Genomic DNA, 137,027 nt, shown 5'->3' on the forward strand with positions numbered 1-137,027 from the left:
ACTTCTTTGATTGCTAAGAATTTTCAAGATTAGTAAAAAAAAATTAAGAAATGAATTTCAAGTTGTTATAATTATTTCTTTGATCACTAATAGTTATCATTTTTATGATATTTTAACTAAGTATTGGTTCCCAAATTTTTTCTATTATAGTTATGATTTAATTTATTTAAAACTATTATGATTTTTGAATTCATAGTTTCTTTTGCTAATTTTATTTTAATTTTTCTTCTGACATATCTATTTATAAACTAAGTACTTATTCTTTTAAGATTTTTAAATCTAAAAATTAAAAATATAATTTTTTTGGTTCTTCTAAAGTTAATATTTTAAATTATTAATCTTACTTATTTTAATCTTTTTAAAATTTTTTCAATCTTCAAATTCAAGTTTTTTAATGTTTTAATTTATTTTTTATTATTTTTATGTTTTACAAAAATTAGTTATCAACAATTAAGTCCTTTCTATGAAAAAAGTTTTAAAGAAATCTTAAAGGTGGATCCCTTATAAAAACCCTATAGGTGAGAAATTTTAAAAATCTTTATTTTATTTTTTTATTTTTTTATAAAATTAATGTTTTAATTTTTTTTAAAGTGATTTTAAGGTATTACCTTTCTATGGATGAAAAGGTGACAAAACTAAGTATTTTAATTTTTTTTGGTTCCTTATAAGATTCATGTTTTATTATTTTTGTTTTGATTTTAAAGATTTTTAAAGTAATTTTTTGGGGTTTTATGTAAATAATTATGTTTATAAGTTTTGTTTGAAGATATCTTTCTAATGAGACTGATAACAGCCTGTTCATTTTAATGGATAAAAAAATGAAAAAATGAAAAATTTTATTTTTTTCCTTCGTATAAAGTTTATTTTTAATCTTTTAAACTTTTACTCTTATTTACTTTTATCTTTTAATCATTTTTAATCTTAAAGTTAACAGTGTAATTTTCATGTAATCTCTTATTTATTATTTGTTTTCTTCTTAAAAAACTATTAATTTACATGTTCTTTTATAGGGATAAATTGGTGAAAACAATTAAAGATTTTATATTATTTATTCGTTTCTTATAAAATCCATGTGGTATTATTTTGTATTAGTTTTTAAATTTTTGTATTCAATAAATTTTTGTATGAATTACATTAAGTAAGTAAATTTATATATTAATTTATTAGAAAGAGAAAAGTACACTTTGACTCATATTTTACAAATTTCATGTTGAAGCTATTGTTTGATTTTATGTTATTCATATCTTATTTTTTATAATATAGTTGTGAATTTATTTTTGATTACTTTTTTAATGTTTTTTGTTAATTGGTAGATTTTTAGTAGTTTTAACCAATTCGTGAAAAGAAAACAAAATCTATCAAAATTAAAATTTTTAGTTTTCACACTTTTTGATAATAAATTTTATTTATTTGTAGTAATAATGAAATATAAAATTCATTTTTATTTTGGTGATTGTATCATTATTATTATCAATTTAATAAATTGTAATGATTGTTTTTTACATTCTTGAACTTATTTGTTTGTTGGATATATTAATTTGTTATTGATGGTTTGAGTAATGTTATATGTCAAAGGTGCATATAATTTGGTTTCCAACCACTTTATTTATAAGTCAATTTAATTTTATATCGAAATTAAATATTAGTTTAATATATTTTCTTACTTATTATTTAATAATTTTCATTAAAAAAACCATAACGTATACCTTACCAAGCCATTTCTAAAATAAATATAAAGGTATGTTTTAAGTAACATTATATTAGATAATGGTTTTTTAATTGCATATCGTATTAGATAAAAGGGTATATCATATAAGATAATAGTTTTTTAATTGTATTTTGCCAAATTCATGTAGATATGAAAATGAAAAAAATGATCCACTTATTATCATTTTTAGTAAAGTTTTTAATTTAATCATTCATTTGACATAAAAAAGATTTAATTTTAAGAAGATGCAATGATCTTTCAATTTAATTCTGCAAACTTTTATAATGCCAAAAGAAAAAGTTTCATTATCATAATAATTTATGATTAATACTATTTATATTTAAAAAATTAAAGTAAATACTATTTGTATTTTAAAAAATTAAAGTAAATAATTTATGATTAATACTATTTATATTGTATGAATATTCAAATAAAGATATTAAAAAATGAAAGCTTGAATAATGGGTGTTACTCATGTAAATAACTCATAGTTTTTATAGTTGACTTTTGTCTATTTTAATTACAAAAAAAAAAGTTGAGCACAAATAATTTTGAATTAGTAGTAAATAATATAACACTAAAAAAATATCATTTTTTTAATTTTCTTTAAAGACTATAAAATATATAGATTACATTTAAATAACGAATTATAATTGAAATATATTTTGTTTTTATATGTTTATATAGCCTATTATTACAAAATAAATATTTTATGAAATTGAAGAAATAATAATATTTTATGATCCTTTAATATTTGCTTATCATTTTTATTGAGTTTCACTAAACTTTTAATTTTTATCATATAATAATATTAAAATATTAATGGAATAAATAAATATTATAATTGAAAAGTCATTTTAATAAATATTTCTAGAAGTTTTCATTTGGAACTCTTTCATTTCACATTTATACATATCTATATGATTGTTTAGTGATAATTAAGTGATTTCAAATAATTAATTTTTTTATTTACCATTTTTAATTCAAATATGATTAATTTTCTAAAATATTTTTTCTTTAATTTTTATTTTATCAAAAAAATAATAAATATATTTTGATTTTTATGTATTAATAACCATACAAAATTTTCCATTGTTAATTGTAACTAAAATTAGTTTATTAAATTTTGGGAAAGAATAAGACTGAGTTGAAACCCTCATCAAAATTTTCAAGTTTTTGTTTATCAAATGGAAAGAAAATATAACAAACTTCATACATAATAAATCTTATCCCAATGGGTTTCTTCAGGTATCATATTAGATTTTAACAAAATTATATAGCATTCAATAATATTATTTATACAACTTTAAAGAGTTTTAGCTCTTCTATATTGATAAAACTTGATAATTCTTTATCATCATTTGTAATAACAAAAGATGACATATTTAATTAAGGCCTCATAAAATTTTATTCTTTCTCTAAGCTCAATATAGTAAAATTAACATTCATTTTATTAATTTTAAAATTTATGATTTTTGTAATAATAATTTTTTTCATTATATTAATTAGTAAAAATTTTTAATAAAATCCATTTTTTGTAATTTTTCTTAAAATTTAATTCTCTCCCTTTATGGAAATCTATTTTCGAAAAGTTTTATAATTTTTTGAAAATCCATTTTCGATAATTCCAATAAGTTATATAACTTTCCGAAAATCCATTTCTAAATAGATGATTTAAAAATGAAATAGATTTTACTAATATTTCACTTTTGTTTCTTTCTTAGGTTTCATGATTTCTTTTATCTTTCATAATAAATATTTCTTCAATATGATTATTATTTTAATTTTTTTGAATTATTTCTTTTTTAAATTTAGTTAATTTGTTTCTATTTTTAATTTTAATTTTAATAAAATAATATGAATATATATATTTTTAAAGAGAAACATTTAGAATTTAAAAAACTTATGTGTATACATATATATATATATATATGTCCATATATAATATTTTAGTATTTTAAAAATAGAAGACTAATCGTGTGAGGCATGGGCCAAAAAACCTAGTTATACATATAAATATATAGTATTTATATTTCAATCCCGTTTAAAATTAATTACTAATCCATATTTAATTTAAATATAAAAAAATAAATATTTTTAATTTGATAAAGAGTTTATTAATAACTCCATTATTAATATTTCAATCTCAACCAAAAAAATTAAAATAAATCTTTTCTTAATTTTACAAATTAAATCAATCAATATATAAGTATCATAGATAAATTAGATTTTTATTTAAATTTATAAATGATTCAAAAAATTAATAAATACTATAATTATGGTCATAAAAGATTTTATTTAATGATTTAATAATTTCTAAAGAACTATAATTAATAAATTATAAAGTACAACTTACAATTATAAAAGAGTTGATTCTCTAATCAATTAGTTGATACATTTATATTTGATTAAAGTATCCATTTGAGTAATTGATGTATTTCATGTGTAAATATAGAAAGTAAATATATCAAATTAATTCTCCATAATTAAATTAATGGAATAAAATATTTAATTGAGAGATCAACGGCCATTATTTATGTTTTGTAGATTCTTTTTATATTTTGTAGAATAATTATGGTAATAAAATATTATTATGGTCATAAAATATGGTATTCATTTCTTTATGTTTTGTAGGTTCTTCGTATTAACATCTAAAAGATTTGTCTATTTCGTAAAAGTTTTATAATTTTTTATACTTAATAAATCGTATTTATTGTTTAACATTCTAATTTCATTTATTTTCATTTGTAGTAATTAAAATTTAATTTGTTTTATTATTTGTTACTATTCAATTAATACTTATGTATTTTTTTCTTTTTCTTTTTTAATTTTTTTAAAGACAATAAAATTTAAAATTTTCTCCTTCAAAAAATTAAAATCTTCAATATAATATTTTTTAAGATTAATATAAATATAACATGTCAAACCACATGTGACACATGTGATACAAAGTCTAATACATGTAAATATGTAAAGTAGGGTTGGAGAAAATTTGTGATTAGGAAATAAAGATATAATCGTGTTTCAAATTAAGGGATCTCTAAATATTAAATCAATAAATTTGTCATTGTTAGATCATTATTCATTCATAATTTTTATTATTTCAATATTAATTTTCATAATTTAAATTATCTTATTAATTAACCTACAACACATTTTTTGTGTAAGTAGCTCTAGGTTTTTAATTTTGACAAGCAATACATCTCTAATTACCTTTTACTAATTTTATATCTTTTTATTACCACTCAACTCCATTTCAATTTTCTCTCTAATTTTTATTTTGCATTATTTCTTGGCTTCTGTTGCTCAAAGGCTATTATCTCCTTATACTTATATTTTATATTTCTTTAACTATAATATTAGCATTTTTTTATTTTTTTGTTGTTTCTTAAGTATCATTTTGCCTTTATTGCAAAATTATAATTGGTTTTATTTGATCTATTTCATATATATATATACATATATAAATATTGTTATTTTTTTATTTATATGGTTTATTTAATAAATTATTTGTAGTTTACTAGTACTAAATAAGGTTTATATATGTGGCATGGACACAAGATTAAATAAACAAAGGAGAAAGGCAATTTTAACACAAAAGCAACATTCACAACATATTACACCATGTAAACCAATTGAAAATAGATTTTCAAGGTCACATTCTACTATGGATGTTGAAAGTTACTCTAAATATCAATAAGGAAATACTTAAACAACACAAAACACCAGAAACATTTTAGGCAACAATTATACCCTTTTGATATAGAATATTCACCCAAATTATAATCCTTACCTATAAAGTAATGTAATCAATACAAGCGGCCATTCTCAAGATCGAACCCAACTTAGTAGATCTCTATTTACTCCTATTATTCATGCTGCAATGACAAATGTTTTTTCTTGGACAAGTGTAAATAAAAATGGTTCTATTAGCACAAGGATAAATTCTGATAGGGTTCTTTCACAACATGCATCTAACCTTGCAAATAATATGATTCTACGTTCATTGTTGTCACCTTAAGAGATGAGAAGTTAAACAATTGACAACAATTTTATGATTAGGCATTTATTTGATGATCATACTTTTTAAGGTTCATTTTATATTATTAGTGTATTATTATTCTTTTATTACATATATATTAACATTCAAAATTTTGATTCAATGGATAGAAGATACAAAAAAATCATATGGGACAGAAATCATTGAATAAATTGTTAGAGAAAATGCCTACAAAAGTATGTGATATTTTTTGAATTACTATTTAATTAAAAGATATATTAATACATTAATTTTAATGCTAATTTTATTTTATTTTGTAGGAAATATTTTTGAAATATGGGATTTTAGAAATCCAATTGAAGTATGCACTTACTATGATGCAATAGTTTGGTATGAAAAACGTAAAGTAAAATAAAAAAAAGTCATGACAACCTAAATTCTCACTATATTGTTCTCGAGGAAAGGTTAAATTGTCTCTTTTAAAAGAGACTCTTCCCTTTTTAAATGAATTATTGGACTACAATGGAGGTCGATGTTTAAAGTACTTTAGAAAGAATATTTAGGCAGATAACTCTGTAATTACTTTCATTTCAACTGGAGGCATTGTAGACAATGAAGTTAATGATGGAAATAGACCTTATGTCTATCGCATCAATGGCCAAAACCACCACAAAATTGGATCTTTGTTGACTACAAAAGACCAGGTACCTAAATTTGGGCAACTTTACATATATGACACAAAAAATGAGATCTCTTGCAAATTACATGTCATGTCTTCTAGCAATTTTCAAGTGACCTTGATACTGAGACAATAAATAGACTTTTGAAGATGTTGGATGAACACAACCCTTTGGTGAAAGTTTTTTGAATGGCTAAAGATAGATTTAAGAAAACTGATTTTCACCTAGTAAAAATAAAGTTGCTTTGAAAGTGTAAAAAAGATGGTACACAATATAATCTTCCATTTGCTTCTAAAGTTGTAGCACTTATTATTGGTGATGGAAGCCAATCATCTGGAGATAGAACTATTGTTATTAAAGAATATGAAATTGGTTTAAAAAGGATAAAAGAAATACATATGAGTTTTATAGTAATGCAATATCAAATATTGTTTCCCTATGGAGAGGATTTTTATTAAACAGATATTGAGTACAGTGATGCAAATGAAGTAATTTCCATAAAGCGAAAGTTTGTTACTTTTTGAGATACTCTTGCTTTTAAATTACAACAAAGACATGAAGAAGATAAAACTTTGATTCGTGGGGGACGTCTATTTCAACAATTCTCTACTTATGGATTCACATCCATGAAAGACGGTAGGATAAGATGGATAATGGAAAATTAGCCACAACTTTGAGCGAAATTGGGACTGAGTCAAATGAAAATTAGTTTGCAAACTAGAAGAAAAAATTAGCATGCACAGCGAGAGTATTATTTCCCTAGAAATAAGGGTGTTGCTAGAATGAGTGTGGGGAAGAAAGTCATGATCTGTAAATTGGTCCATGCCTAGGGGTTCTTTTTGAATCGAATTCTAGCAGGATAAAGTCTAATAGTTAGAAGGACTAGGCATACTAAAGGTCTATGACGTAAGACAGAAGCCCAGAATAGTGGTGGAGGTAGCAATAAGGACTTCAGTGGCTTAGTCAATAAGGTTATGTTTAGCAGAATTAAGTCAGGCCTAGGTGTGGGCACATGGTTAGACCCAGGTGCGGACATTGTTGAACACAAACTTGGGATAATTAGATTAGACAACATTCAGTCGAGCTTAGGTACAGGTACAGGTACGAGCCCTAGCACGAACACTATTAAAGACGAGTTTGGAACCGACCATGATAGATTCCCACTCAGATTTAATCAGAGATATTGGGAATATGCTGCAGTATCATATCCCCTAGAATAAGAGATTATATCATATCTTTTAAAATCAAGGGATTCATGATGATTTGAAAATTAATTTAATTCATAGTCTTTAGGAAGATAATCTCAGCATTAATCATAAAGGGAGACTTAACTATAAATAGGGGTTTCCCACCCTTATTGTACACATAGCTACTATTGAGTAATACATAACCTCGCTCTTGCCCTATTTTCTGCAATATTTACTCCTTCATCAAGCATCTCTTTAATGATAGCAAAATGAATCATGCCATCATTCATAACAATTATCCAATAATCATCTCTATTTGCAGCAACACCATTCATGAATCTAATTCTTCAATCGATATGCTTTATAATTTCAAAGAACAATATGAATATAAAATCTTTACAAAAGTACAAAAAATGATAAAAAAATTAAAAATAAAAATAAAAACAAAAAATATAACAAAAATAAATTTATATACATACTTTTCATCAATTGACGTAATTTTGTGCTAACGTGCTATTTAATTTTATAATTATAAATATCTTGCAGTTAACAAACACAAATTTATTTATTTCAAAAGTTAATCTATCAATTATAATATACTTCAATTGACTAAAAGTCAAATTTGAAGTGAAAAAAAAATTAAGATCGTGACAAAAAATAAACAATAATAAAAATACAAACACTAAAAAATACACTAATTGACTAAAAAACAAACTTGAATTACCAAATAAAAAATCATAAATTATGATTATAAAATTAAAAAAAATTATGAAAATACAAACATAATAAAAATAAATAAAATCTCATGATTGAAATATATATATATATATATATAATAACAACATGAAATACACTTATATAACGCTTTTATAAGAAATAAAAAATCATAAGTTATATGAAAATCAAAAGTTAAAACATAAATGTTAAAAATCAAGGGTTTTAATAAATTTTAATAAATAATGATTTTAAAAAATATGAATAGGAGAAAATCGAAAGTCATAAATCCATGTAAATGTTAGGCAATCAAAAGTTATTGAATTTTATGTAATAAAATTAAAAACATATATGCTTAAAATTTATGTAAAAAAGACTTGACATTTATTATAAAATATTTGAAAAATGATAATTAAAATGTAAACCATAAAAAAAATACACCAATTGACTAAAAACCAAACTTGAAATACCAAAAAAAAAATCAGAGATTATGATTATAAAATTAAAAAATTATGAAAATAAAAATACAACAAAAAAAATCTCATGATTAGAAAAATATAATAGAGGCATAAAATATACTTATATAACCCTCCATCCAAAAAAAAAAGGAAATTTCATAACATAAATGTTTAAAAATCAAAAGTTTCAATAAATTTTAACAAATATCGGTTTTAAAGAATATGAATAATAGAAAATAAAAAAACATGAATCCATATAAATGTTAAGGAACGAAAAGTCTATTAGATTTTTTGTAATAAAATTAAGAGATAGTTTAGAATTTATGTAAAAAAAATTTGACATTTTATTGTAAAATATTTGAAATAAATAATAAAAATGCGAACACTAAAAAAATACATTAATTGACTAAAAGACAAATTTGAAATATTGAATAAAAAATCATAAATTATGATTATAAAATTAAAAAAATAAAAATGCAAACACAACAAAAAAAAATTCAAGATTGAAAAAAAATTAATAGAGACATGAAATACACTTATAGAACCCTCTCATAAAAAAAATGAAAAACCATAAGTTAGAAGAAAATCAAAACTCAAAACATAAATGTTAGAAAATAAAAAATTTCAATAAATCTTAGCAAATAATGGTTCTAAGGGACATTAATAAGAGAAAACCAAAAGTCATAAATCCATATAAATATTAGGCAACTAAAAATCTATTGGATTTATGAAATAAAATTAAAAGATATATGTTTAGAATTTTTGTGAAAAAGACTTGATATTTATTATAAAATATTTGAGTTTTATATTATATATGATTTAATATAATTAAAACATGCCATGAATACACGTGGTAGTACAAAAAATATATATATAAAAAAAAATGTTCGGTTCTATACGATCCAAATCACAATTTCCGGTCAACAAGGATGGCACGAGTGGCAAGGGGTGAGGCCCTAGTGCATAGGCTCCCGGATTTAAGCTCATTGTAAATTTTAATTGAATTGATGATTTACTCTGAAGAGATGCCTAAACTTTTTGTCAATTTTCAATGGTATTTGGATTGCTTATGCAGTGATCATAACATCTAAACAAACCTCCCTTAGATACTACCAAAAGTGAAAAGACAAAGTCACGTTGCACTTTCCAAATGTGCAAATCCTTAGTGATGAAGATCCCGGTCGTTGCTGGGGCCCAAGCAGTTGAACAGACTCGTAAACAAGTCCAACGTCCCATGCACGTGTTATTCACTTCAGCTGGAAAGGTTTCAATTTTATGGCACAACCAAAACCTACCTTCAAATCTCTGCAATTTATTGAAAAGGCGATTCAGAGTCTTTGTTTTCCATGTCTATTCAGGTCTGTATGTCCATATAGTCAATGCCCTGAAAGCAGAATTGCCCACTAGTCTTTAGTGTTTACCATTTTGAGGGTAGAAATGGAGAAAGGAGAGCTTAAAGCAGGGAAATCGTTGGAAGAAACCCCAACTTGGGCTGTTGCTGCTGTGGTCACTGTTATGGTTTCTTTTGGTTTCCTCTGTCATCATTCTTTGAAAAGATTTGCGGAGGTAATAAAACAATGTCACCTGTTTTTTATTCTCTGATCTCTCATGAATCTGGAACGGTGGAACCCTCCAGCCTCTAAGTTTGATTGTTAATTTATTTGCATCTCCATCACTTTTTTCAATTTATAGTGGCTGGACAAGACTAAGAGGAAATCTTTGCTAGCAGTCTTGGAGAAGATTAGAGATGGTAAAATTGGTTTGAGATTGATTTTGTTTAATGTCTTTGTGATTCTGTTTAATGTCCGTGTTGTGACAAACAGGACTTTTTTTTTGGTCTTATTATGTCAATGTTATCTGTGAGCAGAATTGATGCTTTTTGGGGTTCTCTCGTTGTTGATGGGTCATTGGATTGCATTTTTTGCTAAAATTTGTGTCAAATCAACGGTCTTGAATAGCCGATTCTATCTTTGCGCAAAGGTTGGTGATCGATTAATGTTAGAACAAATGCTTGTTTCAAGTTCAAAGTACTTGAACAACACGGTTTCCAGAGAGCAGGAGACTGCCTGGCGGCATGACTATTGTCCTGAGGTAGCCTCACTTCCGGTCATTGCTTTTTAATTTTGAGATGCTTGGACACTTTGATGCTGTCTCTTTTAAGTAATTAAGTGTTATTATTCTGTTTCCATACCCTGTGAAACCTTTTTAGTCCATTGAATTTCACTTTACAGTTGCAATTGCCTGGAATTCTTCACAATTTGTAATTTTCTTTCCAGGGTCAGGATTCTTTTGCTTCATATGAAAGCCTTGAGCAGCTTCACCGTTTCGTATTTGTTCTTGGTGTCACCCATGTTTCTTACAGCTTTATTGCCATCGCGTTTGCTATGATTAAGGTCGATGCATCTCCTTAATGATACAACTCCCAATATGCACCCTAATTTTGCTCTTAATATTTGCCATTAAAGCGCTAAGTTTATAGTCTAGTTTTTGCAGATTTATAGCTGGAGAACATGGGAGAATCATGCCAAGACTATGGCTATTCAACATTTACAAGGTGCAAATGTTTGTAGTTGATGTTAGACTTTAATTCTATTCATTATTCGCTATGTGTTCATTCTTATCAATCTCATCCCTATTACATTAACATTTAAATCTAGATTCCTCACAAGATGAAGCAGTTGGTTTGAAAATGAGGCGACTGAATACTTTCATTTTTCACCGTGTCTCCCATCCATGGAGCCAACACAGAGTTCTTGTTTGGCTGGTATCCCTTCTTGAGATCTTGCTTCTTTTGCCTGGAACATTTGCTGTAGATTTTCATTATCATATACAAAAGGCACCTTTTTTTCCTTCCATTTTATGAGATATAATAGAGGTTTCCAGATAGAGAAATATCAGATTTGCCTAGCCTTTGTCCGATATTTCTTTGTAAGATGAATAAAGCAATTGAAAATTTGCACTTCATGTTATCACTATGATGAACTCTTTTGATACTTCTTGACATTGTTGGCTGTATGCGACATCTCATCAGTTTTGTTTCTATTTTCATGATTTTGCTGAGAGTTCTGTCCTTGTAGATGATCTCTTCAGGTTATCTCTAACTAAATGTAGCTTCAAAGAATGCTCTTTTCCTCTGTATTATTTATTGTAATTCCTGCACTCCTTCGTACCATTTACTTTGAAGTGATTTTGAACTGAAAATATATAATATTATCGTGCAGCTTTGCTTCAGCCGCCAGTTCTGGAGTTCTATAAACCAAACTGACTATAGGGCCTTGCGCTTGGGCTTCATTACAGTATGTCCATTAGGTTCAACTGGAGGTTTCGTTCCTTTGACATATAACATGTGATTAGGTTTGGATAGTTAAATACTAATTTCCTTTTTATTTTTATTCTTCCTAGACTCATCAACTTCCTTTGACATATGATTTCCATAATTATATGGTTCGAAGCATGGAAGAAGAATTCTGCAATATTGTTGGCATTAGGTAATGTATCTACCCTGATATGCCCATTGATAACCACTTTGAAATTATGGAATCAATCTTAGGTCAAGAAAGTAAAACAGGGCCTTTATGGCTGCAATGGTAAAAGTTCTAAATAAAATAGAAGCATGATTTATATTTGTTTTTCTCCTTCTATAGCGGCAGACTGATTTGGTTGTATTGGATTTCTTTTGCAGCGTGCCCTTCTGGATTTATTGCATACTATGCTTCTTTCTTGATTTCCATGGTAATTTTCCTTGTGTTCTGAGAAACTAATACATACACAGGTTAGATATACTTTTGAAGCTTCCACATCAAATAGCCCCCCAATACATTAGCTTAGCCTAAGCTATTGTGGTGTTTGCACTCTGCTGATACATGTAGGCTAAGACACCATTTTAGCTGCATGTTGTTGTGTTTTTAAGATTATCAGATTTTTTGAAGCTAAAACCAGTTAAATGAAATTGTCATGAGGATAATTTTCCTGTCCATTGAGGTTTGGTTGACATTCATGGAAATCAAATGGCTCTTTGAGGCCTCAACTGAATTGCAGTTCTCTAATTTCCACCTTTTTTCTCTGTTAACAACTACCTGCTCCTGTAATTGCCCAATTGTTGTAATGGCTTCAGAATCATATGCAATTCTATGTTCATGCATCAATGATGTCCTTTCGCATTAATCATTTATAATATTTCTTGCTTGATGTTGTCCTGAAGTCAACTTCTGAAGGATTAATATTCTTTTGTCAGGAACCCATATTTACTTTTGGCTTTCGTTCCTTCCGGCCATTGTACGTCTTCATCATTGCATTTGGCTTCTAAATGTTATATCAACTAACAAGTCACAACTTACACTTTCCTGATTTTTTTTCATCTTTTCTTTTTCTTCCATTGTTGATGTATATAAAAGTTGATACTGCTTATTGGTACAAAACTGCACCGTGTGGTTGTAAAATTGGCTGTTGAAATCATGGAGCACAATCCATTGGAGGGTTTTCATCAATTTAACCTGAGGGATGAACTCTTTTGGTTTGGAAGGCCCAGGTTACTTTTATGGTTGATACAACTTATTTCATTTCAAGTAAGTGAAGCGATAACATTATATGTGGCTTTAAATTGTACTACAAAATTGAATGTTTGTCCGTTAACATGCATTTTGCTTGCAGAATGCATTTGAGATGGCTTCATTCATTTGGTCACTGGTAAGATTTTTGTAATGACGCTCATTTGGACATATAGAGCATATCTTTAGATGTAATTTAGAAATATACTAGGGAAGTGAATCTGTAATCATACTGCTGCAAGATTTTTCAACCCATTTCATAGAGTAAAATTTGAATAACAGGCTGCTGAATAGCTTTTCGAATATTCTTGTTTTCTGTACTGGACTTTATCCAGTACAGATATATAGAAAATTCATGAATGAATTATTTCTAATATTATCAATCACAAAAAACGCACTTTCTTAATGTAAAATTCTGGGAAATTCTGATGAATCACTTATTATCTTCTGCCTTATTTGGTTCAGTTACAGAGAAATATAGGTAGAACAAGACAGGTTTTCTAATTTTATGACTTATGATACTAGTTATTTCTACTAGCCATTTATGGTGCTGATTCTGAGCTCTGCTTTTAGTGGGAAATCAAGGATCCTTCTTGCTTCATGGAGAATCATGCCTTCCTTGCAAGTCGTTTGGCATTTGGGTATTATATAAATATCATTATGATATTATGCTACTTTAATCCAAAAATATTTAAGTTCTGATTCCCAGCATTTTCATCAACAATTTGTTTGATTTCGACTACTAGAATTTCATGTTGTATTTGCTGGCTGGTTTATGCAGTATTATCTCCCAGTGCTGGTGCAGCTTTATTACATTCCCCCTCTATGTTATAGTAACACAGGTTTGACCGTTGACGTTTCTAGCTACTACTTGATCCCTCTGCCTCTCCCCTCTCTCTCTCGAACATTTGTTCTTATGGTTGTAGATGGGTTCAAGGTTCAAAAAAGCTGTAGTTTCTGAAAGTGTGAGGCAATCACTGTCCAAATGGAAAAGAAGAGTGAAGGAAAAGCAAGGTTCCTCGGTTACACTACTCAGGAAATCAAACTCAACCTCATCCTTGGATTCAACGGAAGCTGATCACATAAATAAAGGCTGCAGCTTTGCCTCAAGCAGCACATGCCAAAGAACCCCATCAGAGAAAAATGCATCCGTCCAGCATCAAGAGGCCTCTGCAAGTGCATCAGAGAGTTCAATACACGAATCATCACCTAAAAGGAAGAAGTCGAAGCCTCAACTTAGCTCTTACCTTGAGGATTCCAACTCCAATTCTGATATGAATGCCCATAACAATGATGACAAATTTAATCTCGAAGATGAAATATATCACATTGAACCTTGACCTTGTTTTTATTTTCTTCTGGTTGAAGAGAAATTAAGAACAAAATAAATAACAAGATTTTTCTTTCCTTTTTTTTTGGGGGGGGGGATTTGGTAAAAGAGAGTTTCAATAATCAAATGCTTGGTTGCAAAAATACAACTATTTTCCCATTGCGGTTTCCTGTCACCTTTTTTCCCTCTCAAACAAAATTAAAGACCTATGCTTTACTGTGAATTAGTTATCAGCGGAGGAGAAAAAAAAATTGGTTATCGTCCTACTTGTAAAAGGGTGAAACTAACACACCTATGCTTTGCTGCTGACATTGTGGTCTTTACAAATGGAGTCTGTCTTTAGATTGTCTGTGTCTTGCAACACTTTTATCCTATGTCTGGTTTGCAATTGAATATCGCAAAGTCTGAAATATTTTCTGCAAAGAGGATTCAGATACGAACATCGCAGGAGAACAGGTTTTACAATGGGAAGTCTGCCTTTTAGGTACTTGGGAGTACCATTAATTTCTGGAAGCTCAAAGAGCCATTGTGAATCATTGATCAAGAAAATCTCTAGAAGGATCAATAGTTGAAAAGCAATAAAAATTATTTTCAAATGACTTTACCTCTTGCAGTATTCATGTAGCATACTAATATATACTGGAACTTTTTAAGTTTAAAATTTTTGATCTTATTATAACGTTATTGAATAATAATTATTAGATATACAAAAATTAATATAAACCATTAATTATTTTTTAATTATAAAAATAATTAATTACCTGTTAACTTGTTAACTTAATTTTAATTAACATTATTATGACTTTTTTTTTCTCTCTAGCTTTTTCTTTCTTTTATATTTTGTTTCTTCACCAATTTCTAGTTTTTTTATCAGCTTTTTCTTTCTTTTTTTTTTAGATTTTTTGGAATTCTATTTATTATCCTAAGCCCAAAAAATAATTTTAAATCGATAAATACATGTTAACATAAAAAAATAAGAATAATTATAAAATTAGTATTATTTGATATAAAATATGTTAGAAATATTGTAACATAAAAAAATAAGAATAATCATAAAATTAATATCATTTGACGTAAAATGTGTTAGAAATGTCGTAACACTTAAATAAAAAAGTTTTAATATTTCTAAACGTAAAAAAAGTTAACAATAAGTGTAAATAAATATTATTATAACATAAATAATTTAGTTGACAATATAAAAAAATTATTATTACAAATAAAAAATAATTTTAAATAAAAAATAAAGGTTAATGTCAAAATAGTCGTAAAATTAATATTTTCTTACATAAATGATTAGAAATATCATTACACTTTAGCAAAAAATTGTAATAATCTTAAATGTAATAAAAAGTAATAGCAAACATAAAAAGATATTATTGAAATGTAATAAATTTGTAACATAAAAAATTAATATTATAAATAAAATATAATTCTAAATCAAAAAATAAATTTTAAAGTAAAAATGTTAAAATAATAGCAAAATCGGTATAATTTTATGTAAAATATATTTGAAGTGTTGTAATATTTAAGAAAAAATTATGATTTTGAATATAATAAAAGGTAAGAACGAACGTAAAAATTTTTATTGTAATGTAAATAATTAATTGATAATATAAAAAATTATTATTATAGATAAAAAAATTTTAAACTAAAAAATAAGTGTTAATGTAAAAAAGTGAAAATAATCGTAAAATTGATATAATTTAATATAAAATGTGTTAAAAATTTCGTAAGATAAAAAGATAAAAATAACCGTAAAATTGGTATAATTTAATATAAAATGAGTTAAAAATGTTGTAATATCTTAAAAAAAGAATTGTGATAATTCTAAACGTAATAAAATATAACAATAATAGTAAAAAATATTATTATAACGTAAATAAATAACTTAACAACGTAAAAGAATTATTATTATAAATATAAAATATTTTTAAACTAAAAAATAAATGTTCATGTAAAAGATGAGAATAATCGTAAAATTGATATCATTTCGCTTAAAATGAATTAGAAGTGTTGTAACATCTTAAAAAAATATTAAGATAATTTTAAACATAATAAAAAGTAAGAACAACAAAAAGTATTATTGTAATATCAATAATTAAGTTGACAACGTAAACAAATTATTATTATAAATAAAAATAATTTTGAACAAAAAAAAAAACAATGTTAACATTAAAAAGTAAGAATAATTGTAAAATTAGTATCATTTGACGGTAAATAAGTTAGAACTATCATAATACTTTAAAAAAGAATTGTGATAATTCTAGACGTATGAAATGTAAGAACAAACGTAAAAAAATTTATTCTAACGTAAATAATTAAATTGACAACATAAAAAAAATTATGATTATAAATAAAAAAATTCAATAAAAAATAAGTGTTTATGTAAAAAAGTAAAAATAATCATAAAATTTGTATCGTTTGACATAAAAATGTATTAGAAGTGTTATTACACCTTAAAAAAATATTGTAATAATTCTAAATGTAACAAAAGATAAAAACATGTTAGTATAACGTAAATAATTAAATTGATGATATAAAAACTATTATTATAAATAAAAAATAATTCCAAAAAAAAATAAGTATTAACGTAAAAAGTGAGAATAATATTAAAATTAATATATTTGATGTAAAATATGTTAAAGCCATCGTAATGCTTTAAAAAAAATTATGATAATTTTAAACAAAACAAAAAGTAAGAACAAACGTAATAAAAAATTAAAGTAAAGCAAATAATTAATTTAGCAATTCAAAAAAATTGATATTTTTAAATTAAAAGATTTTAAATAAAAAATTATTAATTTAAAAAAGATGAGAATAATTGTAAGATTCACATCATTAGATGTAAAATGTATTTGAAATGTCTTTATCTTCGAAAAAAATTTTAATAATTGTAAATGTAATGATAAGGAAAGCATAAAAATATATTATTAAACATAATTAATTAATTTAATTTCATAAAATAAATTGATATTCTATAATTAAAAAATATATCATTTTATTTATTAAATTAATAAATTAAAAAAATTATATATACTTTTTTTAATGTTTACCTATTAATCTATTCTTTCTTTCTTTTTTATTTTTTTAAAAAAATTATATTATTTTTATAATTTATCATGATATATAATAAAATATCATGATATCTCATAATCTGATTTTAAGGTCAATATATATTACCATCTTACGCTAGACAAACCCTAATATCTAAACTTCTTTTTGGATTTAGAATGAAATTTGAATTATTAAAAAAAAGCAATGAAAATTATTTTTAAAACATTTAAAAACATGGTTTTTCTAGTTTTAAACTTCCTTCCAGTTACATATAAATAAACGACGTCGTTGTTGTCGATAGCACCTGCAATTAGAACTCGTGGCACTGTTTCATTGGCTTAAAAGCTCTTTTTGGTTCGCTTGTCGTAGCGCATATTGCAAGAGCATCAAAATTTCGTCGTTTCGAAACCAATCCGTCCCCTTCAAGTTAAAGCCCAAAATTCTTCTAATTCTCTCGATCCTTCCTTCGTTTCTCTTCGCCATCATTTAATCATGGTGCTCGAGGTAAAGCAAAAACTCAATTCTCTTTTCTCCCACAAATTCTAGGGTTTTTAGTTTCCTCCAATTCAATTCTTTTGATCCTAATTTTTGTACACTCAACAGGCAACAATGATCTGTATTGATAATTCGGAGTGGATGCGAAACGGTGATTACTCTCCCTCTCGATTTCAAGCACAAGCCGATGCTGTTAATCTTATTTGCGGAGCTAAAACTCAGGTAAAAAAAAAAATAAAAAAAAGAAAAAGAAAGAAAGCTTTTACTTCCTCTAGTTGAAACCGAAAGAAGTTTTTGAATTTATTAAAATGTGAGGTGTTTTTTCATTACACGTGCAATTTAGGGTTTAGTTGATTACAGGAAAAAGTTAGAGCCTTTATTGACCTGGGGAGGTTTTCATTTTACAGTCTAATCCAGAGAATACAGTGGGAGTTCTAACAATGGCAGGAAAAGGAGTTCGTGTGTTGGTCACACCTACCAGTGATCTTGGCAAAATCTTAGCTTGCATGCACGGTTCGTTTTTTAACTTGCTTTAGGCTTATATTTTAATTTCTTAACATTGTATCATCCTAGAAGATGCTAAATTGGAACTTTTGCTTATCCTGATTTAGGCTTAGAAATAGGTGGTGAAATGAACTTGGCAGCTGGAATTCAAGTGGCTCAGTTAGCGCTTAAGCATCGCCAAAATAAAAAGCAGCAGCAAAGGATTATTGTCTTTGCTGGAAGGTGTGTTTTTGTTATTGCTTTTATCTGTTAATTGAGAAATGTTCTCTTTCTATGTTTTTGGTTGTAAAAATGTGTTATGATTGCTTGCAGTCCTATCAAACATGACAAGAAATCATTGGAGATGATTGGAAGGAAGTTGAAAAAGAATAGTGTTGCTCTTGATATTGTAAATTTTGGCGAAGATGATGAAGGGAAGATGGAAAAGCTGGAGGCACTTCTTGCTGCTGTTAACAATAATGATACCAGTCACATTGTTCATGTTTCTGCTGGTCCTAACGCTCTCTCTGATGTACTTATGAGGTTAGTGGCTCAGGTTGTTTTCTCATTTCTGCATCTTAATGTCTTGATAAATTGTGATTTTATTCCTGAAGCTGCATTTTTTTTGTCCATGGCAGTACCCCCATCTTCACAGGGGATGGGGAAGGTGGAAGTGGTTTTGCAGCTGCGGCAGCAGCAGCAGCTGCAGCTGGTGGCGTCTCTGGTTTTGAGTTTGGTGTGGATCCCAACCTTGATCCTGAATTGGCCCTTGCACTTAGAGTTTCAATGGAAGAGGAGAGGGCCAGGCAAGAAGCAGCTGCTAAAAAGGCTGCAGAGGAGGCATCTAAACAAGAAAAGGGTGGGGAAGAACAATCTAGCTCACAGGAAGCAACAATGACTGAACATGCAAGTGGGGGAACTTCAGAAGCTGATAATAAGAAAAATGATTTATCAGTAAGTATAATTAGCTTCCCCTTTAATTTTTCTTTTCTTTTTGTGATGTTTATGGTCTAAGTTAGATAGTTGGTGACCCCTTGTCAGATGTTTGTAAAAGGCTAGTATCATTTTTGTGTCTCATTGTTGCTTGGTTTGATAGGATAGCTGTGTCAAGCAGGATAATTGTTTCATAAAAAGATATGATTGGCCCTTACATATTCTTTCACGTTGAGACACAACTGACCTTGAGTTCGTTACAGGATGATGACAATGCTTTACTACAGCAGGCTCTTGCAATGTCTATGGATGAGCCTGCCTCTAGCCATGATTTACAGGATATGGAGATGCCAGATGCAGCTGCTGATGATCCAGAGCTGGCATTAGGTAAGTATGGCTGAGTCAATTTTATTGCTGCCAGCTAGAGAAGTAGCATCTGTAACAACTATTTCCTTTCTTTGTGAAGAAAAAGAAAACCAGTTATATAGGTGTTAGGAAATTTTCAATTTTTGTCATTTAACTGGTTGCAGTTGATGGTAAATGATGACCAAAGAGTTTCCTTGGGTCACTTAAGTTTTTGAACGATCCCTACAAGTAAAAAGTTCATAATATTTGTAGCATGCTATTCAAGATAAATCATCCTTAAAAATTAGTTTTCTTTTGTCTCTGATGTAAGCATAGACCCTGGATATATCCAGATTATTTTTCTTCACGTATGCTGATGTAATTTCCTATATTTGCAATTCTCACAGCTCTTCAATTATCTGTGCAAGACAGTACAAAAGATTCATCTAGTCAGACAGACATGAGTAAGTTGTTGGCAGACCAGTCCTTTGTTTCTTCCATCCTTGCATCGGTATGTCTGCTGCAGTTTAAGTTTATCTTTTTCCTCCTTACACGAGTTTTGTGTTAAGAAAATAAAGATCATTTAATGGTAAATAATTGCTTCTGCAGCTTCCTGGGGTAGATCCAAATGATCCTTCAGTTAAGGAGGTACTTGCTTCCATGCAAAGCCAGTCTGAGGTGAGCTCATCAAACTTAGAAAAATGATAAAATGATTTAGAAGGATTGCAATAGGTTTATAGTTTTTGGTGGTTCATGGTTGTTCTGAAGACTTGGAATTAAATCCTGTTTGAACTGGGATTGGAGTTTTAGGTGATAGGGTTTCCTGAATTGTGTAGGCTTACCACTGGATCCAAAAATAAGGTTTCAATATAATTTTCCGATCAAATGAGTTTTGTGACATAAACTTTTAGGTCTGAGATTTCTAATTTTTATTTACAATATGTGCTTTCTATAACCATATTTGTTTTCAATGATATGTGATTATATTATGCTCATTTTTTAGTCCCGGCAGAAGCAGGATGAGGACAAGGCAACAGAGGAGGAGGAGAAGTGATGTTTCTTTGGATTTCTTTTTCTTTCAGGTTGTACCATCTGATTTTGTGTAGCTCATGATACACTGACTGCCAATATATGCTAGAGTCGTCTAATTTACCAATCATCTTACTAACCTCTTGGGCAGTTCTAATGTTTAGTATGACTGATTCTTTTTTTTATTTTTTGGTTTCTTTAATTTGATCCATTGTGCAGATTTGGAAGCTCTTCATTGTGGCCACAAGATGGTTATTGATGGTTATTATTTGTTCCAAGGGCTTTGGGAGAGCTTCTTCTATTTTCATGTCAAAAATCGTAAACACTGAAATACATCTCCTTGATGTTTCGACTAGTTATACGTTATATATATATTGTTCAAGAACAGATGAAGTATATTTTCATATATGGAAACCTATTTGCAATGAGATCCATCTTCTAATTTGACACGTTGCAAAGGAAATGACAATTTAAGTTAGTAATTCTTTTAGCTTGGAAGATTATTATGTTCATTTCTTTTAAGCTCCAACTGTCAAAATTTAGACACTGAACTTCACATCCTATTACCATTTTTTGCCAAGAAAAATTGAGATTTATGATTCAAATACAAAATTGACCGAAGTTGTCTCCAAATTGAGAAAGTGACGTCGCTCTAGGTGCCAAACTAAAAGCAGTAGCAGAGGATGTTTTCCTTCCATTTCTTGTGAGTGATTCACCTTTGAAGATGATCTTCTGTCTCCTATTCAAGCGGCAAACAAATGTATCTGTTTAGGGATGTTAATAGATTGGATATAAGGTGAGTTGAATAGTTTTTATTCTTATATTATATTTATTTTTGTATCCATCTCTAACAGATATTTTAAATTCATCTTTAATTCACTCTTACGAGTGTTTAATGGATATGAATAATACTCGTATTCATGATTTTTTAAAAAAATTAAAAAAAAATTTTACCATTCATATTTTTATTTTGCACATTTAAAAAAACTTGTTATAAATATTTTTTTAAAAACAAATATATTAATTTTAATAAATCTAAAATAAAATTTATATTACTAAATAAAAGTTAATTTATCAAAGATACATAAATATATATATATATATAGAGTACTGATATTTAAGGAGTGTTATATTAATTATTTTTGTGCATGAACCTGAAATAAAATTTAAAATCATATGTATTTTTATCTTCATCATAAAATTTAATATATACCCATTTTATTAAGGTAAAATATCAAAATTTTCATCAGATTAAATAAGTTTGACATTCCTATATGTATTTTATTCTAAAAATGCTGTAAAATGTTAGGAGAATGTGAAAAAAATTTGCCATGATCATGTTAAGTTTGAGTTCTACAGTAGGAATAAGATAAAGTTGAAGCCATCTAGGCATTCTACGATTCAACTCTAACTGCTTACCATCTTAGCCACTTCAGACTTCCAAGTTGGGACATGGAGTCTAGAATCCTATAGTCGGGATCAGTTATTCTAACTCCATAGTCATACACAAATCACGTTGGCCAGTCAACAAATTCCCCAGCAAAAACTGAGACCTTTTGTCGTTTTGTTTTTGTTTAACCTTAATCTTATCCTTGGTTTTGACTTTGGTGACTTCCATAAATTGAAAAAAACATAGCAATGTAATAATACTAGAGATAAAAGAGTAGAGACTTGGTCCATTGTATTGCTGTTCAAAGCTTTATAGTTGATGGCGGCTACGTGAAATTGTAGAGAGGCAGACATTTTGAAAGCAAATTGAATATTCCTTTTTTTCCACATTCACGTGATGATGATCATTGACTCCTTTCAGCTAAAACCTTATTTTCAACATTTTACTACACTCCGAATCTAGTTGAAAAATCCTTGCCAGATGCCAATCCGCAATTATTGTTTGAAAATTGTCCTAATTAAATTTAATATTATTATTATAATAATTAATTTCATTTTCACAATTATTTTTAATTTTACTAAAACTAATTCCATGATTCATATAAATGAATCTTAGTTCAATTAGCAAAGATATTTGAGATTACTTTTATACATTTTTTTTTATGAACATAAATAAAATCAAAGTCCTTTTCCTTCTGTTGAATTAGAAATCTGCAAAAGAGCCTGACTAATGTAACCAAAAAAAAAAAAAAGCCTGACAAAAATCCTTTTCTTCCTTAAATTCCATGATAGGCGTACCATGCCAAAATGCTGATGTAGGAGGACTCATAAAATTTAAGAGACTCCGATTTAAATTTAGCATAGGTGAGGAAAAAAATTAAAAAAATAAAAAATTAATTCAAAATTATAATTTTCAGTTTAATTTAAATTAATTTTTTTATTTGATTCAAATTAAATTCAAAATTTAAATATATATTAATTTTAAATCGATTTTAAATAAAATATAAAAAATATAAAAAAATCATATAGAATTGTATAATTTTATTAATTTATATATTTTTTAAATTTTTATAAAATAAAAAATAATTATTTTATATTAAATATATTTACATATATTAAAATTTTATTAAAATAATATATAAAAAACAAAAAAATTAAATTTTAAATTCGATAAATCTCCCAATTTCTGCCTGCCAGATCTGACTGTCCCATCCTTATTGTCTGGTAAACGTTTTCCACTACGATCAGTTTCGATAAGAAAAACAAATACTTACTTCTCAGTATTTACTATAAAAAATGATCAGAAGTAATTTTAATTACAGTAAAATATTTGATTTGATATTTTAATTTAAAAATTTTTTTAATGTGATATTTAAATTATAAATTTATTTATTGTATAATATTTTAAAAAATTATTTGTTTTATACAAATTATTACTTAAAAATAATCACATTAAAAATAAAATATTATATTAATTAATAAATTCATAATTTAAATATCATAATAAAAATTTTTTAAGTTGTTTCATGGACATTATTATAATTTAAGAATCCTCCTCAACATTAACCATAATTACTAGTATTTATGCTTCCACTCCACATTAATGCCTATTTCCTACCCTTGGATTCATATACCCAACAATCACACAGATATCCAACGGCCAGCACCTCACTGAATCATTTGCTTACTCTTCTGAGTTCTGAGTTCTGACCCACACCGACAGGGGCGTTAACCTCAGAATCCTTCATTCAAGATTTGCATATTTGAAACTTATCATTCAATGGAATAGTGAATTCTTTTTAGAAAAATCTATTCAATCCCTTTAAAAACTCTGCTAAAACCTGTGTTTTGGTGGACCCGCCAACCAATCAACGCCAGAAAGAGTCATTTGTCCTTTTTTTTTTATAGCCATAAATGATTCTTGGTATTGACTGTTGGGGGTCTATGAATTGAACAATGACAGCAGTGCAAAAACTGAATAATTGCTAGGTGAAAAGAAAATGAAAATGAGAAAACGTGAGAGTTGTTTAGCTTCAACTTTCGTTGTTCTTGTTGTTGTTTGCAGTTTGTATGTGAAAACAATCAAAGGAGCGTACGTGAAGTACAATACCGGAGCTGGGATTGCTCCTGGGAAACTGAACGTTCATTTGGTCCCACATTCGCATGATGATGTTGGCTGGTTGAAGACTATTGATCAGTACTATGTTGGATCAAACAACAGCATTCAGGTTGATTCATATTTTGGCTTTGACCATGTTAATTTTACAATTTTACTTATTATTATCAGTGATGGATCTACAGGGGGTTGCCGTCCTTAGTTATGATTTTTGGTGATGTTTGATGTTTTTAAGTGGATTTTTTTTATCTGCAGGGTGCTTGTGTTCAGAATGTGCTGGATTCAGTTATTGAAGCATTGCTTCGTAACTCAAATAGGAAGTTTGTGTTTGCTGAGATGGTAAATAAATACAATTGATTACTATTGGATTTCCTTTTGCAGTAACTCTGATTATGTTTGTAAAGAAAAAAAAAAAGCTCTTATTTTAATTTTGATCTTTGAAATTTTAATAATTTATGTATTTGTTCTTTAAGAACTTCCTGTTGGGTTCTTTGAATACATGAAATAAGCTTAATTAGAAGTTTGACAGGTTTTGTTTCCTGTTAGAAGAACAATTTTATGATAGTAATCTCAAACTATTCATCTAATTCTAACTTGCCAGTCTAATTATAAAGTTTGATATGAATTGTAGGCCTTTTTCCAAAGATGGTGGACAGAACAAAGTCTGGAAATACAAGAACAAGTCAAAAAACTTGTAGATGCTGGCCGATTGGAATTCATGTATGTTGACTACCAAGCAACTTGAAAATTGGAATTTCGATTATTGCATATGTATGTAACCTGCCTTTTGAGATTTATCTGCAGTAATGGTGGTTGGTGTATGCATGATGAAGCCACAGCCCATTATATAGACATGATTGATCAAACAACTTTAGGTCATCGTGTAATAAAGGAGCAATTCAACAAGGTTCCTCGTGTTGGATGGCAAATTGATCCTTTTGGTCATTCTGCTGTGCAAGGTTACCTATTTGGTGCTGAGGTGCATAATTCAATCAATTTGTTGATCAATTCATTCCTTTTTCAGGATAATTACTATATTCATGAACAAAGCTTAACCAACTTCTTGTTTCCACTTATTTAATATGAAGAAATGACACATTTTGGTTGATTACATTGTTCCTGCAGCTAGGTTTTGATTCAATGCACTTTGCAAGAATAGATTATCAGGATAGAGCACAAAGGAAGAATGACAAAACTCTGGAGGTTATATGGCGTGGGTCCAAAACTTTTGGTTCTTCAGCTCAGGTTTGAAATTGAAAATCCAGCAATTTTAACCTTTTCTTGCTGTTAGGAGTTTGTTTGTATTAACCTTTTACTTGTTGGGCTCTCTGCAGATTTTTGCCAATGCTTTTCCTGTTCATTATAGTCCTCCTAATGGTTTTGAATTCGAAGTGGATGATGACGGTGTGCCTGTCCAGGTTCTAATTTTTAACAAGAGTCAAGTTATCTATATATTGGCTGTTGTTGACAATAAGTGTTCATCATGTATTACTTTCTATGACTGCAGGATAATCCTCTTCTATTTGATTACAATGTTGAACAGCGGGTTAATGATTTTATTAATGCTGCGATGACCCAAGTAAACTGTTTTATCTTTTTTCCATTTGTTGCTTCTGGAGTTGGGGGCTTAACTATTAGAATCATGTTGCCTTATGGCTTCTAAATGGTGTACTTTTTTAGCATTTTCTGCAGTGTGAGGTGAACCATGCATAAGCATGCATGTGTATGACAGTTAATTTTCCCTCCAATCTGTCCAGGCAAATGTGACTAGGACAAACCATATCATGTGGACAATGGGAGATGATTTCCAGTACCAATTTGCTGAGTCCTGGTTCAGGCAGATGGACAAATTAATTCACTATGTTAACAAGGTAGTTCAAATGACAAAATCAATTTAAACACTGGATTTTCTGAGCTTGAACTTACCCTTGATGCACAATAGGTTGGTGATGTGTTCAGGGAAAATCCATTAATATTGTATCAAACTGTATATACTTGTTCATGTTATGATGCACTACTCCTTGATTTTTATGGTCATGTAATTAAGTTTAAATAGCTAAAGAAACCTGTGACTGCAGACACAAAATTTGGTTTGATTTTCCACTTTGTCTGCCTCTTTGTATCTCATTATTATTTGTGCTTAATTTTCCCAGGATGGCCGAGTGAATGCCTTGTATTCTACACCATCCATCTATACTGATGCAAAAAATGCTGCAAATGAATCATGGCCACGTAAAACTGATGACTATTTTCCGTAAGCAATACATGTTCTTGTCCTTGTCATTATTCTCATCCTCCTTTGGTTTAACCCTTTTTCTTTTCCGGTTCACTAACTTAGACTAATGTGCACATATGCTTGTCTGATGATTCTTGACAGTTATGCAGACAGCCAAAATGCTTATTGGACTGGATATTTCACAAGTCGGCCAGCCTTGAAAAGATTTGTTCGGATGCTTAGTGGATATTATTTGGTATGACATCAAAATCACTCCTATTTCTTGGGCAGATGTTGAACTAGAACGAGATAACAAGGAACTTTTTTGCTAAATAGACTGCATTTGCTTGATGAAGGTTTTGTCTCTACCCAGAACCTTCCTTGAGACTCAACTATTCTGTTTGCTTTTTATTCAAAACTTCCCTTCCGGTTTTTGTTGCCACAAATTTGCTGGATCAAGACCTTTGTATATGAGTTGTCATAAGCTTTGCCATATGGATACAAAGCAGTCGACTCTGGGATGGAGCCTCGTGCATGTTGATAATGGTAAATTTGAACTGATTTTTCCTATATTTTAAATAGGCAGCAAGACAACTTGAATTCTTGGTGGGAAAGAGATCAAATGGTCCCAATACTTTCGGTTTGGGAGATGCTCTAGGTATTGTACAGCACCATGATGCCATCACTGGTACTGCCAAACAGCATACAACAAATGACTACTCAAAACGCCTTTCGATAGGAGTCACTGAGGTTGGCAGATAACTTCCCCCTTAGTTTGAACCTCTTGGTTTGTTTTCATAGCTTGCAATATGATTTTTCATGTATCTCGGATTTCTATTTTTGGCCTTTAAAACTGAACAACTTACATCACAGGCTGAAGCTGTTGTATCTACTGCTCTCTCATGCCTAACTAAGAAAAATTCTGGACCTAAATGCGAAGAATCTGCATTGACATTTAGCCAGGTAAGGCATTAAGACGTGTTAATGTCTCCTTATCTGGATTGATGAGACGGTTCCCTGTATTTCACATATTCAAGGTTTTTATTTTTTCCAAAGTTCATTATCTTTTTTCATCATGATTCATGGATTTCATCCGGTAAAAGAGCCTATACATTTGCTGCAATTTTACTTTAAAAATTAGTTTCCTTTCTTGGCCTAACACTGCTACTTTCCACCATTTCTAACAGTGCCAATTAGTCAACATCAGTTACTGTCCACCAACAGAGAAGGATACTCCCGAAGGGAAGAGCTTGGTAATTTTTGTGCATTTTTCTAGTTTTGTTTTCAATAATGCATTGTTGAGATTTGATTCACTTTTGATCCAAACAAATGTTAAAGGAAATGTCATTCACCTTTTGTAAATGGTCACCTTCAGGTGGTGGTGGCATATAATCCTCTTGCATGGAATCGTACTGAAACTATTAGAATACCAGTAAGTAAATTTTGATGTTCTCTTCATGGAATTTTAGTTCAAATAATGTCTCTATAAGACAAAGTTTGTGCAATGATCATGAGCTCAGTACATAAGAAAGATTTAATGAGCTTTTCCAGGAAAGGAAGTTACCTGATTTCAGAAAATAGGATGGATAATTGATTGAAAGCATTAAGTTGGATTTATAAACAGTTGGTGAAGTCCAACTAGTTCTCTGCACTTTAGTAAGACTACAGCTATGTTCTGGTTTCTGTTAATTTAGTATAGTGGTGTAACTTTTGTGTCCTGTCTAGAACCCCAGGGGTAACATTAATAAGAATTATTACCTCCACCCCCCCGAAATCTGATATGGCAGTGATACCATTTACAGGTTAATCATGCCGATCGTGTTGTCCAAGATTCCTCTGGAAATAACATCGACACACAATATTTAGATTTGGATAATGTTACAAGAAATGTAAGGGACTTTTATACAAAGGCTTACTTGGGACTGTCATCGGATATGGTTCCTAAGTACTGGCTACTTTTTCAAGCATCTGTACCACCACTTGGTTGGAATACTTACTTCATTTCTAAGGGAGCTATGGGTAGGTGTTTCATTTCTTTTACATCCAGCACTTGACTGTTGTTGAAGTTTATTTAAGTTAAAACCAATTCTAAACTCTTGAGGCCAATATGCAAATAGGAAAATCCAGTTATGGGAAGTTTATTATCTTACTTGATCTGATCTAGCTTTTTATTACAATGGTGTAGGACAAGGCAGAGTCGGAATTATCTCAGCAACAACCACTCCAGAAAATGAGAAATTTGAAATCGGAAATGGAAATCTAAAGATGTCTTTTTCTACAAGTTCTGGACAACTCCAACGAATGTATAATTCTAGAACAGGAGTAAGTTGTTACCAATTTCCAGACATTCATCATGAGATTTAAATCTCTTGTTCTGTTGCCAGTTGGTTATACATGATCTGCAGTGGAGTAAGTTACAACTACACAACTTTTCTTATTGATCAAAGCCATCAGTTGAAAGTGCAGTCTACATTTGTCCTTTTTTTTTTTTTCTTCCCTCTTTGTTCTTCTCTGCTCTTATTTTTATTTAATAGCAGGCCTACCATTAAATATTGGCATAGATGTTAAAGAAGTTAAATACCTCTTCAGCCATAGGTTTCCATTTGGTTATATTTTAATTGTCTGAATGCCTGTTCAATTACTTACTGGTAAACACTTTCAATTTCCCATTTTACCAGGTTGATGTACCAGTGCAGCAAAGCTACCTCTGGTATGGTTCAAGCACTGGTGATGCTGATCCCCAGGTAAGCAATCAATGCGCTTGGATTTCAAACATAAGAGTTCAAGCTGAGGTGGTGAGAGCCTGCTGAAAGCCAGTTTTACAATGATGATGATTCTTACAGGCATCTGGTGCATATATATTCCGGCCTAATGGGGCACCTCCAACTGTTGTTTCAAGATCAGTAAGCCTCTTATTGAACATTGTCAAAACAGCATTGTGATAAGTTTATTCCATTGTGCACTATCCCTTACATGCTATTAATGGAGTGGCGTAGAATTTTGGAACTTAAATTTATTTTCTTAAAAATATTATGTTTGATCTTCAGGTGCCCTTAAAGGTCATTCGTGGACCCCTAGTTGATGAGGTACACCAACAGTTTAATGAATGGATCTACCAGGTGATCATTTTTCTGAGTTCACTGCAGAGATTCAGGACACATTTTTAAACTGCAGAAACTTATTAAAGAGATTCTTAGTATTTTTTAAAGTAATTTCTCTGCCAAATAGTTGTTTATGACACGTTATTAGCCCTTAACTATATATTCTTTTAAAGTTCATGCTTCCCTCTTCCCACAAAATTCTTAATTGCTAATTTTTCTACTTATGTTCATTCATTAGGTCACCAGACTTTACAAAGACAAAGAGCACGCTGAAATCGAGTTCACTGTGAGGCACATCACTCTGGTTTAAACCTTATTTATCTGTTCTTTTTGAGATAATATCCTCTATGACCCCCGAACTATTGGAAAATATTTACTGTAGTACTTGAATTAAAAAAATATATAATCAGGTACCTCAACTTCCAATCTGTGTATTTTCTAAAGTACAATAGTGTCATTTCTCATGATTCTTGCCGAGTGTTTCTGACAATTTTGTATTTTGAAGATTGGTCCAATTCCCTTGGATGATGGTGTTGGAAAAGAGGTTATTACTCGGATGACAGCAAATATGGTTACAGACAAGGTGTTTTATACTGATTCTAATGGGAGAGACTTTCTAAAGCGGGTAACTTCTGAAACATTCCTTCTCTCCGAGTATCTGATATTAGTCTTTACTGACAGAACATGAAGTTGTATTAGTTTCAACGACATGCTAGCTAGCTTAGCACAGGCGACATATATCATCTATCATCTATATATGAATGTATGAACTTTAAAAGTGTTAACAGTGATTAATTTAAATATCTTTCTAAATTTTTAAATTAATAAATTTATCCTTAAATATATAACTTTTATTAATTTATTTAAGTTTAATTTAAATCAATTAAAATTAAAATTAGTATTTATTTGAAATTAAAACTATTTAAAATTTTGAAAATTTAATTCTAAAAGTGTTAAAAGTGATTGATTAAAATATTTTTAATAAATCTTTTTATAAATTTTAATTTAAATGAAATTTTTTTATTGTCAGTTTTTTTTTTTTATAATTAGACAAAAAATATTAAAAGTAATTGATTCAAATATCTTTAATAAAATTTTAATTCCAAAAATGTTAAAAATAATTGGTTAAAATACCATTAGTAATTTTTTTTTTATAAATTTTAATTTAAATGACTTTTTTTATTATTGGACTTTTTTTAATTAAAATGATTTTTTGCATCAAATGAAAATACAAATAGAACAGGATAAAAGTTGAATATGCATAAGAATAAAAAAATTATATGAAATTTATTTCTTTAATTATTATAAAGACAATTGTATATGTAGTTTATGTTGATAAATAAATCTATTGAAGATAATCATAATTAAGTCATTTAAGCATATTTTTTTTCTTTTTTTTAACATTCAATTTTTTTGTTTTAATATATTAACTAAATATGTATGTTAATAATTTTATTATTTATATGTTTCATGAGTTGATCATTTGATAATTGATAACTTAATAAAATTTTTTGCCCCTTGAAATATTTTTTAATATATCATTTTTATAGTTTAATCTAACATTTATAATTAATTTCTCTATTGTATTTTTTTCTCTAAAATTTTATAGTTGTTTATGAACAAAAATCACTAATCAAATGCAAATTAATTGTGCCCCTCTACCAATAATTAGCACACCTTCTACCAATAATTAGCACAATATGATTTATTGAATATTTTAATTGAATTTTTCACTTGTAAAATTAGATGATTTATAAGGTGATGGAACTACCAGTAATTTAGGATTGGGTTTTATCAAATTGCCATATGAATTGTTTACGTTGATTGAAATAATAATTAATTTAATTTTCTCTCAATTTTTATTTTAATATACATGAAAATTTATATTGTTAATGCTAAAAAATGAAATCATTATAAATTATATAGGTATTACATAATAAGTTTGTTATTCTTAGAATTAAAATTATTTTAAGAAAATATGACAAATACCAAGATTAGGAATTTATTTCACTTTATTTTATTATTCAAAATTATATATTTTAATATTTTATATAATAAAACTTTATGTATAATAAAATTTTGTAAATAAAAGAAAATTTAAACTTTCGATTGATAGAACGTACAATTATATTTAATTTATAGAAGCACCAATGGAAGATTATCTTAAACAAAAAAAAAAAATGAGACGAAAGATTGATTGGTTATATATAACTCTAGTTTTTTCATATGACAAAGAAGGTTAGTATTATATGATGTTTCCATGAAAAATATACAATTTCAATTTTTTTTAAGATTAACATGAAACTTTTTTATTCAAGAGAATATTGTATACTCCTTTATTTTTTCTTTTATGTTAGTTGAAGAATTTCACCGTTTTATCAAAAATTTTAATATTGCTATATAAATAATATTTGCTTAAAAGAATTGAAGTTCATCAAATTAATTATCACTGTCACATTTAATATAAAAATATTATTATCAGTTATAATTTAACTAAATTTAAAATTGAATTAAGAACATTCATTAGCAAAATTCATTTGATAATTTTTTATTTAATTATATATTTAATATTTTAATCATTTTAAAATTTGACTTTTCATAATTTTGAATTGGATTTTAAACATAAGATCAACGATCAATTAACTTAAGTTTTATTATGTACTACTATTCATGGAGTACTCAATTATTCACTTATGCAATTAAGAAAATTTAACTCAATAATTGGTGCATGCTTTTTTTTTTTTTGTGTTTAAAAAGCTAGATTTAAATTGTCCTAAACTCAAATTTTAAAAAAGAAGTACAATCAATTACTTATAATTATAATTTCACTTTAAAAATGCTCTTCAAATTTATTAATTAATTCAACCCCAAAAACAATAAGAATATGACATTAAAGATGAAAGGAAAAAACTTAAATAAAGAACTTTTAAATTGTTACGAATATAAATAAAAAATATTAGATTTTGATTAGATTACTGTTTTAATTTGGATTTTGGTTATGTTTAATTATTTCAAGCTTTAAATAACTACAAAGGATCCATTTTGATGGATGATGAAATTAGCTTCAATGAGATTGAAACAATAGTGGAAATGAAATTAGTTATTGTAGTGGTGAGATTAAAATTAGTGTTGGGATATGTATTTGAATGCAAAAACAGGGGTGACGATGAGATAAATTTTAATGAGAAAAGAAAATGACTAGTATAGATATTAGATTAATTTTATATTAAATAAAAAATTTAAATTATTTAACATTTATAAAACTATTAAATAATTAAAATTTTATTAAACTCTCTCTGTACTCCGTAAGAACTATAAGATCACTCTAGAGAGCCTTCGATATCCAAAGGTTGCGAACTAATTGTGAAACCCTATTCAATAAGTGAAATACATTAGTTATATGCTCTTAGGTTACGCAATAAGGGTCAAAGAAGGGCAATAACTAATTCTTAAAACCAACATTCTTAAGACCAAAAAGTCAGAGAGGGGAAAGTTTTTCGTTCCTGGTTCTCATGTAATTGGATCCTCCGAAACCTTTAAGAATCCATAGTTAGAATAGGATTCAACTTAGCACTTTTTGAGATTTTGAAAAGAGTTGTTCTTTGGAGAGCACAATATGATGAAAATTATTACTCATTCTAAGAGATATGTCATGTTAGATCTAGGGCATCCCAATTCAATTGAATGGGATGATAGTTTTTCATTCCTTATCTATAAAATCATAATTTTGATCAAATCACATATCGTAATATACTAGACCATCTAATTCTTTAAAAGGTTTATCTAAAAGATTGGCGATATAACTATAATGATGTTTCAAATAATATCTATGAGTTATTGGACATGTTAGTTTTATGTGTCCTATTTGATATCTTCATATCCAAGAATCAATAAATTTAACTCTGCATTGTTCATAAAATTTAAGGTCCTACTTTTTATTTTTATGTCAAATAATAATTTTATTAATAAATAATTAAAAATTAATAAAAATAATAGTAATATATCGAATAATATTTTTATTTTTATTATTTATGGAGTTACCTATTTTTTAGTAAAAATAATAATAAAATTTATTTATTTATTTATTTATTATATTATATCAAATATAAATAAAATTACTTCACAATTTTTAAATAAAAAATCTTAATAGAAAAAAATACAAATGTTAAGTTTTTTAGTGAATAGAAACACATTTAAGGCAATAAAAAGAATGAACAAAATTTTTTTGGAGTAAAAGGTTCAGATTGGACATAGGTGGTCCACTTGACCCTAATAGGTGGTCTATATTAATTTAATTGTACTTTTATGATTCTATAATAAATTGCAAAAAGAATAAGGACACATATAATGAAAATTCAAATGCAAAAGTAATTATTAGTAATAATTTTAGAAAAAAATCCTTATGTCTACGTCTTGTAAAGATTAAAAGATAAATTTTGAAATTTGTATTGCAAAAATATTAATATAAATCAATGAGTTTATAATTATTTATTTGTTGATTAAGTTGCTACTATATGGGTTGAGGGAAACAATTCAAACGTTTTATTTGAAAGAGGTATTATAATTCATACTCATACAGGAAAACAATATAAAGTTAAATATTATTTAATTGTTATGACCTTTTACAATATTTTTTACTATTTCCAAATGAAGAATTTGATTGATATTAAAATACAAAAAAAAAAAAATTGAATGATAGTAATAAGAATAAAATAATAATTAAAAATATACTATTTTTTTTATTTAGTAGAAGAATTTTTTTAGGGAGAATGCGAATGTAATTATTGTAAATTTAATATTTTTAAAATTATTGTTTGTTTAATTTTTATAAATTTTATTTAGTAAATTTGTTCTCATTACTTTTATCATATATATATAATATAATTTTTAATCGAAATTATATACTAAAAGATGAAAATATTAGGTAAAATTTATTATTTTCATGGATTGTCAAAATATTTCAAAATTTTCAATCTTTTTATATGCAATTATCTTGCACTACTAGGTATGAAAACACATACGCTAATAATTTAATCAAATCATCAATAAAACTTATCTTAATACGTGTTATTTTTTTATGAACTTAAAATTATAAAGAATATTTTTAAAATGTTGACTTAATAAATATTGTATATATTTAATTTAGTTTTAATACTTGCATTAGTATAAAAAGTTATAATTTTAATTTATTTTTACATGTTAAACTATTGATAGTAAAAAAAGTATTTACTCATACTTTTCAAGTAATTTACACTTGAACCTTTTTTTTTTTTCTTTCTTTCTTTACATCATTTAATAGACATTGTAATTGTTTTCTTTTTTGGTTATATACAAATTAATGAAAACATAATAGTAGATAATTAATAACTTAGTAATTAATTATTGAAAACTTAAATGTAATTAGTATAACTTAGTAGTCATAATCAATAATTTAGTAAAAAATTAGTAATAACTTAATATTAAATGAATGATAATTTAGTAATTAATAATTGATAACTTTTTAGTAAATCAGTAATAATATAATAATAAATATATAATACGTAAATAAATTATAATATAATTGTAAATGCATAACAATATAGAACTAAATCAAGGATAACTTAACAAAAAATAAATTATAATTTGGTAGTTCATTATTGATAACTTAGTATTAAATCAATGATAACTTAATAGTAAATTAATGATAATTTAATAGTAAATCAATTTTAGTTTAATAGTAATTAATTGATAGTAGTAAATCATAAATAACTTAGTAGCAAGTCAATTATAAATTAATAGTAAATAATTAAAATTTTAATAATTAATCATTAAAAACTTAAAAATAAATCAGTATAATTTAATAGTAACTCATTAATAACATAATAATTAACCAATGATAACTTAATAGTAAATCATGCATAATTTAATATAAATCAGTAATAATTTGGTAGTGACTTATAGATAATTTAATAGTAAATCAGTGATAATTTTATAATAAGTAATTGAAAATTAAGTACTAAATCAAGGATTAAATAATAGTAAATACATAACAATATAATAGTAGATCATTTATAATTTAGTAGTAAATTGATAACTTAATAGTAAATTACTAATAACATAATGATAAATTAATAATAATTTAGTTGTAGATTAGTGATAATTTAGTAGTAAATTAGTTGATTATTGATAACTTTTTAGTAATATCAGTAAATTAATAGTAAATCAGTTATAATTTTATAATAAATTATTATTAACTTAGTGATAAATTACCAATAATTTAATGGTAAATCATTTATAATTTAATGATAAATTATGCATAAATTAGTAGTAAATAATTGATAATTTTATTGTAAATAATTTATATCTTAATAGTAAATAATTAATAACTTAATTGTCAATCATCAATAACTTTTCTTATACTTGAAATTGCTAGGATTGAACCTTAATTATTAGCAAAAACGAAGTCAAAACTTTTACTTTAAGAGTTAGGATAAACCTAGCATGAATTTATTTAATAAAAAATTAATGAAAAAAAATCTAAAATTGAATAAAATAATGATGTTATTATATAAAAAGAAAATTACTTAATATATTATTAGTGGATTTTTAATAATTGTAAATACATAACAACATATTAGTGATCAATGATATGATAGTAGAAAGTAAGTGATAACTTAATAGTTAATAATTGATAATTTAATAATAAAACCAATGATAACTTAATAATAGTAATAATTTAATAGTAAGTTAATTTCAATTTAATAGTAATGAAATTGATAAACATTATAGTAAATGATACTCCCTCTGTCTCATTTTTTTGTCCATATTTTCTTTTTGGAATGTCCCAAAATTAGATCCTATTTCCTTTTTGAACATTTAAAACACTTACTTTTTTATATTTTAAAATTATTTTTTATGATTTTTTTAGTTTATATTTATGATACACTGTCAGTATATAGATTCTATATAATGTTAGTGAATTAAATAATGCCAACTCATTAATGAGCAAATATTAATCCTTAAAATAAATGTATACAAATTCAAATAATTTACTTATTAATGAGGTATTATTATCTGATTTACCTTATTAATGAGTTATCATTATCTGATTCACCGATAATGTATAAAATTTATACACTGACAATGTATCAAATATAAACTCTCTCTTTTTTTTTTCTTTTTTTTAAAATTTTTTGACATTAAAAATAATGAAATTTTAATTTTATAAAAAAAATTTTAATTTTAATATTAAATGCATTAAAGTCAAAGATTTTTTCTTAAATTTCATGAAAGTCAATATAAGACAAACAAATAAGTACGGAGGGAGTAAATAAATTTAATAGTAAATCAATGATAATTTAATAGTTAATAATTCGAAGCTTAAAAATAAATCAATATAACTTAGTAGTAGTTAATCAATGATAACTTAATGGTAAATTATGAATAAATAAGTGATAAATTAATAATGAATTGTGGTTAATTTAATAATAAATCTATGATAATTTTGTAGTAAATAATCAAAAATTAAATAATAAATCAATAGTAACATAATAATAAATGCATTGTAAATACATAATAACATAATAGTAAATTATTGATAATTTAGATGTAAATTATTAATAACTTAGTAATAAATCACTAATAACTTAGTTGTAAATCAATAATAATTTAGTAGTAAATTGATTGATCATTGATAATTTTGTAATAAATCATTAATAAATTAATAAAAAAATTCAATTATAACGTTATAACAAATCGCCGGTAACTTAGTAGTAAATTATTAATAATCTAGTAGTAAATTAATCATGACTTGTAGTAAATTATTCAAAAATTAGTAGTAAATCAATACTAATTAAATAATAAATCATTGATCATTTAGAAGTATATCATTATTAGTTTAGTAACAAATCATTGATAACATAACAATAAATCAGTAATAATTTAATAGTTAATTATTGATAAAAAATTTTTATACTTGAAATTATCATAATTGAACCTTGGTTATTGATAGAAAATGAGTTAGAAATTACATCTTGGGAGGTTAGGAGAAATTTACTATAAATCTATTCAATAAAGAAAATTTAGTGAAAAAATTTTTAATTTGAATAAAATAATAATATTATTGTATAAAAAGAAAATTATTTTATATTAAAGCTGAATTCGCACTTTCTTACAAATATCCATAATTAAATATATGATGATATAAATTTTATCAATAATTACTATAAATATATCATAAATTATCAAAAAATTACTAAAATTACATCAAGATATTACTAAAATTTTATCAAAATTTATCAAAATTATATCAATGGTTACGAAAATTATATCGTAAGTTATTAAAAATATATCAAAAATTACCAAACTTTTATTAAAGATTTTCAAATTTAAAATTAAATAAAAAGTTATCAAATTTTACTTATATTATATCAAAATCAAAACTAAATTATTAGTATTTATCATTATTATCATAATATAAAAATTTATTTATTAAAATGAATTTTTAAATAAAAATTTCATGTGCACGCACGTGCCAAATACTAATATATATATATATATATATATATATATATTTATATATATCTATCTCAACTCATCATAATGATCTCGCATAACTTGTGCTTTTCCATGAGATTTTATCCAACAAAAAATGTACAACAGACTACCTAATAGTGGGTTGTTATCATATTTTCTTATTTTAAAAGTCTAAATACAAAAAATTCTCTTCTTAAATATTGCTGCAAATTCCTTTTCTTACATTTTTAGGTTTCTAACTGCATTATGGCTATAAATTTGAACTGATTCACATGCATTGAATGGCAGATTTTGATATTTGATTTTGAGGAAGCCATTTAATATTATATTTTATGTTATTCTTTCATAAGATTTATCATATATATATATATATATAAATAGAAGCAAAATACATGAAATTAATATATATTTATATATATTTTACACTTCCCTTGTTGCTTAATAAAAAATGCATAAAACGAAACTATGAACAAATAAATAGATAAAACTAATAATTTTAATTTAGAAGAGATCACTTTAAATTTATTTAATATATATTTATATATATTAAGAATTGTCAAAACTTGAAGGGCCAAAGCCTCCTTATGCTTCTACAACAGTCCACCACTGTATATGCATACTAAGAGTTGTCAAAGCTTGTGGGGGCGAAGGCCCCCTCATGCAACAACGACGGTCCGCCTCTGCATTCACTGCATATGGCTATTATAGTGCCAACCTGAAACGTATGATCATGGTTTTTTTTTTTTTCAGGTTCGAGACTTCAGAGAAGATTGGAACCTTACAGTTACTCAACCTGTAGCGGGAAATTATTATCCAGTAATTTTCTGAATCCTAGTTTATCTGACAGTACTGAAATAGATATAAGTCAAAACTCACGTTGATTACTTAGCTTGAGGCTTCGCCATCTGGCCAACATCTATGCAAAATATTCATTGCTATCAGCTATGAGTGTCAGTTAAATGTAAGGCAGCTTGAGCTTAGTTTAGATCTTCACTTTTTACTTTTCAGTACTTCATAGAGAAGTTCAAGAACACCTTGTGCTAAGAGTCAATAGCATTTTACAGCATCATTTAACTGCAATTATTTACCATCTCTGGTTATCTTTATAGGTTTTCATGGTATGGACTGAGATGGTTCAGGCATTTCTTTTCGTTGTAAAATATTGATGCCTTGAAATAATACTCCTATACTGATTGTGTAAAATCAATATTTGTCTAACTTTTCCAGATTAACCTTGGAATTTATACTATGGATAAGAAATCTGAATTCTCTGTATTGGTTGATCGCGCCACTGGAGGATCAAGCATTAAAGATGGAGAAGTAGAATTAATGCTTCACAGGTTTCCTTCACTTTCTGCTTTTAAACATTCACACAGGGCTAATATATGCCTTATAATGTAGACTAATGTATTGATATTGACCTGATAAACTCTCTTTTCTAATGCACTAGACGGATGCTCAAGGATGATTCCAGAGGAGTGGGTGAAGCCCTTGATGAAAGCATGTGTGTAGGAAGCAAATGCGAGGGACTGACGGTACATTCTGTCATTACAACAGTATTTTATTCCATATTCGTTCAAATAATCTACTGGAATTGTGCCATGTTTTCCATCTTGATCAATAGTGGATAAAATTTCGAAATGTTGCATTATTATCATATAGAACTTCTGAAACTCAAAATGTTTCACATGTACCTTCTATATTGTTCATTCATCTACTCAAGCCCTATGCTGCAAACCTGAAATAATTTATTTGGATGATTTTGGCTCAGATTCGAGGGAATTACTATGTTAGCATCAACCAGATAGGGGAAGGTGCCCGTTGGCGTCGAACAACTGGTCAACAAGTTTACTCACGTCTTCTTTTAGCTTTCACACATGAGGTACATATCCACTTGATTGACTGTGCCATAAAAATTTGTTCATCATAACTGTATGAAATGATCGATCATTCAGAAAATAGAGACCTGGACGGCATCTCATTTGACAAAAGCAACTGCCATGGATCCAGGGTACAGCTTGCCGCTCAATATCGCTTTAATTACTCTTCAGGTGATAGTTTTAACTTTAACCCATTTTTTAACATTTAATTTTTCTACTTAAAATATCCTCTAAAATAGTAGTTTTGCAGGAAATGGATGATGGAAGTGTTCTTCTCCGTTTGGCACATCTGTATGAAGTAAGTGACTCCACATCCTAAGCTGCACCTGAAATTTCCATTAAACCACATCTTCTGCTCAATGGGGTTTAATCACAGCCTAGTCATTTGGAAAACTACTAAAAATACACCAACATGGTTGTTTCTTGGATTATAAAAATTTTGACTTGTGATTCTTGTGAATGTTTTTCTCAGGTGGGTGAAGATGCTACCTATTCAACTCTAGCTAAAGTTGAACTAAAGAAGATGTTCAATGGAAGAATGGTACGTATAGCTTTTAATTTATTTGTTTCAAAGAAAGGCTAGCCATTTGCAACTAGCATTAAGCCGCCTTTTGGTGTTGATTGGTGTTACTTTTTTCAGATAAAGGAAGTGAAAGAAACGAGCTTGACAACAAACCAAGTGAAGTCAGAGATGAGGAAATTGTCATGGAAAGTAGAAGGCGACAATGGAAATGAACCCTCCCCTGTTAGAGGAGGCCCTATTAGTACTTCAACTCTTGTCGTCGAGCTTGGTCCCATGGAGATCCGCACTTTCCTGTTGATCTTTTAATCAATTTTTTACTAAACTAAGAAATAAACGTAATATTATCCCTTTCTTTATCAATTTGAGTTTGATTTTTATGAGAAATATTTTCAATGTAAAATCCAGAATATATAAATTGAAGTAAGAGAATAGATACTTTGATCATTCATCCTAAAAGAAATTATATCAAACAAAATCTGGAAATACCGACTGTCTTATAAAAAAAGAATGTAATATATTTTCTCTATATTTGGTAATTGGGTTAGTTCGGCCCATCAATCTTTTAATTTTAAAACGGTGCTGATAATGTCATTCGGCCCAGCTTAAATCTAGCTCGGTAAATAAAAATACAAATAGAAAGATAAAATAATAAATCTTGCACGGTTGCATGCTAACGCGGGAATATCCCTGACAGCTTAACTGTTAAAACAACCAATCCGCGACTGCCACGCATCTTATGTCCTCTCACCCTCTCCGTCTTCCATAATTCTCGCTCCCCAAAGGAAGGACCGCTTCTTTTTTTCTATTCTTGTTAAAAAAAAAACACCCTCTCACCCTCTCATTTTCCCATTTCCCAGACAGAAGAAAATGGCTTCTCAGAACCCTAATCAGACTAGCTCTCTTTACCCGGAGGTGAAATCAAACCCCGATATCCGGCAACACTCGTCTTGTTCCAATAAACTTTACCCTTCCATCGACATGCGCGATCTCGTCGAGAATCATTTTCCGGACTTTCCCCTATATCCGTAAACGGCCATAGCGACCACTCAGATTCTCCTCATGCGCCAATGGCACCACCGGAAGCTGTCGAGGAAGTTTTAATCAGGATCCCTGGCGCCATCCTCAACTTGATCCATAAATCTTATAGCGTCGAGCTCGCTTGCGGCGATTTCACCGTGATTCGTCTCTGGCGGGTGAAAACATCGTCGCTGTACTCGTGCGCGTCGCTGACGAAATCCAGTGGCCGTTAATGAAAGACGGAACCGCCGTTAAACTTGACGATTCTCATTATTTCTTCTCTCTTCAGTTACCTAAGGAAGCCGAAAACGATTCGAGTGACAGCGATGACGATGATAAAAAGAGAAAGACTAAGTCCTCCGGCGACGGATCTGATTTCCTTATTTACGGTGCTGAGAGTGGCGGAGAAAGGGGAGGAGGTGTTGGATGGGGCGGTGTTTGCGGCGAAGGAAATGTCGCCGGCGGATTTGAAGTCAGAGACCAAGAAAGAGGTGATGGAGGGGAAATGTGCGGCATATTGGACCACGCTGGCGCCTAATGTGGAGGATTATAGTAGGAGAGCGGCTAAGACGGTTGCGCAGGCTCAGGGCATTTGATCAAGGGGATATTGTGGTGTGGAGATGTGACAGTGGATAGATTGAAGAGAGGGAATGAGGTATTGAAGAAGAGAATGAGTCTGGCTGAAAAGAATGCGGAGGTTAGTCCGGAGACATTGAAGAGCATTAAGAGGTTAGGAAATGAATAGTTTTGATTTATGAATTTTCTTTGGTTTATTTCCATTTCCATTTGCCTTTTCTTTTTCTTGCTTAAATATATAGTTCATAGTTAATGAGGTCATAAGGTTAATGGTAATGCTTGGATTTGGAAACAAGTAGCTTATTTGCATGGTGGGATAACCACAAGCTCTGTCATTGTGTTTTAGATAGCATAAAGAGTAAATATATTCCCCCAATATAGAAACAAGATAAAGGCTATTGAACAATTTCGTATAGAATTAGGTTTGCAGTGTGTTTAAGGAAGCGGAGCACAACAATAACATCGGTATTGACAGAATACTGAAGCACCTTTGTTCTGTAAGATAGGGAGAGAAGTGGAAATTCTTTTCATTTCATTTGTATAAATTTATGTGATAACGCTTAGCGCATTTTCTCCTTCAAGTACCATGCCTGAAAGCAATGAAATTTCAAAGGGAACTGGAACTGAAATACAACTTTGTTAAGAAGAATTCTACTCCATATGTTTTTTTTTCTTTTTTGATTTTGATTTTTATTTTGCACATTTAAAAAAAATTTTATAAATATTTTTTAAATACAAATATATTAATTTTAATAAATCTAAAATAAAATTAATTTAGTAAATATATATAAGGTACCGATATTGGAGGAGTGTTATATTAACCATTTTTATGGGCGAACTTGATATAAAATTTAAAATCATATGTATTTTTGTTTTCATCTTAAAATTTAATATATATCCTATTTTATTAAGGTAAGATATCAAAATTTTCATAAGGTTAAATAAGTTCGACATTCCTATATGTATTTTATTCTAAAAATGCTGTAAAATGTTAGGAGAACGTGATAAAAAATTTGACGCGATCATGTTGAGTTTGAGTTCTACAGCAGGAACAAGATAAAGTTGAAGCCATCTAGGCATTCTACGATTCAACTCATACTGCTTACCATATTTAGCCACTCGAAACTCTCAAACTTCCAAGTTGGGACTTGGAATCTACAATCCTATATTCGGGATCAGTTATTCTAACTCCATAGTCTGACCCAAATCACGTTGGTCAGTCAACAAATTCCCCAGCAAAAACTGAGACCTATTGTCGTTTTGTTTTTGTTTAACCTTAATCTTATCCTTGGTTTTGACTTTGGTGACTTCCATAAATTGAAAAAAACATAGCAATGTAATAATACTAGAGATAAAAGAGTAGAGACTTGGTCCATTGTGTTGCTATTCAAAGCTTTATAGTTGATGGCGGCTGCGTGAAATTGTAGAGAAGAATACATTTTGAAAGCAAATTCAATGTTCATTTTTTTCCGCATTCACGTGATGATCATTGGTTGCTTTCAGCTAAAATGCCGCTACACCTTATTTTCAACATTTTACTACACTCCGAATCTAGTTGAAAAATCCTTGCCAGATGCCAATCCGCAATTATTGTTTGAAAATTGTCCTAATTAAATTTAGTCTTATCATTATAATAATAATTTTCTTTTCACAATTATTGTCATTTTTATTGAAATCAATGCCGTGATTCATATAAATGAATCTTAGTTCAATTAGCAAAGCTATTTGAGGTTACTTTCATACTTTTTTTTTTTTTTTTATGAACATAAATCAAATCAAAGTTCTTTTCCTTCTGCTGAAAAGAAATTTACAAAAAAGCCTGACTAATGTAACCAAAAAAAATTCTGACAAAAAATCCTTTTCTTCCTTAAATTCTATGATGGGCTTATCATGCCAAAATGATGTGTAGGAGGACTCATAAAATTTAAGAGACTCCAATTTAAATTTAGCATAGGTGAGGAAAAAAATTAAAAACATAAAAAAATTCGAAATTATAATTTTCAGTTTAATTTAAATTAATTTTTTATTTGATTCATGTTAAATTCGAATATTAAATATATATTAGTTTTAAATCAAATTTTAAATTAAAAAATAAAAATATAAAAAAATAAAATAGAATTATATAATTTTATTAACTTTTTTATATATTTTAAATTTTTATAAAATAAACAATAATTATTTATATTAAAATTCATTTACATATATTAAAATTTTATTAAAATAATATATAAAAAACAAAAAAAAATTAATTTAAAATCGATAAATCTCTCAACTTGTGGCTGCCAGATCTGACTGCCCCATCCTTATCGTCTGATAAACCTTTTCCACGACAGTCAACTTCAATAAGAAAGACAAATACTTCTTACTATTTACTATAAAAAATGATCACAAGTAATTTTAATTACAGTAAAATATATGATATTTTAGTTTTAAAAATTTTTAATGTAATATTTAAATTATAAATTTATTAATAATATAATATTTAAAAATTATTTATTTTACATAAATTATTATTTAAAAATAATCATATCAAAAATAAATATTATATTAATTAATAAATTCATAATTTAAATATCATATTAAAAAATTTTTAAATTGTTTCATAGACATTATTATAATTTAAGAATCATCCTCTACATTAACCATAATTACTAGTACTAATACTTCCAATCCACATTAATACCTATTTCCTACCCTTGGATTCATATATACCCAACAATGAGACAGATATCCAACGGCCAACACCTCACTGAATCATTTGCTTACTCTTCTGAGTTCTGAGTTCTGACCCACACAGACAGGGCCGTTAACCTCAGAATCCTTCAGTCAAAATTTTGCATCTTTGAAACTTAACATTCTATGGAATAGTGAATTCTTTATAGAAAAATCTATTCAATCCCTTTAAAAACTCCGCTAAAAACTGAGTGGCGGACCCTCCAACCAACAAATGCCAGAAAGAGTCATTTGTCCTTTTTTTATTGCCATAAATGATTCTTGGTATTAACTTTTGGGGGTCTATGAATTGAACAATGACAGCAGTGCAAAAACTGAATAATTGCTAGGTGAAAAGATACTGAAAATGAGAAAACGTGAGGGTTGTTTAGCTTCAACTTTTGTTGTTCTTGTTGTTGTTTGCAGTTTGTATGTGAAAACAGTCAAAGGAGTGTACATCAAGTACAATACCGGAGCTGGGATTGTTCCTGGCAAACTGAACATTCATTTGGTCCCACATTCGCATGATGATGTTGGCTGGTTGAAGACTATTGATCAGTACTATGTTGGATCAAACAACAGCATTCAGGTTGATTCATATTTTGGCTTTGACCTTGTTAATATTACGATTTTACTTATTATTATCAGTTATGGATCTACAGGAGGTTGCTGTCTTTAGTTTTGATTTTTGGTGATTTTTTATGTTTTTAAGTGGATTTTTTTTTATCTGCAGGGTGCTTGTGTTCAGAATGTGCTGGATTCAGTTATTGAAGCATTGCTTCGTAACTCAAATAGGAAGTTTGTGTTTGCTGAGATGGTAAATAAATACAATTGATTACTATTGGATTTCCTTTTGCAGTAACTCTGATTATGTTTGTAATGAAAAAGAAAAGCTCTTATTTTAATTTTGATCTTTGAAATTATAATAATTTGTGCATTCATTCTTTAAGAACTTCCTGTTGGGGTTCTTTGAATACCTGAAATAAGCCTAGTTAGAAGTTTGACAGGTTTGGTTTCCTGTTAGAAGAATAATTTTGTGATAGTAATCTCAAACTATTCATCTAATTCTAACTTGCTAGTCTAATTATAAAGTTTGATATGAATTGTAGGCCTTTTTCCAAAGATGGTGGACAGAACAAAGTCTGGAAATACAAGAACAAGTCAAAAAACTTGTAGATGCTGGCCGATTGGAATTCGTGTATGTTGATTACCAAGCAACTTGAAATTTCGAATTTTGATTATTGCATATCTATGTAACCTGCCTTTCGAGATTTATCTGCAGTAATGGTGGTTGGTGTATGCATGATGAAGCCACAGCCCATTATATAGACATGATTGATCAAACAACTTTAGGTCATCGTGTGATAAAGGAGCAATTCAACAAGGTTCCTCGTGTTGGATGGCAAATTGATCCTTTTGGTCATTCTACTGTGCAAGGTTACCTATTTGGTGCTGAGGTGCATAATTCAATCAGTTTGTTGATCAATTCATTCCTTTTTCAGGATAATTACTATATTCATGAACAAAGCTTAACCAACTTCTTGTTTCCACTTATTTAATATGAAGAAATGACACATTTTGGTTGATTACATTGTTCCTGCAGCTAGGTTTTGATTCAATGCACTTTGCAAGAATAGATTATCAGGATAGAGCACAAAGGAAGAATGACAAAACTCTGGAGGTTATATGGCGTGGGTCTAAAACTTTTGGTTCTTCAGCTCAGGTTTGAAATTGAAAATCCTGCAATTTTAACCTTTTCTTGCTGTTAGGAGTTTGTTTGTATTAACCTTTTACTTGTTGGGCTCCCTGCAGGTTTTGCCAACGCTTTTCCTGTTCATTATAGTCCTCCTAATGGTTTTGATTTCGAAGTGGATGATGACGGTGTGCCTGTCCAGGTTCTAATGTTTAACAGGAGTCATGTTATCTATATATTGGCTGTTGTTGACAATAAGTGTTCATCATGTATTACTTTCTATGACTGCAGGATAATCCTCTTCTATTTGATTACAATGTTGAACAGCGGGTTAATGATTTTATTAATGCTGCGATGACCCAAGTAAACTGTTTTATCTTTTTTCCATTTGTTGCTTCTGGAGTTGGGGGCTTAACTATTAGAATCATGTTGTCTTATGGCTTCTAAATGTTGTACTTTTTTAGCATTTTCTGCAGTGTGAGGTGAACCATGCATAAGCATGCATATTTATGACAGTTAATTTTCCCTCCAATCTGTCCAGGCAAATGTGACAAGGACAAACCATATCATGTGGACAATGGGAGATGATTTCCAGTACCAATTTGCTGAGTCCTGGTTCAGGCAGATGGACAAATTAATTCACTATGTTAACAAGGTAGTTCAAATGACAAAATCAATTTAAACACTGGATTTTCTGAGCTTGAACTTACCCTTGATGCACAATAGGTTGGTGATGTGTTCAGGGCAAATCCATTAATATTGTATCAAACTGTATATACTTGTTCATGTTATGATGCACTACTCCTTGATTTTTATGGTCATGTAATTAAGTTTAAATAGCTAAAGAAATCTGTGACTGCGGACACAAAATTTGGTTTGATTTTCCACTTTGTCTGCCTCTTGGTATCTCATTATTATTTGTGCTTAATTTTCCCAGGATGGCCGAGTGAATGCCTTGTATTCTACACCATCCATCTATACTGATGCAAAAAATGCTGCAAATGAATCATGGCCACGTAAAACTGATGACTATTTTCCGTAAGCAATACATGTTCTTGTCCTTGTCATTATTCTCATCCTCCTTTGGTTTAACCCTTTTTCTTTTCCGGTTCACTAACTTAGACTAATGTGCACATATGCTTGTCTGATGATTCTTGACAGTTATGCAGACAGCCAAAATGCTTATTGGACTGGATATTTCACAAGTCGGCCAGCCTTGAAAAGATTTGTTCGGATGCTTAGTGGATATTATTTGGTATGACATCAAAATCACTCCTATTTCTTGGGCAGAAATGTTGAACTAGAACGAGATAACAAGGAACTTTTTTGCTAAATAAACTGCATTTGCTTGATGAAGGTTTTGTGTCTACCCAAAACCTTCCCTGAGACTCAACTATTCTGTTTGCTTTTTATTCAAAACTTCCCTTCCAGTTTTTGTTGCCACAAATTTGCTGGATCAAGACCTTTGTATATGAGTTGTCATAAGATTTGCCATATGGATGCAAAGCAGTCTGACTGTGGGATGGAGCCTCTTTGTGTATGTTGATAATGGTAAATTTGAACTGATTTTTCCTATATTTTAAATAGGCAGCAAGACAACTTGAATTCTTGGTGGGAAAGAGATTAAATGGTCCCAATACTTTTGCTTTGGGAGATGCTCTAGGTATTGTACAGCACCATGATGCCATCACTGGTACTGCCAGACAGCATACAACAAATGACTACTCAAAACGCCTTTCCATAGGAGTCACTGAGGTTGGCAGATAACTTCCCCCTTAGTTTGAACCTCTTGGTTTGTTTTCATAGCTTGCAATATTATTTTTCATGTATTTCGGATTTCTATTTTTGGCCTTTAAAACTGAACAACTTACATCACAGGCTGAAGCTGTTGTATCTACTGCTCTGTCATGCCTAACTAAGAAAAATTCCAGACATAAATGCAAAGAAGCTGCATTGACATTTAGCCAGGTAAGGCATTAAGACGTGTTAATGTCTCCTTATCTGGAATGATGAGACGGTTCCTTGTGTTTCACATATTCAAGTTTTTTATTTTTTCCAAAGTTCATTATCTTTTTTCATCATGATTCACGGATTTCATCTGGCAAAAGAACCTATACATTTGCTGCAATTTTACTTTTAAATTAGTTTCCTTTCTTGGCCTAACACTGCTACTTTCCACCATTTCTAACAGTGCCAATTAGTCAACATCAGTTACTGTCCACCAACAGAGAAGGATATTCCAGAAGGGAAGAGCTTGGTAACTTTTGTGCATTTTTCTAGTTTTGTTTTCAATGATGCATTGTTGAAATTTGATTCACTTTTTGATCCAAAATAATGTTAGAGGACATGTCATTCACCTTTTGTAAATGGTCACTTTCAGGTGGTGGTGGCATATAATCCTCTTGCATGGGATCGTACTGAAATTGTTAGAATACCAGTGAGTAAATTTTGATGTTCTCTTCATGGAATTTTAGATCAAATAATGTCTCTATAAGACAAAGTTTGTGCAATGATCATATGCTCAGTACATAGGAAAGATTCAATGAGCTTTTCCAGGAAAGGAATTTACCTGATTTCAGAAAATAGAATGGATAATTGATTGAAAGCATTAAGTAGGATTTATAAACAGTTGGTGAAGTCCAACTAGTTCTCTGCACTTTAGTAAGGCTACAGCTATGTTCTGGTTTCTGTTAATTTAGTATAGTGGTGCAACTTTTGTGTCCTGTCTAGAACCGCAAGGGTAACATAAATAAGAATTATTGCCTCTTTAATCTGATATGGCAGTGATACCATTTACAGGTTAATCATGCCGATCTTGTTGTCCTAGATTCCACTGGAAATAACATCGACACACAATATTTAGATATGGATAATGTTACAAGAAATGTAAGGGACTTTTATACAAAGGCTTACTTGGGACTGTCATCGGATATGGTTCCTAAGTACTGGCTACTTTTTCAAGCATCTGTACCACCACTTGGTTGGAATACTTACTTCATTTCTAAGGGAGCTATAGGTAGGTGTTTCATTTCTTTTACATCCAGCACTTGACTGTTGTTGAAGTTTATTTAAGTTAAAACCAATTCTAAACTCTTGAAGCCAATATGCAAATAGGAAAATCCTGTTATGGGAAGTTTATTTTCTTACTTGATCTAATCTATCTTTTTATTACAATGGTGTAGGACAAGGCAGAGTCGGAATTATCTCAGCAACAACCACTCCAGAAAATGGGAAATTTGAAATCGGAAATGGAAATCTAAAGATGTCTTTTTCTACAAGTTCTGGACAACTCCAACGAATGTATAATTCTAGAACACGAGTAAGTTGTTACCAATTTCCAGACATTGAGCATGAGATTTAAGTCTCTTGATCTGTTGCCTGTTGGTTATACATGATCTGCAGTGGACTAAGTTACAACTACACAACTTTTCTTATTTATCAAAGCCATCAGTTGAAAGTGCAGTCTACATTTGTCTTTTTTTTTCTTCTTCCCTCTTTGTTGTTCTCTGCTCTTATTTTTATTTAATAGCAGGCCTGTCATTAAATATTGGCATAGATGTTAAAGAAGTTAAATACCTCTTCAGCCATAGGTTTCCATTTGGTTATCTTTTAATTGTCTGAATGCGTGTTCAGTTACTTACTGGTAAACATTTTCAATTTCCCATTTTACCAGGTTGATGTACCAGTGCAGCAAAGCTACCTCTGGTATGGTTCAAGCCCCGGTGATGCTGATTCCCAGGTAAGCAATCACTGCACTTGGATTTCAAACATAAGAGTTCAAGCTGAGGTGGTGAGAGCCTGCTGAATGCCAGTTTTACAATGATGATGATTCTTACAGGCTTCTGGTGCATATTTATTCCGGCCTAATGGGGCACCTCCAACTGTTGTTTCAAGATCAGTAAGCCTCTTATTGAACATTGTCAAAACAGCATTGTGATAAGTTTATTCCATTGTGCACTATCCCTTAGATGCTATTAATGGAGTGGAGTCGAAGTTTCGAACTTAAATTTATTTTCTTAAAAATATTATTTTTGATCTTCAGGTGCCCTTAAAGGTCATTCATGGACCCCTAGTTGACGAGGTACACCAACAGTTTAATGAATGGATCTACCAGGTGATCATTTTTCTGAGTTCACTGCAGAGATTCAGGACACATTTTTAAACTGCAGAAACTTATTAAAGAGATTCTTAGTATTTTTTAAACTAATTTCTCTACCAAATAGTTGTTTATGACACGTTATTAGCCCTTACATAAATATATATATTCTTTTAAAGTTCACGCCTCCCTCTTCCCACAAAATTCTTAATTTGCTAATTTTTCTATTTATGTTCATTCATTAGGTCACCAGACTTTACAAAGACAAAGAGCATGCTGAAATCGAGTTCACTGTAAGGCACATCACTCTGGCTTAAACCTTATTTATCTGTTTTTTTTTTGGATGATATCCTCTAGGACCCTCGAACTATTGGAAAATATTTAATATGGTACTTGAATTAAAAAAATATATAATCAGGTACCTCAACTTCCAATCTGTGTATTATCTAAAGTACAAGTGTCATCTCTCATGATTCTTGCCGAGTGTTTCTGACAATTTTGTATTTTGAAGATCGGTCCAATTCCATTGGATGATGGTGTTGGAAAAGAGGTTATTACTCGGATGACAGCAAATATGGTCACAGACAAGGTGTTTTATACTGATTCTAATGGGAGAGACTTTATAAAGCGGGTAACTTCTGAAACATTCCTGTCTTTGAGTATCTGATATTAGTCTTTACTGACAGAACGTGAAGTTGTATTAGTTTCAACGACATGCTAGTTTAGCACGGGGGACATATATCATCTATCATCTATTTATCTATTTATATATAAAAGTACGAACTCCAAAAATATTAATAATGATCGATTTAAATATTTTTATAAATTTTTAAATTAACAAATTTATCTTTAAATATATAATTTTTAATAATTTATTTAAGTTTAATTTAAATCAATTAGAATTAAAAATAGTATTTATTTGAAATTAAACTATTTAAAATTTTGAAAATTTAATAATAAAAGTGTTAAAAGTGATTGAATAAAATGTCTTTAATAAATATTTTTATAAATTTTAATTTAAATGAATTTTTTTATTGTTAGACTTTTTTTTATAATTTGACTAAAAAAATATTAACAGTGATTTATTAAAATAGCATTAGTAATTTTTTAAATAAATTTTAATTTAAATGACTTTTTTTTATTATTGGACTTTCTTATAAGTAAAATGATTTTTTTTACATAAAATGAAAATAAAAATAAAACGTGATAAAAGTTGAATATGTGTAGGAATAAATAAATTATATGAAATTTGTTTCTTTAATTGTTGTAAAGAAAATTGTATATGTAGTTTATGTTGATAAATAAATTTATTAAAGATAATCATAATTAAATCATTTAGGCATATTTATTTTTTTCTATTTTTTCCTTTCAATTTTTTTGTTTTAATATGTTAACTAAATATATATGTTAATGATTTTATTATTTATATATTTCATGAGTTGATCATTTGATCATTCATAATATAATAAAATTTTTTTGTCCCTTAAAATATTCTTTAATATATCATTTTGTATAGTTTAGTTTGCCCTATATAATAATTATCTCTTTTGTATTTTTTCTCAAAAATTTTATAATTGTTATCCCATGAACAAAAATTACTATCAAGCCAAATGCAAATTAATTATATTCCCTCCACCAGTAATTAATATTATGTGATTCATTAAACACTTTAATTAAAATTTTCACCTATAGAATTAGATGATTTATAAGGTGATGGAGCTACCAGTTGCTCATGATTTAGTCTCATGAAATTGTCATATGAATTGTTCACATTGATTGAAATAATAATTGATTTAATTTTCTTTCAACTTTTACTTTAATATGCATGAAAATTTATGTTGTTAATGCTAAAAATGAAATCATTATAAATTATATAGGTATTACATAATAAGTTTGTCATTCATAGAATTAATTTTTTTTTTAAGAAAAAAATGGCAAATACCAAGATCAGGAATTTATTTCATTTTATTTTATTATTAAAACTTATATATTTTAATATTTTATATAATAAAAATTTATGTATAATAAAAATTTTTAAATAAAAAAAAATTTAAGCTTTTGGTTGATAGAACGTATAATTACCTTCAATTGATAGAAGTACTAATGGAAGATTATCCTAAGTAAAAAAAAAATGAGATGAAAGATTGATTGGTTATGCATAACTCCATTTTTTTCATATAACAAAGAAGGTTAGGGCTATATGATATTTCAATGAAAAATATACAAATGTATTGATTTCAAATTTTTTTTAAGATTAACATGGAACTCTTTTATTTGGGAAAACATTGTATACTCCTTCATTTTCTCTTTTAGGTTAATTGAAGAATATTTATTGTTTTATCAAAATTTTTAAAGTTACCATATTAGGTAATATTTGTTCAAAAGAATTAAAGTTTATCAAATTAATTATCATTATCACATTTAATATAAAAATATTATTATAAATTATAATTTAACTAAACTTAAAAATGATTTAAGAGCATTTATTAACAAAATTCATTTAGTAAATTTTTATTTAATTGTGTATTTAATATTTCAATCATTTTGAATTTTGATATTTCGTAATTTCGAGTTGGATTTTAGACTTAAGATTAGCATCCAATTAGCTTGAATTAAGTTTTATCATCTATTATTATTCATAGAATACCCAATTATTTACTTATCCAATTGAAAAATTTTGATTCAATAATTGGTGTATGCTCCTCTTTATTTAAAAACTTAGATTTAAATCATCCTAATTCGAAATTAAAAAAAATACATTTAATTATTTATAATTACATTTCACTTTAGAAATACTTTTAAAATTAATTAACTAATTCAACTACAAATGTAATAAAAATAAGACATTAACTATGAAAGGAAAAAACTTAAGTAAAAAACTTTTAAATTATTACAAAATATGAATAAAAAATATTGGATTTTGATTAAATTATTATTTTAATTTAGATTTTGGTTATATTCAATTATTTCAAGTTTTAAATAACTACCAAAAGTCTATTTGGATGGATGATGAAATTAGTTCCATGATATTGAAACAATGGTGGAGGTGAGATTAGTTACTATAGCAGTAAGATTACTTATTGTAGTAATAAGATTAAAATCAATGGTGAGATATGTATTTGAATGCAAAAGCACAATGACTATGAGGTGAATTATAATGAGAAGAGAAAATGACTAATATAGATACTAGATTAAATTTTAAATTATTTAACATTTATAAAATTATTAAATAATTAAAAACTTATTAAATTACCTTTTTAACCCTTAAGAACTACAAGATCACCCAAAGATGTCTTCGATATCCAAAGGTTGCGAACCAGCCATGAAACCATGTTCAATAAGTGGAATGCATTCGCTGTCCGTTTCTCACATTAAGTGGTAAGGGTCAGAAAAGGGCAATTAGTCATTCTTAAAACTAGCATTCTTAATAGGGATGGCAACGGTTATGTCAAGGTAGGTTTTTATTCGCTTCAAACCTAATCCGATTTTATATTTATAATATTCGAACTCGACTTGACCTAACGATTTTTTTATTTTTTTACTTAAACCTGACTTGATTTGAAATTCATAAAATATTATTTTTTAAATATAAAATATTATTTTTAATGTAAATATAAAATTAAATATATATAAATATAAAATTAAAAAATAATTTTTTATATATATACCAGGTTGGGTTAAGGCAAATTTGCTTAAAACCCGACCCCGACTTTATTCTACAATTACCCAGCTCAACCCGATTCAAAACTCGATTTAAAAAAAAATCGACCTTAAGAGGTCGGGCCAGGTCGAACCCATGAGGCACAAGTTGGGCTGCCATTCTTAGTTCTTAAGACCAAAGAGTTAGAAAAGGGAAATCTTTCAGTTCCTGGTTCTCTTATAGTTAGATTTTTTAAAACCACAATAATCCTTAGTTAGAATCGGATTCAACTCAGCACCTTTTGGGATTTTTAGGAGAGTTACTTTTTGGAAAGCACAATATGATAAAAATTGTTATTCCTTCTAAGAGACATGTTATGTCAGATCTAAGGCATCCTAATTCTATTGAGTAGGATGATAGTTTCTCATTTCTAATTTGTAAAATTATAATTTTGATCAAATCACACTTTGCAGTATACTAAAATCTGCAATTCTTTAAGAGATTTATCTAAAAGAATGGCAATATAACTAAGAAAACGTTACAAATACCATACATGAGTTATTAGACATGCTAGTTTTATATATCCCATTTGATATCTTCATATCCAAGAATAAATAAATTTAACTTCGCATTATTCATAAAATTTAATGTCCTATTTTTTATTTTTATGTTAAATAATAAATTTATTAATAAATAATTAAAAATTAATAAAAATAATAGTAATATATCAAATAATATTTTTTATTTTTATTATTTATGTAGTTATTTATTTTAAGTAAAAATAATAATAAACTATGCTTATATAATAATAAAATTTATTTGTTTATTAATTTATCATATTCAATTAAATATTAATAAAATTACTTCATAGTTTTTAAATAAAAAATCATAATAGAAAAAAAAATATTAAAATTTTTAGTGAATAGAAATACATTTAAGGGCAATATAAGAATGAATAAATTTTTTGAAGTAAAAAGGTCCACTTGGGACATTGGTAGTCCGCTTGACCCTTAACCCCCAATTTAAAATGACTTTTCAATACGATCAAAAAATTTAAATGCAATATATGTGATATTATCCAAACAATATCTATAGGGCGATTGTACTAAAAAGTTAAGCTATTCACACCTCATTAGAGGGAGCTAGCACCCTAACTAGCAATAAGTTATTGACTTTTTTAAATTAATTAAAATTAAGTCAAGTTGATTCATTTGTATAATTATGTATATTGTATAATTTTTAATTAAATTAAAAATTAAAATAAGTAAAAAAATTATTTATACTCAATTTGAGTTTTGAATGATTTCAAGTTTGAGTTTATTAATTTATATTATTTTAGCTATATTTTTATGATATTGGTAATAAATTTCAAAATAAAATAAAGGTAAAATATAATGAAAATTTAAGTGCAAAAGTAATTACTAATAATAATTATAAAAAAATAATTCTTATGTCCAAGTCTTGCAGAGATTAAAAAATATGTCTTATTTTAATAATTTTAACATTCGTATTACAGAAATATTAATTGAGATCAACGAGTTTATGGTCGTTCATTTATTAATTAAGTTGCTACTATATAGGTTGAAAGAAATAATTCAAACATTTATTTGAAGAGATATCATAGTGCATACTCATTCAAAAAGACAACATAGAGTTAAATATTATTTAAGTTATTATGATCCCTTACAATATTTTTTATAATTTTCAAATTGAGAAATTGATTGACATCAAAATACTAAAAAAAGGGTCATTTTGAATGATAGTAAAAGAATGAATAACAACTAAAGATATATAATCTTTTTGTTTAGTAAAAGAGATTTTTCATAGAGAATGCAAAAGTAATTATTGTGAATTTAATATTTTTAAATTTGTTGTCTGTTTAATTTTTATAAATTTTATTTAGTAAATTTGTTCTCATTACTTTTATAATAATATAACATAATTTTACTCAAAATTATATACTTAAAGATGGAAATGTAAGGCAAAGTTTATTACTTTCATTGGTGATAGAACACTTCAAAATTTTTAATTTTTTTATATGCAATTGTACTTCACTACTAGGTATGAAAACACATACACTAATAATTCAATCAAATTATCAATAAAACATGTCTTAATATGTGCTGTTTTACCATGAACTAAAAATTTTGATGAATATTTTAAAAATGTTGACTTAATATAAATTGTATATATTTAATTTAGTTTTAATACTTATATTGATGTAAAAAGTTATGATTTTAACTTATTATTACGTGTTAAATTATTAATAGTAAAAAGAGCATTTACTCGTACTTTTCAAGTAATTTACACTTGATTTTTTTCTTTCTTTACATCATCTAGCATACATTCTAGTTATTTTTTTTTTTGATATATACGTATTAATTATAACATATTAGTAGATAATTAATAATTAAAAACTTGAATATAATTAGTATAACTTAGTAGTAATCATCAATAAATTAATAAAAAATTAGTAATAATTTAATAGTAAATAAATGATAATTTAGTAGTCAATAATTAATAACATTTTAGTAAATCAGTAATAATATAATAATAAATGTATAATATCTTAATAGTAAATCAATTATAATATAATAATAAATACGTAACAATATCGTACTAAATCAAGGATAATTTAATAAAAAATAAGTAATAATTCAGTAGTTAATTATTAATAACTTAGTATTAAATCAATGATAATTTAATAGTAAATTAATTTCAGTTTAATAGTAATTAATTAATAGTAGTAAATCATAAATAACTTAGTAGTAAGTCAATTATAAATTAATAGTAAATAATTGAAAACTTAGTAATTAATAATTGAAAATTTAAAAGTAAATCAGTAACTAAGTAGTAAATTATCGATAACATAATAATTAATCATTGATAACTTAATAGTAAATCATGCAAATTTAATATAAATTAGTAATAATTGGTAGTAACTTATAGATAATTTAGTGATAAATTGGTGATAATTTTGTAATAAGTAATTGAAAATTAAGTACTAAATCAATGGTTAAATAATAGTAAATACAAGAAAATATAATAGTAAATCATTAATAATTTAGTACTAAATTGATAACTTAATAGTAAATCGCAAATAACATTATAGTAAATTATTAATAACTTAGTTTTAAATTAGTGATAATGTAGTAGTAAATTAATTGATCGTTGATAACTTTTTAGTAATCAACGATAAATTAATAATAAATTAGTTATAATTTTATAATAAATTATTAATAAATTAATGGTAAATCATCAATAATTTAATGATAAATCATTCATAATTTAATAGTAAATTATTCATAAATTAGTAGTAAATCATTGATAATTTGATAATAAATAATTTATATCTTAGTAGTAAATAATTGATAACTTAATTATCAATCATTAATAATTTTTTTTTGTACCAAAAGTTGTCAAGAATTGAACCCTAATTATTAGCATAAATTAAGATAAAACTTTCAATTTGGGATTAGGATAAACCTAGTATGAACTTATTCAATAAAAATTTAATGAAAAAAAATCTAAACTTGAATAAATTAATAATGTTATTATATAAAAAAATTATCTCATATATTATTAGTGGATTTTTATATTTCATGTTTTGTAATTGTAAATACATAACAACATATTAATAATTAATGATACGTTAATAGAAAATAATTGATAATTTAATAATAAATCAATAATAACTTAGTAGCAATGATAACTTAATAGTAAATTAATTTCAATTTAATAGTAATGAAATTGATAAACTTAGTAGTAAATGATAAATAAATTAGTAGTACTTAATCAATGATTATTTAATAGTAAATCATGGATAATATAATATAAATTAGTAATAAATTGATAATGAATCATGATTAATTTAATAATAAATTTGTGATAATTTTGTAATAAATAATTGAAAATTAAGTAGTAAATCAATGATAATATAGTTGTAAATGTATAATAACATAATAGTAAATTGTTAATAATTTAGATGTAAATTATTAATAACTTAATAGTAAATCACTAATAACTTAATTGTGAATCAATAATAATTTAGTAGTAAATTGATTAATCATTTATAACTTTGTAATAAATCATTAATAAATTAATAGTAAATTCAATTATAATTTTATAACAAATCATCAGTAACTTAGTAATAATTATCAATGATTTAATAATAAATCAGTCATAATTTAGTAGTAAATTATTCATAAATCAGTGCTAATTTAGTAGTAAATCATTGATAATTTAGTAGTATATCATTGTTAACTTAGTAGGAAATCTCTGATAATATAATAGTTAATTTAACAATTTTAAGTATAAAATATTTTTTTAATAATTGACAATTAAGTTATAATTGAGTGTATCTTAAAAAAAACTCAATAATAACTTAATTGTTAATTAGTAATAAAACTTTTTATACTTGACATTGTTAGAATTGAATCTTGATTACCAACAGAAAATGAGTTAGAAATTTTATTTTGGGAGGCTAAGAAAAACCTCCTATAAATCTATTCAATAAAGAAAATTTAGTGAAAAAATTTTAAATTTGAATAAAACAATAATATCATTAAATATATGATGAAACAAATTTTATCAATAATTACTACAAGTATATCATAAATTATCAAAAATTTATTAAAATTATATTAAGAGGTTACTAAAATTTTATAAAAAATTATCCAAATTTTATCAATGATTATCAAAATTATATCATAAGTTACCAAAATTGTATAAAAAATTACTAAAATTTTATCAAAGGTTTTCAAAATTAAAATTATATTAAAAGTTATAAAAATTTACTTATATTATACCAAAATTAAAATTAAATTATTAGTATTTATCATTATTATTATTATATAAAAATTTTTTATTAAAATAAATTTTTATAAATAAAAATTACACGTGCACATGTGTCAAAAACTAATATATATATATATATATCTTCTCATCATAATGATCTCGCATGCCTTGTGCTTTTCCATGAGATTTTATCCAACAAAATGTACAACAGACTACCTAATAATGGGTTGTTGTCATATTTTCTTATTTTAAAAGTCTAAATACAAAAAATTATCTTCTTAAATATTGCAGCAAATTCCTTTTCTTACATTTTTAGGTTTCTAACAGCATTATGGCTATAAATCCATTCTGATTCACATGATGGCTATTATACTGCCAACCTGAAACGTATGATCATGGCTTTTTTTTTCAGGTTCGAGACTTCAGAGAAGATTGGAACCTTACAGTTACTCAACCTGTAGCGGGAAATTATTATCCAGTAATTTCTCAATCCTAGTTTATCTAACAGTACTGAAATAGATACGAGTTAAAACTCACGTTGATTACTTAGCTTGAGACTTGCCCAGCTGGCCAACATCTATGCAAAATGTTCATTGCTATCAGCTATGAGTGTTAGTTAAATGTCAGGCAGCTTGAGCTTAGTTTTGATCTTCACTTTTTACTTTTCAGTACTTCATAGATGTGTTAAGAGTCAATAGCATTTTACAGCATCATTTAACTGTAATTATTCACCATCTCTGGTTATCTCTATAGGTTTTCATGGTATGGACTGAGATGGTTCAGGCATTTCATTTTCATTGTAAAATATTGATGCTTGAAATAATACTCCTATACTGATTGTGTGAAATCAATATTTGTCTAACTTTTCCAGATTAACCTTGGAATCTGTACTATGGATAAGAAATTTGAATTCTCTGTATTGGTTGATCGCGCCACCGGAGGATCCAGCATTAAAGATGGAGAAGTAGAATTAATGCTTCACAGGTTTCCTTCACTTTCTGCTTTAAACATTCACACAGGGCTAATATATGCCTTTTAATGTAGACTAATGTATTGATATTGACCTGATAAACTCTCTTTTCTAATGCACTAGACGGATGCTCGAGGATGATTCCAGAGGAGTGGTTGGAGCCCTTGATGAAAGCATGTGTGTAGGAAGCAAATGCGAGGGACTGACGGTACATTCTGCCATTACAACAGCATTTTATTCAATATTCATTCAAATAATCTACTGGAATTGTGCCATGTTTTCCATCTTGATCAATAGTGGATAAAATTTCGAAATGTTGCACTATTATCATATAGAACTTCTGAAACTCAAAATGTTTCACATGTACCTTCTATATTGTTCATTCATCTACTCAAGCCCTATGCTGCAAACCTGCAATAATTTATTTGGATGGTTTTGGCCCAGATTCGAGGGAATTACTATATTAGCATCAACCAGATAGGGGAAGGCGCCCGTTGGCGTCGAACAACTGGTCAACAAGTTTACTCGCCTCTTCTTTTAGCTTTCACACATGAGGTATATATCCACTTGATTAATTGTGCCATAAAAATTTGTACATCATAACTGTATGAAATGATCGATCATTCAGAAAATGGAGACCTGGACGGCATCTCATTTGACAAAAGCAACTGCCATGGATCCAGGGTACAGCTTGCCGCTCAATGTCGTTTTAATTACTCTTCAGGTGACAGTTTTAACTTTAACCCATTTTTTAACATCTAATTTTCTACTTAAAATATCCTCTAAAATAGTAGTTTTGCAGGAAATGGATGATGGAAGTGTTCTTCTCCGTTTGGCACATCTGTATGAAGTAAGTGACTCCACATCCTAAGCTGCACCTGAAATTTCCATTAAACAACATCTTCTGCCCAATGGGGGCATTTTCCAATCACAGCCTAGTTATTTGGAAAACTACTAAAAATACATTAACATGATTCTTTCTTGGATTATAAAAATTTTGACTTGTGATTCTTGTGATTGTTTTTCTCAGGTGGGTGAAGATGCTACCTATTCAACTCTAGCTAAAGTTGAACTAAAGAAGATGTTCAATGGAAGAATGGTACGTATAGCTTTTGATTTATTTGTTTCAACGAAAAGCTAGCCATTTGTAACTAGCATTGAGCTGCCTTTTGGTGTTGATTGGTGTTACTTTTTTCAGATAAAGCAAGTGAAAGAAACGAGCTTGACAACAAACCAAGTGAAGTCAAAGATGAGGAAATTGTCATGGAAAGTAGAAGGTGACAATGGAAATGAACCCTCCCCTGTTAGAGGAGGCCCTATTAGTACTTCAACTCTTGTCGTCGAGCTTGGTCCCATGGAGATCCGCACTTTCCTGTTGATCTTTTAATCAATTTTTTACTAAACTAAGAAATAAACGTAATATTATCCCTTTCTTTATCAATTTGAGCTTGACTTTTGTGAGAAATAATTTCAAAGTAAAATCCGGAATATATAAATTGAAGTAAGAGAATAGATACTTAGATCATTCATCCTAAAAGAAATTATATCAAACGAAATCTGGAAATACCTACTGTCTTGTAAAAAAAATAATGTTGTATATTTTCTCTATATTTGGTAATTGGGCTAGTTCGGCCCATCAATCTTTTAATTTTAAAACGGTGCTAACAATGCATTCGGCCCAGCTTAAATCTAGCTCGGTAAATAAAAATACAAATAGAAAGATAAAGTAGTAAATCTTGTACAGTTGCGTTCTCGCGCGGGAACATACCTGACAGTTTAACTGTTAAAACAACCAATCCGCGACTGCACGCGTCTTATTGTCCTCTCACCTTCTCCGTCTTCCATAATTTTCGTTTCCCAAAGCAAGGATCGCTTCTTTTTTTCTATTCTTGTTAAAAGAAAAAAAAAAAACCCTCTCATTTTCCCTTTTACCAAACAGAGGAAAATGAATTCTCAGAACCCTAATCAGACTAGCTCCCTTTACCCCGAGGTGAAATCAAACCCCGATATCCCGCAATACTCATCTTCTTCCAATAACCTTTACCCTTCCATCGACTTGCGCGATCTCGTCGAGAATCTTTTCCCAGACTCTCCCCAATATTCCGTTAGCGGCCATAGCGACCACTCAGCTTCTTCTCATGCGCCCACGGCACCACCGGAAGCTGTCGAGGAAGTTTTAATCAAGATCCCTGGCGCCATCCTCAACTTGATCGATAAATCTTATAGCGTCGAGCTCGCTTGTGGCGATTTCACCGTGATTCGTCTCTGGCAGGGTGAAAACATCGTCGCTGTACTCGCGCGCGTCGCTGACGAAATCCAGTGGCCGTTAATGAAAGACGGAGCCACCGTGAAACTTGACGATTCTCATTATTTCTTCTCTCTTCAGTTACCTAAGGAAGCCGAAAACGATTCGAGTGACAGCGATGACGATGATAAAAAGAGAAAGAATAAGTCCTCCGGCGACGGATCTGATTTGCTTAATTACGGTTTGACATTCGCTTCGAAAGGACAAGAATATTTGTTGAGAGAATTAGATGTTATATTGCAAAGTTACAGTTATTTTACGGTGCAGAGAGTGGCGGAGAAAGGGGAGGAGGTGTTGGATGGGGCGGTGTTTGCGGCGAAGGAAATGTCGCCGGCGGATTTAAAGTCAGAGACCATGAAAGAGGTGATGGAAGGGAAATGTGCGGCATATTGGACCACGCTGGCGCCTAATGTGGAGGATTATAGCGGGAGAGCGGCTAAGACGGTTGCGGCAGGCTCAGGGCATTTGATCAAGGGGATATTGTGGTGTGGAGATGTGACAGTGGATAGATTGAAGAGAGGGAATGAGGTATTGAAGAAGAGAATGAGTCCGGCTGAAAAGAATGCGGAGGTTAGTCCAGAGACATTGAAGAGAATCAAGAGGTTAGGAAATGAATAGTTTTGATTTATGAATTTTCTTTGTTATATTTCCATTTCCATTTCCATTTCCATTTGCCTTTTGCTTTTTCTTGCTCTTAAATATATAGTTCATAGTTAATGAAGTCATAAGGTTAATAGTAATGCTTGGATTTGGAAACAAGTAGCTTATTTGCATGGTGGGATAACCACAAGCTCTGTCATTGTGTTTTAGATAGCATAAAGAGTACATATATTCCCCCAATATAGAAACAAGATAAAGGTTATTGAACAATTTCGTATAGAATTAGGTTTGCAGTGTGTTTAAGGAAGCGGAGCACAACAATAACATTGGTATTGTCAGAATGCTGAAACACTTTTTTTTTTCTGCAAGATAGGGAGAGAAAAGTGGAAATTCTTTTCATTTCATTTGTATAAATTTATGTGATAACCCTTTGCGCATTTTCTCCTTCAAGTACTATGCCTGAAAGCAATGAAATTTCAAATGGAACTGGAACTGAAATACAACTTTGTTAAGAAGAATTTTGCTCCATATTTTTTTTTCTTTTGTGATTTAAGTTGAGTTTCATGGATAATAATAATGACGGTACTAAAGTTAACATTTTTTCTTGTGGTTTTTATTTCTAATTCTGATGCAAACTCTCCTTGATATTTTTGGTTTAACTGTACATACAGGGTTAAGAAGGTGACAAAAATGACACAGAAAGTGGCGAACGGGGTTCTCTCTGGGGTTGTGAAAGTTTCTGGAGTTGTTATGAGCTCAGTTGCAAACTCAAAAGCGGGCAAGAAATTTTTTAGTCTCCTGCCTGGAGAAATGGTTCTTGCAACCCTAGATGGGTTTAGTATGTCATTAATCTATCGTCACTTTATTTCTTATGCTCACATGCATCGTTTTAGAATGTCATCCATCTTTTTGCAATTTACAAAGAAAAAAGAATGTTTTATTTGTGTCCTTATGTGTGGATGCTAATCAATAAAGATGACAACCTCATTGCATCCTAGGTTCATCTAGGGCTTTGCTAAATTTATACGATCCAAAAGGATTATTGCTCTTTTTAAGTATCTAGATATCAATAGAGAAGATGACAAATACATTGCCTACGTGGTCTTTCTAGGTCTGCGGTAGATTGATACAAGCTGAAGGATATTTGCATCCTGGTATTATGGTTTCCTCTCTTCAGGTGGCATTGAAAACAGTAGATGGTTTAGAGTCATTTGGTCTTTGCGCCCCATAGGCTATTGCTTATAGGTGTAGACTCCATTTAGGTTTTTAACCATACAACTTAAACTTGAGATATTCAAATGCCTTGGGATTCCTATCTCATTACACCCTATTTTTGCATGTATTATCTATTCCTGAATTTTTCATTTCATTAAATCTCAGTCATCAAATCAGCTTATTAGCTAACTTTTTAGCCATTAGTTCATCTTAGGTCATGTTTGGTATCATTTTCAAGATCATCATGGTTTATTGAGGTGATCTTATTACTAAGGTGATCTTATCATTCGTGATCTTAAATCACTTTGTTTGTTTAAGGATTATTAAATTTTAGTAATTAAAGATCATTGTATTTGGTATTACTAAAAATTAAACATTATTTTTTTTGAAAATTCCAAAATAATCATGTATATGATAATAGTTACAGAAGTCAATGGTTTCAATATCATTGAAAAATAATAATTTTAAGATATTAGTGATATTTTATTTACTTTATAATAAAACATAATTAAAGTATTAAATATAAAAATATATTTACTAATAGGTAAACTAGCTTTTATAGTATAAATAATGTGAAAAATATTTGAATTAAAAATAAACTGAACTTATTAAAAATAAAAATATTATATCATATAAATTAAAAAATTAAAAGAAATCTCTCAAATTATTTTGGAACTTGTTAAAATGAATATTAATTTGAAAATATAAAAAATTATAATATAAAATAAGTACAATTAATTTTGAAAATAAACAAGTTTTTAATTCACATATTAAATGGATAATATTGACTATTTTTAATTTTACATATCATTTCACTTTGATGATAAAAGTTCTCCATCTCTTTGGATAGGAATTAGATCACCTCCCAAGACTGTGATTTAATCACTCTTGGTGATTCAAGATTACTACCATATAAGATCATTAAGTAGTTACCAAACACAATGATCTAATCACCATGCGTGGATATCATAATTTTTTGAGTGATCACCCATACCAATATTACCTTAGGATTTATCTCTGACCTGTTTACATGGTTTGTCAAATATGCTCTTTCAACTCAACCATACCCAGCTTCTATTGGTGTCTGGACTACAGATTTTAAGTTAAAGTAGAGGAGGGATGGTTGCAACTTGTGTGCTAGTGTCTGTGTGTTTGTATTCAACAGTGAATTTGAGAATTTGTTAGGTTGGTTAGGTTTTATACTCTTGGAACCATATTATAATTTAGAGGTCACATAGATGAGTTTGGCAAGTTGGTAGATTGGAGCCATATGCACGATTAAGCTTCTTGATATGCTGATGAATGAAGTCCCTGTTGGCTTTGAGTGATGGAATTTCTTTTGAGTTTCCTTGTTGGTGAGCTACTTTATGACACTGTTATCCCTCGGCAGTCAACAAATTGTTGCCATTTTGTGCCATTCTAATCAGGGTTTGGTTTTGTTGATTGTCTTATTAAGTTTGCAACTTTGTGGCATTGAATGTTGGGCATTTGAGGATCAGATGCAATGCTTCTGGTTGTTAGATATAACTTTTATTTGGTCATTTAAAAGCAGCGTTCACACCTCTACTATTAATTAACTGTATTTTTTGTTTTAATCTTACATTAAGTTGTTGGGATGTAAGGCTTAGTTTGTTGTGTAGTTGTTGTAATCTTACATTAATTTGTTGTATTATTACCTTGTGAATAGATAGAATATGTGATGCCGTTGAAGTAGCTGGGAAAAATGTAATGTCAACATCATCCACCGTGACAACTGAACTTGTTAACCAAAGGTAAGTTCATAATAGATTACAGACAAGCAACTGAAGCTTAATTTGGATATAAATGTGGTTTAAGGGACGTTGGCATCTATCTGACTCTGAGATTGTACTTAATATTTTCTTGGCATTAACAATAGTATTATTGGATATAGATGTGGTTCAAGGGATGCTGTCATCCATCAGACTCAGGGATTGTAAATATTTTCTTGGCATTAACAATAGGGATTCTATACCTTATTTGTTATGCACAAAGGCACAGGCCCATGCACTCAACACCATACACAGAGGACAATTTTATTTGAAGCTTCTCCTCTTACTCTGAATCATCTTCTGAATTAAGAAAGAGATACAAATTGGAGTTTATTCCTTCTGCAGGTATGGAGAAAAAGCGGCTGAGGCCACAAATGAAGGGCTTGGTGCTGCAGGGCATGCTGTGGGGACAGCATGGGCTGCATTTAAAATCCGGCAGGCACTAAACCCCAAAAGTGTTTTAAAACCTAGCAAGCTAGCCAAGGCGGTTGCTAAGGCTGCAGCTGCAGAGGCAAAGGGAAAGAGCTCAAACTGATTGCTTTCAAATACCTGTTCTTCAAATTTGTGATTTAAAGATATCTGTCTATAACCCTTATGTTCCCAAAGCTACATAAATCATCAAGATATTTGTTGTTTGGTATGATATTTCTACCCTACATGTAAAAATACTGTTTTTAACTGACTATTCCTTTATTCTTTTCAGTTGTACATTTTTTATCATTAGTGGCAATAATTAGAAGGCTTTAATTTGGTTATGGTGCTGATAATTATGAAAATTAGAATCAGCAGCTTCACCCTTCACGCCCGTGACTTGCTTGAGCGTGTTAGTTTGAAGTTGAACCCTATTTGTTAGGATCTGCTGGACATTATCTGCACAACTAGATCAAAATTGTCTTCATCAACTTGTTATAGTATTTTTTTTTTCTTGATTATTTCACATTAATTTGAACTGATCAAGTCAGTGTAAGCTTTTTGTTGCTAATATCAGTGGCAAATGGCGATAACATTTCCTCATGTGGAGGTTCCACTTCTGGTAGTGGAGGAATTATAAACTCTTAAATAATAGATTATACTGGTTCTCTGTCGATTTCTTTTTCAATCCCCTGCCTGCAAATGGGTTAAACAGCATTATCTTCATAGGTTTCACCCAACCTTTTCGCTGGGGTTTGTATGTACGCGACAAATATACGCGCTTCAGTTAGGTAAGGATTCGCCCAGTTTTTCTTTTTTTTCCAAAAAAATTAGTTGAGTTGGTAAGATTTAAATTTTGATTTTAAAAAACTTCGATTGGAATTTTACTGTCGGGAATTATTTTTGATAAATTATTTGTATATTCAATATACATTTAAAAAAAAGCTATAGTCTATCATGATCAAGGATTGAAGAAGCTTACCTTCATCCCAAACATTTTTTCATTGTTGCATCACTCAAAATAGATACCATTTACTACAGAATACTCGTCCTGCTTTGTTCTGATTCTTAATCAAATCCCCTGGAGACCATATATTAGAATTAGTTGGGCTTATCACCTGGCTCTCAACTCTCATCACCAGCTTCTGGACCCCAATGCATCAGGGGCCACATCCACCTACCCAATTTAAATGGTGGACCCCCAAAATCCTTTCAAAGCTAGCCATGTGCAAACCACGTTCGGCCATTTGGGATACACCACGTCTGCTCTATGACATCTAGCAACTAGCACGTAGCATGACTATAATATATATAGCTTTTTTTGTGATGGGGCCGTCAACGAGGAAGGTATTGGAATGTGAATTTGTTAATGATTTGTATGTTGGATTGGTGTCCGCTTTAAATCTATGCCACTGGCTCTCAATGTTCATAAGCTTTTTTCGAGTCCAAGTAACGAATCAAATGCTCTTCCATTGTGGAAACCAACCAATCGTCTATGGTTATTACCTCTTCGACCCATTTGGTGCAACATCTCCGGTTGATTCTTTGTCTGATTCTGATCACAAATTTTCTCAACATTTATATCTCACTTTATTCGCCATTGACTTTGCACAGCGAATGGTTGATTGGGAAAAGACTCTACCTTCTTTTTTTTTTTAATTATATGGGTTTAAAACTATTTAAAAATTTTTTTTTTATAAATTTTAATTTAATATAAATAAATTTGTTTGAATCTATTTATATATTTTCGGAACAACCCAAAATAAAATAGTGAATAAAACTCAAAAACTCTTTATGCTTAAATTTAAAAAAAAAAAAGTTTGTAATATAAAACCAAACAATTTTCTGATAACCCATCTAAATGAAGATATAAAAGCCCGTTAGCATCAACAATCTTACGGAAGATCTTTCTCCTCTACCAAAATTGTCGACTGGACCTCAGGACCAGGACTCAGATTGTCCTTTGAAAGCTTAAAATTTTGCAGTGCAGACCTTAGGTCAAATTACTTTGTGAAAATTTAAAATTTAATTTTTATATTATAATTTATATAAATTTAATTTTTATATTATTTTAATTTAATTTTTAATTTAATTATTCTTTTATTTTTAAAAATATTTGCGTGATTATTAATTTGATAACGTAGACATTAGTTTTGCTAATATAGTGTTGATTTGTTAATATGATAATTTGTATTAATAAAATCAGTTATTAAATTATATAAATAATTTATGTACTCATATAAAATTTAAAATTTAATCTCTTCACTAGAAATTTAAAATTTAATCTTTATAAAATAAAAAAATATTTTGAATTTTTTATAAATTTTCTAGTTTTTTAAAAATATTAAATTTACTTTTTTCAATATTTAAATTTTTTAATTTCATTTTTTGAAAGGTCTTGTATTTTAATTTTTTAATATTAAGAAATTTAAATCTAGAAATTTTTAATATTTTGAATTTTTTAGAAATTTTCTAGTTTTTTAGAAAATATCAAATTTCCTTTTTTCAATATTTGAATTTTTTAAATAAAAATCATATTTTTACTTTTTATGTTTTCAAATTTTAACATTTTATTTAAGCAAAATATTTAATTTTTTTTAGCTTTTTATAATTTTTATTAAATTTTCTATATATATATATATTAATTTTTTAAAAATTTTCTATATTTTTACAATATTTAAATGAAAATTAAATAAATAACTAAAAAAAGACACGAATCTTTAAAATTTATTTTATTTGATATATTTGAATGGAAAAATATAAAAATCCGAAAAAATAAAGAAATAATTAAATACGAAAAGTTTCTAATTTCAATTTTTTTACTTGAATAAAATTAAAAAATGTAATTTTTTTTTAAATTTATAAACTTGTGTTATAAAAATTAAAAAAAGAAAAATTTTAAAAAAATTCCAAAAAATTTTAAAATACTAAAATTAAATATTTTGTTTAAATAAAAATGTTAAAATTTGAAAGATACAAAAAATTTCAAAAATGAAATTATAAAAATTAAAATAGTAAAAAACTAAATTTAATATTTTTAAAAACTTAAAAATTGTAAAATATTTAAAATATTTTTTTATATTAGAGTCTAAATTTCAAATTTCGATAAATATATATATTAAATTTTAAATTTTATATGAATATAAAAATTATTTATATAATTTAATAATTGATTTCATTAATTCAAGTTGACGTAACGTCACATCAATAAAATCAAAACTTACATCATTATCAACAAGTGGTTGGTTCAATCGGTTAAGGTCGTTTTTTTCAATGAAAAGATTTTAGTTTCGAGTCTTGTCAGTGATAATTTATTGAGATAATCTCGAATGTACGACTTGCAACTATCTGTCTTAAGCTGTCAGGTAAATACTTATATCATTAAGTCAATGATCACATCAATATTTTTAATAATAAAAAATTAATTAAATTAATAATTAAATTAATAATTAAATTAAGATTATTAAATTAAGATTATTAAATTAAAATTGTACAAAAATTAAATGTATATGAATTATAATATATGAACTAAATTTTAAATTTTTATAAAATATAAAAATCTTTTATATAATTTAATCTAGATCTACCTATCAAGTTACAGCCAAACCCTCTCTTCATAAAAAAGAAAAAAGAAAAAAAGACAATTTAAACGGGTAAAGAATATAAAGACACAAGATAAACTATGACCTAAAACCCCTTAGTACTCTATCTTCTTTTAATATGATAAGAAGGTATACAAAATGATTATCTTGGATATTGTTATAACAAAATCTACCTTTAGTACTCTATCTTCCTTTTAATATGAAAAGAATGGACATTAGAAAATGATTATCTTGGATATTATTGTAACAAATCTATCTTTTTTCCTCTTTTCTACATTTTATATGAAAAAGTGACCTAATTAAAATTTTATCTTTTTATTGGTAGATGATTTATTATTTTTTTTCTTTGTGTTGTGTTATCCTTTTAGGTAAGGCAATAAGGCTGACACGGTGTGGGAAATTTATTGGCACACACCAAGTCATGGTGACCTGAGCTTCGTCAAATATGTAGTGGCTGTTAAGTCCATGGAAGGCTTGATGGATTAGTGAGGTGGAAGGGCTTCTGAATCAAACAAACATACTGCACGCCCATACTTTTTTGGGATTTTATTACTAATTTTAAGCCGCCCACCTTCATATTAATTAGCCTTTTATCTCGAATGGCGTTGATGGCAAAAATCGTAAAGCATCAACTATCCCCACTTGTTTGTAAACTTATCTTACTAGTACAATAAAGGATTCTATCTATATATATATATACTCTTTATTTTAGGCAGTCAGATTGGAACAAATTATATGATTATTAGCAATATATGCCTTATACTTATTAACTTAATGCATTTCTATTAGTAAAGTACTTCATATGATGCAAATAGTTGTTTACACAATTCATGGTTTCATCCTATACTGCGAAGATCATGTGGCTATGAATTAAGATGATGAACAAAATTTGACATTCCAAAAGTATTCATTTTCAAATTACTGATTTCTTTTTTATCTAAGATTTATCAGACAAAATGGTGAGAAAGATTTTCAATTATATTTAATGATTGAATCATAAAACAATATTACGATACGATGAAAGTTCTTCCGTTGGCAAATATCCCTCAGTCGACCTGTAATTTATTTACTATGGTCGTTCATCTTAATAAAAATAATGTAATCATTAGCTATTCACGTCGTTCTTGCCTAGCTAACTACGTAGGACAAGTCTTATCCCACCGAAAGAGGAATTCTGAAATGTGAGCACTTCCCTAAAGCTCATGGTAGTTAAACACTTCCCTAAAGCTCATGGTAGTTAAAACATTTCCCTAAAGTTGAGTTATATTTGAAACATCTTTGAACCTAGATATGAGGCGGTTTTAAAATTCGTTGATGGCTTTAGATAAAGTTTGTTTTCTTTCGAGTCCTGCTTGTTGAAAGCTGTCGGCCTGACAAAACCAAATTCTTAAACTACTGAAGTACCAGAATATTGAAGCTCACCTGAAATCTTCAGTATTTTTGACACAGTATACAGAAAAGTTTCACTGACTTTCTACAAAAAATTTGGACACATCAGAAGATTAATAGTACAACAGTCGAATTTAAGAAGGAAAGAGTTGGAAAAACGAAAGAAACAAAGAAAGATGTGGCAAAAATGTAGTGGATGAGGAATAAAACACCACAAACCTCCACTTCTGAAAATTGAAGTCGTCGTGCATTGCCTTCAAAAAGTGGCAGATGACACAAGAAGCAGTATATTAAAAACACCCCATTTAAGAATCAACATACATTCTCTACTTCTTAAATATAGCACATAATATAGGTGCACATATGCGTACGCAGACACATACAAAAACATAGACATGCACATAAGATCTTGTTGAATGTGAAAATATTAGTACTTCATAGGTTCAAAAATGGCAGAAAAATCATTTAAAACCTCTGCTAGAAGTTTTGAAGGTTCACCAATTCTAGTCTCTCCAATAGGTACTCCTTTGAGAAAGGTGTTCAATAGAATTTCAGGTTTTGCTTCATCTTGGGGAAGGAGAACAGCCCCCCGAGGTCGTAGGATTTTCCATACGGATGTGGAACAGGAAGAGTTCCAGTATGCAAGTACTCATTGTCTCTCATCATACTACAGTGTTTTTGTAGCTCGCCTTGCCATCATGGTTAGTACAAATTTTCCTTTCACAGTTATTTTTAGTTAGAATTTTCAATCATTTCAGCCTGAATTTTGTTAATCAAAGCTTTTCCCGATGTATGCTTTCAGGTCATGCTAGCTATTTTGATTGGGCTGCTAACAATTCTAACATGGCATTTTACAAGGATTTATACAACAAAATCACTAAACACCTTAACTTTTGGTCTTCGTTATGAGCTTCTTCAGCGGCCTATCTTACGGATGTGGAACATCTTGAATTCTACCTCGGAAATAACAACTGCCCAGGTCAAGTTGTCAGAATATGTAATCAGGCGGTACATCAAGCCTTCCAACCAAGCAGAACAAGTTGAGGTTGATCCTTGGTTATTTTCTTCTGTCTGAACAGTGCTTATCAAGTGGTAATTTGGTTTTGAAACATTTTTGTGAAATCCCAATTCAGTAACCTTTTTTTTTTTCGGTTGATTTCTTGCACTCTTAGCAGCTGTACCAAATGATGAAAGACATAACATGGGCACTATTTGCCAGTCGAAAAGCTCTCAATGCCATAACTATAAATTACAGAAATGGATTTGTCCAGGCATTCCATAGAGATCACAGGAGTAACAATACATTTTACATCTACTCTGATCTTGCAAATTATTCAATCGGTGCCAGTGAGTCTTATGACAGCAAAATGCCGTCATCGCGACATGGGTGGAATGACCAATTCATTCATGGTAATGTTTCTGCGACCTGGTATCGTGAACCACTTGATCCTATCACTGGAGAGAAGACAGGAAAGGCACTGCCAATTCCACCAGATGATCTTATCAATATAGCAGGTCCTTCACAAGTTCCTGACGGGGTAGCTTCATGGCACGTCGCAGTGAGCAAGTATACAGATTCACCGTTGCTTTCAGCAGCACTGCCGGTATGGGACCCTTCCAATACTAGTATAGTAGCTGTTGTTGGTGTTACCACTGCACTTTATAGTGTAGGCCAGCTGATGAAAGAATTGGTTGAAGCGCATAGTGGGTATATCTATTTGACCTCGCAAGAGGGTTACTTACTGGCTACATCCACAAATGCTCCGCTGTTAAAAAATACAACAAAGGGGCCCAAGCTTATGATGGCTGTTGATTCAGAGGACAACGTGATACGAATGGGAGCTCAATGGCTAGAGAAAGCCTATGGCAACAAGTTTCCTCCTGGTCATGTGGTTCATGTGGAGAAGGCCAATCTTGGCGGCCAGCATTATTACATTGATTCATTTTTTCTGAACCTAAAAAGATTGCCTATGGTAAGTTCAGAAAATATTTCATCTTTTTCTTAACATTGAAATTAGCATTGGATCATCGGATGCATGTTCAGACTTCAGACTTTTAGTTCCAGATAAAGATATTCCGGAGATGATCTCTTTATGTTTCAATCGGATTATACATATTACTAATGTTTATCACTGTTTGACAAGACAGTAAAATTGGTTAGAATTGGTGCAGGTTGGAGTCATCATCATTCCAAGAAAGTATATAATGGGAAAAGTTAAAGAAAGAGCCTTGAAAACATTGATCATATTGATATCTGCATCTGTATGTATCCTAGTCATCGGATGTGTATGTATTTTGATACTGACAAATGGAGTATCGAAGGAAATGAAACTCAGAGCAGAGTTGATAAGTCATCTTGATGCAAGAAGAAGAGCTGAAGCATCAAGCAATTACAAAAGCCAATTCCTTGCAAATATGAGGTGACCAATTTCAGTATCTGAAATTATCCTTTCCCTTTAGGTTTTGTTTAGTTATTTTGCCTATAGGAAATGTGCTTAAAAACTCACTAGCCAAGCCACTATTCCATTGTAACTTTCACTGACTTCTTGTTACACATCATGCCTGCACCCTGTGGATCTATTTGTGTTACAGTCATGAACTAAGGACGCCTATGGCTGCTGTTATTGGATTGTTGGACATTCTTATCTGCGATGACTGTCTTACAAATGAACAGTATGCAATGGTTAGCCAGATCCGTAAATGCTCAACAGCTCTACTCCGGCTTCTCAACAACATATTGGATCTGAGCAAGGTGAGATACAGGACAAACCAATATGGAATTGGAACTTTTAAGTAACAGCACCTTCTACAGTTTAACCAAATTCCAAACTATAGAACTGAGCGTCCTTAGGAAGGATTAAATAAATAAAGCAACATGTCATTCTTCGATTATAGTTTAACAGTTGCTACATGGTTGGATTAACCGGGCAAATTTAGTTAGTCAAGGAGTTTTTAATTGCCCACTTGTGGAAGCAAGTTGAGAGACTGTGAGCAGTTACCGGTTCAGAAATCATAGATTGTAGAACTTATATCTGATAGTGCACCTTCTGACCTTGAAAGTCACGCCCAAATCATTTTGTTCCAAATATTTCATAGGTTGAATCTGGAAAACTGGTGTTAGAAGAAGCTGAGTTTGACTTGGGACGGGAACTTGAAGGACTCGTTGATATGTTCTCCGTACAGTGCATTAACCACAATGTGGAGACTGTTCTGGATCTCTCTGGTATGTCTCAAACTTCTGGGGAGAGAAAACTATTTTTTCCAATCAAAACTTGTTATCTAAATCTATGTTTATCTGAATACAGACATTATCTAACCCTTTTCCATTTTTCCTGCTAAATATTTTCAGATGATATTCCAAAATTAGTTAGAGGAGATTCTGCCAGAGTTGTTCAAGTTTTTGCAAACCTAATAAGCAATTCCATCAAGTTCACAACATGTAAGATGAACATTTACATTACTTATTTTTTTAACTGTAGTTTACACACTTCACCATTGGATTGAACCAAGCAAAACTATATAGTAACTATATATATTTTTTGAAAACAGAAAAAACAAGTATCATAGATAAGTAGCTCAACAACATTTATTTATGCGTATACAATGATGATGAGTTTTTACACTACAACAGAACTTACCTTTAGAGACAACTTGCATGATTAACTGTTTCGAATGGCTTTCAGCGGGTCATGTCATCCTGCGTGGATGGTGTGAGAATCCCAATGTGTCTAGTGATTCTGGGAAGTTTTCCCCCGATCAGAAGAAACCACTGTCTGCATTGAAGACAAAGTTGAAGCAACATGGCAACTATATGAAGAAGGATAGCAAAAGAGACAACAAAATGATTCTTTGGTTTGAAGTTGATGACACCGGTTTGGGTATGATTCTTTGATTTTTGAAACAGTAGGAGTTATATATGTATTGTAAATCGAAACTGTTATATTTCGAGGTAGCTTGTACCAATTTTATCTTCCATGATCTGCAGGAATTGATCCAAGCAAATGGGAATCTGTGTTTGAGAGCTTTGAGCAAGCTGATCCTTCAACAACCCGAACGTAAGTAATTTAAGCAAGATCAGATTTTTATAAGCTGGTCAATTGTAAAAAACGGAAAGTGATCTAATTTGAAAGAAATCCATGGACAGATTATGAAATGTAATTAACAGAGATTAAGTTCTAAGATCTTTTTTGTTTTTCAGGCATGGTGGCACAGGGCTTGGATTATGCATTGTCAGAACCTTGGTAAGTGAAGGCAAAACCATCGCACGTGTGTCCGAAACCTTGTGGCCAAAACAAGAATAAATTCTTAAGAATAATGATAATTTTTTTTATCTTATATAATCAAACGCACAAAATGATGAATTGCATCTTTGCTTCGCTCATACTGTCGATGGCAGGTAAACAAGATGGGTGGAGAAATCAAGGTTGTAAAAAAGAATGGTCCAGGAACTCTAGTAAGACTATACTTGCTCCTCAGCACTCCTGCAGATGGCACAGAACAACATGGTCAAATGAATTTTGCAAAACACAGTGTAGCTGTAAGTAAAGTTATGCTCTCTGAATCTGCAAATTTTTCCCTTTACTTTTGTTGGTCACCTTCTAAGTTTGATTTTCATTTTGCATAAACCAAAAACAGAAAGATCTTGAGACTCAATATTACAGCTTTTACTCATCTCTTGGACAGGTTTTTGAGAAAGCATTTTACACTGTTATCTTTATCCTGTTGGGCATTCTTAGGTAGTCACATTAGATTATAAATAGCTAGCATTCTATCTAAACCTCTTCCCAGAAAATAACAATTCTACTTTCAGCTTGCCTGAGTATCAGCCTTGGGAGGTTACCAATTCTGTTACAGTTAGAACATAGAATCTATTTTCAGGCGCTCAAAAAGCAGCCTAAAGTCAAAGCAACAGTAACAGCTAACGTATTTAAAACATCAATGCAGGTGATCCTTGCCCTACACGGCAGCATGGGTAGACTGATTATGTCCCAGTGGCTGTCTAGAAATGATGTACCTACTTTGGAAGCATCTGAATGGAATGAGCTGACACAAATCCTTCATGAACTTTTTCGTGCCAGAACTCGTAATTGTGGTTTTGACACTCATTATGCACTAGGTGAACCTCTGAGATCTAAAATACACAGCTTACAAGGCATGAGGAACCCAGTTTACGTCATAGTCGTTGATTTGGGGCTGCTTGACTTGAGCACCGATATATGGAAAGAACAGCTTAATTTTCTTGACAAATTCTCTGGTCAAGTGAAATTTGCTTGGTTGCTGAATCATGATACTTCCAATGCTGTAAAGATGGAGCTCCGCAGGAAAGGACATATATTGATGGTTAATAAGCCATTATACAAGGCAAAAATGCTTCATATTTTGGAAGCAGTTATAGAGGAGAGATATGTTGAACTTCAAAAGAGAAGTCCAAATGGATCAAAAGGTACAGCAAAAGAAGGTGATTCTCATGAATGTCTCGAAATTGATTCAACTCATTTTGAGACTTGCAGCTCTGATGATTCTGATAATTCTGAAATGAGCGGTGCTAATTCTGTAAGTTCTTTGCAAACTGGAGAGCTACCAAGAGAAGGATCCGTAAAATCCAGTCCATCAAATTGCCAGACACTTAAGAACTGCTTGGTTGAATACACACGTTTAGGTTCAGAAATGAACAATCTAAGGACAGAAGAAGATCAATGTAATGCCAGGCCTAAGTTACATGACACTGAAGATGCCAAACGTGAAAATTCCAATTCCCCAGAACAGCCTTCAGTCAGCAGCAGTGCTAAAGATAGAGATAATTCATATACCAGTAAGGCAGCAAATGGACAGAAATCTCTTGAAGGCCTAAGGATACTGCTTGCGGAAGATACACCTATTCTTCAAAGAGTAGCAACCATCATGCTAGAAAAATTGGGGGCTACAGTAAATGCTGTTGGGGATGGACTGCAGGCAGTAGACGCCCTCAACTGCTTGCTTGATGGAGAAGAGCATAGAAAGGAGTCCTCGTTCCGAGAAAGAAGGAACAGATTTGAGACAGAAATTTGTGATTCTCCTCCATATGATTTGATTTTAATGGATTGTCAAGTAAGAAATCACTTGGAAGATAATGCATACTAAAAGTACTACATATCAAAGTAGAAAAATCAGAAACCGAAGCATTTGTTTGGTTAGCAGAAACTAAAGTGCTCAAAAGAAATGCTAACTAAATAATGCTTCATGCTGAGCTACTTATACCATTTAATCATTTTTGCTCAAATTCATTATGTTGTACTGCTTAATTTTTTTCTGTCTTCGTGTTAAAACAGATGCCAAAGATGGATGGATATGAAGCAACAAAAGCAATCAGGAAATCAGAAGCAGGAACAGGTTGGCACATTCCCATTGTTGCCTTGACAGCCCATGCAATGTCATCAGATGAAGCAAAATGCTTGGAGGTGGGAATGGATGCTTATCTAACAAAGCCAATTGACTACAAGTTGATGGTGTCCACCATTCTTTCACTCACTAAAAGATCAGCCTAAACTTTCCTGCTGAGCAAAAGCTAACCAAAAGAGAAATGCCTAAGGCGGCTTCAGACGTAAAGATGGATGCTAGTTTAACATGTCTAGCATATGTAGTTGTATAACCCGATTTTCCTGTCTTAAAAAGTGGTTTTATCTACTGGTGGAATGGTTCAATGCTTGGGTAGTTTCTTTAGTTAATGTAGTAAGACAATCTGCATATAGCCTAAAGCCCAAAATATTAATCTCAGTAAATGTTTGTTGTGAAGAAGAATGTTTCAAAAGATTGCTTCTTTCTCAGAAAAAAAAAGTAGTACTTTATTAGTTACCCAAAAATGAGAAAACAAGTAGGGCATTCATACATTCTAGAAGAAATGTGACTTTTTATCCTATAATTATTTTAAGAAATAGTATCTAATAAATTGATATTAAAATTTTAATATCTGTATTTTTTTTTAATTTTTCTATACCAACGAAATACTTCAATTATGGACATTCTTGATGGTTACTTTTTACTTTCTACAAATTTGTTAGCAAAATAAATAATAAGTTGCAAAATTAAATTTAATTTTAAATGAATAAATTACTAAAATTTAAAAGTGAAGTTCAAACATAATTGTCTTCATAAGCTCGATTTTATGTGTGATTCAGGAAAAAAAAACCATGAATTTTATGAATAAAATTAAAATTTTGTGTATGACTCTTCAAAAATACTCTTTTCATTCAAACACAAAAAAAAAAAAAAAAAAAAGACCAAAAAATATTACAACTCAAAATGCTAAAGAAAATAATACCAACAATATGAAGCCTCTACTGCAATAATGCTAAATGTAGCGAAAAAATTGCTACTATACCCTTATAACATTTTTTCTCTATTTATGAATAAAATGGAAATTTACATGATGGTCCCTTTTTCTTTTTTATTTCAATTTTGGTCAATATGTATCTTTAAAGCGTTTTTCCTTCTTTTAACTTGTTGCTTAGGTTGACGCTAGCTGAAAAGGAAAGCTCCAGCAACTTTTCAAGCCTATAGCATAAGGAAATTCAAGGAATAGGAAAAGAAAATGGCGAGATACGACAGAGCGATCACGGTGTTCTCGCCGGACGGCCATTTGTTCCAAGTGGAATATGCCCTCGAAGCTGTCCGTAAAGGAAACGCCGCCGTTGGTGTCCGTGGCACCGATATCGTTGTCCTTGGCGTCGAGAAAAAATCCACCGCCAAGCTCCAGGACTCCAGGTTTTTTTTTTTTTTTAACTATACTACCCCTTCACTTGCTTATTTTCCGTTTTGTCTCTCCCAAAAATCGGTTCTTTCTATTTAATTTTTGTTTAAAATAAATTTAGGGTTAGGGTTCAATGATTTGGACTTGCAATTAATGGTACTCCACATTGTTTAGATTAGCCTGTATCTATCATGGTTACTCATGGTTTTTTATATGTGGATTTTTCTATAAGAATTGATCTTTTGGCCCAAGAAAGGAAAACTGGTTTTGATAAAGATTTGTTTGTTACGCTAATAATTGTCTGAATGATTTAGAAAAATAGAAACTTTGGGAATTTTATGATGAGAACATGTACTAAAGAAATTATTTGAGTTTTTTGAATTTCCTCAAACTGGGCTACTTTTATCCTTTGACTGCTTCTGTTGTGTAGATCGGTTAGGAAGATTGTGAACTTGGATGATCACATTGCATTGGCATGTGCTGGACTCAAAGCAGATGCCCGTGTCCTCATAAATAGGGCTCGGATTGAATGTCAAAGCCACAGGCTGACTGTTGAAGATCCAGTTACCGTCGAGTATATTACTCGTTACATTGCGGGACTTCAGCAGAAATACACTCAAAGTGGAGGTGTTAGGCCATTTGGTCTCTCGACTCTGATTGTGGGCTTTGATCCTTATAGTGGTGTACCATCACTATATCAGACAGATCCATCAGGGACATTTTCCGCCTGGAAAGCTAATGCAACTGGGAGAAACTCTAACTCAATACGAGAGTTTCTGGAGAAGAACTATAAGGAAACCTCTGGACGAGAAACCATTAAGCTTGCAATTCGTGCCTTGCTTGAGGTAAGTTTCATTAGCTAGTTCTTCATTTGTTAACTTTTACTTTGTGTTCAAGTGTTTGCGGTTCCATTATCTCTCTTCTTTAATAAATGATATAAATTATGCTGCTTCTCAATTGTCAGTTGTTGAATCTGTAGTAATATGAATTAAATCTATTTTTAACTTGATGTCATTCCCCCACATGCCATATTCATCATGCCTTTTAAGATAAAGCATTGACTTTTAAGCCTTATTGAGAAAACATGGCTTATCAACCTGTGCCACAAGAAAATGGAAAATGCCTGAATCAAAATTATAAAATGGGGCAAAAGACTTGAGACTTGAACGTTAATGATATTTCTGTATCCAAAGCAAAGTAATGATTTCATTAGTGCTTTATTTGAACAAGCTATATAACACAAGCACCTAGAGAAAAAAAGTTTTAAGTATTTTTTTGTGAAATATTTTTTTTGTGCCATATCGTAATTGTTTCTTCTAATGCATTGCTACTTGGAAGTATGATGGCAATAAAGATTTACATGGTGAAATGATGCACTTCTTGTTAGATTAGAGAAGAACAGCTTCAGAGTTTTAGTTATTTGAGTGGGTTAAAATATACCTTTTGCTATAGATGCATGTTTTATGCCATATAATGATTGCTTGTCTTAATGCGTGTCTCTTGCATGGAGGTTGTTGAGAGTGGGGGAAAGAACATTGAAGTTGCTGTGATGACAAAAGAGAATGGTCTGCGTCAGCTTGATGAAGCTGAGATTGATGCTATTGCAGCTGAGATTGAAGCGGAGAAGGAAGCAGCTGAGGCTGCAAAGAAGGCCCCTCCAAAGGAAACATGAAGCATCAACTGTTGACTTCCTTTTCCTTCTCTCCTTTTGTTCTTTTTCTTTTTAGGGTGTTTTGTAGCATTCGACTATTGACATTTTGTATTCTGCCTCAGGCTTGCGCCCCTTGGAGGCTGGAGCTTCATTATACATATCATAGTTGTATTTACCTTTGTTGACATTTTGTATGCTTTTACGTATTTCAATGATGAATTTCAACAGTTCCCAGAGGTTGAAGCTATTTCTGCAAATGTTTTGAAATTATCGTGGTAGAAAAAATGAAGTAAAACATCCAATTACTTAATATGCACAAGACTAGCAGTGTATGATTTTATTTTCCTGTTGAGCTTAACATCAATTCGATGAGGTCTTCTTTTGAAAAGAAAGTAAATGAGATGATGGGTTTCGCTGTCTTTAGCTTGGGCTTGGTCTAGAAAATGATGCTATCTAAACCCATGCCATTGAAAGGGTAGAAATCGACCCCAAAAACAAATGAGGAAAAAATAATTATTGGCCCATGCAGGTCTCGAACCTGCGACCTTCGCGTTATTAGCACGACGCTCTAACCAACTGAGCTAATAGGCCGTTTATTTGTGTGGCTTAATTTATATAAATTAATAATTAAATTCTTCTAGGACTTGTCAAATTTAGGGACAAGAAGCAGAGAAAACCACAGGGGAAGGCAAATACAATGCAAGTTCCAAAACATGAAAGAAGATTACGAGGTACTACTATGTTTAATAATGATAAAGTCATTAACTTTCCGATTGCCACAGCCCTTCGCTGAGTCTCTTTCATGGGACCAAATCTTAATCCTTAAATCTCCTATTGTTTCTGATACCCTTTCTTGTTGCTGTTTTGTAGTAAGCTCTACCTACTTCAATTAATATTTGAATCTCCTTTGTTGTTTTTCGAACTGGGCAACACTTTTTACTTCTTATGGTAAAAATTTCTCTTTATAACGTTGGTATAGGTGTAAAATCAGTTACCATGTATGTAATTTGATCAGATGCTGAATATTTCTCGGTTCTGGGCATTTGGGTTCCTGGTTTTGAAGGTGAAAATCATTACCAATTTCGTATGCTGTGAAATTTTTGTGATGGGGGTAGTGTAGGTTAAAGTCCCCGGACTAATTTTTCTATTAACATTTGGTGGATTATGGCATTTTTAGCATTTCAAAATCTTTTCTTTTTATTTCTCTGGTGCAATCATAGGGTTGATATCATGAAAGAAAGACACTCAAACAAGGTTGAAACCAGGAGATTGGAAAAAAAAAAAGAAGTTTTTTTCAAGCATAATGGGTTTATGAACTTGATTTTGATGTGTGGGTTTCCATATCTTATTTTGAGAGACAGCTCCATGAACATCTCTTCTCCACAGTCTGGAAGGGGTTCACTAGGGTATGGTGTTCAAAATACAGAATCATTCCTTCAGGTTGTGTTGATCTACCATCTAGACCTGAGTTGTAAAATAGATAGGAATATATAAATAGCAAGTGATATCCATAATCATCAATAAAGTCAGGATAAAATCTTAATCGCTTCTGGTTGATTCGTTTGGAAACAAAATTGGCGTGCAAATTCGTCGGTCCCATTAACGTTTTCTTGTCACAACTCCATATAAAAGTTTGGATAATTTCAGTTTACCGTTTCAGTTACTTTTGAGCTCTCTTACATAATAACTTATGCTAAATCGTCTGGACTCAATATTGTTAATCTCCTCCTTAACAGAAGGCTGCTGACCTACTTCATTCACATTCTTATCATATTAATTATGTCAGATTGAAGAGAAAAAGCTAGCTGCGGCTGATGTATTATTTCAATATTCAAAATTTGCAATGGCATGCATTGGAAACCAAGCCGTCGATGTGACATGAGGCTGCATTTGATGAAGGTAATTTGGAGAAAAAGGATTAGAGTTTTATCTTTTTTTGGCGGAACTGTACGCTTTTGCAATGGTATTATAAAATGCTGCACGTGATACCGTACAGATAGATGATGTGAACTCCTGTTATGCATATGAAGAGTTCAATCCTCAAGGGCCAAATTTGTGCCATAATTTTTGCCAAGACAATTGACAGTAGTTATTTCCCCTTCCTTCAGGAAATATCAGGGCTGCCAACTTCAATGAAGAGAGCTTCATCCCAAGTTGCTGCTTCTCCTGATGCAATGGGTGAGTCATCAAGTTCAGGTAGAGCAAGACTTGATAAAAAACCTGATAAAGTTGATACAACCGATAACTGAGGCGAATTGAGAGCAGTTCAGATATATCTATTGCAGCATTGAGAATGCCTAATGTTCTGGATGTTACCCGTATTTTATTAGCTACATACGTACCTTTTTTAAATACAACTTCTATGTAAACAGTATACTTATTGTACTAGATGCTTAATGTAATTTAGGATGTTTTAATGATTATAGGAAATTGTTTAGTTTGTATGATAGGGGTATTGTGCACCGGCAACCGTGACTTCTTTAGTAATTCTAGTTCACAATTTTTATTTCCAAAGTTATATTTTATTGTTTTTTCTTTATCCTGCATCATAAACATTCCTTGCTTGAAAATTGTGGTCCACGTAATAGAATCACGGCAGCATCATCACCATCATTATTTGACCCTTTGATTCTTAATCTATTAGACCGGATCAATCTTCTTATGGACAAAATGCAATGAAGCCCATGTCTATCATCTTTCATGATTTTTTTTTATGTATAAACCTTGAATCATGATATCATCTTAATAACTAAATTCTATTGCTGGCTTTGGCTGTGTTAATAATATTCTAGTAATATTTTTATAATATTTTATATTGATAATATTATTTTAGTAATATTTTAATAATATTTTATATTAATTTAATATTAATTTAAAAAATATTAGATATTGATTAAATGATTATAAAAATTGATTTAGTTATTATTTTTATTTATTGTATTTTTTATTTGTAATATTTTATATATGTATAAATAGACATTAAGTCTCATTGTAAAATATAAGTCATTATAATAAAATTTTTATCATTTTTTTCTTTTTCATAGTATCAAAACAATTTCATGGTTCATTTCCTACATGAATCTCCTTGGAATAACTAATATTTGCTTATTTTCATTTTTGGTTGATTTTCATTTTTAACTTTATTTTTGCTTATACGCTTTTTTTTTTTGTTTCTCTTCTCATCTTCAAGAGTCATCTTTTATATTAATACGCATAACTTCCCACATCTTCATTTTTTTTCTTTTTCAAGAGCTTAATGACAGGTATTCAATGAGAAAATGTACAATCAATTTCAATTATTCTTGATGAAAATAACTACAATAGGTAGGTTATGGCTATGCATAGTTATCTAAAGGGAATGAAATTATGGCTTATTATTACCGAAGAACATAAAGTACCAAAAAGAAAAAAAAATCCGATGATAAATTTACAAATTGACTAGAGGAATGGGAAAGTAATAATCATCAAATTCTGACATGGTTCACTAACATCACTGTTTCTTCTATAAATGTACATTTTGGGCGATTTGAACTTACTAAAGATTCTTGAAATTTTCTTGTCACACGATACAACTTTACTATCATTACTCATCAATATCATATTTTGACCACCTTATCTCGACTTCATCAAGAACCAAGTCAATCGATTAATGATTTTTATTCTAAAATGCAACATTTACGGGATATGCTTAAAATTTTTTAGCTGAAATTCAAGGATGAAAGTAATGTTGGTAATTTTATTATTTATCAAAATCAAATTTGTCTTATTAAATTTTTAATGACACTTTGAAATGAATTTAAGAATACCAAGTCTTCACTTTTGCACCTACATCCTTTATCAACTATGGATAATGCTTTTATGAAATTAATATCTGAGGAAACTCGATTGGGTATTAGTTGGACTTATAGGGTTGATATTATTGTTGCTATTGTTACTCAGAAAAGTATTAATTTTGCTTTTCACAAGTCTTGTTCAAGATGTGGGAGGACTAATCATTCCGTCTAGAAATGTAGATCATAAACAGTAGTCTAATTCATGATCCTCGCACTGACAAGTCTATTACGGCAACAACCACTAAACCAAATATTTCTAAGTCTTTTTTTGAAACCATTACAATCTCCATCATTGATATTCAAACTTTTCTCAATCAAGTATTATCTTAATTTCATGTTCCTACCATGTTTGCTGCTACATTAGGTAATATTTGGTTATTTGATACTGCTTGTGGAAATCATATAACTGCTGATCTTTTTTTGTTCAAAAGTAAGATACCTATACCTAATGGTCCAATCATTAAAATAACAAATGGATCTATCTTAAAAGCCAGTCACATTGGTAATATTAAAACCTTAAAACTATATATATCTTTCACTTACCTTATTTTTAACCTTGCCTTAAATTTGCTTTCTCTTGTTTAACTTTGTGACCTTGGCCTTGATTTGCATTTTTTATAGCGATATGTTTATATTGTGCAAAATCCTCAAACAGGTCAGAAAGTTGGGATAGGACATAAGGTTAGAATATTGTTTGAGCTTGAAACTTTGAAAATTCCACAACACTTATTACTATTGCCACATCTCAAACAACCAACTCTTCAGTTTCTTTAGATTTATGGCATTCTAGGCTAAGACATACATCTATTTCTCGAATAAAGTAATTTGCTTCCACTGGTGTCTTAGGTAATATTTCTCATAATGTTTTTGATTATTTGTCTTGTCATCTTGGAAAGTAAAATGCTTTACCTTTTTAATAAAAATGATTTTATCTCATCTGTTCCTTTTAATTTAGTCTATTTTGATATTTAGGGTCCAACTCATACACCAACATTAGAAGATTCACGTTACTTTATTATATTTATTGATGATTTCTCTCGTTATACTTGGATATATTTATTCAAACAAAGAACTGAACTTTTATCAATTTTTCATGTATTCAATAACGTAATACAAACTCAATTTTTTAGAAAAGTAAAAATTTTCAGGTCTTACAATGTTGTTAAATATACAAAAATTAAGTTTCGTAACCTGTTAAAAGATAATGGGACTTTTTATTATAGGTTTTGCCTATATACTTCACAACAAAATGATCAAGTTGAAAGAAAACATCTTTATATTCTTGACATAGTTAGTGCCTTTCTCATTTCCTCTTCATTTCCTAAATATTTTTAAGGTAAAATTGCTCTTACTGTTGTTTACACTATTAATCGTGTTCTCACACTAGTATTAGGCACACAATCTTTCTATGAGTGTCTATACAATAAGGTACCTGATTATCATTCTTTTAAAATTTTTAAATATACTTACTTTATTCTACTTCTTACTCATGAAAAGACTAAACTTAAACCTAGAACTATATTTTGTTATTTTTTGGGTTATGGTATAAAACACAAAGGGTATAGATGCTATGATCTAGTGTTTAAACGTCTTCATATCTCATGACATGTAGTTTTTAGGAAACATAAAAAGTTCATTAGTGTGTCCACATTACATTCACCACGTTCTTCTCCATGTATTTTTACAGATTCATCTTTTTATTTTTCTTCAAATAATGAGATTATTATAAGTACTTATAACTCAAACAATGATTCATCTTCTTCCACTCTTACTATATCTGATCTAACTGAGGTTTCTATTAATATAGTTGTCCATTCACCATACATATCACCTCCACTTCATCGTTCCACTCGGGTAAGGGAACCTAACACTCAACTTCATGATTTTCACTATTATTATGCTTTTGCCATATTACATGAACCTTATAATTTTTATAAAGTTGTCTCTAATCCTATATAGCAGCAAGTAATGGTAAAAGAGCTTCAGGCTCTTGATAAAATTCATACTTTGGATATTGTTGAATAACCTTCTAATAAGTCAATGATTGATTGTAAGTGGGTTTACAAGATTAAGACTCGATCTGATGGGCAATAAAACATTACAAAACTCATCTTATTGCTCGAGGATTTACACAAGAATATGACATTGACTATGAAAAGACTTTTTCCCTAGTTGCACATTTCACATCTATTCATTCACTATTACCTGTTACTATAGCTAGAAAGTCGCCAACCTTTTAAATGGATGTTAAAAATAACTTCTTGAATGGTTATCTTACTAAGAAAGTCTATATGAAGCCACCTTCTGGTTTGTTTATACCTTCCAACATGGTCTGTTGTCTTCAATGTGCTTTATATAATCTTAAGCAAACCTCTAGAGCTTAGTTCTCAAAGTTTAGTAGCACTGTTGCACAACTTGATTTTATATAAAGTAATCATGATTCTATTTTTTTTTATTCGAACTACTAAAAATGGTACTACTCTTCTCTTAGTTTATGTGGATGATATAATCATTATGGGTAATAATGCAAATGGTTTTCATTTTAAGTTTGAGATGAAATATCTTGATCCTTTGAGTTATTTTTTAGGCCTTGAAGTCACTAATGATTCTACTAGTTTACATTTATCTCAAATAAAATATGCTTTTAATATTATTGCTCGAGCAAATTTAATTGATAGCAAGATTGCATCATCACCATTTGAACAAAATTTGAAGCTTCCTCCTTTTAATGGTACACCATTTCCAGACCTTATTTTTTATCCAACTCCGATGGGTAATCTTATATATTTGATATTTATTCGTCTAGTTATTACCTACATTGTTCATCTGGTTAATCAATTTCTATCTGCTCCTCAATCTACTCATTTACTGCTGTCCTCCGGATCCTACGATATGTCAAGGGTATTATGTTCCATGGTTTGCATTTTACCTTTAGTTCCTCTTTGGACTTGCATTATTATTGTGATGCTGATTGGACAGAAGATCTTACTGATCGTCATTCTACCACAAGCTACTATTTCTTTCTTGGTTCTTTTCATATTTTCTTGGCAAAGTAAAAAACAAACTGTGGTATCCTGCTCTAACACTAAAGTTAAGTATTGAGTTCTTACAAATGCCACATCAAAACTTCTATAGTTACAATGGCTACTTCAGGATATAAATGTTTCTCATCACTCTAGCACTCTTATATTTTGTAATAATTACAATGCCATTCAGATAGCTCATCATAATGTTTTTCATGAGCATACTAAATTGATTGTCACTTTATTCGTCACCATCTACTTGCTCAAACTCTTTGACTTGTTCCTATTACTATTGTTGATCAAAAAGCAGATATCTTCACTAAATTACATCCACTTGATCAATTTCTTGTCCAAATTTTTAAATTCAAGTTGACCTCTATATTATCATCTTGAGTTTATGGTCTAGTAATATTTTGATAATTTTTTAGGTTGATTTGATATTGATTTAAAGAATATTATATATTGATTTAATATTAATTTAGAGAATATTAGATATTGATTAAATGATTATAGAAATTGATTTAATCATTATTTTTATTTATTAAATTTTTTATTTTGTAATATTTTATCTCTATATAAATAAACTTTAAATCTTATTGTAAAACATAAATCATTACAATATAATTCTCAGCAGTTTTTTCTTTTTCAGACTGCATGCTATGAATCGACCGGGAATTAATTAAAAATTGATGAAGAAAAAGACTGCTAATTAGGAGTTTCGACGAAATTTTCTCAATTCACATTCCTTACCTACCCTGTGACAATCGTCCACCGTGACCTTGAAACTGTGTTAGTCACGAAAGCACGTAAAATAACATCAGCAGGGAGAAATTAAGGAAGAGGTGGTTTTCCCTAGTTATTATGGTCTAGCTACTGCAATCTCAATCACTACGCGTTGTCATTCCTGGGGAAAGAAAAGTTGGTCAAATTTTTACCCTCCAAGCCACTTCATTTTAGGCAAGCTCCTATAAGTTTTTCTTTTGTCAAAGACTAATTGCTCTGCCTGCATCAGCCATAGATGATCGTGGTTCATGGACCTTTAACCAACGGAGCCAACTTTTTCTCCCTGGGCCCCCTAGCTTGCGTTACATATGGAAATGTAACAGCATCTGTTTGTTCTCTTGAAAATATGAATAACTTCCCTTCTTTTTCAAGGCACTGTAACGGCTAATAAAGCAAAATCCAGATTAATTATAATTAGGCTATTTTGTCAGCATTTTACGGAAACAAAATAGCATAGACAAGTTTTACGAAATCCGGTTTTGTTTTTTTGTATGCATGCAGTCGGCAGCTGGCACAATAATTGTTTGGTAGGCAGAACTGCGTAAGATGGTAGCAATCTAGCAATGAATATTGAAGCCATTGCCTGTCCTCTCTCTTCCTCTGGCTTTCGCTTTCACGCCTATTCTCGCTCTTCTTTAATGCATGACTAAGATAGGTTACTTACTCCTTCGGCTCCATGTTACTTTCACCTTTCATCTTCCAAGATAGTTCATTAATCTACTTCAAAATAAAATAAAAAAAGAAAGTTTCCTTTTTCCAAATGGAATAAGAAACATTCAGAGATTTTATAAAAGATTTGAATATGTGGCCAAACATTGCTAAATCTTCATTGAAGTGTTGTCAGTTTAAAGTATATTGTATAGATACAACCCAGAGGGGAAGTAGAGAAGTTTAAACACATTAAACTATAGTTGATTTTGTAATTAAATTCTCACTTCAAAGCCATCTTTCTGTAATCCAAAACCCCATTCGTAAAGAACAAAAACTCACATGTTCTACTTCTACTTCCCCCACAAGTGCACTCCTTGCTGTTTCGCAGTCCCAAACTACAATAGAAGCAAATAACCTTTCTGTCTATTTTGTCCACCACCTGAGACAGGTTTGAAGAGGGAGGGCTTATCCGCAGCTCAAGATTCAATTCTGGATACTTTTCTCCATCTGGGTCGTTCTGGTTTATGTAACTAAGCTCATTATTGGACTTCACAACTTCTCTCGTAACTGCAGTATCTATGCTGTGAATAGCAGCTTGTTCATTGATCGATCGATGTGTTAAGGGGTCAATACCTCTACTCAGTAACTTCTTCTTTATGTGGGTATTCCAGTAATTCTTGATCTCATTATCTGTTCTTCCGGGTAGCCTTGCTGCTATTATTGACCACCTTAACTCAGAAACAAAAAGAAAAAACTTTAACCATTTCGGCCAGCTAAGGCATGAAAAGAAAAAGTAAATCAAAAGATCTCCTAGACTTACTTGTTACCAAGAAGGCTATGTAGCTTGATGATAAGTTCATCTTCTTCATCAGTAAAATTACCCCGCTTAACATCAGGGCGAAGATAGTTAATCCATCGAAGACGGCAACTCTTACCACAACGGAGAAGGCCAGCAGCTTTTGGGAGTGATCTCCAACAACCCTCTCCATGAGTTTGGATATAAGCTATGAGACGCTCATCTTCTTCGCTTGTCCATGCTCCTTTGTTTGTGTGACCTTTCTCACAACAAGGGGACCTGCCCATGTAGTCCTGCTTCAAGTAGTGGACTTTGCACTAATTTGGTAATGGTTGTGTAGCTTGGGTGGGGCTTTTGGCAAGGAGGGTGGTTTGCTATTCTATTGCTAGATATTGGATCAAAGGAGATGGATATTGTTTGGTGCGATCTAGTTAAAGAAGCAGCAAACCGAGTTTATATACATATATATATATATATATATAGGATTTCTAGTACGACTGTATTAAATGCTGCTTAATGTAGTTGGTAAAACTGAACGTCGTGTGGGCGAAGGTCAAAACTTCGTCCATCCAATCCGTCGTGACTCGCGCCACATATGAAACTTTAACAAAGTCACATCGCTCTCTCTCTCTCTCTCTCTCTCTCTCTCTCTCTCTCTAACAACACGTCTACTACATGGCAATGCCATCATCACTGTAGATTGTACCAAAATTTTGGTCCATGCCTATCCGAGTTTGGTTAAAAATCACTATGAATTACTATTAAATTGTAGCAGACGATTGGAGAAGCAAAAAATCTATGGTTCCTCTTCTCCTTTCAGAGGATAAAAAGCGTTGAATTATAGGGGGGATATGAGTGATGTAGCTGCAGTGAAATTATAAATTTCCACGTTCTGATTAGCAATGATTGGCTCTTGATCTCGTCTTGTTGAAGTAATGGAACCCATATATTAATCTCAAGTTTTAAACCACGAAATTTAATCCAGAAATTTCCAATGCTTTTATTCCATACTACCTTTTAGCCTGGCATGCGAACTAGTAAGCAACTAGGCTCGCAATTGGGTCCTGGGTGTCACTTTAGGCCTAACATGAGAGCTTAGAGCTTGGGTCATAAACTTCAAGCCTGCCCAAATCAATATTTCCTATGAGCGCAACCGGAGAAAATTTTTTTTTCATTTTCTTTTTTAAAAATAAATTATTCTCAGCCAAAAATACATCACCGTATAATTATAAGATAAAAAATATAATATTATAAATTATTATTAAATTATAGTAAAATATTTATTTGATATTTAAATTTTAAAAAATTTTAATATGACATTTAAATTTTAAATTATTAATTAATATAATACTTAAATAATTGTTCATCTAACATGTACTATTATTATAAACTAATCTCATTATAAATAAATATCACATTAGATAATATATTTTTAGTTAAGATATTATATTAAATATTTTAAAAATTTAAATATCATATTAAATATATTTTAATATAATTTGTGAACTATTATGATATTAATCCTTAAAAAAAACCTTTTTATAAGGTAATATTCTAAAAAATATATTATTTCCTTACATTTTATATAATTTTTTATCAATGCAAAAATCTTTATTTTTTTTATGCTAAAGATGAAAATGAAATAAAACATTTAGAAACATCTTAACATTATTACTTGTCAATAATATTGTAATATGTCAGTAAAATTTTAAACTCTTATTAATTTTAATAATCTAAAATTAAATTATAATAATCTCATATATAAAAAACATAATTTTAATATTACTATTTCAAAAAAATCCTATAATATTACGAAGACCGAGTTCTATATTTTTAAGAAGACGTGTGATATTTAACAAAATGAAGGGCGGTGTGTAGAATCTAATTTCCAAAATATGAATTATCGTTGTAAGATAAAATATATTGTAAGAAACAACATTGGCGGAATAAGAAGCAGAAAAGGCCAACGCGAGCCCCCATTGGATTTGGGAAATGGTTTGCTCTTATCATTGGAGGGTATGAATCGAAGCATGTTTTTACTCACAGGTCATAACTCTAAATATGCTGAAATTAGGGGTGAAAAAGGAGAATATCTCTTCTCTTACTGAAGAGTCCACGCCTCCACAACGGCTAGTACGTAAAACGGTAACCTCAACGGTCGAAATTTTCAAATCTTTTCTCCTAAAACCTCTCTAAATCGCATGGATTCTTACTCGCTCTCTCTTCACTTCTCCCTCTCCATTCTTCTTCTCCTTCTTCTTCACTCTTTTTTTTTTTTCTCTGTCCCACAAATCTTTCTTCATCTTCGATATCACTGCAAAAGACAAAGGAAATTATAAATAGTAAATTGTGTTTTTGAAGATGTTACAAGATGTGTGGAACGCTCCTCCGGGATTCAGGCCCTCTAAATCTGCCCCTACTTCTCCAGCGAAGCCTCTCGGGGTTTCTAGAACTCGGTCTGAGTCCTTCCAAGCCATCCACAAAGTCCCAGTTGGTGACACTCCTTATGTTAGAGCCAAGAATGTTCAAGTAAGAATATTTGAGAACTGTTCTTTTTTTTTTTCTATTTATGTTTCTTTCAAGGGTATTTATTGGTTTGGATATTGGTATTGGTTCAGTTGGTAGATAAAGATCCAGAGAGGGCAATTCCTTTGTTTTGGGCAGCCATCAATGCAGGGGATAGAGTGGATAGTGCTTTGAAAGATATGGCCATTGTGATGAAGCAACAAAATAGAGCAGAGGAAGCCATTGAGGCTATCAAGTCATTGCGTAGTAGATGCTCAGATCAAGCGCAGGAGTCTCTTGATAACATTCTATTGGATCTCTACAAGGTCTGTTCACAAATGTAAAATTAAGAAGAACTATATCAAGGTTGTTTTAGCAATGGCTGACTTGTTTTGTTGGTTATTTTAATTCTACAGAGATGTGGAAGATTGGATGACCAAATAGCATTATTGAAGCACAAATTGTATTTGATTCAACAAGGGCTGGCTTTCAATGGGAAGCGCACCAAGACAGCCCGATCTCAAGGAAAGAAATTTCAGGTGTCCGTGGAACATGAAGCAACTCGGTTGCTGGTAGGACTCCAGCCTTCTCATCTTTCCTTTTTATCAACTCCATAGTTTTAATGGATACATGTATTAAGAAAATTCTTTTTCTTTTTCAGGGAAATTTGGGATGGGCATTGATGCAGCAGAACAACTATATCGAAGCAGAAGATGCTTATCGCCGGGCACTTTCAATTGCTCCTGATAACAACAAGATGTGTAATCTAGGTATTTGTTTGATGAAGCAAGGTAGAATTGCAGAGGCTAAAGAAACTTTGCGAAGAGTGAAACCAGCAGTTGCTGATGGACCAAGAGGGGTAGATTCCCATCTCAAGGCCTATGAGAGGGCACAGCAGATGCTCAAGGACCTTGAGTCTGAGATGATGAACAAGGGAGGGGACCGGATTGAACAAAGCCGGCTCTTTGACGCCTTCCTTGGTTCTTCATCAATTTGGCAGCCCCAGCCTTGCAAGGATCCTATCAGCTTGCCAACAGCAAATGCTGTCAAATCACATGATGATTTTGCAGATGAGAATATCAATTCGAATATAATGGCAAGCCAGATGGTGATTCCTCAGCAGGCAACTGCAAAACCAGTTGCTTTTCCTTCAGGAAATTCTCTAAATATTGATGCACCACCGTTCTATTCATCAAAATTCGTGAAGGAGCCTGGTGTAAAAGATTCAGTTGGAAATCAATCGCATGACACTCTTAAAAGAACAAGGTCTTGGAACTCTGCTAACTCTATGAGAGTGAATGAAATGGGAGACTACTCAAAACCTTTCTCTGCAGAACTGGAAAAACCAGAGATTAAGACAAGAAGGCTTTCTCCTTCATCCGAAGAGAAAGGAGACAAATTGGCAGATTTATTACCCGACAGCGAAGACTTTGAAGAGGCTATCATTGCTGCAGTTCTTGGCCCAACAAATGAACCAGGGAAGGGGGTTGGAACCAGCACTCAAAAGATCTTTCCAAAGAAAATTGACAAGAGGCTTAAGGTCTTCCAAGACATTACTCTTTCTTTGAGTCCTAGAGCCCTGACTTAATCTAATCATGTTAACTGTCTTTAATTTAATTTCTTAAATTGAACTAGTCGGTTGGAGATGAACTTGTTCTCCTAACCTCTTTGACTTCTATTCCTGTAGAAGAAGGGGTAGCAGTTTTTAAGGTAGCTCAAGTTGCCGTAAGCTAATACATTTTTATTTATATTTACGCCTCTCAAATAAGGCGCATCCCCACATCCATCAAAATAAATACAATTTAGCATTTCCACAACTGAAAAGTATTTGTTTTTCGCCTATCTCACTTCTGAATTGGAAATTATATTCCCAAGTTGAGGTTCTTCTGTTATGCAAAAACACATTAGTTTGCATATGGCGATTGAAATAGGATTCAGTTTGCATGTTAAGGAAACAGAAAAAAGAGTAACTTTATCAATGAATTATTTGTACCCAAAAAAAAAAACACAAGCAAACTGAATCCTATTCCAATCTCCATATGAATTGTGCAATACTTTACAATTTCCGATTTGAGTAAGGTGAAACTCAAGTGAATTTCCTGTAAAGTTCATAATAGTTAACTGAGGATTGCCATAGCTGCAGCAACAACTCCCACTCAAATCTAACCTTAAAGGTGAAATGAAGCCTAGCTCAGAGAGTTTCTTGTGGGAAGCTGCATAATCTGAAGAAAGCATCCTCATTCTGCCATTTAAAAGAGAATAAAAATCTCAATTCCTTGTGAATAATAATAGACAATGGAACAAGTAAAATTCTCCTCCAACTTCAAGTGAGAGATACGGTTACTTTGCAGTTTATGGTTTAGAGCCACGTTGTGAACAGGTATCAAGCTGAATCAAAAAGACCAACATAGCTGCCGAACTTCGGATTATCTACTAGAGCCTCGTCCGTGGGAAGTCTCAGTAGATCTGAGTCTGACTCAGCAGCTCCCTGATTAAAGGATGACATTAGCTGAACGTACACATACTTTAAAGGATAAGAAATTGCCAAGGTTTTTACCAAGAACTTACCTTGAAGTATGAATTGTCAAACTTCAACGGATCCTTTATCCAAGCACCTTCCAAACCTGATCTTTCAGGATGTGCTCTCCCGTAGAAAATCAGAAACAGAAAACTTTAATTTGTTTCTTTTAACTCGTACTTGATTAAGAGCTTTTGCTAGATTCTTATTGAATTGCATAGAGAAAGTATCAATGTACGGGCCCCAGATTGTGCCACAATTTCCATGTCAAATAGACCCATCCCCTTAAAGATGTCCCTCAAATGTCAACCAAATCAGAAAAAGGCGTATGTACATCGTAACAAGGTAATGTCAACAAAAGCTAAATTTGTAAGACACCTTATATGAGATAAAATCGTGAGATCTTTAAATTAAAATAAATAATATCTTATAAGTTAGGTGTGAGTCTCCACAAACAGTATTAGAGTGATTATCAGTTAGACAGAAGCTAAGTGCTATATTGTGAGAGCTATCTCTAAAATCTTGCAAAAGCTAAGTGTTATACGGTAAGAGCCACCTCTAGAATCCTAACTTCTGGTGTGATCCTATGATCTATGTGTGTTTTATATTGAGCTTGCCTAATGTTTGGTGTGAGCAGAAGCTAAGTGCTATACGATGAGAGCCATCTCTAGAATCTCAACTTCTGATGTGATCATGTGATTTGTGTGTATTTTGTGTTAGGCTTGCCCAACGTTTGGTGTGATTTGGCATATCCATGTGCTTTGTGTTGGGCTTTACAAAGATGTCAAGTTTTAATAAAGAGAGTTAGTAATGCCTCAATTTCACATCAAGTGCTTTAAAGATCTGTTATAATATATATATAAAGAGAGAGGCTTAAATCCAAATTAGTGAAGCACCTTTTATGGAATAAAACTGTGAGACTTTCAAGTCAAAGCAAACAATACTTCGTAGATTGAGTGTGGATTTTCACAAATGATAACAGAGCGATCATTAGTCGGATAAGAGCTAAGTACTATACCGTGAGAGCCACATCTAGAATATTACCGAAACTAAGATTATATGGTGGGAGCCACCTTTAGAATCTTAACATCTGGTGTAATCCTGTGATTTATATGCTTTATGTTGAGCTTGTCCAATGTTTGATGTGATTCAATGGATCTGTCCACCTCTAGAATCTCAATGTTTGGTGTGATCCTGTGATCAATGTATGCTTTATGTTGAGCTTGTTCATCATATGATCTATGTGTGCTTTTATGTTGAGTTTGTTTAATGTTTGATGTGATTCGATGGATTTATATACTTTGTATTGGGCTTAACGAGGACATCAAGTTTTAACAAAAAAGTTTGTGACACGTTAATCCCATATCAAGATAATCTGAGATTTTACTATGATATATATATTAAGATTTAAAATCGAAACTTGTGAGACACCTTTTATGAGATAAAATCATACGGATAATATTTCATGAGTTGAGTACAAGTTTTCACAAAAATAGTGAAATTAAAAAACTTTGATAAGTACTAGGAAAATGCCTTTCTTCAGCAAATAGTATTAAATCCTAATATATTCATAGAGCCAAAAAAAAAAAGTTACTAAGAACTAAATACCAATTAATATGATTGGATGAATACAAGTTTTGGTGAATAAATAAATATATATAATAGTTTTTGACATGTGCGTAAGAACATGCACTTCTTATCTTTAAAATTTTATTTTAATAAATAATTTTTGTAATACTATGATAATAATAATAATAAATACTAATAATTTAATTTTGATTTTGGTATAATAAAAGTAAATTTTGATAAGTCTTGATATAATTTTGATTTTGATAATTTTTTATATAATTTTGGTAACTTTCGATATTAGTTTAATAACTTATAATATAATTTTGATAACCATTGATAAAATTTTGGTAACTTCTTTGATGTAATTTTAGTAATTAACCTTTTAATAACTTATGATATATTTTTAGTAATCATGGATAAAATTTGTGTCATCTTATATTTAACAATGAATTCTCATAAAAAAGCGTAGATTCAATTATAGTATAAGATAATTTTTTTATATAATAACATTATTATTTTATTTAAATTTAGAATTTTTTTACTAAATTTCTTTATTGAATAGATTTGTGTTAGGTTTATTATAATCTCCCAAGATAAAATTTTTAGTTTCGTTTCTACTATTAATCAAAGTTCAATTCATAGCAACTTTAAGTATAATAAAAATTTATCAATGATTAACAATTAAGTTATTATTGATTTGTTATTTTATTTTCAGCAATTTATTATTAAGTTATCAATAATAAACTGTTCAATTATCAATAATTTATCACTAAATTAATATTGATTTACAACTAATTTATAATGATTTACTGCTAAACTATAAATGATTTATTATTAAATTATTGATGATTTACTACTAAATTATTAATAATGATTGATTTGTCATAAAATTATAACCAATTTACTATTAATTTATTGATGATTTATTATAAAGTTATCAAAGATTAACTAATTTACTATTAAATTATCATTGATTTACAACTAAATTATTATTGATTTACTTCTAAGTTATCAATAATTTACATCTAAATTATCAATGATTTATTATCATGTTATTATCCATTATGTTATCATTTATTTACTACTTAGTTGTCAATTATTTACTATAAAATCATCACATATTTATTATTAAATTAACCATGATTCATCATCAAGTTATCACTAATTTATATTAAATTATCCTTAATTTACTATTAAATCATTTAACTTTTAAGTTATTGATGATTAAGTATTACTTAATTATATTGATTTACTTTTAAGTTTCTAAAAATTAACTATTAAATTATCATTGATTTATTATTCACTTATTTATGATTTACTACAAAGTTTATAAATTAATTACTACTAAATCGAGACTAATTTACTATTAAATTATATTAATTTACTATTAAGTTATTATTGATTTATTATTACATTATGAATTATTAACTACTGATTTATCACTCTTTTGTATTAACCTATCTTTGATTTACTAATATATTGTTATGTATCTACAACTTTAAAACATGAAATTTAAAATGTCCACTAATAATATATAAAATAATTTTCTTTTTATATGATAACATTATTATTTTATTCAATTTTAGATTTTTTTTTCACTAATTTTTTTATTGAATAAGTTAATGGTAAGTTTATCTTAACTTTTTAAATAGTAAGTTTTGATTGATAATTAAGTTATCAATTATTTATTTCTAGATTATTAATGATTACTACTAAATTTTCAATGATTTACTTTTAATTTATGATTGATTTGCCATTAAGTTATGAATAATTTCTATTAAATTGTTGGTGATTTACCACTAAGTTATTGATAATTTATTAAAAAGTTGTAACCAATTTATTATTAATTTACCAATGATTCACTAAAAAAATTATCAATGATTAATTAATTTACTAAAAAATTATCACTAATTTACAGCTATATTATTAATAATTTACTATTACATTTCAGTGATTTACTGTTAAGTTATTAATTTATTACTAAATTATCAATGATTTATTATTATATTTTTTATATATTTCTTATTATGTTATCATTCATTTACTACTTAATTTTTTTATTATTTATTATAAAATTATCATCGATTTATCACTAAATTATATATAATTCATTACCAAGTTATTATTGATATTAAATTATATATAATTTATTATTAAATTATTATTATATTATCTATGATTTACTCAAAGTTCTATTGATTTACTTTTAAATTTTCAATAACCAACTACTAAATTATCAATTATTTACTAGAAATTTATCATTGATTTTCTATTAAATTATTTATGATTTTCTATTGTCAATTAATTACTATTAAACTAAAACTGATTTACTATTAAATTTTTACTAATTTACTATTAAATTATTATTGATTTATTTTGATTTATTACTAAGTTATTAATAATTAACTATTAAATTATCACTTATTTTTTGTTAAGCTATCCTTGATCTAATACTATGTTATTATACATTTACAATTATATGATAATTGATTTACCATTAAGGTATTATGCATATATTATTATATTATTACTAATTTACTAAAAAGTTATAAATTATTTACTATTAAATTATCATTCATTTACTATTAAGTTATAATTGATTACTACTAAATTAGTGATAATTACTATTAAGTTATATTGATTACATTTAAATTTCTAATGATTATTTACTAAGTTATTAATTATCTTCTAATATGCTATCATTGATTTGTGCATATCCAAAAATAAAAGTAACCACAATGTAGGCTAAATGATCAAGTTTAAATGACTTGAAAATTAAGAGTAAATGCTCTTAATTTACTATCATAGTTTAATACGTAATGATAAGTTAAAATCATAATTTTTTATACTAATACAAGTATTAAAACTAAATTAAACAAATATATACAACATATATTAAGTCAATATTTCTAAGATATTCTTTAAACTTTTTAGCTTATAGTAAAATAGTATATATTAAGATAAGCTTTATTAATGATTTGATTGAATTATTAGTATATGCATTTTTATACCTATTAGCAAAGTACAATTACATATAAAGATTGAAAATTTTGAAGTGTTATGTCACCAATTGAAGTAATAAATTTTGTCTTATATTTCTATTTTTAAGATGCAAGTTTGGGTAAAATTTTTGTTATATATATATAATAAAAGTAATAAAAATAAATTTACTAAATAAAATTTATAAAAATTAAACATACAACAATTTAAAAAATATTAAATTTGCAATAATTAGCTTTGCATTTTGCATAAATTATTTTTATTAAATGAAAAGATAGTATTTTTTATTATTATTACTTCATTCTTATTACTATCATTCAAAATAACTTTTTAATTTTGATGTTAATTAACTTCTTCATTTGAAAAGAGTAAAAAATATTTCGCATTTTTCATAAAAAAATTTATACTAAAGGAAAAAATGGTATATTTTTAATTGTTGCTTCATTCTTATTACCATCATTCTAATTAACTTTTTTTTATATTTCATGCAAATCAATTTCTCTATTTGGAAAGAGTAAAAAATATTATAAAGGGTCATAACAATTCAAATAATGTTTAACTCTATATTGTTTACATGAATGAGTTTGAACTATAATATGATCTATTACAAATGAAATGTTTGAATTGTTTCCTTCAACCCATTTAGCAGCAACTTAACTAACAAATAAACGATTATAAACTTGTTAATCTAGATTAACATTTCTATAATACAAATATCAAAATTCTAAAAAAAAAATCCTTCAATCTCTGCAAAACTTGGCATAAAGATTTTTTTTTAAAATTATCATTGGTATCTCCATCACTTTTACACTTAAATTTTCATTGTGTTGAGTTCTTATTCTATTTTAAAATTTGTTATCGATTCATAAAAGTAAAACTAAAATAACATGAATTAATCAATTAAAATTTGAAACAATTTAAAACTTAAATTGACTATAAATAAATTTTTTACTCATTTTAAATTATAATTTAATTAAAAATAATATAATACGCATAATTACAAAAATGAACTAATTTGACTCGATTTTAATTGATTTTAAAAAGTTAACAACTTAATAGTTATTTAAAACTCCGAAATCATTGAATATAACCAAAATTCAAATTGAAATAATAACCTAGTCAAAATCTAATATTAGTTATTCATCTTTTGTACCAATTTTAAAGTTCTTTATTTAAGTTTTTCCCTTCATTTTTAATGTTTTATTTTTATTATCTTTATGGTTAAATTAGTTAATTAATTTTAAAAGTATTTCTAAAGTGATATTATAATTACATATAATTGAGTATACTTCTTTTTTATTTGAATTTAAGAATATTTGAATCCAGTTTTTTAAACAAAGTGAAGTATGCACCAATTATTGAGTTAAATTTGCTTAAGTGCATAGGTAAATAATTAAGTACATTACGAATAGAAGTATATGATAAAACTTGACTCAATTTAATTAGTTATTGGTCTGAAGTCTTAAAATGATTAAAATACTAAATACACAATAAAAATAAAGATTTATTAAATAAATTTTGTTAATGGATGCTTTTAAAACACTTTTAAGTTTAGTTAAATTATAATTATAATAATTTTTATTTTAGAAGTCAAGTGATAATTAATTTGATGAATTTCAATTCTTTTGAAAAAATATTATATTATATGACAACCTTAAAAATTTTGATACAATAGTGAACATTCATTAATTAATATAAAAGAGAAAATGAATGAGTATATAATGTTTTTCCATATAAAAAATTTCATATTAATCTTTAAAAAAATTGAAATCAATACAGTTATATAGTTTTCATTGAAATATCATAGAACACTAATCTTTTTTGTCATATGGAGAAGATAAAGTTATGCATAACTAATCAATCATTCGTCTCATTTTTCTACTTAGAATAATCTTCATATAGTGCTTCCATCAATTGGATGTAATTGTACATTTTATCAATTGAAATCTTAATTTTTTATTTAAAAAATTTTATTATACTTAAATTTTTATTATATAAAAATTTTAAAATACATAACTTTAAAAAGTAAAATAAAATCCTAACCTTAGTACTTATCATTTTTTTTTAAAGAAAATTTCAATTCCAAGAATAACAAATTTGTTATATAATACTTATACAATTTATAATGATTTCGCTTTTAGCATTAACAATGTAAATTTTCATGAATCAATGTAACTTTGACATAAACATATTCAAAAGATAGTTGCAATGAATTTTGTCATACCTTGAAAGAATTCACCAAAAACATTTTATTTTACTTCTTTTGATAATTTTTTACTTTGAATAATTCACATTTAGTCATTCAACCACCTAAATAACAAAAAAAAAAAAAAATAGTAATTTAATACAATTGAGAAAAATTAAATAATTTTGAGATATAAATTAATTATATATACGCATATTAAGATAAAAATTGAGAAAAAACTAAATAGTTATTGTTTTAATTAAAGTGAACAATTCTTATGACAATTTAATGGGATACAATCCTAAACAACTGGTAGCTTCAACATCTCATGAATTATCTATATCTACAGGTGAAAAGTCCAATTAAAATATTTAATAAATTACAGAAGGCTAATTATTGGAAGATAGAATGCAATTGATTTACATTTAATTTGATATTAGTTTTTATTCATAAAAATAACAATTACAAAATTTTAGAGAAAAAAATACAAAATAGAAATTAATTATAGAGCTTATACTAAACTATAAAAATAATATATTAAAGTATTATTTCAAGAGACTAAAAAGGTTAATTGTGTTATCAATAATCAAATAATTAACTCATAAAACATATAAATAACAAAATCATTAACATATATATATAGTTAATATATTAAAACAAAAAAAAAAAAACAAATATCTTTCAATGTCTTAATTATGATTATCTTAAATGAATTTATTTATTAACATAAATTACATATACAATTATTTTTACAATAACTAAATAAATAAACTCCATATATTTGTTTTATATCTATATACATTAAGCTATGATCTTGTTCTATTTATATTTTCATTTGATGTGAAAATCATTTTATTTATAAAAAGAGTCTAATAATAAAAATAAAATCATTTAAATTAAAATTTATAAAAAATTATTAATTATATTTTAATTAAATTAAAATTTATAAAAAATTATTAATTGTATTTTAATCAATTACTTTTAATATTTTGAAATTAAAATTTTATTAAGGATATTTTAGTTAATCATTTTTAACATTTTTTAAATTTAATTATAAAAATAGTCTAATAATAAAAAAATTCATTTAAATTAAAATTTATAAAAAAAAATTTACCAAGCATATTTTAATCAATCATTTTTAATACTTATAGAATTAAAATTTTAAAATTTTAAATAATTTAATTTTACATAAATTTTATTTTTAATTATAATTTATTTAAATTAAACTTAAATAAATTAATAAAAATTATATATTTAAAGATAAATTTATTATTTTAAAAATTTATAAAAATATTTAGATCGAATACTATTAATCTTTTGATATTCGTATTTTTATATATAGATAATATATATATGTATCTATATATATATATATATATATATTGAGTACAAAGTCAATAGTAGGACCTTGTGTAACCTCAACTGCAACAACTCCAGTAAGTTGTAAATCCAAAATATCACCAGCGTACGTAATTTCCCGATGCCTTGCCTGTCCTTATCATGACATCAAAGCAGCGGGAGAAATATAAATAGTTAGGCGACAATTAATAAGTCAGGAGAGGAAAAAAATCAATTCCTAAATATATTGATCAAAATAAAATCTGAATTCTGAGTCTGACCACAAAGTTAACGGCTACTTTCAGACCATTGCATGCATTAGGTTCAGGACACAACTAAATTTAAGTATAAGATTTAGGTAGATTTTCATCAGTTGTCAATTGCATTTGTCCAAATTATATATATAGGTTTTGTTTTGTAGCGCGAAGCATGCATGATGCTGTGATGTGAGCCAGCCTATAAGGTTAATTTAGAGTTAAGCATGCGAGATTGGCCAGCTAAGTGTGATTCCCTCAAAAAGATATTCAGATTTGATACTTGACGATGATCATGGACTTCACATTGTTTTCTATATATAAATATTATAAAACCATTGTTCTTCTGATGATTTGATTGACGATATTAGAATAAACTATGGACTTTGATCTATTTAAAAAAATAATAATAACACCAATATTTTTTTAAACTAAATGTTCAACTTGCTTTTATAAAGTGCAAACAAAAACTCATGGAATGCACAAAGCAATGTTCATCAAGGACTGGTGTGATGTGAACTGTGGTCACAGGTGAAGTGAAGTCTCGTAATTTAGGATAAAACTCTATTAATCAGGTGAAGCGAAGTCTAGTAATTTAGGATAAAACCCTAATAAAATTATTTAAGTGAAGTATGTAATTTTAAAAAATAATTAAAAAAAATTTAATAAAAATTTAAATTAATAAATTGATAAAATTTAATATAAAAATTAATAATATGTAAAAAATTATTTATAGTTTAAATTTAACTAATAATTATTTAACTATAAAAAATTTTATCAATATTTTTATTAAAAATACCTATATAAAAATTTATCAAAATTTATTAATTCTTTTTAAATTTTACACAATTAATCTATATAATAAAAACTTTTAATCTATAAATTTTACTTTTTTTAATTTTAAAAATTTTTTAATTAATTTTAATAAAAAATTTTGAATGAAAGTCTTTTCTATTACTTTTACTAGAGTTTAGAAGATGACAGCCGAGACAAGTTGCATATCTATTTAAGAACAAAGTAAGGAGGATGTAATTCAAAAACGACGACAAGGGCAATGTTGTCTCAAGCAGATGATATTTTCAGCAGTTATCCTGAAATGTTCTCTGCTGGTCTCCATTCCACTGTCACAGTTCCCTAAAAAGGCCAGCAATTGAATGTACGATTTAATATTTCTCAATGCAATTCCTACTACTACTAAGTTCTTTTCCAACTAGTGTGATTACTGAGTCTGAGTAGTAGACTATTAGTGGAAGCAAGTATATCAGATGAGCATGCAAGATTCAAGTTCAATGCTGCATTCTTTCATGGCAAGAGGCACCATTCTCCACCTCTTTTCAACACCAAATAACCTTATCAGATAGAAGGAAAATGGAAAAGACAGAATTCTCATTTCATATCTTTTTCTCATTCAATCTTTTACAGTCATATGACTCTTTTAATTTATTTTGTTTGAGCATCGTCTAACCAATTGATAAATTATTAAAATTTTAATTTTAATAATAAGATTTAATTAGAACAACCTCAAATTAAAAAGAAAATTGTTTCAGCTTTAACCTAATCTTATAACTTATACGACAACTAATAAGATTCAAATATATGGTGGAGTTGAGATTTTCCATTTTTTCAATAAATTCAAATAGGGTCAAAGTTCAAGCATATTATATTACAGGAGTTTAAGCTTTTTTTATCACTTATAACGACTACTCTTTCTTCTAACTTAAAACCCAAACGCTTGTGAATATCAATTATGGAATAATCATGTTATCTTCTTAATGAAGCATTCATAATCCCTCTTATATGATTTGATCCAATTTGACTTTCCAGTTTCCCCATATCCAAATTAAGCTTTCCAATGGCCGTTTAAATGTGCAAATGACGAGAACGCCCTTAGAATTTTCCAAATCTAGCAGCCACGCCCGTACATCTTCCACTGGCTAATATATGAAATATATATCAGCTTGGTGGCAGGCTGTGTTTCTCTGCTGCATGTTCAAGTGGGTATGTTGCAGTAATTTAAAAACAAGAAAAGTACATTCCAGGAGGGTAATTTCGTCATTAAACTTGACTTTAGAAATTGTCTGGCTCTCTGCGCAATGCTGGTTGTCTTTGGTGCCTCTCAAAACTGATAATCTCTGCTCTCTCTCCATCACTTGCCTCCACCATCACCCAATAAGTAAACAGCCAAGTACAGGCATTTTCGTGTTCAAAGAAGTAGAGTTTTGAACTTCTATGTTGTGAAAGATAGTTTCTTGAAGATGAAAGATCCGCCATTGGTGAAAGCTGCGGTGTTAAAAGCAACTGATCTTTCGACAAAGTAAATAGCCCAGAAGTCATTTTCTTTGTAAGCAGTTTCCTTTTTACTGTTTGGTTGAGTTTGCTGCAAATTTTAGAAAGAAGAAAAAAAAAAAGAGTTCATCTGTAGAAGAGGGGTAAGCAAGAAAAATGGGGTGTTGGTATTCAAGGATTGATAGAGAAGAGACTGTTTCACGTTCTAAGGCGAGAAAGAGATACATGAAACAGTTAGTTAAAGCTAGACAGTCTCTTGCCGCTTCACATTCTATGTATCTGCGCTCTTTACGAGGCACAGGCTCAGCACTCCTTCAATTTTCTAACAATGAAACTTCTCTCCACCTCCACCACCATGCCAAGCCGCCGTCTCAACCGCCGGCGCCTCCTCTGCCGCCAATGAGTCCTGGTTCAGACACTTGGACATCTGCTACCACGGCCTCCCCTGCTCTGCCTCCGCCTCCTCCACCTCCACATCCATCGAGTAGCTGGGACTTCTGGGATCCATTTGTTCCTGCTACTGCTTCACGGTCAGCCACAGAGGAGGAATGGGAGGCTGCCACGTCAGCATATGAGGTGGCGGCCACCGCTACAACCACCGCAACCAGGGCTGCGAGCGTAGGAGCGCCGCCTTCTATGGTGAGTGGGTTCTCAAAAGACACGGGAAGTGAGCTTGCTATGGTGGTTTCGAGGAATAGTAAAGAATTGGTGGAGATTGTGAAAGAGGTTGATGAGTATTTTCTTAAAGCTGCTGATGCTGGCAGCCAGGTCTCATTGCTATTAGAAGTTTCAAATTCCGCTTTTTCTTCTCAAAATAAAGGAGGTACATCTCTCTCATTCTTTCCATTTTACGTTTCCAAAGTTTCAAATTTTGGATTTCTTGGTGGGGTTTCATTTCTACTTTTCCGTCTGCTTTTTCTTGTTGCAGGTAAAGTGTATAACTATGGTTGCAATCTGACTCCAACAACTTGGACATGGAATTGGAATCAGAAAATGGAAGGAATTGGGAAGTTGGGAGAGGACAGGATTGCAGGAAATGTAGGTAGTAGTGTTCTTAGCAGCGGTCATTGTTCTACTTTAGAGAGATTGTATGCTTGGGAGAAGAAATTATACCAGGAGGTCAAGGTACCAGATCCAATTCCATGGTTACAAATTTTGTGTATTCTTGAAGCATGATCTTTTAGTTGTTTTCCTTTTGAACTTTTTTTTTCTGATTCAAGTTATAATTATACTATCTTCTTCAGGGGAAAAAAAAAACGATTCTGAGTTCTTTGCTTTTAACTTTTGGGGCACAAGAATGGATGTTCAAAAAGTTGAAAACCTTGTACTTCTTATCGTATTTGATGTCTGATGAGTCAAAAGAGTGGTCAAATCCTGTGGCCCATGCATTTATTCTTAATGTTCTTTTTATTTATTTAGCAGTTTTGTTTGGTGACTTGTTTAGAATGCGGAGGCTATAAAGATAGAGCATGAGAAGAGGGTGGCACAGCTGAGGAAGCTGGAGGTGAAGAGAGCTGACTATGTGAAGACTGAGAAGACTAAGAAAGAAGTTGAAAAATTAGAATCCCAAATGATGGTTGCTTCACAGGCCATTGAAACTACATCGACTGAAATCATCAAACTGAGAGAATCGGAGCTTTATCCTCAACTCCTTGACCTTGTAAAAGGGTTAGTCTTGGTTCTTTATAACTCGTCTGCCATGTACTTGTTTTTCGTTTTACCTTGAGCATTTAAATGCTGGAGCCAATAGCCCTTACTTTTACACGTGACTGTTACATCATTTTCTAGTTCAGGACGGAAGCTATTGGCAGATTGAATTAGTATCCTCCACATAATCAGATAGTGGCTCATTCATTGTTTGGAATTTTACATAAAAGGCGACCTTTGGGACCCTACATAATTCATATTGAGAGGCATACTATCCTATTCACTTGGCTTTTACTCTTTATGAACATACATTATTCTGGGCTTCTGTTTGGACTTTGGACTGTAGTCAAGGGGAAATGCAGATTCAGGATTCACCATAAAAACTTGGAATGCTCAGTTCAATGGCAGCAAGATAAGCCTAAAAGTCAACTCTGTTTCTGCTATATTGGCCTGTTGGGGTCATAAGAGTTGTAGATGGGATTTCTTTTTGATTGCTTTTACTGCCATGGTTATTCCAATTGTACTCTTTGTACTATTGTTTGAGGTTGAAGGGATAATGGCCTGTAGCACAATAGTCCAATGGGGTCTCCATTTAGAGTTAACCTTAATATTTTGTTAATTCCTTTAATTTCTCTGTATCTTCCAAGGGAAGATAATCCTATAGTCCTAATTGTACGAAATTTGCACAACCGGGCTTTTAACTAATGGACTAACCATATATTTGGGTCTCATATGGGATTTATATTATTCCAAGTTGACGGCCATATGTCTTAGGTTTTGAATCGGAGATGATTGGCTGCAGGGGTTACCTGCAACGAAGAATATTGGCTTCTTACCTAATTTAATATCCTTAATGCTTCCTTCTAATCTGCAATGAGGTTTATTGTCTAAATGCTCCCCTTTCATCTGTGTTATATTTTTCTTACCATAGCCAAGAACTTATTAGGAGAAATAACTGCATAGTTTGATGTTATATATTTGCTTGTTGTGCAGGTGGATGTGCATGTGGAGAAGCATGTATGAGATCCACCAAGTTCATACTCACATAGTTCAGCAGCTCAAGTACCTTAACTTTATCCCTTCTAATGAGCCAACATCTGAGATTCACAAGCAATCAACTCTCCAGCTTGAGCTTGAAGTCCAGCAATGGCATTTGTCTTTCTGTAACTTAGTCAAGGCTCAACAAGACTACATTCAGTCCCTTGCAGGCTGGCTCCGGCTTAGTCTTTTCCAGTTCAGCAAAAACCCACTCCTAAGAAACAGTCAGGAATCGAAAATTTACTCTTTTTGTGAAGAATGGCATCTTGCAGTTGACAGGATTCCTGATAAGGTAGCATCTGAAGGAATCAAGAGCTTCTTGACAGTAATCCATGCCATTGTGGTTCAGCAAGCAGAGGAATATAAGCAAAAGAAGAAGGCAGATTCTGCATTTAAAGATTTTGAGAAGAAGGCTGCTGAGCTTAGATCACTGGAAAGTAAGTACGGTCCATTTTCCATACCTGAAATGAACAAGGACCCTGTTTCAGAAAAGCGAACAAAGGTTGACATGTTGAGAGCAAAGGCAGAGGAGGAAAAGAATAAGCATGAGAAGTCGGTTAGTGTAACAAGGGCGATGACTTTGAACAACCTTCAGATGGGGTTTCCACATGTCTTTCAGGCAATGGTAGGATTTTCAAGTGTATGCATGCAAGCATTTGAATCTGTGTACAACCAAGCCAAGAGTATTGATCACGAGCGTGATGAGAAGAGAATACTCCCTTGAAAAAAGACAAGCATACCAGACAAAAATGATGCTACCATGAATAACCTGCTTTTGTGTATAGATGTTCGCCTTGTTCGGTAGTTGGATTGGAGTCCAGACTCCAGAGAAGTGCTGCATGGTTTTATCTTTGGTGCAGATCCATCTTTATGCAAACCCTCGATGGGGATGATTAAAATCCAATGACATTTTAAAGGGTAGTGTTGGATAATTGATTTTTGAGATGGTATAGGAAGTAGAAAAAATTCCAGTGGGAATCTAGGGGTTTTCGAGTAGGAATGTAGGGTTGTATACCTTGTTTTGTTTTTGTCATAGAAAAACGTAGGATGCTTTGAAATTTTCTCTTTAACGTTTTTGCCTTCTGAATTATGACTCTTTTTATTAACGAATGTGTTTATAGGGTATTTGTGCTGCATGTTGTAATTAATTTAAATTGCCTGCTGAAGAAGTGATCAAATCTACGTTTCATTCTGCATTCTAATCACATCTATAGCTTTTCTGCTGACAATTTTCAATTCCCTGCCAAATCAGATAAGACTGATAGATCATTATGGAATATATTTTCACACACCTATTAGAGGATTTCTTGTATTGAAGATTTGAAGTATGGTTGAAAAAGTCATATATATTACATTTGAGGATGATAATTGGTAGCCTTATATACAACCATCAGTTGTCTGGTTTTTGATTAGTTAGTTACTAAATTTCCTTCCATCAAACTTGGGTGTCGGATGGAGCACCGCACTTGCGATGCAACCAAGTCAAGCGCTTGTCTCCTTTGAGAGACAAGAACATTTCCCTAGCATTAGGATTGTTGAATAACTCCAGAGCAGCAAAATAGACTCGCTCTTCAACACCTTTCATTTCATCCAATTCTTTTATGCAACTAGCTATGCTGTATCTGGAATTACATTGTTTTACAGCAGCTGTCCTCAACTTCGAAGCAGCTGCCATCTCCAATATAGCTGCTGCAATTGCATCATCAATTCCCTTGCGTCCCCTCTTGCGACTACTAATTACACAAGGGGCAGAAGGTTGAACTGCATCCTGTTCATCAGCCACATCCTCTACTTCCTCAGACTCAGACGAGGACTCTTCTTGAATTCTGCTCAAGGGCTCCAAAGAAGGAAGTGAGGAACCAACCTCTCTCCCAATTTCAGCTGAGTAGTCGTGCTTCCCATTTGTTGTCGGCTCTGAGAATATTGTACAAAGTTGTTTGTAGATTGAGCAGCCACTGCTTTTTATGGTTTCAGCATCAGGATGATCCTGTCAATGAAGAACGCAGATCAGCTTGGATTGGGGGGGGGGGGGGGGGGGTCACACAAAATAACAAGTATCGATAGAGCATCATACCTTGATAAAATCAGCCCAAGCTTCATCCTTGCCTATTATATCGCCAGTAGATTCGTTCCAACTGAAGCCACTGTGATCAAGAAGAGACTTCACAAGAACATACTGCCGCCTCAAAACCCCATATCTATTCTTCAATTGCTCCTTGTCCCATTTCAAACCAGTTTTCTTACAGAAGTCATCACACATAGACTTCCACGCTCTCTTGTTGAAAGAATTGTTGAGTCTATTCCCTCTGTGAACCTGTTCAACCAACATGTCAGCAAGTGTCTTAGTCAAGAAGGTTGTCCATCTAGCTCTCGACTGCTGTTCCTGCTGCTGAGATGGTTGTTGTTGTCTCCTTGAGCGAGTAACTCGGCTTGCCATCTATAATCAAACTACCAAAACCTTTAATCAACCATATACAATTAATCTTTGCTACAAACTAAATCAATTACCCATTGAGTCTCAAAGAAACTCGAAACAGAGAGTGAACACATCTTTTCAGTGGAGCAAATTTCTTAAAATTACAAATTAGAATTGAAAGTGATCTCAGAGTGAAAAGTAACTAGAGAAACGTAAACGGAAGTGGAATTCAAGCAAAAATTACATGTAATTGCTTGTTTCAAAGGGAACTAGAATTATAGAACCATTTTCTTGGCCTCGAGGGTTAATGGGTATAAGAACAAACATATTTCATATTCTGTCTGAAAAAAGAAATGCAGTTAGCCAAAGCCAAACAATGCTAAGAGTTCTCTAAGGGTGAAGCATTAACTTAGACCAGAATAAAACAAAAAATTCAGTTTTGATTAATTATTTTAGGAAAAAGCGATCATGGAATCATGAAACTAAAACCCTAATGCAGAAAATGTGAAAGAAATTGGCGTAAGAAAGCTAAGTTCCATCATAGAATACTGCAGAAGTGAAGAGAGGGGATTCACCTTCGAGGAAACTCCGTGTAATACTGATCAAAGAGATTATGGAGGAACCCTTATTGAAATCATTATCCAGTAATCGTCAATGGTTCCTGATTTTAGAAACTGCGGATGGAAATTAAATCAAAGGATTACCCTACCCAAACAGGTTTTTTTTTTTTAGTTTCTATTTGCATTTTTTTTCTCTTTATATTTTTTAAAAATTATTTTTAAATAAATTATTTAATTACTTTTTTTTTTCAAATTCACCCTTCTATTTGGATTTTTAAATTTGAAAACTTTTAAAGTCTTCAAACTTCTAAATCTCAAAAGTTTTTAAAAGTCTCTTTTCATATAGTTAAAATCAAGAAAAAATTTAACGTTTTTTATACTATAATCAGATATCCTTTTTATTTAAGCTATAGTTTTATTTATTAACTAGATTATAAATTGTGAGACACGGAATAATTTTATTTATTTAATATATATAAATTAATTTTTTTATTTATATTCAAAATTTTAAAACGTATAATATATATAAAATTTATATATATTGACTTGTCATTGAAAGATAAATTTTTTAAAAATAGCAAAAAAAATTATATCTTTTGTTTAGAAATTTTTGTTTACAATAATATTTATATACTTGTAAAATTATATCAAATAAAAATAAATTATGTCTTTTTTTTACAAAAAATATTATTAAATAATAAATTAAATAATAAAAGAAGTATTAATACATTTTCATTTTAGTAATCTTGAAAAAAAAAATTTTTTTCATAAGAACAAAACTATAATAATAATAAAATATATTTTAGAAAAAAATTATAAACAAAAAAAAAACAAAATGCAATAGTAATAAAATATACATTAAAAAAAGTTATTGAAAAAATAAAAAAATTAATGTATAACACATTATATTTATAGCCTTAAATTTGTAAAAAAAATCTTTAGTGGTAATTAGGATTAAATGGATAATTTTTAAAATTTAAAATGGATATAATAAGTGATAAAATAATATTAATTTTTTTACATTTATTTGAAATATAAATTTGATAATTAGAGTTTAAATTGATATAATCATTTTGATAATCTTATTATTTAAAGATTTAAGATGAAAATTTTTTTAATTTTCAAAATTTACGTAAAATTACTTGAATTTATAATATCTTATGTAAATTTTTAAAAGGATAATTTTTTAAATCAAAATAAAAAAGATTGTTGAAAAATTCGGATAAACTTAATCTTTGTAATTTTTAAACATGTTTGAAAGATTTTGATAATTAAATAAATTTTAAAATAAGATTATTTGGTAAATAACTAAAATTATTTATTAAAAAATAAATTTCATATTTCATATTTTTAATTTTAAAATATATATATATATCTAAATTAATTTGATTTTAAATTATAATTTGAATAATTTTGATATTTGAATAAATTAAAACTTATCTAATTTGTAATTAAAAGAAATTATTTTATTCTTTTAAAAAACTATTCTATGTATCATTTAAAAAAATTATCTACATTGACACATACGTGGCAAACTTGTTTATGTATATTGTTATATATAATATATATATATATATATATATATTAGATTTATAAATGAGTTTCTAATTATTTGAAACAAATTGTGTATTTTTTTACAAAATTATGAAAATTCCTTAAGATATGAGATTTTTTTAAAATTTTATTAAAATCTCATAAAATTAAATAAATATTTTTTGTTAGATCAAAATGATATTTATTATATGAGTTTTATTTAAAACCCTAAATTTCTAAAGTAATTTTTTTAAAAAATTTACTGAATATAAAAATTTGATAAATTATGTAATTTATCGAATATGCATATTTGATAAATTACATTACTTATCAGATTTTTATATTGGTAAGTTTTAAAATTTATCGTATAAATATCCAATAAGTTATAATAAACTAAACAAGCATACTAGAAAAACTTAAAATTGAAATAAAAAATGAGTAATTTTACTTAAAGATAATTTAGAAAAAAAATATATAAACAGAAAAGCGGAAGGCAACTAAATGCACCATTTTTTTTTTCACGTTTTTGTAAGAGGCTTTTAAAATGCACACCTGTTTTTTCATTTACACTCCATTTTTTATTAAAATTTTTTATAAGTGAATTACTTAATTTTTTTTTTTCATAAGATTTTGGATATCCATAATTGGCAAGTTATACAACTTTTTGAAAAAAAAATTATAACTTATTAAAAATGAATTTTTAAAAATTAAAAAAATTATAAAAAATGAATTTATGAAAGGTTATAAAAATTTACTTCCTAAAGGAAGTTTATAAATTTTTACGAAAAATTACAATAAGGAGATTTTATTTGAAATTTTTATTAATTGATCTAATAAAAATTATTATTAAAAAATCATAAAATTTAAAATTAATAAAAAAGAAGTTGATTTTTCTATTTTGATTTTAGAAAATAAAATAAAATCTTATGGGGTTTTGATTAAACATTTAATCTTTTCATATTATGAAAGATAATGAAAAAACTACCAAATTTAATCAACTACTGAGAGAGCTGAAACTATTAGAATTTATACAAATAATACTATTAAATACTACACAATTTTGTTAAAATCTAATATCCTAATTAAAAAAATCTATTTTGAAAAAATAAATAGAGAGACTTATCCAAGGAATTCAATTTAGTTAGAACTATTATAAAATTTTAATAATTGATAAAAAAAAATTTTTTAAAAAATGAAATTTTAAATTTTAAATTTATAAAAAATTATATTTTCTATTTTATCTTTAGTTTAATTATGATCTCAATCCTTATAAGATTTTATTCTTTCTCAAATGTCAAAATAGTAAAATTAACTTTTTTAATTAATTTTAAATTTTATGATTTTTTCTAATAGTAAATTTTTTTATTATACCAATTAATAAAAATTTTTACTAAAATTTCTTTTTTTTATAAATTTTCTTAAAATTTTAATATACTTATTCAAAAATTAGTTTTTAAAAAGTTATATAACTTTTTGAAAATCCATTTCTAATAAGATATGTAATTTTTCAGATATAAATAGCTCAAAACTTATAAAAAATAATTAAGTAATTTCACTGAAAAATAAATTAAAAAATATAAAGAAAAAAATAGAAATGCAATTAAAAGCTATCTTTTATAGGTACTAGGTTTCAGCCCACGCTTCGTAGAGTTTTTTTTCTTTCATATTTATAATTTTTTATAGAATTAATCTCAAAATATAATATATCATAATATACAATTTTCACTTTATGATATAAAAATATATTAATTTTTTATTTTATCAATATTTTTTAGGATAAAGAGTTTTGTTAAGTAGTTTTTTATCCTAATGTTTTAAGTCATTATCAAGATAGATCATGATCCAATTATGAGTGAATTATTATAAAGAAATTTTTAATCCTAAAATCATTTTAAATATAAAATCTTATGTGCTTTAAATTAAAATATAAGGAATAGTTTTTATTTATTATATAGATTTTAGCAAATAAATCTTATCTAAAACAAAAAACTACTTGTTTCCGTTTATTTTTATTATAGCCAAAAAATTTTATTTATTTCCAAAATGTTAATAACCTAATACAAATGATATTTCAATTATACAAAAAAAATTAAAATTAAAATTTTATCTTATTAAATTGTTTTAAATAGATGTAATAATAAGCAAATAAATAATCAAGTAAATAAATAAAAACAAAATTCTAACCAAGGGGTTAGATAATTATGGGTTGGGTAAAGGTTAGAGGGATCATGACTTTGTTTTGCCTAAAATGTCAAAAGATTGAAGAAGATGGAAGAAATTTTGGTGGAAAACTTCACAAAACAAGAAAAAACAAAGGTGAGAAAAAATTCAATCATCACATGCACTCAATCATAGAGACACCCACACATTTCACATCCTTATTCTTAAGTTTCACGTTAAATGTTAAAGCACAATATATGTTGAGGCAGAAAGAGAGATAATGCTGAGGCAAAAATTAAGAGTTTTAATGGACCAAACATATAGGAAAAAAAAAAAAAAACCCACATAACTCACTTTGAAAACGAAATGTTGTAAGTAAAAAAAGCCTTCAATTTTTTTCATTTTTCATTTTTATTCTTCTCTCTTTATTCTTTCTCCCTCTTTAGACAAAAAACTTAACCCAAACTCTGGTAGTAATCTAACCCAATTCTTGACGATCGGCAATTGCATTGATCGCCAATTGTCATTGGCAACCGGCAATATTTTTTTCGTAAAAAAAACCTTATACTCATTTCAGTTCCCTCTTTCATATTCTAACGTCAATTTTTTTTCCAAAAATTTATGAATAGGCCTAGATCTAAAAATGAAACCATGACTTAAAAACTAAAATCAACCTCTTTTATTTGGAAAATACATAGATAGAATTAATTAATAGAAAATGATGGCTATAATAGACGTAAAACTCTCTCATGAAAAAAAAGATGAACTTTAGAGGAGTAATAAAAGAATCGAGGATAATCATGTGGAAGAAAGCTTTAATAAGGTTGGAAACTCTCATAAGAAAATTATCTCATACAAGGGCTCACTCATTGGGGCTTTGTATGGAGCCTATCAATAGAATTTCTTCCCATAAAAAGGAGGAGAACATGGACATGGACTCAAAGGAAAAGAATTGGGAGCAAGAGGCAAATGAGGATTCTAAAAAGTTAAATATAATGCTTTCCAAGGAAGAAAAAAAAAAAGGATCTGAGCTAAATGGGGTAAAACCTTGATTGTCAAGGTTTTTGGAAAAACATGTTGGCTACCAGCAGAGATATAAAATTACGATTGAGGTCACGTTTTCGGTTGTATTGTGTTTATCGTGGTTACGGATGTAATAGTTGCTATCACGATCATTGTGATCATTGTGGTCGTGAAAGTTTTTTAATTTTGCACAATTTATTGTAAAACATAGTAATTATACTTATGATAATAAAATTTTCTTTCTAATGATTTTTAAAGTAATTTATATCTCACTAAGATCATTTATTTATATCAAAAAATATTTATAATTTATCTCATTATAGTAAAATATTCATATTTATAAAAATACTCATTCTTACCTATGAATTTTTACCAATATTAATAACTAATAAAATAAAATATATTAAATGTCAAGGATTCATGTATACTAATATTACATTGGGAGTAAATGATGGTCTTTTGTATTAAAGATTCTTTTTATTAGAAATTTTTAATAGAATCAATACTTAAATTTTCTTAGAATTTTATCATCAAAGATTCACATTTACTTTATTTATTAATAATGTAATACTTCATTTATAAATATTTCATAATAAAATTTTTTTAACAATAATACAACATTCATAATTTATTTATTTTTGTAAATATTTTTTAAAATATTATTAACATGAACTAAAAATAAATATACAAATAAAAACTTATTCAGGTTTTAATGTAAAGTCTAAAAAATCCAATAAATCCATAAATTAAATAGCTTGTCAACTATTGGGCCAAAATTTAATATACATGGCTAAGATCCATCCAATTCTTTTCATTTTTTTTTGGCCTTTTAATCCCAAAACTTACATCACCATTTCCTTTTTCCCTCCAAACCTAAAACTCTAACTCTAGCCTCTAGGTTCCATCTACTAGTATTGCTCCATTCACCATCTAGCTCCAAACACAATCGTTCTTCTTCTCCTTATTTTTTCTTTATCTTCTTTGTTTTTTCCTAAAACCTGCCTATCCGTTTCTCACTCTAAAAACAAAGGGCTCCAACCTCTTAGTCGTATCCTTATCACCTTAAGCCCTAGTATCAATGTAGCCAGCTTCAGTTTTTTCAATATGGATTTCACGGTATAACTCACTAATTTACAACACAATTTTGTGCAAAAATTTTATAAATAAAAAAAGAAAATTTAAGTTAAATTGTAATGCTTACCTTTAATTAGTTGGTTATGTTTATTTTAATTTAGTGTTTGAGTTTGATTGAGGCAATATTTATTTTGTTTTTTTGGGTTTTTCTTGGATGAAAACCTCTTAATTTTATTTAGGCATAATGATTTTGTTTACATTTTTCTATATATTTTTTGAATGAAAATCATATTAGTAGGCTATAATAGACCGTTATTGCTACTATTGACCTTTGCACAACTTTTCGCATTTGCAATAGCCCACGACCATCATGATCAGCATTCTCATCCATTTTTTCTTTAATAGCGATTGTGGATGACAGCGTTACCACAAAATAACGGCCATTAAACTGCTATCATGTTGCTATTTAAATCCTCGGCTACTAGTTTTTGAGTTTTAAATTAAACCAATTATGGAAAATAAATGAGAGGTTCTTCATCATTGACTTAGGAATTGATTTCTTTTTATAAGAGTCTAGAACCTAGAGGACTATAACTATGTCATTAGAAAAAGACCCTGGTTTATGGGAAGCCATTTCTTAACTATCAGAAAGTGGACTCCCAAAGTGTTGCAAGCTTTTCTTTCCATTATTGCAGTTTCGATAGGACTTTCTAAGTTATTTATTTAAAATTATGACATAGACATCTTGATAAAGATAGGGGAAAAGTTTGGGGGCCTTCTCAAAGTGGATAACTTCACTCTGTCAGAGGAAAGGGGAAGATTCACACATTGTATATTCAAGTCAATCAGCACTACAGGAAAATAAAGATTTGATGGCATTTTTTTAGCGTTTTATCACAAACGCCACTAGTTGTAGTGTTTTTATAATTTTAGCAGTGTTTTTCAAGCAAACATCGCAAAATAAACATATAGCAACATTTGAAATTGTAAACACCACAAATTGAGAAAATTTAGCGGCGTTTCTAATTACAAACACTGCTAATTTATAAAATATAATGGCATTTATTATAAAACACCTCTATTTTTTATAATTTAATGATATTTTTAAATACAAATGCCACTAATTGATCAACCCATCTTATGTTATGTAGTCACATTTTATATATATATATATATATATATATATATATAATACCTCCTATTTACATGATAAGTTTCCCAAAAAATCAAAAATTGACCTAGCCCAATCTTTTCCTTTTTTTTTTTTTTTTTTTTGCATTTGGTTCATTTCTGCCATTCTTTGCTATAAATCTCCCTCACAATTTTCTTTCATTTTTCCTTCTTTTTCTTTTCCCATTCTTTTTCTTTGATCTTACTTCTGCTAAATAACTAATTTAGCAAAACTGTGCTGCAACCCATTTTAGCAACTGCCAACGATGAGGTGAATTCCAGTTCAATTGATGATGATTTCTTGGTTATCCATTCAGCTCTCTTCTTATTTTGGTGATTTCTTCCATGGTAAACCTATTTTGTTTTATTTAGGGTTTAATTATTTGTTTTAAATTTAACAAATATGTTTGTGGTTTATAAATTCTCATTTAATGGTGGAACATGTAAGTTTATTTGTTTGAAAAAAATCGAGCCCTAGAATTCGAGGAAGAGGAATTTAATTTAATGGGTTGCAATAGAGGCTTTTGGGTATTTGCAAAGGTATGGTTTTAAGTAAAGTTTAGTTAGATACAAAGGAGAAATAAAAAGATATATGTATAGAGCATAAGGAAAAAGATACTGACTTCTAAATTCTTGTCAAATTCTTGGTTTGACTTCTAAATTACTCTAAAAAGTTACCCTTTTGAGCAGTTTAATTTTAGCAGATACTAAATTTGATTCTTTGCAAAATATGATCCTTATGATTCGCCTGATGTTTCTCTACTTAAACTAATAAGGAATGTTAGTGCTTAACTATATGGTGTTGCTTTTTTTTATTATGCCAATGGTTAATCTGCTAGGCACAAGTTTAACTTATATTAGGCCATTTATCTCCAGATTTTATGTTATACTGTAAGCTATTAACATCTTTTCCTATTTTTTCTGACACTGTAATTTTAATAACCATTTTCAGGTTACTTCAACAATCCATAAGCAATAAAATTGACAATAGATGGATAGTTTTGGTACATACAAGAGATCTTGAATAGTTTGATGAGGATGGGAATCTCTATGTTGTTGACAGAATTAAAGAGTTGATCAAGTATAAAAGTTTCTAGGTAACTCATTTGATTGCATTTTTTATATAATTAATATGGTTAATTTGTATTTTCTATCAAATAAAAGTTTTGGTAAAAAGAAAGACTCATCAATGTTCATGAATATTAATGTCAAAAGGGATAGAGATATATATATAATACTTTCTACATGCAAGAATTGGCTAAATTATCCTCTATTCCTTTGGGAACAATTTTAATAGAATTCTAATAGAAAAATAACTAATGAACATTTTGTTTATGGTTTTCTTTATTTAATATATCTTCCTCAAAAGTATTTCCTAGAATACAATTGATTTAAATAAGTAGTTGTTTAGAGTTGTCTACTTTTATACGAGTATATAAATATGTGATTTTGTTTTAAATTGAATGATAAGAAAAAAATTATTCTCCTGTCTTTTGAATAAATCTATTAATATGAAGATCATTCTTTCAAGTAGAGTATCTGTATAGAAACTATTAAAAAATGCAATGGATCTATTGAATAGCAAAAAAGCAATTTAAAGCCAAGAGTCAAGAACTAGCTAAGTCTACTAAACTTTTATCGAGAAGTTCCCTTTCTATGTAAAGGCAAGCTAAGAATTGGTTTGGCTAGCTAATTGACTGTAAATGGCATTATAATTAAAGGAACATAAAAATTTAATAACAAGAAGATTAAATCAAACTCAGATAAATGAAAAAACAAACTAAAACTTTTGAACATATAGGACTTTTTTGCGCATAAGTAGCTAGCATTTTTTTTTTTTTTTATCATGTGCATTTGCTTGGAAGAGCTTACTTATTACATCAAAGACTTTAGAAACCATATGCACACTGCCAACATTGGTTTTCTTAGTTGTAACAGATATTGACTTTGAGTTGCTATGCTAGCTGTGTTTCCTTCTTTTTACAGCTCATGTGATGATATCTCAAGTAGACCTATGATAATTCTATAAAAAATAAAATGATCAAATAGTAGTTGCAAATTGATGATGCTTGCTTAACTTTGGGAATGGTAAAACTTGCTAGTTTTCTATCGCTTTTAGATTTCAAATATTGAGAGATCTAATACCAAATATTGATCAAAAGAGAGATACATATGGCTTCATTCTTGCTAGAAGTATGTCATGAATTTGGATAAAAAATGTCATGCCATATTATTTATTTAGCTATTTACTTTTTGAAAATATTCTATTTTAAATTTCTTGATTGTACAATGTTCTTTTGCGAGTGATAGAGTATGTCCAATATTTAAAAGGGAAGGTTTAAAAATATGAGGGTTCATACCAGGGATGAAGTTCCTAGCCTACAAAATTAAAGCCATGGGTATGTTTTTATACTGAATGCTTTCTATCTTTAAGGTTTAAATAATTTTTTTTTGGCTTAAGTAGTTAATTTTCTGTTTAATAAGCATGTTTATGATGATTTGTGTATATCCTCTTCATTAAGCTATTAGGTATTTTATGATTTTTTTTTTAGATGGGAAATTCAATTTCATTAGGCTTGTTAAGTATGAAATTGCTTAAAATCTTTGATAGGCATAAGATTTTTAGAGGAGCAAAAAATTGCTTAAGCAATGTTTTTCCATACGTTTGTGGAATTTGTTGTACTAGTTTCCTGGCTATCGGGGTTTATTATTCAATTTATAAAAAAAAACTTGTGGATCAACAAATCATTTGCTATGATATTTACCTTAAAAGTCTTAGTTCCTATTTATTGACAATTACTTTTTGCATTTTTTGCTCACTCTTTAAAATTAACTCTTATTGCAGAATGGCAAGCCAACTGACCATGAACAATGCAAAGCCTCATACAGTATAGATCCAAAGACAACCTATTGGTCAGAAAAATGGTTGTTGCTCTTCCTAAAAAATAAACGATGTATTGGAAGCTCTCTTTCTTTTGTAGTATGTTGCCTCTTGTGGCTTGTAAAGTTACATGTAACTTGTCAATGGCAAATTTATTTGTTTTGGTTCATTTCTACACATTTATTCATGTGAAAGGCTTGTACAATGTATGATTGTTGATTTAATAATAATGTTTTTGCTTTCTCATGCGAAGTATTCTTTAAGTTTTTTTTTAATTGACGTTTGTATTTAGATATTTAAATATTTATAATATCTAGTTTATAAATTTAAATTCATTTTTAGTTTTTTTAATAATTTTTTATTTAATTATAATAATAAATATTGAAAGAAATAAAAAATAATTTTTTTAATTTAGTGGTGTTTGTAGTGAAAAACACTGTTAAATTTCTTAATTAGTGGTGCTTATGTAAAAAAAAAACACTGTTAAATTTAGTGATATTTTCCACACAAACACTGCTAAATTAAAAAAGTAGTGACATTATTTAGTGACTTTTTTGACACAAACATTGTTAATAAAAAAATTTAGCGGTGTTTGTCTGCAAATATACTACTAAATTTAGTGACTTTTTTTTATACAAATGCTATTAACGATTTTTGGAAAAAAAAACACTGCTATTTTTTCCAACATAGGTATCACTGATACTTTTAGTGACGTTTTTGAAAAACATCTCAAATCATTTAATTAATTTATAATCGTAGCTAAATACAAAAAAAAAAAAAAAAGAAGTCACTAAAAACTTACTTTCATGTAGTGCTGGAAAATCTTTTGAAGAGGTTTGTTAATATTGAAGGTACTAGGCAGTCCATTATTTATGAAGGCATTGGAATGTTATGTTTCCACTGTGGCAAGATTGGACATAAGAGAGACAATTGCCCAGAGTTTCCACCAACCATATATCGAAAGTCCAAGTTGCAGTTATGGCAACCATACAGGGGGAAGCTCCAGTGGAGCAAATGGGAGAGAAGGAGAACGATGATGGCGCCCTTCAATAGCTGAGCAACAAGACATGGTTTTTACTAACGAGTACGAGGAAAAAGGCTGAGGGGGCTATAAAAAAGATAATGTCTCCAGAAGGAAAGATCTTTTACGGGATGAACCAGGATGGAGCGGTACAGGGTCTAAATAAATAGGATATGATAAGGGGTGGCTTCTATTAAGGGCGTTAAGGATAAAAACGATGCTGACAAGGAGGCCATCTCAAAGGAAACAACAAGCAACGTGATTGCCATTTCCATGCAACATGCCATTCAACAAAGCATGCAGAAACTATCTAATGTTGTTAACTCTGGGAACGTCGAAACCCGTATTGGTAAGGGAAATGTACCTTGCCCAACCACTCTATCACTCCCACAAACTCCTTCCAAAGCCCAAGTGAAGAAGCATAATCATAATGACTACTCCTTAGAATCGTCGACGCCTCCAAAAGCTAGAGTTCAGGGGACTCAATGCCAACTAAAGGATGCGCATTTGCATGAACAAAAGGATGTGAAAAGAAAGGAGACAACAAGCTTCCCTTCTAGTTTCTCTTCAAACTTCAGTAACTTCTCCTTAAGCCTTTTTGGAAGAACATCAAGAACCGCTTCGCCAAGACCTGGAAGAGATGGAGGGATAATTTAGAAGGTCTATCTCTCCAAGAGAAAGGGATACATTGAGAGCAAGGAGGATTAGGAAGGACAGCCCTCAGGTAGCCACTCCAACGACTATGGAGGTCACCACCCCTATTGATTTCCCCGTCGCCAATGCTGCCATTTCTACAGCAAAGCTTACCTCTATCAGAGACGTCACCACACCCAAATAGGCAAGACTTATGGGAGATTCCCTACTGGCTGTTGAATGTAACAGTGTCCTCCCTCTCAAAGAGACCATTGGAGATACATATGAAGAACACCTAGGTGGGAGTGTTGAAGCCTTTGGTGGACAGATCCCTACTCCAGTTCAAGATCTTTGCCAATTCCTTGGTGGTGTAAGGAATGGAGACATTGCTTCACAAAATTGAGTTGATACCGAGACTAGAGCAAGACCCCAGGGCAGCATAGAACCCCGAGCTATTCATGAAGTTCCTCAAACCCCCCAAACCCTTTAATATCATGTCAATCATCATCTAGAATTCTATAAGGGCTAGGCACCCCGACTTTATTAGAACTATGAGGAATTTAGTTAACATCCATAAACCACTATTCATGGTCATAATAGAAACAAGGGTGGGAGGAAGAAAAGTACCCCACATTATAGATCGGCTACATTTTGACGCATGGAATGACACTGACCCCATTGGGTACCAAGAAGGTATATGGATGTCGTGGAGATCAGACTTGATCACTGTCCAAGAGCTTTGCTAAACTGAATAGGAAATTCACACCACTGTCAACGTACTCTCTTCTAACTTTTGTTTGGTTATTTTCTGCCATTTATGCTACTCCTCGATTGAGAGAAAGAAAGATACTTTGGAGAATCTTAAAACTATTGTTTCTAATCATAATCTTTCGTGGCTCGTTGCGGGGGATTTTAATGAAGTTGTTTCCCTTCATGATAAAAAAGGGGGTTCCCCGTGGCAGGCAGTAGGCTTCGTTCATTCTATAACTGCTTGAATGTCTACGACTTGCTTGATCTTGACTTTAAGGGCCCTAGATTTACTTGGACAAACTTAAGAGATGACCGGAACCTAATCCAAGAAAGGATCGACCATGTCTCTGCTAACCCTTCATGGAAAATCCTCTACGTAGAGGCATCGGTTACACATCTCACCAGAACTAGGTTGGATCATTGTCCTGTTCTTATTACGTTGCGTGCAAAACGCATATATTTTGGAGCTAAGCCTTTTCGTTTCTAAAGAATGTGGGTGGATCATCCTGACTTTGGCATTGTTATGTCTGAAACATTGGTTTCCTAGTAACCACCTTCTAACACAAACAATTAAAGGTTTCACGAAACATCTTAAAATTTAGAACAAAAAGACCTTCAGGCATATGTTCAAGGCTAAAAAGAAGCTCATGCCAAGACTCAATGGCATTAAAAAACCCCTTGAAGTAAGACCGAATGCATTCCTGCTCAATCTCCTAAAGGATCTTATAAGAGAATACTAGAAAGTTTTGCGTAATGAGAAACTGTTATGGGCCACGATATCAAGAGTTAGTTGGATGATAGAGGGGGAGAGAAACACTAGGTTTTTCCATCACACAACCCCTGTCGGACGATCTAGGAACAAGATTAATGGGCTATAGGATGCTTATAGACTCTGACCATTGAGACTAGGGAGATTGCTGATATTATCAAGTTTTACTTTGCTTATTTGTGAATTGATAATTTAAAATATGATATAAATACGATATAAATATAAGATAAGAAAGTGATATAATTTAAAATTTTAATAATAATTATATATAAGTTTAATAAAATTAAAAAAATATCTCATATTTTTATGTTGATATAAATTATGATACATAATTTTTATATAAAATATAATATAAATATATAAATTTTAATATTTTTCGTAACATGAATACATAGATTGTCAACCCTAACCCCTAACGACAGACTATATGAAACTTTAGTGTGCCTTTCATCAGAACTTAAATGGCTTGTTTTAACAAAGGGAGGATAGCAACCGATTATTGCTTCCTGTCACTGAATGTGACATTTAGAAAGCCATGTGGTCCCTCAAACCCTTTAAAGGGCCTAGCCCGTATGGACTCCGCTCTTTTTTCTTCCAGCATTGTTGGCCGAGGGTTAAATAGAAAGTTTGCCTGTCGCTGCTGGGCATCTTTGAGAGTGGCAAGTTTCAGGAAGGTATGAACGAAACCCTCATCACTTTCATTCCAAAAGCCACTCACCTTCTTTAGTTAATCACTTTTGCCCCATTAGCCTTCTTAATACTACCTATAAAATTGTGACAAAAGTGTTGGTTCATAGATTATGGTCTTTTCTGAACAAACTTGTATCACCTCTTTGGAGAAGTTCCATCCCTGAAAGGCAAGCAGTGGACAACGCGGTAATTGTTCAAGAAGTGGTTCACTTGATGAAAAGGAAAAAATGGAAAAATGGGGATATACTCATTAAGATCGACCTTGGAAAGGCCTATGACATACTCAAATGAGGCTTTATTAGAAAAGTCCTCACCTCTTTCAATTTCTCACAAAACTGGATTAAGCTGGTTATGAGCTGTTTAACTACCTCAAATATAGCTTTAGTTGTCAATGGAGGCAAGCTTGAAAGCTTTCTGCCAACTAGAGGAATCCACCAAGGCAATCCTCTCTCCCCAATCTTTTTTATCCTTTGCATGGACTACCTTAATTTGATGATCCAGGATGCCTGTGAGAGAAAACAGTGCAGGCCAATCAAGGTTTCAAGAAATGGCCCGCACTTATTCCACCTTTTCTTCGCGGATGATCTAATTCTATTTGCCAGGACAGACAAAAAACCTATTTGTTCCATTAAAAAGATCCTTGAAAATTTCATGATTGAATCTGAGCAGAAAGTAAGCTTGGAAAAATCAAGGATCCATAATTCTAGTAATGTAAAGGAGGAGCAGAAGGATTGGATCACGAACTGTCTTCAAATTAGAAGTACGAAGGACTTAGGGAAATTCCTGGGAAATTCACAACAAAAGAATGAAGAAGCAAGACCACGAATTTCTAGTTGACAGAGTCAGGTCCAAACTCGCGAGTTGGAAAGCACACCCTTTCTCCCTTGCAGGTTCTCTCATTCCTTATCCAATCCACTATGGCGACGGTTCCCACCAATTATATGCAACGTAGAGCTCTTCCTAACAACATATACCTTGATTTGGACAAAATCAACCATAACTTCTTGTGAGGCGCAAGTGAACATGTTAAGAAACGTCACAGAATTAATTGGAAGGAAGTCACTAAACCTAAGGAGGAAAGGGGACTGGGGTTGAGAAGCAGTAAACATAGAAACAAAAACCTTCTCACTAAACTTTGCTAGGGAATGATCCGTAACCAAGAGCTTTTATGGGTTAAAGTCTTGTAACAGAAATACATCTCTCGTGCAAGGTATGGAGCCGGCAACTACAATGCCTCGATCACCTGGAGAGCTCTGAAAGGCTGCTAGTCACTGGTGGAGAAAGGGATTCGATGGGTGGTTAAAGATAGCCTAATCACTAATTTTTGGTTGAAAAACTAGCTTGGGTCAAGAAACCTCAGGTTTAGGGTAAAGGCTCGCTCCAAAACCTCGAGGATACCAACTCCATCAATCAATTTTAATCGTCATGGGTTAATCATCGACAATGCCCCCTCTTCATTGGGCTCTCGAAAAACCTCATAAACTGCATCCTTAGTACGCCATTACCATGGTTGATAAGGGAAATGATGTTTTATGCTAGAACTACTCGGCAACAGGTGAATTCACTTTAAGCGTTGCCTACAGGTTGGCATTAGGGGTTAAGGATTCAATGGACCCAGAGACCAAGAGCAAATGGAGCTGGATTTGGAAACTGCATATGTATCCCAAGCTACAGTTTTTCATCTGGGAATGTATGCACCAGGTTATCACAACAAGAACTTTCCTGTCAACAAGAGGCATTGAAACCCAGGAAACTTGTGCTTTCTGCATGCAACAGAGGGAAACTTTAGCTTATTTGTTCTTTGATTGTGAATTGGTGCAAGGGTGGTGGGACAAAGTCAGAGCCACTGCTCATATCCCCTCAATCGATGCTTTAGCTGGGAAGAGTGGATCCAAACTAATGCCTCTTCTGAACTCTAATTCTACATTCATAGATTCCCATGGAACATTGTTTTCATCTCCTTCTATGGGAAATTTGTATCACACGGAATGCGGCCGTGTTTAAAGATAAGTTTGACAAAGAAAAAATGGTGAACAAAGCCTTGGAGCGCGATGTTGAATGCCATGCAATCACGGGAAAGACGAAAAAGATCCCTTGAGCTTCTTTTACTACAGTCCAATGCAAATCACCCCTATGAGGGTGGTATAAACTGATTACTAGATGGCTCATCCTTTGGTAACCCCAGGGAGTGTGGGAGTAGGGGCAGTGATAAGAAACCATAAAGGTAGTTGGGTGGTGGGACCTGCTAGACATATACCTAGGGCTGCCAGTGTTGAGGCAGAACTGTGGGCGCTTAGAGATGGACGTAAACTGGCCTTGGAGGTTGGGATTTGTTCCCTTGAAATTGATCTTTATGCCACCTCTGTCATTAATCTTGTGATCAATATGGAAAAGCAAAACTTCCTATTTAACACCTTGGTCTATGATTGCAGGATGATATTGAGGAGATTTCAGTCGACAGTGATGAGAAACACTTTCCACGAGGGCAATAGGTTTGTTGATACACTTGCCAGATGGGGAAGCAATAAGGCTTTTCAACCTTCTTCACGTAATTTTAATTTTGCTAGTTATTTTGAAACCTTTCATGTATATCGCCTGACTTTCTTAACCCAATCCTTCGAGACGAGACTCTTGGGGTAATGTTATTTCGTTCTCTTTCTTAATGCTATGTTCGTTTCTTTCTGACTAAAAAAATAATAAACCTCCTTCCGCCGTGCCTTGTGCTTCTGGTTCTCAATATGTCACTCCCTTCCGTTTAGGCTTTCTACTCAACAAATACCAAGTCCTAAAATATCTCAGAGCTTGTTTAACCCAAAAATATCCCTTTTCTTTTTTGTGTGTTTTTTATGGTTTCTGGCTGATTTTTTTTATTATGATAACTATTTCTCTGCTGTTGGTTGCGTTTTTCAGAGCCAAAAAAAAGAAAAAGAATCTTTGCGTAGTTTTTAGGTTCTTCAAATATGGATGTTTTTTGCTGGGTTGTTACTCAGATGCAGTGATGAGTGCTTTTCGGGTGTGAATTATGTATTGAGCAATTGTGGTGGTGGTGGTTGCATCAGATGGCAACAGATGGAAGGGCAGTGGAAAAGCTATCGATTTGCTTTTGCAAAGAGAGAGAGTGAGACAGTTTCGAGATTAAAGAAAGGGAGGAGAGTAAAAATGAAAAAAAAAAAAAAAAAAAACAGGGATTTAATACTAAGAGTGCATTAAAGGAGAAAATTTTTGAAGTGGGGAAAGAAAGGAAAAAGAGCGACATGGCATGCTTTCTTCGTAAATGACTCCTCTTACTATTTTTTATGACATTGATTACATGAGGATCAATTTTAAGTATAGATGTGATCAAGTCAGAGCCTAAACGCCCCTTGATTTTCCTATCTTTGCAATGCCCCCTGGGTTTCTCTATATTTGCAGTATTATCACTTTTCCTTCGCTCGTGTTTGGTATTGTTTGGACACGGTACCCTTTTCTTTCCTCACAGTACTACTATGGGTCAATCAAGAGTTCTCTTTGCATTCCAATTGGCTTTCATCTTGGTAATTACAAAACGGCTGCGTTTAAAAACCACATTTCTATATTTCTCCTATAGCTATCGCTAATAACTAACGGGTACTTTACAATCCAAGAATCAACAGAACAGGATATTTACAAAGGAAAAAATTTACGTATGTTTGAGTTAAAAAAAAATGGGCACAAACCGTTATTTTATAATGAATAGTTAATCTGGACCAAAGCTTGTTCCTTGAGAAAGCAGTATCTGTCACCAATCTTCTATATCATCAGAAATTTTGCTTTCTTGTTCATTTATACTCATTTTCTGAGACTTGTCCTCTTCTGAGTCATTAGTTTAAAGACCTCCAGATGATCTGTAACCAAGCCATTTTAAAACAGGTGTATCCTCTGTAGCTATAACTGATACTTCAGATAAGTTAGACGATCCTCCATCCGCGACAAATCTCTGCCTTAGCATCTCATTCTGCATTCACCAAAGGAAATTTCTATCTGAAAGACCTTTTAAAAGTCAATTCAAAATTGCAAAAACTACAGGAAACTGATAACATCCAATCCACCTGATTGTGAGATATCGATTGCTCTATCTGCCAAAGCTTTGGTTTGCGAATAGCATGCCATCTAACAACACATATATTAATAAGAGGTTACATAACGCAAAAGGTAAATGCGGTGGAACTGGGATACAATTAACTAAAGCATGAAAATAGAACCTTGAAGGTGATGGATGATAATTTCCATAAAGAACTCCGCGAACTGCGACTGAAGCAGCAGTTGACTGCAGAACATTCTCTGTCTCACTATGTCTAGCTAACACTCCTCGAAAAGAAGCAAGAAGCAAGTCAGCATAACTAAGATATGAAGCCACAGCCCATGCATCATCCATTGCTTCATCATTCAGAAAATCCAGAACTGCAGGAAAAGGTGGACAGCAGTAGCATCAGACAATCGAAATCAGAAGGAAAACAACTTCCCACCATTTTGATCCATCCATGTCCATGCTTTTCTCTCTTACAGACGCTAAGGATAGGAATAATGGTAAAAATTATTCATAGCATACGCAACTTGCAGGCAGAAAATGTACCATTTTCAAGATGAAAATCAGTAACGGGCCTTGATTGCCCATGTGCTTGGCAAAGTATCTTTTCTGGAGAATCCATTTTAAATGGAAGTCTTGAGAATTTCTCCCCTACAAAAAATGCATTTTGGTCTAGAAAACCAAAAAAAAAGAAAAAGATAGAGCTCAGGGGTGAACATCTCAGATGTATTTAAACCTATGTTATCAAACTGTCATGAGGTAGAAAATACCATATACAGCTATAAAACGAACACTAATCTTCCCCCTTTCTTTTCCCATAAAAAATCAAGCTCATAAAAAAAGAAAAGGGAAAGGAACTTTAAATATCGAATTGTCTATCAATTCATACCTAACACAACTACATTTTCGGTCTCTCTTTTGTTATGCAAGAATTTTCCCAGTGCATGAAAAAGCATCAGCGTCTCATCTCTGACATATTGTGAAGAAAATCCACCACTGAAAGAATTGAGATCATTTGCATTTTCTTTTGGGTAACTGGGAGTAGAATTGGATGAAGATAAATCAAGTTCCACATCGGGTTGCAGACAGAAGAGCCGTAAAGATGTAATTGCTTGTCTGATGTCACCTCCACTGGCTTTTGCAATCAGATCAATCTCTTCAACTGGCACATTACATTGCTCCTGTCTGCATATTCTAGAGAGTGTTTTCTTGATGGAATTATTTGTTATAGGATTAAATGAAACCTGCAATTTTCCAGTTTGAAATCAGCAACCAGTGAGAAAATACTAAACCCAAGACCAAGTTTTTTGGTGAGTGTAACCCTACTAGCCCCAGCACTCTCAAGTGATAATTGAAGTTCTTCGAACCATCTTGTGGTGAGGTCTGATGAATCTGCATTACCATTGTCGGTAATCAATATAGCTATTGGTACCAATGTTGATCTCACAAGAAGAACCAAGCACCTTTGAAGTCTTTCAAAAGCTGCTCTTCCATTAGTTACAGGAAGATCATCAATCACCAGTATACTTGACGACTTGGAGTTCCCATTGAATGACGAAGAGATCAATCCATACTTCCTCACTCTTTCAATAAAGTTTTCAAACTCATCCAACTTAGAAGTGTAATTTATCCCTGGACAACAATATACCATCATCAGCAAGTAAGAAACTGTTAATCCTCAAGGAATTTATAAGAAAATTAGCATTTAGAACTATGTTTCACATGTAAGGCTCTAAATTCTATGTTCCGCATTGAATAGAACTAACAAACATAACTATTCAAAATGAAACAGCAACATAGCAATTAACAATGAAAACTCCTAGCGTCCAGGCCCATAAAAATACTTTTGACATCATTGTTTTCATATAGCAAACCTGACAAAGATTCTGCCCCACTTCATCATGAAATAAGTATCTGAAATACCTGCACTCAAGTTATGAACATGTTGCCAAATTGTGGGAGTAGGTGTGTTCCATTCACATAATTGAGCCCCAATCTGAGATGCAATCAAATGGATAGTTGCCTACAACATGAGAAGCAGGGATTTCAACTAAACTTGTACGTAAATGCTGTTATAGTCCTACAATAATGCATCACATACATCAAATGTAATAACATAGTGCCTTACTATAAGATGTAGAAAAAATTATTATTTGCCAAGACAACCTACAGATTTTCCAACCCCAGCTTGCCCAGTTATTATGAGAATAGAGCTACCAACCTCACCCTGAAACTACAAAGAAAAGGACATGAATTTCCTCAGGTCAGATGAAAAAAAAAAAAAAACAAGGCCTTGCTTATTGAACGTCAGCAATTAACAACACAATCACAGCTTCCCATTTTAATAAAACAAAATTACCTTTGGAGTCCTTAATCTTTCCTCAAACCACGACTTAACTTCTTCGACCTACCAAGAACAAGAGAAAGTGTGGATACAGATATTCAAGATGAAAAATATAAACCAAATTGAGTCTCACCTTCTTCTTGTGAACAGCTAGCTCTTCCATAGAACGAGGCTTGTATTTATCAACCCACAATTCCTTTGGAGTGCTCCTTCTAGAACCCAGACCATATTCTATTTCCAATTAGGCATATAAGTTTTTTAATGAACATTTTGTTTAGGAGGAAATATAAGCTAAATTTACAAAAAAAAAAAAAAAAAAAAAAAGCAGATGCCTTCAACCCATTCAAAACTTCATCAAAATCTTTAAAAGCCAATTTCATCTGCGCTAAACAACAAATTCCGAGAAAAAATATATATACATTAAAAAGACTGAAAATGTTTGCAAAAATAATTATGATAAAGATATATTTTTTTTACCTCATCTACATTGCTATATTCTTTGCTTAAGCAAGAGCTCGAAAGTCGAGGTTTCTTGGCTCTACTAGGGTTCACACCAGTGATCAAGGACCTTGATTTCGGCTTCTCGTAGCTCCGTTTCAACCTAGAAAAAGCCTTGTAATCTTCATCGTCTGATGAGGAAATGACGATGGAGTTTCGTTTCCCCATCGCTAGTATAACCGCCGCAAAAGGTTAGAAACGAGGAAGTGGAAGATAATGAAGTATTTGGAAATTGCAGGAGAAATGGATCAACAGATTTTAAGCATACCAGAAACCCTAAAAACTGGGGAATTATTTTTGGGTAAATAGTGGGAGGAAATGGAAGCAGTGAGTGAGGATTGTGGGAGTGAAAGGACGAGTTTCGCAGGTGCCAAAAAACGCGGGGTTAGCGAAAGGAAACTGCAAAGGCGCACGTGGGAAGCTAAAGCTAATTAGGAAGAAGGTTATTTTATTGTGTGTCTCAGAGTACGTGTCTTCGGTGAGCGTATCTGTCCGATGTCTGAACAATTGACGTCTGATTGAGGAAAAAAAAAACTCCTATTTCATCAAAAAAGAAAGACAGAAAGATAGAAGCAATTTCACTATTTCATCAAAAATTGCACAAACACTTTTTTTTTTTTGTTTAACATTAAAAAATGCCCATGGATATATACTTTGATGTTGAATTCTTTTAAAGGCATATATTTTTAATTGAAGGAAAGACGACTTCACATTCAATTATTTAAGTAAAAAAATTAATCATTAAATTAAATATTTGAATATAAAAATTGATAATTAACAAAATTAAAATAAATTCCATTTATTATCAAATATAAAAAATTAAGTGAGAATCTAAATATGAGAATTCATATTTAAAGCTAAAATGTAATTCTTTCGTATGATAAAAAAAAATTGTAAATATAAATATTTGAATTATTGTCATTATAATTATATGAACTTAATTAAGGGTCAAATTCGGTAAAAATGTAATTTCAATATAAAGCGTGTTAACATTGTTGATCAAAAGAACGACATGATCAGTTGGGTAAGCTGATAATATATGATTTTATTTATTTTAAAAATTGAGAAATTATTAAAGATGGCAAACAAACTGGGACAATCTGTAACTAAATAATAATTTATACTATTATATATAAAAAGTATCCTCAAGAATTCTTAATCTTACGTAAGTCCTAGTTTTTTCTTCTTTCCCATGATTTTTTTTCTCTTTTTGATTTTTTTCTTCTAGAATTTTTTCCATCTATCTCAAATTACCCATTAGTCTTTTCTCTTTCTTTTTTGTTTTGTTTCTTTACAAAAATAAATTTTTCAACTAATTTTTATTTTCTTTGTGGATTAAAAAAAATAAAAACTGAACGTATGGTATTGCAAATAGAAAAGACACTGGAACCAATGGCAACATCGATGATCTCTTCAAAAGATCCAATGGCAAAGAGCTAGTCATTCATGGAATAGCCACCACTGCATTAGTAACTCAAGTGCCAACATCTAATTCAATGGCAAATAGTTTGCCATAGAGCTTTTGCCAGTCTCAATCCTCTCTTTTGCTTGCTATTTAGGTTTGCATCTTTGAAATTTCAATGATATTTTTATTGTATTTCTTAATAATCTAAATGACTAAAAAAAAGACAAATAATAATAAAAAAAAAGATTGCTGCAACAGGAAACAAAGTTTTTGCCTCTCAAAAACAAGAACAATGTATGAAAGATTGTACCATATATTCATTTTTTAACTACCTCTTGAATTCATCTAAATTGTTGCTAATATTTTGATTGTAACATTGATGAATGGTCAATCAAAATGTGTGGAAACTCAATTAGATGAAGAAACGTTGAAAGAAGGTATAGGTGTGCTTAGGGACATGTTTGGGTCCGACATACCTTATGCCACTGAGTATTCCTTCAAGTTTTTTTTAAGTTAATTTTGGTTTTAGTTTTTTTGCATGTTGTTTAAATTAGTTTTAAGATGAATGGCTAGCATTTACTAGATTAAGATTGAATTAAATTACATGTTTGATTTTTTTTCTTGCAGGAGTGTTAAAGGCATTCAATGGTTTACAAAATTGTTTCCTTTAAGGTATTCCAATAAGTGTTTAAAGTTAGTTTTTCTTTTAACTTTGTTGCCTGTTGTATAAAATAATTTGAAAATGATATTTGACTTTTAAATTACTTTTGGCACCTTATTTGGTTGATATTGAGTTAATTTATATGTTTTATTATTTTTAGTCCTTTTTTACAAAGAATGTCCAAGTTTTTCCAACAACCATGTTCAAAGTTAGTTTTGCTGTTAGTTTTTCAGTGTTTTGCAACTACAAGGATTGTTTCAAGTATTACAGCATTTAAGTTTAAGGTGAATTTTGATTTTGATTGTTTGTTAGTATTTAAACTGGTTACTGACTTCTCTTTTAGTGTTGTTTTTATCTAAAGTAAGCTCTTTTAAGGTTTATCAGTTTGGTTTTTTTTTTTTTGTTGGTTTTTATCTTAATTACTTCAATGGCATTTCACAATAAGCTGTCTTTATCTTAATGAGTTGCCTTTAGGAACATTTAAATCCTAAAAGTTTTTTCCTCTTTTATAGTGCTTATATTTTTTTTCAAGTAATAAGAAGCCAAGTTTTTACCTTTCAGCAATAAGAACAGTATATGCCTTACATGGCAACTCTCCCCCATCTTACCTATCATTGTATTCCTTAATCATCATCGGATTCTCGGGTCATCTTTTTGCATTATTTCTCTCAAATTTCTTGATTGATTTTTTCTCAGAAAAGAAGATTAAAGGGGTTTTGGTCAGAAAAATTCAAAATCTAAAAACTTTGCTATGAGGATTGTAGTTTTATGTAGTTTATCTAATTCTATCATGGTATGATTTCTTATATTATCAGCCTTGTATTTTATTGCCTTGATGTTTTAGTTGATCTATGAGTCCATTTTAATCATTTATCTTATATGCCTAGCTAGTTTCTATTTGTTGCTACTTACAAGACTCAACATTGTTGATATTGTCATTGGAACAAATTCATGACAGTTTAAACAAGATGTAATTCTCTTATAATTAAGCATCAATGTTTAACAATTGAAAATTCAACAAGTTCTTTTATAACTAGATTACCTATCATCGAATCACATAGAATAGAGCTCTCAACAACATTTGATTAGGAGCACCAATTAGTGAAAAACTACTTTTTTTTAGTACTTTGTATAGCTTTTGTGGGTTCTTTCACAAGTCTATGAGAATTTGAATTTCACTTTTGTTATTGGACTTTACCATAAGTTTCATTTTTGCTTTTGCCATATCATAATTGGACAAAAATAAGTTAACAAAAGAACAAAACAACCATATTCAATGTGGATTTTGTTTTTCGTTTTCATTAACAGTGATTGGTTTCTATTAAAAAAAGACATTTCTTCTGAGATGCGAGTTCACATTGCTATATTGTTCTCATTGATAGTGATTGTTCATTATAGATACTGAATTTTATTCGAAACATTTTAGCATAGTTGAACAAAACTCATTTGAAACTTGTAAAAAGGTCTCTTAAAGAGCCCATAAAATGCATCAATATTTAGGCCTAATAAATAAAAAAAATGAGAAATGTATGGTTACTATCAAACTTTTTCATATGTGATTTATATAAATGATACATTTTTACGCGGATGCATGAAAAATAAAAAAGAAATGAAACAAGTAAACCTTAAAGTCAACTCAAGTCAAAATTATACAAAATTTGATCAAAATGAATAGAACTAATGTCAATCCTCAAAGTTCACAACCTAATTGATATCATGTGGTTTAAAACTAAATTTTGTGACTTTTTTAAAACACTAAAAATTTTTATTGCACTAGAAAAGTATAAAATTACTAAAATACCCTTTAGGAGATATTTTCATAATTTGGCTCTTCCAAGCTCAGATTTTCATGAAACTTTTTATATCTTAATTTCATAATATTTTTTTATTTTTTGTGCATTTGAAATCATAGCTATACCCTGAAAAGTGTGAAATAACCAAAATACCCCTATAAGGGTATTTCATAATTTGGCCTTTTTGAGCTATGATTTTCATGAACCATTTAAATCTTAATTTCATAATATTTCATGATTTTTTGTGCATTTGAAATCACAGTGATACCCCAAGATATGCGAAATTACTAAAATATCCATTTAGGGATATTTTCGTAATTTGGCCTTTCCAAGCTCGAATTTTCATAAAATTTTTCAGATATCAATTTTATAATATTTCATGATGTTTGGGGTATTTGAAATCACAACAGTATCTTACAAAGTGTTAAATTATCAAAATACTCATATAAGAGTATTTTCATAATTTAGCCTTCTTGAGCTCAGATTTTCATTAAACCTTTTAGATCTCAATTTTATAATATTTTAAAATTTTTGGTATTTTAAAATCCCAAAAATGAATATGAGAACATTGATTTCTAAGAAAATGACAAAATACCAAAAATTTTGTACTATGGGTAAAATGGTCTTTTCATAGGTTTGAAGGATATAAAAATCTAAACTTTGCAATAAATAATGTAAACCATTGAATCTCTCATTGATCTTGATCCAATGGCCAAAGGTGATTCCTTGAAAAGAAAAAAAAAAAAAACCTTGACCCTTGGATGAGATTTCATCCAATGGTTTATATTTACCAAAATGAGATTTTTTTGGAAAGGGGCTAACTCTTGAAAAGTTGAAGGTAGAGGCTTGTTGAAGAATAGGAAGAGAGAAGGAGTTGAAAAAGAAAAAAAAAAAAAGGCATGTAAAAAAAACTGCCAAGAGAAAAAAAAATAAAAAAGAACCAATGATAAAAGGTTTTTAAGGCTAGGTTTTTTTTAAAAAAAAAAAAAAAAACAAGGGAAGATCGAAGAAGAATTCTGTAAGGCAGAGTTTCAAGTTAGAATAAATAGTAAAAAAAGAGAAAAAATAGGAGTAAAGGTAGCTTCATGACTATCATTTTTCATAAGGCTGTTTGACTTTCTTTTAGATTTTCTTCCTATATGTGATTCTTGATAGTTGCTACATCTTTGTATCACTAGATTGATAATTTTGGTTAAAACAACTAGCAAACAAGGGTTAAGACCTTTTAAAGAGTAATAGTAAATGAAATCTACATTGCCCCATATAGTTCATGTGTTGTATGTA

General features: G+C 29.8%; 11 protein-coding genes, 1 non-coding gene and 3 pseudogenes across 22 annotated transcripts; 11 read left to right on the forward strand and 4 right to left on the reverse strand.

Annotated features, from left to right (window-relative positions):
• The first annotated feature begins 10,046 nt into the window (after positions 1-10,046).
• LOC111292305 (MLO-like protein 4) lies at positions 10,047-14,704 on the forward strand. Its single transcript, XM_089766723.1, has 15 exons — positions 10,047-10,313; positions 10,440-10,497; positions 10,615-10,838; positions 11,024-11,140; positions 11,241-11,301; positions 11,405-11,511; positions 11,969-12,043; positions 12,150-12,235; positions 12,430-12,479; positions 12,982-13,022; positions 13,142-13,312; positions 13,398-13,433; positions 13,868-13,935; positions 14,076-14,136; positions 14,221-14,704. The coding sequence occupies exons 1-15, from the start codon at positions 10,185-10,187 to the stop codon at positions 14,632-14,634; spliced, it is 1,698 nt and encodes a 565-aa protein (XP_089622849.1). The 5' UTR covers positions 10,047-10,184; the 3' UTR covers positions 14,635-14,704.
• A 3,323-nt stretch (positions 14,705-18,027) lies between these two features.
• LOC111292751 (26S proteasome non-ATPase regulatory subunit 4 homolog) lies at positions 18,028-21,391 on the forward strand. Of its 5 annotated transcripts, none has more exons than XM_022885287.2 (11): positions 18,028-18,182; positions 18,282-18,395; positions 18,581-18,686; positions 18,785-18,899; positions 18,990-19,199; positions 19,295-19,610; positions 19,853-19,976; positions 20,342-20,445; positions 20,544-20,612; positions 20,938-21,016; positions 21,183-21,391. In XM_022885287.2, exons 1-10 carry the CDS (start codon positions 18,171-18,173, stop codon positions 20,986-20,988), a joined length of 1,221 nt encoding a protein of 406 aa, XP_022741022.2. In that variant the 5' UTR covers positions 18,028-18,170; the 3' UTR covers positions 20,989-21,016; positions 21,183-21,391. The 5 variants fall into 5 exon arrangements, with proteins under 5 accessions (XP_022741022.2, XP_089622851.1, XP_022741024.2 ...); XM_089766725.1 differs by having other exon boundaries at positions 20,938-21,015; positions 21,169-21,391; XM_022885289.2 differs by having other exon boundaries at positions 20,947-21,016.
• Positions 21,392-24,010: 2,619 nt separating this feature from the next.
• Positions 24,011-41,149, forward strand: LOC111292001 (alpha-mannosidase-like). The gene is made up of 29 exons (XM_089766724.1): positions 24,011-24,580; positions 24,724-24,807; positions 25,100-25,188; positions 25,273-25,447; positions 25,594-25,713; positions 25,803-25,886; positions 25,976-26,047; positions 26,226-26,339; positions 26,622-26,722; positions 26,846-26,939; positions 27,266-27,433; positions 27,557-27,646; positions 27,871-27,936; positions 28,059-28,115; positions 28,486-28,702; positions 28,869-29,005; positions 29,362-29,427; positions 29,527-29,586; positions 29,731-29,802; positions 30,023-30,070; positions 30,290-30,409; positions 39,049-39,114; positions 39,526-39,638; positions 39,749-39,833; positions 40,070-40,180; positions 40,254-40,349; positions 40,429-40,476; positions 40,651-40,719; positions 40,819-41,149. The coding sequence occupies exons 1-29, from the start codon at positions 24,353-24,355 to the stop codon at positions 41,005-41,007; spliced, it is 3,039 nt and encodes a 1,012-aa protein (XP_089622850.1). The 5' UTR covers positions 24,011-24,352; the 3' UTR covers positions 41,008-41,149.
• Positions 41,150-41,495: 346 nt separating this feature from the next.
• Positions 41,496-42,875, forward strand: LOC111292789 (protein EARLY-RESPONSIVE TO DEHYDRATION 7, chloroplastic pseudogene; annotated as a pseudogene).
• A 2,468-nt stretch (positions 42,876-45,343) lies between these two features.
• LOC111293290 (alpha-mannosidase-like) lies at positions 45,344-61,670 on the forward strand. The gene is made up of 29 exons (XM_089766728.1): positions 45,344-45,595; positions 45,740-45,823; positions 46,116-46,204; positions 46,289-46,463; positions 46,610-46,731; positions 46,820-46,901; positions 46,991-47,062; positions 47,241-47,354; positions 47,637-47,737; positions 47,861-47,954; positions 48,287-48,454; positions 48,578-48,667; positions 48,891-48,956; positions 49,080-49,136; positions 49,499-49,715; positions 49,882-50,018; positions 50,373-50,438; positions 50,538-50,597; positions 50,742-50,813; positions 51,041-51,088; positions 51,307-51,426; positions 59,645-59,710; positions 60,104-60,216; positions 60,326-60,410; positions 60,647-60,757; positions 60,831-60,926; positions 61,005-61,052; positions 61,233-61,301; positions 61,401-61,670. Exons 1-29 carry the CDS (start codon positions 45,374-45,376, stop codon positions 61,587-61,589), a joined length of 3,033 nt encoding a protein of 1,010 aa, XP_089622854.1. The 5' UTR covers positions 45,344-45,373; the 3' UTR covers positions 61,590-61,670.
• Positions 61,671-61,940: 270 nt separating this feature from the next.
• On the forward strand, positions 61,941-66,867 carry LOC111292513 (protein EARLY-RESPONSIVE TO DEHYDRATION 7, chloroplastic-like). Of its 4 annotated transcripts, none has more exons than XM_022884935.2 (4): positions 61,941-63,109; positions 63,779-63,945; positions 66,010-66,094; positions 66,235-66,867. In XM_022884935.2, exons 1-4 carry the CDS (start codon positions 62,148-62,150, stop codon positions 66,278-66,280), a joined length of 1,260 nt encoding a protein of 419 aa, XP_022740670.2. In that variant the 5' UTR covers positions 61,941-62,147; the 3' UTR covers positions 66,281-66,867. The 4 variants fall into 4 exon arrangements, with proteins under 4 accessions (XP_022740670.2, XP_022740667.2, XP_022740671.2 ...); XM_022884932.2 differs by having other exon boundaries at positions 66,458-66,867; XM_022884936.2 differs by lacking the exon at positions 66,010-66,094 and having other exon boundaries at positions 66,458-66,867.
• Positions 66,868-71,750: 4,883 nt separating this feature from the next.
• On the forward strand, positions 71,751-78,177 carry LOC111292477 (histidine kinase 1-like). The gene is made up of 13 exons (XM_089766730.1): positions 71,751-72,215; positions 72,317-72,559; positions 72,690-73,487; positions 73,687-73,934; positions 74,107-74,266; positions 74,611-74,737; positions 74,864-74,953; positions 75,198-75,392; positions 75,500-75,569; positions 75,713-75,755; positions 75,911-76,051; positions 76,459-77,601; positions 77,823-78,177. The coding sequence occupies exons 1-13, from the start codon at positions 71,964-71,966 to the stop codon at positions 78,036-78,038; spliced, it is 3,726 nt and encodes a 1,241-aa protein (XP_089622856.1). The 5' UTR covers positions 71,751-71,963; the 3' UTR covers positions 78,039-78,177.
• Positions 78,178-78,995: 818 nt separating this feature from the next.
• On the forward strand, positions 78,996-81,127 carry LOC111291883 (proteasome subunit alpha type-7). The gene is made up of 3 exons (XM_022883995.2): positions 78,996-79,254; positions 79,671-80,085; positions 80,751-81,127. Exons 1-3 carry the CDS (start codon positions 79,082-79,084, stop codon positions 80,910-80,912), a joined length of 750 nt encoding a protein of 249 aa, XP_022739730.1. The 5' UTR covers positions 78,996-79,081; the 3' UTR covers positions 80,913-81,127.
• Positions 81,128-81,408: 281 nt separating this feature from the next.
• On the reverse strand, positions 81,409-81,482 carry TRNAI-AAU (transfer RNA isoleucine (anticodon AAU)). Its single transcript has one exon. It is a non-coding gene; the product is annotated as a tRNA-Ile (tRNA).
• Positions 81,483-81,604: 122 nt separating this feature from the next.
• Positions 81,605-83,409, forward strand: LOC111291885 (uncharacterized; annotated as a pseudogene). The gene is made up of 3 exons (XR_016345746.1): positions 81,605-81,622; positions 82,678-82,790; positions 83,000-83,409. The product of XR_016345746.1 is annotated as an uncharacterized LOC111291885 (transcript).
• A 5,926-nt stretch (positions 83,410-89,335) lies between these two features.
• LOC111291884 (myb-related protein 308-like) lies at positions 89,336-90,477 on the reverse strand. The gene is made up of 2 exons (XM_022883996.2): positions 90,002-90,477; positions 89,336-89,909 (listed from the first exon to the last, which is right to left on the reverse strand). The coding sequence occupies exons 1-2, from the start codon at positions 90,262-90,264 to the stop codon at positions 89,462-89,464; spliced, it is 711 nt and encodes a 236-aa protein (XP_022739731.2). The 5' UTR covers positions 90,265-90,477; the 3' UTR covers positions 89,336-89,461.
• A 1,711-nt stretch (positions 90,478-92,188) lies between these two features.
• On the forward strand, positions 92,189-94,300 carry LOC111291881 (protein POLLENLESS 3-LIKE 2-like). Its single transcript, XM_022883993.2, has 4 exons — positions 92,189-92,506; positions 92,596-92,808; positions 92,899-93,054; positions 93,144-94,300. Exons 1-4 carry the CDS (start codon positions 92,339-92,341, stop codon positions 94,068-94,070), a joined length of 1,464 nt encoding a protein of 487 aa, XP_022739728.2. The 5' UTR covers positions 92,189-92,338; the 3' UTR covers positions 94,071-94,300.
• Positions 94,301-105,325: 11,025 nt separating this feature from the next.
• LOC149516410 (protein ALTERED PHOSPHATE STARVATION RESPONSE 1-like) lies at positions 105,326-109,521 on the forward strand. 2 transcript variants are annotated; one of them, XM_089766732.1, is made up of 4 exons: positions 105,326-106,455; positions 106,561-106,757; positions 107,077-107,300; positions 108,273-109,521. In XM_089766732.1, exons 1-4 carry the CDS (start codon positions 105,789-105,791, stop codon positions 109,039-109,041), a joined length of 1,857 nt encoding a protein of 618 aa, XP_089622858.1. In that variant the 5' UTR covers positions 105,326-105,788; the 3' UTR covers positions 109,042-109,521. The 2 variants fall into 2 exon arrangements, with proteins under 2 accessions (XP_089622858.1, XP_089622857.1); XM_089766731.1 differs by having other exon boundaries at positions 105,670-106,757; positions 108,273-109,492.
• Positions 109,522-109,620: 99 nt separating this feature from the next.
• On the reverse strand, positions 109,621-111,448 carry LOC111292246 (L10-interacting MYB domain-containing protein-like). Its single transcript, XM_022884519.2, has 3 exons — positions 111,309-111,448; positions 110,392-110,754; positions 109,621-110,304 (listed from the first exon to the last, which is right to left on the reverse strand). Exons 2-3 carry the CDS (start codon positions 110,752-110,754, stop codon positions 109,753-109,755), a joined length of 915 nt encoding a protein of 304 aa, XP_022740254.1. The 5' UTR covers positions 111,309-111,448; the 3' UTR covers positions 109,621-109,752.
• Positions 111,449-128,485: 17,037 nt separating this feature from the next.
• LOC111292247 (cell cycle checkpoint protein RAD17-like) lies at positions 128,486-132,396 on the reverse strand (annotated as a pseudogene). Its single transcript, XR_016345747.1, has 12 exons — positions 131,864-132,396; positions 131,711-131,766; positions 131,520-131,607; positions 131,402-131,449; positions 131,213-131,269; positions 130,966-131,065; positions 130,364-130,674; positions 129,932-130,286; positions 129,589-129,714; positions 129,218-129,416; positions 129,065-129,125; positions 128,486-128,970 (listed from the first exon to the last, which is right to left on the reverse strand). The product of XR_016345747.1 is annotated as a cell cycle checkpoint protein RAD17-like (transcript).
• Positions 132,397-137,027: the final 4,631 nt, after the last annotated feature.

Source organism: Durio zibethinus, chromosome 10 (genome assembly GCF_047325235.1).
Source record: "Durio zibethinus cultivar Kanyao isolate XHJ-2024 chromosome 10, ASM4732523v1, whole genome shotgun sequence".
Classification (NCBI taxonomy): Eukaryota; Viridiplantae; Streptophyta; class Magnoliopsida; order Malvales; family Malvaceae; genus Durio; species Durio zibethinus.

Excerpts from the sequence above, each read along its gene's own strand:
- LOC111292305 (XM_089766723.1), top strand. The coding sequence starts at position 10,185 with ATGGAGAAAGGAGAGCTTAAAGCAGGGAAATCGTTGGAAGAAACCCCA. Across the intron at positions 11,302-11,404 it reads GGCTATTCAACATTTACAAG|ATTCCTCACAAGATGAAGCA; the intron begins GTGCAAATGTTT and ends ATTTAAATCTAG. Across the intron at positions 13,023-13,141 it reads TTTCGTTCCTTCCGGCCATT|TTGATACTGCTTATTGGTAC; the intron begins GTACGTCTTCAT and ends TGTATATAAAAG.
- LOC111292751 (XM_022885287.2), top strand. Across the intron at positions 18,900-18,989 it reads ATTATTGTCTTTGCTGGAAG|TCCTATCAAACATGACAAGA; the intron begins GTGTGTTTTTGT and ends GATTGCTTGCAG. Across the intron at positions 20,613-20,937 it reads CCATGCAAAGCCAGTCTGAG|TCCCGGCAGAAGCAGGATGA; the intron begins GTGAGCTCATCA and ends CTCATTTTTTAG.
- LOC111292001 (XM_089766724.1), top strand. The coding sequence starts at position 24,353 with ATGAAAATGAGAAAACGTGAGAGTTGTTTAGCTTCAACTTTCGTTGTT. Across the intron at positions 27,647-27,870 it reads CTGCATTGACATTTAGCCAG|TGCCAATTAGTCAACATCAG; the intron begins GTAAGGCATTAA and ends CATTTCTAACAG. Across the intron at positions 29,803-30,022 it reads TTAATGAATGGATCTACCAG|GTCACCAGACTTTACAAAGA; the intron begins GTGATCATTTTT and ends TTCATTCATTAG.
- LOC111293290 (XM_089766728.1), top strand. The coding sequence starts at position 45,374 with ATGAGAAAACGTGAGGGTTGTTTAGCTTCAACTTTTGTTGTTCTTGTT. Across the intron at positions 47,063-47,240 it reads TTAATGCTGCGATGACCCAA|GCAAATGTGACAAGGACAAA; the intron begins GTAAACTGTTTT and ends CAATCTGTCCAG. Across the intron at positions 60,411-60,646 it reads GCAAATGCGAGGGACTGACG|ATTCGAGGGAATTACTATAT; the intron begins GTACATTCTGCC and ends GTTTTGGCCCAG.
- LOC111292513 (XM_022884932.2), top strand. The coding sequence starts at position 62,148 with ATGAATTCTCAGAACCCTAATCAGACTAGCTCCCTTTACCCCGAGGTG. Across the intron at positions 63,946-66,009 it reads TGCAACCCTAGATGGGTTTA|ATAGAATATGTGATGCCGTT; the intron begins GTATGTCATTAA and ends CCTTGTGAATAG. Across the intron at positions 66,095-66,457 it reads ACTGAACTTGTTAACCAAAG|GTATGGAGAAAAAGCGGCTG; the intron begins GTAAGTTCATAA and ends TTCCTTCTGCAG.
- LOC111292477 (XM_089766730.1), top strand. The coding sequence starts at position 71,964 with ATGGCAGAAAAATCATTTAAAACCTCTGCTAGAAGTTTTGAAGGTTCA. Across the intron at positions 74,738-74,863 it reads GACTGTTCTGGATCTCTCTG|ATGATATTCCAAAATTAGTT; the intron begins GTATGTCTCAAA and ends AAATATTTTCAG. Across the intron at positions 77,602-77,822 it reads TGATTTTAATGGATTGTCAA|ATGCCAAAGATGGATGGATA; the intron begins GTAAGAAATCAC and ends GTGTTAAAACAG.
- LOC111291883 (XM_022883995.2), top strand. The coding sequence starts at position 79,082 with ATGGCGAGATACGACAGAGCGATCACGGTGTTCTCGCCGGACGGCCAT. Across the intron at positions 79,255-79,670 it reads GCCAAGCTCCAGGACTCCAG|ATCGGTTAGGAAGATTGTGA; the intron begins GTTTTTTTTTTT and ends TCTGTTGTGTAG. Across the intron at positions 80,086-80,750 it reads CAATTCGTGCCTTGCTTGAG|GTTGTTGAGAGTGGGGGAAA; the intron begins GTAAGTTTCATT and ends TCTTGCATGGAG.
- LOC111291884 (XM_022883996.2), bottom strand. The coding sequence starts at position 90,264 with ATGGGCAGGTCCCCTTGTTGTGAGAAAGGTCACACAAACAAAGGAGCA. Across the intron at positions 89,910-90,001 it reads CATAGCCTTCTTGGTAACAA|GTGGTCAATAATAGCAGCAA; the intron begins GTAAGTCTAGGA and ends TTCTGAGTTAAG.
- LOC111291881 (XM_022883993.2), top strand. The coding sequence starts at position 92,339 with ATGTTACAAGATGTGTGGAACGCTCCTCCGGGATTCAGGCCCTCTAAA. Across the intron at positions 92,507-92,595 it reads TTAGAGCCAAGAATGTTCAA|TTGGTAGATAAAGATCCAGA; the intron begins GTAAGAATATTT and ends GTATTGGTTCAG. Across the intron at positions 92,809-92,898 it reads TTCTATTGGATCTCTACAAG|AGATGTGGAAGATTGGATGA; the intron begins GTCTGTTCACAA and ends TTAATTCTACAG.
- LOC149516410 (XM_089766731.1), top strand. The coding sequence starts at position 105,789 with ATGGGGTGTTGGTATTCAAGGATTGATAGAGAAGAGACTGTTTCACGT. Across the intron at positions 106,758-107,076 it reads AATTATACCAGGAGGTCAAG|AATGCGGAGGCTATAAAGAT; the intron begins GTACCAGATCCA and ends TGACTTGTTTAG. Across the intron at positions 107,301-108,272 it reads CTCCTTGACCTTGTAAAAGG|GTGGATGTGCATGTGGAGAA; the intron begins GTTAGTCTTGGT and ends CTTGTTGTGCAG.
- LOC111292246 (XM_022884519.2), bottom strand. The coding sequence starts at position 110,754 with ATGGCAAGCCGAGTTACTCGCTCAAGGAGACAACAACAACCATCTCAG. Across the intron at positions 110,305-110,391 it reads CTTGGGCTGATTTTATCAAG|GATCATCCTGATGCTGAAAC; the intron begins GTATGATGCTCT and ends CTTCATTGACAG.